This window comes from Phyllobates terribilis, unplaced genomic scaffold (assembly GCF_046119375.1).
Source record: "Phyllobates terribilis strain yellow unplaced genomic scaffold, ASM4611937v1 Scaffold_3__8_contigs__length_932513732, whole genome shotgun sequence".
Taxonomy (NCBI): domain Eukaryota; kingdom Metazoa; phylum Chordata; class Amphibia; order Anura; family Dendrobatidae; genus Phyllobates; species Phyllobates terribilis.
The window spans coordinates 448,464,164-448,586,059 of NW_027362763.1; the positions used below are offsets into that span (position 1 = coordinate 448,464,164).

The following is a 121,896-nucleotide window of genomic DNA, read 5'->3' on the forward strand; positions in this document are numbered from 1 at the left end:
CTGAACTACTTCTTAATACTTTTGGGGGACCAAACAGAATTCTTGTGGTTTGATGGGTTGAATAATAAATGACACTCTGAATTAACTTTTAACGTTTAAAAAAAAAAAAAAAAAAAATTTGCTGCAGTGCATTTCCCACTTCCAGGCTGATCTACAGTACAAATGTCACAATGTCAAGTTAATTCCGCATGTGTCAACCAGCTAAATCTGCAGGGGGTTGAATACTACTTGTAGGCACTGTATATAGTGAAATCTGGTGACAGATCACAAAGCTTTACTTGAAATGAAATCCTCTGCGCTCTAGAACAGTGTCACTTTCTTATCTACCATTAGGACTCCCATTTTTACAGGAAGGAATATCTTCAGGAAGACATGAGTAATTATATGACTTTACAACTAAAACTAATAAGACATGAAATATTATTTAAGTTAAAACTTCCTACACTTTTCCTTAAATTTTCACATTATTCCTTAATACTCCAATACTAAACTTTGTCAAAATCAGTGGAAAGAACAGCAGCAGGCTTGATGTTATTCTGTCCCAGCAGTAGGCCCAGTAATTACGTCTCCCAGTAGGCTCTTCATACACACGGCCTATACATTTGTGTACATACCCAGGTTTTTCATCCAGTCACACTCAGTTCGATCACCTCTGCACTCTCCTCCCACCGATGTCAAGCAGCAGATGGATGTTGTGACCACTTGCAGTTTGCTCTTAGTGCTGAAAACAATGAATTGTTATAAGGGGATTAAATACCTAGCACAGCATTCGTGCATTTGGTAAACCATTCAAGCTTTGCATTCATGGTTAACTGACAGCAGCACGGCCCCCTGGTACTGCATTAGCACTGTAATCTACTTCTAACCATCCATTATCCCCCCAGTTTGCATCCTGAAGCCCTGCTCTCATTTTGTATTGCTGTATCATTGCCGCAGAAGCAGCAGGATGTGTTGGTAAAGCTTGGCAGAACATGTGTTTGTTTCCCCCTGCTTTCTTTTGCTTTAGCACTACTTAAGCCTTCTGCTGCTGGTGGGATCTAAAATCCTTCCATCTTAGCTCGCCGTCTGGATACATAGACAAGTTGGCAATTCTTGTTGCATCACCCGTGGATGTCACTTTAAAGTGACATTGTTACCAAGTTTTGAAGATGAGATATCATTTTGTATATAAATAGTTGATTGTGAACTACGAGGGTGTGGAAAAATTATCCGTACGCAGGCTGTACAATTTATTTTAATCAACTTTTTGGGGATATAATCCATTGTCCCTCGTCTATCCAACAGAATCAGTTCACATGCACGCTCAATGTTATCATCAGCCTTGGATGAGGACAGGTGTCCAGCTCCTTCTTCATGGCTGACACTTGTGCGACCTTTCTTGAACTTCTCTATCCATTCATACACACTTCATCATGACAAAAACATTTTCTGCATGCTGTGCACCAAGTCTTCAATAAATATCAGAATCAGACACAGACTCAGACCACAAAATAAACTAGTCACTGCACACCGCCCTTATTTTATGCAAATCACATTGGTTCTCACGCCATAGTCACAAATGAAATGACATAACACGTTCCAACTTGCTCAGAGAACTGGAGTGCAGAAAAATTTTGACTCACCCTTGTATAAAAAATATGCTTAGATTTTGATTATATTTTTATTTTATTTTATCTTTTAGCAGTATTTTTTGCTACTAAGCTATAATCCAGACTAAAAAGCTAAGGGAAAACACGTTAAACATTAGTACAGCACTTGTGCGACATATGTAATTTGCAGGTGTATGGAGAATGCTCAGGAGCTGAGCCTGCACCATGCGTGGCAGGTGGTGTGTTTAACAATAGTTTGCTATACTAAAAAGAAGCCCTCACACTTCTAAATCTACGGAAAAACAGAAAAAGTTACATGTTTCATAAAATAGTAACACAAAACAATTTTTTTAAAAAGTTCTGATTTTTTTAAATTACTAAGATATAATAAAAATCTAAGTTCAGTATTATAATAACCATACTCATCTGGGGAATCACATTGCCAGATAATTTTTACTGCACAGTGAATCCCATTAAAACAAACACCCACCTCCCACCCAGCAAAAAAAAAAACGGCAGGACTGTGGGGTTTTTTTTCACCATTTCACTGCTCTTGTTTTTTACTGTTTTCAGTACATTTTATGGTAAAATAAATGGTGTCATGCAACACTACAACTCGTCCTGCAAAAAAACAGCTCCTGTATGGCTATGTTAATGGAGTAATATAATGTTGTGACTCTTGGAAGAATGGAAGAAGGGTAGGAAAAAACAAAGTACAAAAACAAAAATTGACTGCAGAGGGCAGGGATTAAGTTATAAAAGACTTATTTTGGGGAAAGTACATATGCACCTGACTAAAACCATAGTGCTCATAATATACTTTCCACATTATGCCATTGGGGAGATTTAATGAGCCTATAGCAAGCCACACATGTATTTTTTAGTTCAATGCAAGTTGCAGTGAGCTACTACTAGTGGTGACTGAAAGTTACCAGAATTTTATATATCTCTCACTGTGTCTTCTTGTCAGGATACCTGACAAGTCCTTTTTAAAGTTGTCCTAGGTCTCAAAAAACGTACTGCAATTTTTTCTAGAAATAGCCCCACTTCTGTCTGCGGTCTGGGATATTACTTCCCATGCACACTGTTATATAGGAGTGGTGGCTAAGTATGCAAAGTGCTTCTAAGTGCTTTTCTGCTGAGCTTGTAAGTGCTCTGAGCAAGAAAAATGAAAAAAGCATATACAGAATGGGAAGAATAGGGCTAAGCAACAGCACATGTGAAAAAGACTTGGGTATTCTAATAGATCACAGACTGCACATGAATCAACAGTGTGATGCAGCAGCAAAAAAGGCAAACACATTTCTGGGTTGCATTAACAGAAGCATACAGTCTAGATCACGTGAAGTAATTATCCCCCTCTACTCCTCTTTGGTGAGTCCTCATCTGGAATACCGTGTCCAGTTTTGGTCACCACATTTTAAAAAAGACATAAAGAAACTGGAGCAAGTTCAGAGAAGAGCGACCAGAATGGTGAACGGTCTGCAAACAATGTCCTATAAGGAACGGTTGGAGGATTTGGGAATACTTAGCTTGCAAAAGAGAAGACTGAGAGGAGACTTAATAGCTGTCTATAAATATATGAAGGGCTGTCACATTGTAGAGGGATCAGCTTTATTCTCATTTGCACACAGAAAGAGTAGAAGCAATGGGATGAAACTGAATGGGAAAAGATACAGATTAGAAAAATATTTTTGACTGTGAGGGTGATCAATGAGTGGAACAGGTGGCCATGAGAGGTGATGAGTTCTCCTTCAAAGGAAGTCTTCAAACAGAGGCTGGACAGACATCTGTCTGAGATGGTTTAGTGAATCCTGAATTGAGCAGGGGGTTGGATCAGATGACCCTGGAGGTCCCTACCTTTCGATGTTTCTATGTTTCTACTGCACTGAGGTCAGCCAGGATCTCTGGAGCACACAGCTCCTAATCTTGTCCAGGTCTCGCCAACCCTACTGCTCTTCTGATGCTACAGAGGCAAAGCTAACTCATATAGTATCAACTAGAGTGCACACAGTTTAGGCCATCAGTACAACAATTTTGCTGGTCTGAATTGTCACTTAAGCAGAAACATCTAGTGCAACTCTAAAAATAATAGTTAAAGGGTATCTGAACTTTCAAGTAGCTTATCAAAATAAACTGTCATGTGTGTATACATGAGCGATAACAATATCTTAATTTGTTAGCACACAGAAAGAAGCAGCAGCAGGAAATTATACAGAAAAACTGATGATTATGCGCGTGAATCCAGCTCTGGAGGCAAAAGACTCAGCATGATCTTTCTATGTCTCCCTGTTTTCTCACTCTGCTCCTCATGCCTTCCCCTCCTCCATCCATAGAGTATAATAAGCTGTGTAATCCAACACATCACTGTGCTAGATGCCCATTTACTCTTGAGCAATATGGATTTAAGCTGCTTGTTTTTTTCAGAGTGGGCAACAATTTAAAATGGCAGGGGAAGAAGTGGCTCATAAGTGGAAATAAAAGCAGAATTCTCTGATAAACAAACATTACAAAGTTTAGTATATTTGCCTGCACTATTGATTTATGCAATGTTCGTAAAGTTCCCTTTGATTTTTTCTTTGAGGTAAAACATTGTTTAAAACAGGCCGGGAAATGTTTTACCTCACTGAAAAAATCAGCTGCAATCCCATGCTGTCTTGTCTGTATACTCTCTTGCTTCCTCCCTGTGGTATGTTCAGACCTTGTCCCTGTACGGTCAGACACAGCCATTACACAGTACACAGCAGGGGCACATTTATAAGATTATCTCAGCACAGGAACATTTTATTTAAACACATCCAATTGTGGAACTTAATATTAATCAAAGATCTATTGATTAAAATGTACTTTGATCTTGGGAAATTCCCTTTAAGTAAAAGTACTTATGCTGCTATCATAACCCAAAAATTGTTTACAATGGCCTATTATGCGGTATAATTTATTAAAGGACATTACAACTATGATATTGATTAAATTATGATTAACATTTATTTTATGTTTATGATTTATTTACAACTCATCTGGCTCCAGATTTCACTATAAAAACGCACACATTATTAAATACAAAATTCATGAGAAATTCTTTATAAAAGATTACATTTAACCTCCTCTCACCCAGCCTGAGTGACAGTTCCTCAGTGTCCCTCCTCCTTGCTGTGATCTCACACTGCTCAGTATAAGCTGCATCTGTCAGACAGACTGGGTGCATGGAAATTGAATACACTTGAACTCATGAGCTTATAGTCATTATCTGGACTCATTAAATGTTCATTTTTAATAAAAAAAAAAAAAATTATGCATTCATTCTCATATGGATCAAAGTTTGTATACCAGCCTCATCAGTTCCAAGAGATCTATTTAATTATGTATACAGTTTGTACTGTGGTATCTCTTGATAGAGCGTCAGTGTCAGTTTGGGATCTATTCCATAATGCTAATAAGAAACATGGGTCTGACGCAGAGATAACCTTCCTTTTTTTCATGTTGGTTACCAAGTTTCTAGTTATTTCAATAGAAATTATTATTATTATACATGTTCGAAGTAGGATATTCGAAGGGATGAACTTTGTGGTGTTGATATTTAATGCAGCTATAGCTATGTCCGACACAGCATTGTTATGTATGGAATAATGCAGAGACACATGGACTTGTGTTATCCATTCTTCAATAAAGCTATTTATGTGGCTAAATGTATGCAGATTTCATTATTGGAGGACACCTCTCTAATCATTGAGGATCTGTTTATTTTTATTTATAGGCCTAATTATCTAGCTATTGCCTTGCACATTAAAAGATGCTTAATTCCCCTGGCTGTGGTTAGTCTCCATTTGCTGTAATGCCAATATTGTTTAGAGACACAAGATCCATGTAGATTCTTGTTTATGCACTCGGTAATCCTTATTGTAGTGTTATTGGGTTTGTATAGCACGAAGAAGCTGATTCCCTGGGGTCTCAAGTATACATGAAATATAGTATGCCAAAATCCTGTCCAATGTGCAACAACAGGTACCTAGCATTTATTTTTAGAATAGCTCGGTAATCATACCATTGACCCAATGTCTTAAAACTAATAGGTACTCCATAAAAATACATAACACTTCAATGCAATTGAATGGTAATATGATGTTATATGAGATATTCAGAATTAATTTTATTTCTGTGGGTTCTTAGATACATTGACTTTGTCATGAGTGGCTCAAGTTTTTTATCGTTAAGTTAAAGGGAACAAAGATAATAAGTTGGAGATGGGAATTATATCATTATTTAGGTACTACAGATAAGCAAATAGTTTCACCAATTTGCATGATCACATATTGACAATGCATACAGTATGTCATAAATTACGTTTGGGACATCAAGTAAAGTAAATAAATGCAAAAAAACTGGGAAAGAAAAGTGCCGTACTTAAAGAAACAAGATTACATTAGAATATTTTCATTAAACTGTGATTGCTTTCATCCATTTAAACTTGCTGCTGTAGTTTGCCCACTGACGATACACCATTCTGTTTAAAGGGTTCAATATTATGTGCTGATTAATATTATAATGTGTCTATTAGCTCAGTTTTTTTACATGATAAATAATATCCTGCACTTGTGGCAGCATGTGGTCATCGCGCCACTAGGGGGAGCTAAATATTCCTGGAGTTGAAGAGCAATAATAAACTAAATGGAAGCATTTACATATGATTTTTCACTGAGCTCCCCCTAGTGATAGGAGCAGATGCCTGCAGCTATGACTGTCACAGTAAAGTATTGCAGTGTCAAAGCCCTCCCATGAGGGTCCACATACCAGCTGTAAGCCCTGCCTCCATGGTAGCTTCATCATTGCGGTGTAAACAGGAGCATAGCTGGTTCATACAGTGACGTTCTGAGAGCAGTATACCCAGAACTAAAAATGCAGATGTGATAATGATGCCTTATTCATTTCATATGCTTTTTCCTGTCACCTTTCAGTATAGATTATAAATTCATTATTAATATATTTTATTATAATACATTTTATTTCCCCCTTACATACTATATCTGTTTTCCCAAAGAAAATAAATATAATAAATATACCATTATCTCTTTTCTATTTCATTACATGACTTGCAATATATGTTGATCAGGGAAAGGCTTTGAACAATTATAAGCAGGTATATACTTGTTTCTATGCTGTGGTTTATAGATGGAACATATTCATTGCTTTTGATCTAATGAGCTTCTGTATTCATCTATGCAGAGCTTTGTCTCCCTCTTGTGTTCAGCAGAGGTCTTACATAGAAAGCATAATCCCCATATTGATAACAGCCCTGTGTGCTGCTTCTAATCATATTGCTTTATAATGATTCTGTAGCATTAAAAGCAATATCTGTGTCAGTGGAAGTTTTCCTATGAAGAGCCTGGTTGCAGTGATATTAGTGACATTGTGATGTATTAGGATATTATCCCCCATTACATTGTGGGTCTATTAACAATATTTCCAAAAAAATCTTGTGATTGTTAATGGGCTTCCAGGAAGCCATGGGCTGGATTGTGATAATGTGTAGGCTAGGCAGTAGGGACAAGCAGATCGCTTAGTGTATACGTGTCAAACTCCGGCCCGTGGGCCAAATCTGGTCCGTAGGGTGGTTATATTTGGCCCGCGACACCAAAACCGTCACCCCTATGTGAGGTCATTATTCTGTATGGAGGACTATGTGAGGCCATTATTCTGTATGGAGGATTATGTGAGGCCCATTATACTGTATGGAGGACTATGTGGGGCCATTATTATGCATGGAGGACTATGTGAGGCCCATTATACTGTATGTGGGACTATGTGGGGCACACTATTCTGTATGGAGGACTATGTGGGGCCATTATACTGTATGTGGGACTATGTGAGGCCTTTATTCTGTATAGAAGACTATGTGGGGCCCATTACCCCTATGTGGGGCCATTATTATGCATGGAGGACTATGTGAGGCCCATTATACTGTATGTGGGACTATGTGGGGCCCATTATTCTGTATGGAGGACTATGTGGGGCCCATTATACTGTATGTGGGACTATGTGAGGCCTTTATTCTGTATAGAAGACTATGTGGGGCCCATTACCCCTATGTGGGGCCATTATTCTGTATGGAGGACTATGTGGGGCCCATTATACTATATGGAGGACTATGTGGGGCCTATTATTCTGTATGGAGGACTATGTGGGGCCCATTATTCTGTATGTGGGACTATGTGGGGCCCATTATTCTGTATGGAGGACTATGTGGGGCCCATTATACTATATGGACGACTATGTGGGGCCTATTATTCTGTATGGAGGACTATGTGGGGCCATTATTATGCATGGAGGACTATGTGGGGCCTATTATTCTGTATGGAGGACTATGTGGGGCCCATTATACTGTATGGAGGACTATGTGGGGCCCATTATACTGTATGGAGGACTATGTGGGGTCTAGTATTCTGTATGGAGGACTATGTGGGGTCATTATAGTGTATGGAGGACTACGTGGGGCCTATTATTCTATATAGAGGACTATGTGGGTCATATTATTCTGTATGGAGGACTATGGGGGGCCTATTATTCTGTATGAAGGGGCCTATTATTCTGCATGGAGGACTATGTGGGGCCCATTATTCTGTATGGAAGACTATGTGGGGCCCATAATACTGTATGCTGGTTGGTCCATGACTTTGTCCAAGTTTTTCATTTTGGCCCTCTGTGTGTTTAAGTTTGACATCACTGGATTAGCGCAACCCCGGTCCACAGTCCACATCAGTGCTGTCTGGTCATGGACAGGAGCTGCACAAATTACTTGAGTTTCTGGGTTCCCTGGAGCAACATTTGGCTCGCTAGGCAAACATGAGGTACACAGGTAAAGTCTCATCAGCCCAGATAATCAGAAGCCAAGCCTAGAATCCCGGAGGGTAAGGAAATTTGCGCATCTACTGTCCACGTCCAGAGAGCAATAACCTAGACCATGGACCAGCGCTGCGCAAAATGATCCACTCATCTCTGCTAGGCAGTATTGGCAGCTGTGAGGTTTGCAACTGCTTTCCCTAACTAGTGTTCACTCAGTGCCATTGCTGATCATATAGAAATATGTCACTTTTTTGGATGGTACAAAGGTATAACAATAGCTATATCAGTCATAGTAACTGCTACAAGGCCTGGGAGTACAGGGATGCAAAAACCATGCCCTAAAGTAGAGACACAGCGCACGCTTTGACAATTGAGGCGCAGTGCTCCGCACCGATTGTCTGAACTTCAGAGCAGCAGAGCACTATCTACCCAAGGATCAGGGGTTGAAGCTACAACAACCAGCGACTGCTCTGTAAGTGCCCTTACAGGAGAGGTGCAGAGCAGCTTGCCCCTCTGCTAAGGATATGGTGACATGCTCACTGCAGGGGTCCAAGCAAGGAACATCCTGCTCTCCAGTAGCATGTTCCCAGGCTCCCCTCCAATCAGCAACTCACCAGCTCCTGACCATAGGTAGTCTTGTGGAAGATTGTAATAGGATTCCTCTTGTGACAGACTAGCCAGAAGGGTGACGTCGGCCCTTATCTCAATCCTATTGAAAATTTATGGGCCAAGCTGAAAAGGCAGGTGCGAGCAAGGCGACCTACAAACCTGGATCAGTTACACCAGTTTTGTCAGGAGGAATGACCCCAAATTCCGACCAACTATTATGAGAAGCTTGTGGAAGGATTTCCCAAACGTTTGACCCAAGTCATTCAGTTTAAGGGCAATGGTACCAAATACTAATGAAATGTATGTAAACTTTTGACTTTACAGTAAGTAATAAAAATGCCTTAAAACATTCTCTCTCTCATTATTCTTTCATGTGGCAAATATTAAAAATTATGGTAATCCTAATTCACCTAAAACGGGAAAGGTTTATTCTGATTTCATGTCAGATATTGAGAAAAACATGCATATGTGTCTTTTTATATACACTGTGTGCAGAATTATTAGGCAAGTTGAATTTTAGAGGATTATTTTTATTATTGATCAACAACTATTTTCTCAATCAACCCAAAAGACTCATAAATATCCAAGTTTAATATTTTTGGAAGTTGGAGTGGGTTTTTTTTTAGATTTGGCTATCTTAGGAGGATATCTGTTTGTGCATGTAACTATTACTGTGCAGAATTATTAGGCCACTTAATAAAAACCAAATATAATCCCATCTCAATTGTTTATTTTCACCAGGTAAACCAATATCAGTGCACAAAATTTAGAAATAAACATTTCTGCCATGCAAAAACAAAAAACAAAAAAATTAGTGATCAGTATAACCACCTTTCTTTATGATGACACTTCCATCCATAGATTCTGTGAGTTGCTTGATCTGTTTTCGATCAACATTGCATGCAGCAGCCACCACAGCCTCCCACACACTGTTCCGAGAGGTGTACTGTTTTCCCTCCCTGTAGATCTCACATTTTATGATGGACCACAGGTTCTCTATGGGGTTCAGATCAGGTGAACAAGGGGGCCATGTCATTATGTTTTCTTCTTTCAGACCTTTACTGGCCAGCCAAGCTGTGGAGTAGTTGGATGCATGTGATGGAGGATTGTCCTGCATGAAAATCATGTTTTTCTTGAACGATACTGACTTCTTCCTGTACCACTGCTTGAAGAAGTTGTCTTCCAGAAACTGGCAGTAGGTCTGGGAGTTGAGCTTCACTCCATCCTCAACCCGAAAAGGTCCCACAAGTTCATCTTTGATGATACCAGCCCATACCAGTACCCCACCTCCACCTTGCTGGCGTCTGAGTCAGAGTGGAGCTCTCTGTCCTTTACTGATCCAGCCTCTGGCCCATCCATCTGGCCCATCAAGAGTCACTCTCATTTCATCAGTCCATAAAACCTTTGAAAAATCAGTCTTAAGATATTTCTTGCCCATTCTTGATGTTTTATCTTATGTTTCTTGTTCAAAGGTGGTCGTTTTTCAGCCTTCCTTACCTTGGCCATGTTCCTGAGTATCGCACACCTTGTGCCTTTTGATACTCCAGTAATGTTGCAGCTCTGAAATATGGCAAAACTGGTAGCGAATGGCATCTTGGCGGCTTCAAGCTTGATTTTCCTCAATTCATGGGCAGTTATTTTGCACCTTTTTTGGCAACACGCTTCTTGCGACCCTGTTGGCTATTTGCCATGAAACGCTTGATTGTTCGGTGATCACGCTTCAAAAGTTTGGAAATTTCAAGACTGCTGCATCCCTCTGCAAGACATCTCACAATTTTGGACTTTTCAGAGCCTGTCAAATCTCTCTTCTGACCCATTTTGCCAAAGGAAAGGAAGTTGCCTAATAATTAAGCACACCTTATATAGGATGTTGATGTCGTTAGTCAACAGCCCTCCTCATTACAGAGATGCACATCACCAGATTTACTTAATTGGTAGTTGGCTCTCAAGCCTATGCAGCTTGGAGTAGGACAACATGTATAAAAAGTATCATGTGATCAAAATACTCATTTGCCTAATAATTCTGCACACAGTGTAGTGTATGTAAACTTCTGGTTTCAACTGTAGAAGAGTTTTAGGGTGACACTGTGGCGCCCCTGAGGGTTCGACCGCCACAGGGATGCTGCACTTCTCTAATGGAGTGTAATGTTCCTCCTCTGAGGTAAGAACAGTGTGATAGTCGTGACCCAAACCTTGCATCCAACACCACATTTCTCCTCAAGAGGGGGCTAGTATGCACTAGGTGCTGCCCTCCTGGTTACAGGGAGACTGGGGAACCAAGAGTTAGGGGAACCAGTTAGTGGGTGAGGGTGGAAGACTCACAATTTAGTTACACTTTAAATTTCATATTTAATAAAAAGCCATCTTGGGTCTAGGTTCTTTGACCGTTCTTTGATCGTGATTGACGGTCTTTATGCTGTCAATTGCTGAGTGGTACTGTGATCTCCCACCCTAACGCGGATCCTGTGTGGGCCTGCAACGGATGGAGACACAGCCCTCGTACCCCGGCCTTGGGATGAGGGGCAGGTTGTAGACAAGGAATGTCTCGACCCGGTCAAGGACCAGGACCAAGAAGGCCCAGAGCTTAAGAGTGTGGCTCCATAGCAAATGGATCGCGGGGAGGATGCAGACGGAGCGGCGTACGCCACCTGTCCTCACCAACTGATATATTCAGAGGGAGTCCGGCTGCAAGAGGGGTACCGGCCCCCGACACCCGACCTTGCTACTCTATGTCCTGGTTGGGAAAGCCCGGTGGGCCCTGATGATCCCACCGGGTATCGGAAGGAGCGGAGCTGCCACCCGTACCCTTGTTCTGAGAGGAGCTCAGAGGGAGACCCGGCCTATTCGCACACACACGGACAGGAAAGGATTCGGTCTGTAGTTCAGGAACACTCTGGTGTAGGGTCCCGATTGAACGCTGGACTCACCCGGAGGTTGTCGGACCCCCGTCCCTGGTGACCACAGGACTCCGCGGGGAGCAGGGAGTCGCCTTCCTTCTGCCAACTCTAAAGTGAGTAAGGCCTTGGAAGTTCACCCATATGGCCTCCGGACTGTTCATTCTGCGCCACACCGTGCGACGCGGCATCCGTTCTCCTCTACTACTACCCCCTCCATCCTGTCTCTCTGCCCTGAGGCCTTGCTCCGCCTGTGGGGAGTAGTAATAACTATGGCCGCCATACCACCAGGCCTCAGCGGACTGCAGCGGCGCTGGTGGCCTTCACCAGGTTTCAATTGCAAAAAGAACTTCGGCACTCCATACATGAAGATATAAGAAATATTGTATCTAGACTAATGTCACTTTGAAAAATGAAGGTTTTTTGCGCATAATTTGGCCAATTTATGTGTGCCCATCAACCACGACAAGGTCACCTTCGTATGATGGGAAACTACGCTACGCTACCACTGGATATGCCACTCTTGGGCTGTAAGCCTGTATGGACAATATGTCTCTGCTTGGGCTTTTAACCTACAATGTATGGGCTGGTAGTGCTAGTTAAAACCACCTGTGACTGAATGGGAGGGACACATGGTCAGAAAAAAGGCTGTCAAACTTCTAATAGTGTGAACACGTACCTGCTGCAATGCTCCAGGAGCGGGATCCCAAAAATGATTAATAGAAAAAAAGAGAGGGGTCGCTCACTGGTCTATTCGGGTGCTCTGAAGAAAAGAGTAATCTCAATTGCAAAAAGAACTTCGGCACTCCATACATGAAGATATAAGAAATATTGTATCTAGACTAATGTCACTTTGAGAAATGAAGGTTTTTTGCGCATAATTTGGCCAATTTATGTGTGCCCATCAACCACGACAAGGTCACCTTCGTATGATGGGAAACTACGCTACGCTACCACTGGATATGCCACTCTTGGGCTGTAAGCCTGTATGGACAATATGTCTCTGCTTGGGCTTTTAACCTACAATGTATGGGCTGGTAGTGCTAGTTAAAACCACCTGTGACTGAATGGGAGGGACACATGGTCAGAAAAAAGGCTGTCAAACTTCTAATAGTGTGAACACGTACCTGCTGCAATGCTCCAGGAGCGGGATCCCAAAAATGATTAATAGAAAAAAAGAGAGGGGTCGCTCACTGGTCTATTCGGGTGCTCTGAAGAAAAGAGTAATCTCAATTGCAAAAAGAACTTCTGGCCTTCACCAGGTGCCACAGGTGGCGTAGTTGGAATCAGCCACTCAACCCGGATAAGCCCACACCATCCTTTTAATGTGATGGCCCTGAGCACAGGTCGGGTCGGGGCCACGGCTGCACCCCATCTCTCCATCATAGGACCCGACTCCGAGTCCCCCATCTCCCAGGGTAAAGAAAAGGGCTTTCGAGTAGAGGCGTCACAACCTGGCGTAGTCGGCAGGATCGCGTGCCCGTTGCAAAGGAAGGAATTGCCCATTGCTACCGGGTACTGTGTGTCTTACACCTTGAACTGTCATTTTTACACTTAAGATGGTGCCCGCCCAAGAAGAACAGGCGCCATAATGCTGTGAAAAGACTGTCTTTAACCACCTCCCATCATGGGCTGGGCTCCCGTTTGGCGCCAAAAGTGTGGACTGCCCCTTCCATCAGAGACTGTCCGCGGGGTAATGCCCATCAAACCGGATGGGCTGAACGAAGGTGGGCCTGTCAACATGCTGCCCAGGAACCGCCCCGAAAGAGGAGGAAGAAGAAAAGCAACAAGGTATGGCCATTGCAGTCGGAGCTTGGCAATCTTCAGAAGCAGACATGGACGCTTCTGGAGCGCAACCCACCGAACCTTCTGAACCCGGTTCAGGCCCTTCACCCGGCAGAGAGCGAGGCGGCAGCGTGTTAACACCGGGAGACTTCGAATTTCTCCGGCTGGAAGCCCCGGGTCTCTTGCGGAGACAGAGAGAGGCCCAGGAGGCGGCGACGGCTGCGTGATGGGAAGAGATGTTGCTACGTATCCGGGCCCGCCGCCAAGGAGTTGAAGTCCCAGGACAAAGAGACGCGGTAACAGAGGTCATGAGCGGCCCAGCGGTGGGTGAGTGTGCTACCCCTGCCCCGGCTGCAGAGCCTACCGTAACGATCTTGGACCTCATGGCCGAATACCTCATACCCCACGCGGCCACCTGGGAGCAGGTCTTGGCTCCAGAGCTGCAAGCGTCAGCAGTAGGTGGGGACCTGCGATGCCGCCCTACTCCCGAACCCGAAGCGCCTAAAGCTGCAGAGGTATCCACCGGCTCCAACCTGGACTGGTCAGCGTCTGCAGAGGACCCGCAGCAACCCGTGATGACACCGTTACCCGCACCAGCAGTAACCTGGCCGGAGGCTGAAGAGTGGGCCTGGGACAACCAGGGGGGGGACCTAATGGGCTTCCCCTGGGAGACCCGGGCTGAAGCGCACAGGAGGAGCCAATGGTGCAGCGACCAAATATTCCATCTCGACCGGGAGCAACGTCAACGGGAGCTCCGCTGCGAACGCCTCGAGGTACGGGCCAAAGCTGCCAAATCCCGGGCTCGTCAGGAAGAGGCCACCCATCCCAGTCCCCGGGTGGAAGGGCAGGTCGTCCGCTTCCACCATGAGGCGGGATGGGGGTTCATCAGGAGTCCCCAGTATCAGGGCGACGTCTTTGTCAGTCCGCGGGACGTCGAGCCGCTGTTAAAGAAGGGACACCCTGGCCGGAACCTCTTCCCGGGCGATATAGTGACCTTTTCACGCCACCAGGGGGTGCGGGGGTGGTACGCCCTGGATGTCCACAAAGTGTCCGCCCCTTCACGCTCGGCCTCAGGGGACCGGTCTGCCTCCGTTGGGAGGAACGAGCCTTTTCCCAGGAGGGAACCTGAGGTTTAGGCAGCCCCGGCTGTTGCAACTTGTTTAAAGTTCAAATGTTAACATTTAAGTTTTGATTCCTTTTATAACCCCGGTTTCTAGAGACATGTGTCCCTGCGGACTGGCAGCAGACAGACTCTTTCCCTTGTATATAGTTTGCATCTTTTTAGGTGCTCCATATTGGTTTTATACAAAACCGTGGACATTTCGACCTCAAGACCTCAGAAGGAAAACCTGTCAGGGTGGCTCTCTGGGAGGTCGAACTCGGGATCTTCATGCCCTGCTGCCACCCCAGGGCCCACGTTGAGGGTTTGGGACAGGTCCCTCGCACTTCTGAACTGACTCTGCGTCTTTGCACCTTAACCCGTCTGTCTGCACAAATGTCTCTGGAAAATGCTAGCACTTTTATAATTGTATACTTGTGTATTGTACTGTATAACCTGTTTTGCAACGTTTAAGAAGATGTGCCTCCCATAAAGGGAAGATAGTTCATGTTTATATATAAAAAGAAAATTTCCTGGGTGTTACTCTTTTGCAGCCCGCGGACGTGCTGTGTTTCACCAGGGGGGAATGTGGCGCCCCTGAGGGTTCTACCGCCACAGGGATGCTGCACTTCTTTAATGGAGTGTAATGTTCCTCCTCTGAGGTAAGAACAGTGTGATAGTCGTGACCCAAACCTTGCATCCAACACCACATTTCTCCACCAGAGGGGGCTAGTATGCACTAGGTGCTGCCCTCCTGGTTACAGGGAGACTGGGGAACCAAGAGTTAGGGGAACCAGTTAGTGGGTGAGGGTGGAGGACTCACAATTTAGTTACACTTTAAATTTCATATTTAATAAAAAGCCATCTTGGGTCTAGGTTCTTTGACTGTTCTTTGATCGTGATTGACGGTCTTTATGCTGTCAATTGCTGAGTGGTACTGTGATCTCCCACCCTAACGCGGATCCTGTGTGGGCCTGCAACGGATGGAGACACAGCCCTCGTACCCCGGCCTTGGGACGAGGGGCAGGTTGTAGACAAGGAATGTCTCGACCTGGTTAAGGACCAGGACCAAGAAGGCCCGGAGCTTAAGAGTGTGGTTCCATAGCAAATGGATCCCGGGGAGGATGCAGACGGAGTGGCGTACGCCACCTGTCCTCACCAACTGATATATTCAGAGGGAGTCCGGCTGCAAGAGGGGAACCGGCCCCCGACACCCGACCTTGCTACTCTATGTCCTGGTCGGGAAAGCCCGGTAGGCCCTGAGGATCCCACCGGGTATCGGAAGGAGCGGAGCTGCCACCCGTACCCTTGTTCTGAGAGGAGCTCAGAGGGAGACCCGGCCTATTCGCACACACACGGACAGGAAAGGATTCGGTCTGTAGTTCAGGAACACTCTGGTGTAGGGTCCCGATTGAATGCTGGACTTACTCGGAGGTTATCGGACCCCCGTCCCTGGTGACCGCAGGACTCCGCGGGGAGCAGGGAGTCGCCTTCCTTCTGCCAACTCTAAAGTGAGTAAAGCCTTGGAAGTTCACCCCTATGGCCTCCGGACTGTTCATTCTGTGCCACACCGCGCGACGCGGCATCCGTTCTCCTCTACTACTACCCCCTCCATCCTGTCTCTCTGCCCTGAGGCCCTGCTCCACCTGTGGGGAGTAGTAATAACTATGGCCGCCATACCACCGGGCCTCAGCGGACTACAGCGGCGCTGGTGGCCTTCACCAGGTGCCACAGGTGGCGTAGTCGGAATCAGCCACTCAACCCGGATAAGCCCACACCATCCTTTTAATGTGACGGCCCTGAGCACGGGTCGGGTCCGGGCCACGGCTGCATCCCATCTCTCCATCATAGGACCCGACTCCGAGTCCCCCATCTCCCAGGGTAAAGAAAAGGGCTTTCGAGTAGAGGCGTCACAACACCATACAGGCTGAGGCTGGTTACATTTGTCAGAAGCTCTAGCCACCATGATGCCCAGTGGCCACAATGTGACACCATAGTAATTCATTAGATGCAATGTCACAAGGCGACAAGTGATCATAATGATATGTGACATATGTCTACATATAGCTCTAGCATAATCCACAACCTGACACTATGCCTTTATCAATGAAACCGGTCATTCATTTTTACCAAAAATTACTTTTAAATAATATTGTGGCATCTGTAACACACCTACACCAAAACATCATCAAGCTGGCATCTCACCGTGGAAAAGTGACGCCAAATCTGCTGCAATCACGCCTTTTATAATCACTCCCTAAGAGATGTGATTGACGCGCCACTAACAAGATTTGCAGAGCGCGAGGACGTCTAATAGTTTGTGGCAGGTCAATCATTCAGCGTTCTATGATCAGGCTCTGCCCCAATCACTAGTGTAGAAGAACTAGAGATGCCACACAACTCTGACATAAATAAATTTACTGGTTTCTATGGAAAGGACATGCTAATTATACTGTTGAGGAGGCAGATGAAGAGCTGATGGTGGATTAAGGAGGACAATCCTGATGACAGGTTCCCTTTAAACTGCCCATACAGACCCAGGATGCATGCTCAGCCTGCCCAGGTATACATGTTTATTTCAATGGGGTGAGGATGATGTGCTGTCAGACCTTTCTTTCTGTCTTTCATCAGATGTGTATGGGAACCCTTTGTAGGGCTTCCAGCTTGTACTGCTTCTCATTTGGTAATCCATTTTGTTTTCCTAACTATTCTCCTTTCTATACCTTAGTCCTGTGCTATTTCTCATCTGATCACTTGATTTTAACCATTGATATATTACAAATGCACACATGAATATGAGCTTTCTTCTGTTTTAGTCTTTAGAGAAATCATGTTTTCTGTAATTTTTCTTTATGTCCATAAATTTTCCACAGAGTAAGGGCTTACTTCAAATACATCTACGGTGTATCCTACAAAACTGCTTGTGATATACTGCATGTACGTTAAAAAAAAAACCGAACATGAGTTGTCCCTTTGAGATCATATCTGTGATGTCCTTTATATGGGTGTATTTTCTCCTGAAATCTATTTTGCATGAGCTTTTAGAATTGCAAAATCCTTGTCCAGCTCAATCCATGTTAAAATGAATGATACATGTAAGTTTATTTTCATCTGCTTATTTATTGAATTTTCAAAGACCAGAAGGGAATTCACACCGATCATTAAACATAAAGATAACTTTCTTCTATATGAAAAAAAAACATGCATGCTCTGAATTTACAAACAAACAAAAATCATCAGATATAAATTACGAAGGACTGAAACAGACTGTAAATAGGCATATAATATGAAAAATGGACGAGAAAAAAAGTCAAATACAATTATACACTGCCATCTTCTGGTATGTTGCGGAATAAAATGTCACATAGCCAAGTATTGTTTAGAGGGGTTGTCCCATACATAACTTGCCCTGCATAATATTTATTACTACCCCCTAACCTCTGTTGTCATTTGTGTTATTAGAAAATTCCCCACTGTAATCCTCATACAGCTAATCCTTATATCTGTTTTATTATTTTTACTTTTTTGTGACATTTTGTTTTAGGGAGGCTGGCCATGCAGTTACGTTCCCTCAGGTTCTAGCACCACTCCTGAAACAGGACGTCATTAAGGGCGGCTGTCACAGCGGTAACTCGTGTGTCTCCTCAGCGCTGCCGTACTCGCCATTGCTACTGTACTCGCATTTGTAACCCTCGGACAATTCACAGAATGTATAACATTGGGCTGAGTAAATGGAAAATTTCCATTTTTTTTTCACTAATATGTTGATTTGGCCCCAAATTTAGAATTTTCAAAAGGGATAATAGGAGAAAATGGACCATACAATTTGTTATACAATTTTTCCTGAGTAAGCCAATGTGGTTGAAAACTACTTTTGAGGCATAGTGGAAAGCTCAGAAAGGAAGGTTTGAAGGTGTTATGTCACATTGGTAGACAAGCTGAGGTGCCAGAACAGCAGAACCCCGATAAGTGACCCCATTTTACAAAATTCACTTCTCAATGAATTAATCTAGGGGTGCATTGAGCATATTAACACCATATGTGCCTCACAGAATTTTATTCCATTGGGCGGTAAAGAAAGAATAATTACATCTTTACCACTAAAATGTTGTTTTAGCCCCAAGTTTTTAATTTTTTAAGGGCTAATAGTAAAAAATGGACCTCACAGTTTGTTGTGCAATTTCTACTGAGTGCGCCAATACCCTATATGTAATCAGGAACTACTTTTCAGGCACAATGCAAAACTTAGAAGGGAAGGAGCGCCATATTGTAGGGCAGATTTGGCTGTTATGGTTTACTGGTGCCATGACCCACTAGTAGAGGCCCTGAGGTGCCAGAAAAGCAGAACCCCCCTTCCCCCCCATAAGTGACCCCATCTTACAAACTACACCTCTCAATGAATTCATCAAGGGTGCAGTGATCATATTGACTCCACAGGTGGGTCACAGAATTTTATATCTCTGGGCAGTGAAGAAAAAATGATTACATTTTTGCCACAAAAATTGTGTTTTAGCCAAAGATTTTACATTTTCAAAAGGATAAATGGGTAAAACTGTCAACAGAATTTGTCCCACAATTTCTGCTGAACGTGGAAATACCCCATATGTGGCTGTACAGTACTGCTTAGCCACACAGCGGGACTCGGGAGGGAAGAAGCGCTATATGACTCTTGGAGAACAAATTATCATAGAATAATTTGTGGACTCCATATACAGAACCACTAAGTACCAGAAGAGCAGAATCCCCCCCCCCCCTCAAGTGACCCCATTTTGGAAATTACACCCCTCTGGGAATTTGTCAACTGGCTACAGATGTAGTGACGATTTTTACTCCAAGTGCATTTTCCAGAAACAAGCATGATGCTGAATGAAAATTGAAAATCTGCCATTGGAGTGCCTGTACATTGTAGTGCCCATACATTGTACCAGGGGCGGACACAGACTGTAGTGGGCCCCTGTGCAAGAAATTTTTGGGGGCCCCCCCCTGCCCTTCATAAGGCAACAAAGTTATGTAAACATAACCCCCCCATGTGCAGCCCTCATCCCCCCATGTGCAGCTCTCATCCCATGTGCAGCTCACCCCCCCGTGCATCTCTCACCCCCCCGTGCATCTCTCATCCCCCCCGTGCATCTCTCATCCCCCCCATGTGCATCTCTCACCCCCCCCGTGCATCTCTCACCCCCCCCGTGCATCTCTCATCCCCCCCGTGCATCTCTCATCCCCCCCGTGCATCTCTCATCCCCCCCGTGCATCTCTCACCCCCCCGTGCATCTCTCATCCCCCCCGTGCATCTCTCACCCCCCCGTGCATCTCTCATCCCCCCCGTGCATCTCTCACCCCCCCGTGCATCTCTCACCCCCCCCGTGCATCTCTCATCCCCCCGTGCATCTCTCATCCCCCCGTGCATCTCTCATCCCCCCCGTGCATCTCTCATCCCCCCATGTGCACCTCTCATCCCCCCATGTGCATCTCTCATCCCCCCATGTGCATCTCTCATCCCTCCCATGTGCATCTCTCATCCCCCCATGTGCATCTCTCATCCCCCCATGTGCATCTCTCATCCCCCCCGTACATCTCTCACCCCCCGTGCATCTCTCACCCCCCCGTGCATCTCTCGTCCCCCCCGTGCATCTCTCACCCCCCCGTGCATCTCTCACCCCCCCGTGCATCTCTCATCCCCCCCGTGCATCTCTCACCCCCTCGTGCATCTCTCACCCCCCCCGTGCATCTCTCATCCCCCCGTGCATCTCTCATCCCCCCGTGCATCTCTCATCCCCCCCATGTGCATCTCTCATCCCCCCATGTGCATCTCTCATCCCCCCATGTGCATCTCTCATCCCTCCCATGTGCATCTCTCATCCCCCCCATGTGCATCTCTCACCCCCCCATGTGCATCTCTCATCCCCCCCATGTGCATCTCTCATCCCCCCATGTGCATCTCTCATCCCCCCCATGTGCATCTCTCACCCCCCCCATGTGCATCTCTCACCCCCCCCATGTGCATCTCTCATCCCCCCCCATGTGCATCTCTGATTCCCCCCACTCCTGGTTAATTAATTGTATTTAAAAAAAATAAAACTTGTTATACTTACCCCCATGCGATCCCTGCAGAATCCTGGCGCTCGTCCACGTCGCTGCCACCACGTTCTCCTGACGTTCGGCCATGTGACGGCGCCACATACATAGCCATCAGCTTTTGTTTTGGCCAAAAGATTTTTAAAGCCGCCACCACGATAAGGTAGACTCTTCTGGCCGGGCCCTACTCTAACCTATTAAAATTTTCTTAAAATATCCAATACTCTTTTTAGATATATGTTTATTTAGTTTTCTTTAAGGGAATGTGTCATATACATTTTTTTTTAAAATGACCAATAATACCACATACAGGGAATACCGCCACACCATGACCAGACCACATATTACCACAACATAGTGACCGAATAATACCACACAGAAGGGAGAAAAACTGCCACACCATGACCAGACCACATATTACCACCACATTACTAATATTACCATAAGTGTCATTATACACGGGAGCTCTATACATGGTATGTATAATGTAAGTGTCCAGGTAATCTAGTGATCACCAGTGACATTATACACAGGAGCTCTGTATATAGTGTCAGTGTACAGGTAATACAGTGATCACCAGTGACATTATACACAGGAGCTCTGTATATAGTGTACAGGTAATACAGTGATCACCAGTGACATTATACACAGGAGCCCGGTACATAGTATATAGTCTAAGTGTACATGTAATACACTGACTCACTGGTGACGTCTCTAGGTGAAGTCCTTCAGCTACGCTTTTCTCCTTCATCCAGCACAGACCGCCATCACGTCTTCCAGCCAGGACTCGTCTCTGCATAAAATAACACAGTTATCTAGAGCACATTCCCCAACTTCTACATTACGCAGCTGAATACAGACGTGCATCCACCATCAATATATGGTTAGTTATTATGCCACCTACCATTCCAAATATAAATTTTAATCCACCACGGTGCCTCCATTAACTGTAAATAGGCACTCAATATATAATTTAATTAGAACCTCTACTCTTTCCGCCAATTTGTTACCAGTTACACTCCTGCATCCGCAACACCCCCTACTCTATGCTTCCTGCTCCCCGCATTCATTATTTACATGCACCCCCTGCCCCAATTCATTATATCATGTCCGTGCTCTCCCCACCCCATCATCATTTATCATTTACTCTCCCCCACCCCACATTCATTATGTGCAGCTCATTATCCCCCTACTCCCAATTCCCCCATGTGCAGCTCATTTTCTCCCAATTCCCCCATGTGCAGCTCTCATCCCCCCCATGTGCAGCTCTCAAACCCCCCCATGTGCAGCTCTCAAACCCCCCCATGTGCAGCTCTCAACCCCCCTCCATGTGCACATCTCTCACCACCCCCCATGTGCACATCTCTCACCCCCCATGTGCACATCTCTCACCCCCCCATGTGCACATCTCTCACCCCCCTCCCCCACATGTGCTCCTCTCTCATCCCCCCATGTGCATCTCTCACCCCCCCCATGTGCATCTCTCACCCCCCCCATGTGCATCTCTCACCCCCCCCCCATGTGCATCTCTCATCCCCCCCCATGTGCATCTCTGATTCCCCCCACTCCTGGTTAATTAATTGTATTTAAAAAAAATAAAACTTATACTTACCCCCATGCGATCCCTGCAGAATCCTGGCGCTCGTCCACGTCACTGCCACCACGTTCTCCTGACGTTCGGCCATGTGACGGCGCCACATACATAGCCATCAGCTTTTGTTTTGGCCAAAAGATTTTTAAAGCCGCCACCACGATAAGGTAGACTCTTCTGGCCGGGCCCTACTCTAACCTATTAAAATTTTCTTAAAATATCCAATACTCTTTTTAGATATATGTTTATTTAGTTTTCTTTAAGGGAATGTGTCATATACATTTTTTTTTAAAATGACCAATAATACCACATACAGGGAATACCGCCACACCATGACCAGACCACATATTACCACAACATAGTGACCGAATAATACCACACAGAAGGGAGAAAAACTGCCACACCATGACCAGACCACATATTACCACCACATTACTAATATTACCACCACATTACTAATATTACCATAAGTGTCATTATACACGGGAGCTCTATACATGGTATGTATAATGTAAGTGTCCAGGTAATCTAGTGATCACCAGTGACATTATACACAGGAGCTCTGTATATAGTGTCAGTGTACAGGTAATACAGTGATCACCAGTGACATTATACACAGGAGCTCTGTATATAGTGTACAGGTAATACAGTGATCACCAGTGACATTATACACAGGAGCCCGGTACATAGTATATAGTGTAAGTGTACATGTAATACACTGACTCACTGGTGACGTCTCTAGGTGAAGTCCTTCAGCTACGCTTTTCTCCTTCATCCAGCACAGACCGCCATCACGTCTTCCAGCCAGGACTCGTCTCTGCATAAAATAACACAGTTATCTAGAGCACATTCCCCAACTTCTACATTACGCAGCTGAATACAGACGTGCATCCACCATCAATATATGGTTAGTTATTATGCCACCTACCATTCCAAATATAAATTTTAATCCACCACGGTGCCTCCATTAACTGTAAATAGGCACTCAATATATAATTTAATTAGAACCTCTACTCTTTCCGCCAATTTGTTACCAGTTACACTCCTGCATCCGCAACGCCCCCTACTCTATGCTTACTGCTCCCCGCATTCATTATTTACATGCACCCCCTGCCCCAATTCATTATATCATGTCCGTGCTCTCCCCACCCCATCATCATTTATCATTTACTCTCCCCCACCCCACATTCATTATGTGCAGCTCATTATCCCCCTACTCCCAATTCCCCCATGTGCAGCTCATTTTCTCCCAATTCCCCCATGTGCAGCTCTCATCCCCCCCATGTGCAGCCTCTCAAACCCCCCCATGTGCAGCTCTCAAACCCCCCCATGTGCAGCTCTCAACCCCCCTCCATGTGCACATCTCTCACCACCCCCCATGTGCACATCTCTCACCCCCCATGTGCACATCTCTCACCCCCCCATGTGCACATCTCTCACCCCCCTCCCCCACATGTGCTCCTCTCTCATCCCCCCATGTGCATCTCTCATCCCCCCACATGTGCAGCTCTCACCACCCCCCCATGTGCGCCTCTCTCACCCCCCCATGTGCACATCTCTCACCCCCCATGTGCACCTCTTTCATCCCCCTCCCCCACATGTGCACCTCTCTCATCCCCCTCCCCCACATGTGCACCTCTCTCATCCCCCTCCCCCACATGTGCACCTCTCTCATCCCCCTCCACCACATGTGCACCTCTCTCATCCCCCTCCCCCACATGTGCACCTCTCTCATCCCCCTCCACCACATGTGCATCTCTCTCATCCCCCTCCCCCACGTGTGCACCTCTCTCATCCCCCTCCACCACATGTGCATCTCTCATCCCCCCCACATGTGCATCTCTCATCTCCCCCCACATGTGCATCTCTCATCTCCCCCCCCACATGTGCATCTCTCATCCCCCCCCACATGTGCATCTCTCATCCCCCCCCACATGTGCATCTCTCATCCCCCCCCACATGTGCATCTCCCATTCCCCCCCCACATGTGCATCTCCCATTCCCCCCCCACATGTGCATCTCCCATTCCCCCCCACACACATGTGCATCTCCCATTCCCCCCACTCCTAGTTAATTGTATTTTAAAAAAAATAAAACTTGTTATACTTACCTCCATGCAATCCCTGCAGAATCCTGGCGCTCGTCCAAATCGCTGACACCAGGTTCTCCTGACTTCCGGCCATGTGACGGCGCCGTCACATGACCGGAAGTCAGGGGAATCATGAAGGCGCTGCCATGGCAGCGTAGCGCAGCGCTGAGATGTCCCGGACCAGGCGCTTAGCATGGGGCCGGGGGCCCCATGAGGCGAGAGATGCACAAGAGGGGGGCCCCCAACGGGGCTCCGAGGGGGCCCCTACCGGCCGGGCCCCATACTGGAGTCAGGGCAGTCATGCCCTGATGGCGGCCCTGCTGGAGGCTGGAGGGGCCCCCTCTCCCTCGGGGCCACCGTTCAATGAACCGGCTGCACGGGCGGTAGTTCCGCCCCTGCATTGTACTGCCCGTACATTATGCCCAGCTCGTGCTTCTGGAGACATGGACCCTGTAAATTAAGTTGGCTCTCATTACTAGAGAAATGCCAAACATGTGAATACTAAATGAGATTTAGGCACACTGTGGGGGTTCGAAGGGAGGGATTAGGATTTAGGAGCGCAGAATTCACAGGATTTCTTTTGGTGGACGAGGAGTCATAGCGCTTTTTCAGAGCTCTTGTGCTACCAGTAATGTGAAAACCCCTATATTATCATTGACAGATTATGGGCCTGAGAGTAGACTTGATATTTTTGTGGATTTAGTTGAAGTTTTTATTGGGAACATTTTACATACCAGTTTGGATCACATTTATCCTGTGCTCAATGCTGCGCACTTACATTGGGGTTTCCATCTAAATCTCCGAATGACGTGATTCACATGAAACCCTTGAGGGATCCATTCACTATAATGAGGCAGCAAAGTTACTCTGGACTCCATCTGGCCTCTGTTCAACGGTGTCCTTCTTTTCAGAGGTGTACAAAACTGTGGCCAACCGCACTTTTATGCACGCTTAAAAAGACGGACACCGCCAAATCAAAGGACAGACAGTCCAAAGTGTCTCCACCTGCCTCATTATAGGGAATCTTCTGTCTGAGGTTTCATCTGAATCATGTATTTCTGAGATTTACATGGGATTTCCGATTTAAGCGCTCAGCGTAGAGCGCAGGATATTTGTGAGCCGAGCCTTACTGCAATCTTTGGGAGGCAGAATGAACAAATCAACAGCAGGTCAAGAATTTGTTCTATTTATTTTTTAGGCCATTTCTTGTGCTGCATAATTGGTTAGATGACTTTATTCTTTAGGTCGGTGCGGTTACAGCGATACCAGATTTATATCGTTTTTTTTATGTTTGGCTGCTACTACACACTAAAAAATTCTATTTATTGCAAAAAAAGCTTTTTGCATCACCATATTTTGAGGGCTATCATTTTTCTAGATTTCTGCCAACAGATTTATGTGAGGGCTTGTTTTTTGCAGGACAAGTTTTCGTTTTGTTTGGTATCATTTTTCGCCACATAACATTTTTTGATCGCTTTCTATTCCAATGTTTGAGAGGCAGAGTTAACAAAATCCAACTATTCAGAAATAGTTTTTTTTGTTTTTTTTAAGCTGTTCACCGTTTGGTAAAACTGATGAGACGGGTTTATTCTTCAGATCAAAAAATAAAGAGGGGGGAATGGGAATGGAAAAGTCAGCTCAATATGTTACTGCAACACCTTGTTCCTCTTAAGTAGATCACACAGAGCTGTCCTAGTCTGGGACGTAAGTAACAAATGAAGCAACAAAAGGAGATCCTCCAGGGAAAAAGTGAATGAAAAAATAGAAACGTTGTCTTTATTAATTAAATTAAAACATGCTGGACACCACTAGAAATCCAAGAAAACACAGACCAACGCATTTCAGCTACAAGCCTTAATCATGGTGTGTGTATAGGTTTCAAAAGGCTCCCCCTTATATGTTCATTTAAATAGGAAAGGGTAGATCTGGTTAAATAATTAAATACACCTGAAATGTAACCCCATATAGCAAGGAGCACTGAAAACCCATAGAAGATTGTAGTGAATGCAGACATGAATGCTAAAAATACAAAAATAAAATAATGGCAAACAATAAACAGATACAGTTATATGAAAAAGTTTGGGCACCCCTATTAATCTTAAGCTTAATGTTTTATAAAAATTGGTGTTTTTGCAACAGCTATTTCAGTTTGATATATGTAATAACTGTTGGACACAGTAATGTTTCTGCCTTGAAATGAGGCTTATTGTTCTAACAGAAAATGTGCAATATGCATTCAAACAAAATTTGACAGGTGCATAAGTATGGGCACCCTTATCATTTTCTTGTTTTAAATACTCCTACCTACTTTTTACTGACGTACTAAAGCACTTTTTTTGGTTTTGTAACCTCATTGAGCTTTGAACTTCATAGCCAGGTGTATGCAATCATGAGAAAAACTACTTAAAGTGGCCACTTGCAAGTTGTTCTCCTGTTTGAATCTCCTCTGAAGAGTGGCATCATGGGCTCCTCAAAACAACTGTCAAATGATCTGAAAACAAAGATTATTCAACATAGTTGTTCAGGGGAAGGATACAAAAAGCTGTCTCAGAGATTTAACCTGTCAGTATCCACTGTGAGGAACATAGTAAGGAAATGGAAGAACACAGGGACAGTTCTTGTTAAGGCCAGAAGTGGCAGGCCAAGAAAAACATCAGAAAGGCAGAGAAGAAGAATGGTGAGATCAGTCAAGGACAATCCTCAGACCACCTCCAGAGAGCTGCAGCATCAACTTGCTGCAGATGGTGTCACTGTGCATCGGTCAACTATACAACGCACTTTGCACAAGGAGAAGCTGTATGGGAGAGTGATGCGAAAGAAGCCGTTTCTGCAAGCACGCCACAAACAGAGTCGGCTGAGGTATGCAAAAGCACATTTGGAGAAGCCAATTTCTTTTTGGAAGAAGGTCCTGTGGACTGATGAAACCAAGATTGAGTTGTTTGGTCATACAAAAAGGCGTTATGCATGGCGGCAAGAAAACACAGCATTCCAAGAAAAACACTTGCTACCCACAGTAAAATTTGGTGGAGGTTCCATCATGCTTTGGGGCTGTGTGGCCAATGCCGGCACCGGGAATCTTGTTAAAGTTGAGGGACGCATGGATTCCACTCAGTATCAGCAGATTCTTGACAATAATGTTCAAGAATCAGTGATAAAGTTGAAGTTACGCAGGGGATGGATCTTTCAGCAAGACAATGATCCAAAACACCGCTCCAAATCTACTCAGGCATTCATGCAGAGGAACAATTACAATGTTCTGGAATGGCCATCCCAGTCCCCAGACCTGAATATCATTGAACATCTGTGGGATCATTTGAAGAGGGCTGTCCATGCTCGGCGACCATCAAACTTAACTGAACTGGAATTGTTTTGTAAAGAGGAATGGTCAAAAATACCATCATCCAGGAAATCACTAAAAGCTACAGGAAGCAACTAGAGGCTGTTATTTTTGCAAAAGGAGGATCTACTAAATATTAATGTCACTTTTCTGGTGAGGTGCCCATACTTATGCACCTGTCAAATTTTGTTTGAATGCAGATTGCACATTTTCTGTTAGTACAATAAACCTGATTTCAAGGCAGAAACATTACTGTGTCCAACAGTTATTACATATATCAAACTGAAATAGCTGTTGCAAAAACACCAATTTTTATAAAACATTAAGCTTAAGATTAATAGGGGTGCCCAAACTTTTTCATATAACTGTATGAACAAATACAAACATCAAAAGCAATTAATTATATTGTAGGATCAGCTCTTGGCTAGTATTCATACCAACAGGAACTCTGGTATGAAGTTTAAAGATCCAGATTTAAAATCTTCCTTCTTATGTCACCTTATGTCACCTTTCCTAGCGGTCCTGCAAAAAACGGATATTAGATTTATAGTGAAAAGGGCTCCAACACTTGCTAATATTCTCTCTCCTAGCTATTTTCAAACGAATAAACAAAACATATCATCTACTTGGTTTTCCCTAAAAGGATTTTATAAATGTGGATTGTGGACATAATCCATGTTAAGCCTGTCTTTATGCTGATAATAAAAAAAATTAAATTCCAATCTAATGTTACTAAACAAGAATTTTCTATATGGAATTTTGTTAATTGAAACACCACAGGTGTAATTTACCTGGTGGAGTGTACAGAGTATGCTATCCAGTATGTGGGCTGTACAACGGGACCCCTTAAAAAAAGAATAAGAAGACATCTCTCAGATGCTGTTAATCAGGCAGCATCCAATATTTCAGCAGTTTCACAACATTTCTCTTATATTCATAAAGGTGACATCAGTTCATTAAAGTTTTCAGGTATAGAAAAGGTACATAGACCACTAGGGGAGGTGACATAAGAACGAAGATTTTAAATAGGGAAAGTTTTCTTTAAACTTCATACCAGAGTTCCTGATGGTATGAATACTCGCCAAGATCTGATCCTACAATATAATTAATTGCTTTCATGTTTGTGTTTGTTCATACCTGTTTAATGTTTGCCATTATTTTATTTTTTGTATTTTTAGCAGTCTTGTCTACATTCAATATAATCTTCTATGGGTTTTCAGTGCTCCTTACTATATGGGGTTACATTTCAGGTGTATTTAATTAATTTACCCAGATCTACCCTTTCCTATTTAGGTGAACATATACAAGGGAGTCTTTTGAAACCTATAGACACGCCATGATTAAGGCTTGTAGCTGAAACGCGTTGGACTGTGTTTTCTTGGATTTCTAGTTGTGTCCAGCATGTTTTAATTGGATTAATAAAGTCAACTTTTCTATTTTTTATTCACGTTTTCGCTGGAGGATCTCCTTTTGTTGCTTCATTTATTCTTCAGGTCAGTACAATTACAGCGATACCACATATATATCATTTTTTTTATGTTTTGCTGCTTTTACACAATAAAACTATTTTATAGAAAAAAATAATTGTTCTTGTATCGCTTTATTCTGAGAGCTATAGCTTTTTTTTCCACTGATGGAGCTGTATGGTGGCTTGTTTTTTGCAGGACAAGATAATGTTTTCAGCAATACTACTATTATTTACATTAATTTTTTTATCACGTTTTATTTCACTTTTTGTTCGGTGGTATGATGAAAAAGCATAGTGTTCTACCACTTTTTTTTTTTTTTTTTTTTTTTTTTTTTTACGGTGTTCACTGAAGGGGTTAACTAGTGTGACAGTTTTATAGGTCGAATCGTAACGATACCAAGTATGTGTACTTTTTTGTTTTTTACACAAATATGTAAATATAATAAATCTAAATATATTATATGTAATAAATAATATATATGATAATCTCTAAATAAATATATATTTTTTATTTTTATTGTTCTTTATTTAGTGACGTATTTTTTTTTACATATTTTTGCAAAAAATGTTTTACTATTTTTTACTTTTTTACTTAGTCCCTCCACCAGCACTCCAATGCATTTTACCTGTCAGTACTGCACTGACAGAACCAGGCATGGTCTAAGTAGGCCTCTGTAGCTGTCCAAGCTGGAGGTTGGCATGACAACTTCGGGTTGCCATGGCAACGATCGGACCCTCACAACGTTGCAGGGGCTCCAGTCGGACAGGAAAGGGAGCCCCCTCCCTCTCCCAGCCTTCCAAATGCTCCAATCACTATCGATCATGGCATTTAGGGGGTTAAATAGTCCAGGGTGGTGCATGCACCACTCCTGGTCGTGACAGCCGGAGCTCAGTTATCATATTAGCCGAACTCCCGGCAGCGATCGCGTGGGCACAGCTCCTGTGCCGTGCACGATCACCATGACGTACCTATACATCAAAGGCCAGGAAATCCTTCCAGGCCATGATGTATAGGTACGTCAAAGGTCGTGAAGGTGTTCTGAATTTTGAAAGTTATCCACTATCCACAGGAAAGGGGATAACTTCCAGATTGATGGGTGTCTGGTCGCTGCAGTCACCACCAATTCCAAAAACCAGGGACTCACAGAGTCCAATGGAAATTTATTTTTAATGGAACTGCAGAGATAGCTGAGCACAGTACTTGGTTGCTCTTTGGCACTCCAATAAGAATAAATGGAGCAGCAGTGCACATGACCAATTTCCATTTACAGGGCGCTCTTCAGAGAACCAGTTCTCGGGAACAGTAGGGGGCAAGTGCTCGGATTCCTAGAGATCTGGAAGTTATCCCTTTCAGGAACAATGCTCACTTCTAATGTTTAGCCTGCTTGCTTGTGAATCCATTAAAGAAGAAAAAGATTTTAATTCATTGTTTATAACAAACAATCCTTATTATCCTGTAATCTCTCATCCCTCCACATTTCAAGAAATTGAAGAAGATCTGCTCTCCTTGAAATAACAGACTTGTAGTCGATCGAGAATGTCCAACCTTAAGATGGAGCAACAAGGACAGAAGGATCTTAGGTCTAATACTGATCTACTAATCAGGAAAGCGGACAAGGGAGAGGCGGTGGTGGCCCTTAATGCTGGACTGTGTGAGAAATTTAATATGACCATGTTGAATAATAGTGGGATCTATTGTAAACTTAGTCGAAACCCCACCTTGACTTTTCTAGCCACAATGACACAGCTCGTTTCAGAAGGTTTAGCCTTGGGAGCTTTGGATAAGATCTGAAGATCTTGTACAATTTCCTATTACTCTGCTTTTTCATCCCTACCCAATTTCATAAAAATCAATCCCCCCACCATTAAGACCAATTGTGGCAGGCATAGGCAGTTTGATGGAAAAACTTAGTTCTTTCTTAGATTTCTACATGCAACCCCTAGTATACAATTTATCAGGACACATTAGGGATACTAAACACGCAATTTCTTCATTGGATCGAACTTTGTGACCAGGCATTTATATATGGATGTCTTGTGATGTAGGTGCCCTTTATACCTCAATACCACATGATTTGGCTTTACAAGCACTTTCAAACCATCTCATAAAATAAAGTACTTATTCCCCACAAATTCAAGAATTTATGGTTATGTCCGTGGAATTTTTATTAGGGAACCTGTCAGGCAGTGTCATGTTGGGGCTGTTGCATTAATTAAAATTATACCTGGGTTGAATAAATCCATCTTGTAGTTCTTGTGTAATCAGTGTTTTAAGTTTTGAGTTAATGAGATGCCCGTGGTCTGGGATAGGACTATAGGCAGGGTCTATCCTTCTAAGCCAGATCAGCAAGATAAGACCTGCCCACAGGCCGCCCTGAAGCACAAGTATGTTCCTCATCATAGAGACAGACAGAGAGAGAGAGACAGACAGACAGAGAGAGAGACTGACAGAGAGAGAGACTGACAGAGAGAGAGACTGACAGAGAGAGAGACATCCAGTCAGAGAGAGAGACATCCAGTCAGAGAGAGAGACATCCAGTCAGAGAGAGAGACAGAGACATAGAGACAGCCAGAGAGACAGATAGACAGCTAGAGACAGAGAGATAGACAGAGACAGAGAGATAGACAGAAACAGACAGAGAGACAGCCAGCCAGAGAGAGAGAGATAGACAGCCAGAGACAGACAGAGACAGGAACACAGAGAAACAGCCAGAGACAGCGAAAGACAGCCAGAGAGAGCCACAGCCAACCAGAGAGACACAGCCAGCCAGAGTCTCTCTGGCTGTCTGTCTGTCTCTCTGTTTCTGTTTGTCTTTCTGGCTGTTTCTCAGTCTCTGGCTGTCTCTCTGTCTCTGGCTGTATATCTGTCTCTCTGTCTCTGGATGTCTCTCTCTCTGGCTGTCTCTCTGCCTCTGGATGTCTACCTGTCTGTTGCTGTCTCTCCCTCTCTGTCTGTCTCTTGCTGTCTCTCCCTCTCTGGCTGTCTATCTGTCTCTCCCTCTCTGGCAGTCTATCTGTGTTTCACTGCCTCTGTCTCTGGCTGTCTCTGGCTGGCTGTCTATCTGTCTCTGGCTGGCTGCCTCTCTCTGGCTGTCAGTCTCTCTCTGTCTGGCTGTCTCTATGATGAGGAACATACTTGTGCTTCGGGGCGGCCTGTGGGCAGGTCTTTTCTTGCTGATCTGGCCTAGAGCACCTAGATAAGACACTGCCTACAGTCCTGCCCCGGAGAACAAGCATATCATTAACTCAAAACTGCAAATATTGATTACTAAGCCTGCCTGCCAGAAACTAAAGCACACGTGGAGCCCAAGAGACCAAGAGACAACACCATCACAGCTCAATGATCAAAGCACGCCGCCATGTTTGTGGGCAGGCTTTTTAAAGATTAAGCCCTGCCCACCATCGCACCATAGGTGACGTCACCCGCGACCAATCAGGCGGTGCCAGGTCACCGGATCAGCTGACTCCCAAACCACCAATCACGGTCCGCCATGTCACGGGCATGCTCAGTACAGAGAATCCTGGACTTGGGCTTTAACAGCCCTGTCTCCATCCAAAACCTATCCTTCATGTTGCTAGGAACAAAGACCCAAGAGACAACCTGTACGTCTCGTGGATCAGCTAGGCATTTGGACTGAAGATGATGCTGAGCAGCATCAGCCCTGGCTTGACCAGAATGGGAGACCACAGAAGGTTCTGGACCCATTTCAAATCCAGCAAACACCTAACAGTTGTAGTGAGGCAGCTATCATACACCCCCATTACTAACCACTTATTTAAAATAAAAAGACACACACACAGAGGAAAAAGTAGTTTTTTTGAATAAAGACAGTAAAAAGGACTTCTGGGAAAAAGTCCATGTTCAGTGTCCGGTACGAACCATGTATTTTATAGTTCAGGTTCACTCATCCCTAATATTAACACTTACATAAATTGTAATGCAACAAATGTAATTTATCTTATTACATGCAATTTTCAATATGTAGGATGCATGAGCGGTCCGTTAAAGGTTCGCATACGGAGGCATCTTTCAGATGCCTTGAGTAAATTACTATATAAATATTCAGCAGCGTCCTGGCATTTCGCTGAGATGCATAATGGTCATGCATACCTCCCAACGTTTGAAGAACAGAAAGAGGGAAAGAGGCAAATTTTGGCCATGCCCCTGGTCACACCCTATCCACGCCCATTTACCATTTCTTTCTACTCTGGCAGGAGGAGATGTCAGAGGGGCAGTGGTAGTGAGGAAAATTCAGCAGCAGCCCAAGACTGCAGGGCGTAGACCCAAATCTGGGACTCTCCGCTGTATCTGGCATGGTTAGGCATAAGATGAGTAGATAGATTCACGGGTCTCTGGTCCATCATGCATTTCAATCCTACTTGGCAGCTGGATGGGAGGCCGCAAATCTCTTACCTTCCGACGTTCCTGGTGCGGCTTTTGATTAGCCAGAGATGGTGGGACGTCATCTGTACCTCCTTGCTCATCTCTAGTTGGGACCTATGGATTTACTTTTTCCTCATTCATTCACAGTCGGAGCCACCAGAACTTTCTCATCTTTATGTAGTTTCCCTAAATGACATCTGGCTGTTTTGTGTCTGTAAGGCCGTGTTCACTCGTTGCAGAAATACTGTGTTTTTTTGTTTTCTGCAGATGTCCGCTCCAAACTACAGAATAACAGTCTTCTCTGATTATTGCCTCATTTTTATGCCTTTTCCCGCCTCATTTAATGCATTTCTGGTGCAGATTTGAAGCCACGTTTTAATGTGTTTTTTTTATAGTACAGAAAAGCTTTGATTCTGCACTTAAAAAAGTAACTGCAGTTTTTTACATGCTTTTTTGAGGCTCCACTTAGAAAACAAGAGAGAAAAAAAAAACACCAAAACCACACAGCTAAGCCACATCCTTGGGCGCAAAGTAGGTGTAGTTTTCATGAAATCACATCATTTAAAAAAGAGAAAAAAGTTAGTGAGAAAAAATTAAAAACTTGACGAGTTTCAAGCGGAAAAAACGCCTTTGATCACAGCATTTTTTCTCTATAGGCTTCTTCTGAAAAAACGCATGAAAAAAAAAACGCAGTTGCATTTCTAAGCACAGAATCAACATTTTTCTGTAGTAATAAAACAGCATTAAAACTCTGCTTCATATCTTCACCAAAATCACATCAAATAAGCAGAAAACGCATAAAAGAAACGCAGCAAACACGCAATGATCAGAGAATATTGTTATAGCGTTGTATGATGCGGACACCTGCAGAAAAAAAGCAGCAGAAACAACGCAGTGTCGCATCATTGCCAGCAGAACTATCTGTAAACAGTTCAATTAAATTAAATGCTATGACAGGAGACCCAGGAGGACCCCACTGCTGGCACAAGAGACATAAAAAAGCTAGACTGCTGTTTGCCTAAATGTATGTGAGTAAGCCAAAATACTCTGGGAAACCATCATGTGGACAGGTGAGACCAAGATAGAGTTTTGATAAAACACATCATTCTGCTGTTTACCAAAAACGGAATGAGGCCTAAAAAGAACACAGTGCCTAAAGTCAAATATGATGGAGGTTCAAAGATGTTTTCCTGCCTTTGGCACTGGGTGCCTTGAATGTGGGCAAGACATCATAAAATCTGAAGTTTAACAAAGGATTTTAGGTCGCAATGTAGTGCCCAGTGCCAGAAAGCTGGGTTTGCGTCCTAGGTCATGGGTCTTCCAGCAGGACAATGACCCCAAACATACTTCAAGAAGCACCCAGAAATGGATGGAAACAAAGCGCTGGAGAGAACTGAAGTGACCAGCAATGAGTCCGGATCTCAATCCCATTGAACAACTGTGGAGAAGTCTTAAAATTGCTTTTGGGAGAAGGCACCCTTCAAATATGAGAGACCTGGGGCAGTTTACAAAAGAAGAGTGGCCCAAAATCCCAGTTGAGAGGTGTAACAAGCTTGTTGATGGTTATAGGAAGCTATTGATTGCAGATATTTATTCGTAAGGGTGTGGAAGCAAATCTTAAGTTGAGGGAGCCAACAATTTTGTCTGGCCCATTTTTGGGGTTTTGTGTTACATTTCGTCCAATTTGCTTTTTTTCATTTTTTGTGTTGTTCCAATACACACAAAGGAAATAAACATGTGAATAGCAAAACATGTGTAATTCCAATAATTTTCTGGGAGAAATACTTCACTTTCTGGAACAATTTCAAGGGTGCCATCACTTTCGGCTATGAGTGTAATTTTTTAAGTTTTGGGGTCATTGTTGCATGTCACAGGTGCAGATGCTGGAAATGTGAGAAGTCAAATATGTCTTTCTGATAAACTCTGCAGACAAGTCATGGCTGGAGAAGTTGTTATGTCTGTCTGGGCCAGATGGAAGGCTAGAAAAGTAAAAGACCCCAATCAGAGAGAACGTCACCTGTAAGTCACTATACTGTATATCTCTGTACTTTGTAAAAGCGGAAGAGAAAATTTCCATCGAACTCACATTTTATGAAACACCTGTCTATGTTTGGTAACTATTGATACACTTCATGTTATTTGTGGTTGTTTTGTTTTTTTTTTGCGTTTGGTATTTTTTTTCCTTCTTTTCCTACTCTGACTATGAAGGGTGTTCCCTCAGGATTGCTATATATGATTTAATTCATTAGTTAGCACATGACAACATATGGTTTTGGTGTTTTTAATCTGGCTGTAACACCTCAGTATTCATGCTCTATGACTAAGGGGGCAGTAGGATTTCTTACATATACAGTAAACCCTTTTATGAGGCCAAAGCAGGTTTGGACTGTCCTATCACAGTGGATGTGGTGGGCCTGGACTCTAATTTAGGAATAAGCCCCAAAGATTTGGCAGATGACAGTCCTATTTTGCGCTGTTTACAAGCCGACTAACGCTAATGTCTATATCTCATTGGATGATTCACAAAAAAACTATATGATCTTAATAATGATATATCTATGTGTGAAATATTAGCAACAAAGATTAGAATAAAATTAACAGAGGACGTGTCACTGTTCTACACAGAGAGAAGGGTGGGCTCTCTGGATGATCAGAAGGTTTTCACCTGGTCTGCATTCCAAAATTAAAATGATGAATAAATATTAACAATAATAAATCTTTTATTCATATAGGACTATCCATTTCTTTAAGCCAACAAAGTGATACAGGCATAATAAACATCTGTAAATTAAAAAAAATCTCATCAATTTCATTCCCATTGCATAAAGAGTGGTATATAAAGTCTATAAGGTTCTCTTCTCAGTAGATGATACGCATATGTGACCACACACCATCTATATGGTAGACTACACTAAACCTCCATAATGTGTGTCCTCCTAAGAAAACGATGAACTGCAGTTATGCAATGGCAAACAGCAAGGAGCAGCACAAAATCTGTTTTTTTCCCCATACGGTGCCTCAGTTTACACAGATGTGACTAGACGTAATTGGAAAGTGGTAAGCAGAACAAGATATATTTTGTGTTGGCGAAGAAATCGGTGTTATGGCAGAATGGGGGAAAGGTTTTTTTAGCAAGCAATGGCAAACTTCCTCAAAGATGATCACTACCAACAAGACAGATCAGGAATGTGTTCATGAAATAAAGAGGAGACTTTTGGTGTTGTCCGCAGTCCTTGCGGGTTTGTGATGTAGTGATGTATAGGTCTTCACTTTTGGGTCGGGCATGGTTCATGCATTCGCACAGTAAAGCATGTTTCAGGGATCGCATCCGCACAATGATATTAACAGCATCAACACACAAATGTGTTACACATATCTAAGAAATTCTCCAGGAATAGTGTATTTCTCTAGAAAGAGGCAGTTCTAAAGCAGAGGGAAATTAGACACGTTTTGCACAACACCTATCCTTCTGTTCCCACACCTAAGAGCACTGTTTATAGGGATGGCGGTGCATAGAACAGAATGTAGGTATGCCAATCATGGGTGGACCTCTATGGTGCCCAAGCCCACAAAGATCTGTACTGGATCAATTAGGCTTATATCATTCTACTGGGAGAAAGAGTCTCCTCTAAAGTTTTGCTAAAAAAATAATTATAATTAATGGGGTTGTCTGGTCATATGATACTGATGACTTATCCTATCCTATAGGTCAGCAATATTAGATCGGAGGCAGTCCAACACCAGGCATTGCCATAGATCCGTCAACTGGATGTAAACATTGAACGGAGCTGTGATGCGCAGCTCCATTCTATGTGTTGCAGCAACTGTCAGGTACAGCTTCTATCTGATATTAATGACCTATTCTCTCCATTAAGAGCTGATCTGCAGTACTCTGCAGCGGCCGCTACACACGTGCAGTGCAGCTCCTTTCAAAGTTTACATATGGTTGTTGTTAACAGTTGATCAGTGGAGGTGCTGGGTGTCGGACCCTCACCAATCTGAAATTGATGACCTATCCATAGGTAAACAATATCATACGAATGGATAGCCCCTTTAATAATGACATTGATATACATGTGCATAAAATCAGCATTTGGATTCAAGGTACCTATTGCAACTATAACTCATCTTTCTGGCAATAGCAACAAAAGTGCAAGCTACACACAGACTATGGACCACCATACTGACAGCACGCACATTCATTAGACGCTATTGCATTAATGTTTTTGGCTACAGTGCTATAGACACTTCAGCTACAACAGTTTACTTACTCGATTATCCACTTGAATGTCTGCACCAATGGCAGCAAGACATTTGGAATAGTTATGATCAAGTTTTAAAGGCAAAGATTGAGAATCGTTTTCATCTGGTGACAAGTAACACACGTATTAATATAATATTCAAATATTAAACATCTCGCGCGGATTGTATGTTCTAGTCGCATTGTCTGACAGATATAAGGCTTTTATAAACCAAAGATGTGTGCAAAACCTGTACGGATACTATAATGTTAGGACAGGGGTCTCCTAAGTGACCCCCACAAAAGGCTGTGTGCTTCACTTGCATTGCTCATGATCTGTAAAGTCATCCATTTCCATATCCGAGTCAAAGAGCGAATGTCCTGTAAAATCAGTATCTGGTGTCTGAGAAATGCTGTTTTCTGTCCCTTCATCATCAAAAGTCCCTGTCCTTGAATAAAAGCTGAAGTCTTGCAGAGGAGTATGTGTCTTGCTGTCTTCACCGCTGTCATCTGTTTCATATAGTGAGTTGTCATTGTCATCGTGCCACTCTGGCCAGAATTTCCTTCTTATTCTTTCACAGTACATGGCCAGATTGATGAGTTCCCCTGCAAGAGAGAAAAATACCATAAGAGTGTGGAAGAAGCCATTAAGCGTATGTGCAACAGGTAATGTTTCAGCCTTTTCTCTTTCGGCATGAGAAAGGCTTTGTGGAGCCTAAACGTTGCCTGTTGCACATATGGCTTATTACAAGTTTCACTGGACTTTTGATTGTTTCTCATTTTTGAGTGCCACCTGCCTTATTTTTATATTATCTGTTTTTTCGGCTACAACCCATGGGCTGGCACCTATCCTTAATTCTGAAGCTGGTGCTGCGTCATTTATTTTCTTTAGATAGATAGACAGCATCTACACAAGAATAACAATTTAATAATGGAGTCTCATTAGAGACAATGGTTCTTGGTTCGGCGTTACCAAGAGGCTGTTATTTTGTTGTCCCTGAAAACACTGGATACAGTCGTCTTTACTATTGATGAGCGAGCATGCTCGCCACTGCTCGGTACTCGCCCGAGTATCTCAGTACTTGAGATGCTCGGAGCTCGCCGAGTACTTTTGAGATGCTCGGGGGGGAGCTCGGGTCCCCGTCCTGCATGTTTGGCGCTATTTAGAGCACCAATCATGCAGGGATTGTCTGCCACTCACTGTAATATCACAGCCATGGTGGTTGTGGCATTACAGTGATTGCCCAGATCGATGGGAACAGTGCTCACAGTGAAACATGAAAAGCCGGCAATGCAGCAGCGGCATACACCAGTACCCGACAATTTAGAACAGAAAGAATAGAGCTTCACACATAGATTAGATAGAAACATGTCAGTCACATATATAATAAGTACAATGACAGTGTTGGTTACTGTACTTGTTATTTACTGTTAAAATAAAGGATTTATTAAAAAAAATAAAAAAATAGTGTTTTCATGCACCCGTCTCTTTAAAAAAGCCGGCCGGCAATTCATCAGCGGCATACATCGGTACCCGACAATTTAGAACAGAAAGAATAGAGCATCACACATAGATTAGATAGATAGAAACATGTCAGTCACATATATAATAAGTACAGTGATAGTGTTCTTTACTGTACTTGTCATTTAGTGTTAAAATAAAGGATTTATTAAAAAAAAAATTGGTGTGGGGTTCCCCGTAATTTTGGTCTCTAGCGGAGGTTAAGCAGACGGCTGGGGCAGATGTTTGAAGCCTGGGAAGGGGGTAATACCCACGGAGCTTCCCAGGCTACTAATATCAGCCCCCAGCTGAATACCTAGCTTTTACCAGCTATTAAAATGATGGACCCCCCCAAAAAAATGACGTGGGGTCCCCCCTATTTTAATAGCTAGCAAAGGCTAGGCAGACAGCTGGGGGCTGATATTAATAGCCCAGGAAGGGTGCCATGAGTATTGGCCCCCTCCCAGGCTAGAATTTCATGAAATAATTAAAAAAATATTGATGTGGGGCTTCGCCCTATTTTTGTGTCCAGCCAGGTACAGCAGGCAGGAACGGGCGGCCCCCAACCACCAGCTGCCTATTTGTACCTGGCCGGACACAACAATATAGGGAAGCCCTTTTTTTTTTAATTATTTCATGAAATAATTAAAAAAAAATATGTGGGGCTTAGCCCTATTTTTGTGTCCATCCAGGTACAACTAGGCAGCTGGGTGCTGGAATCCGCAGCGCAGGGAGGCCCAAGCTTTCTGGGGCCCCCCCCCGCTGCAAATTGCAGTCCGCAACCACCCCAGAAAATGGCACGTTCATAGAAGCGCCATCTTCTGGTGCTGTACCCAACTCATCCAGGGCCCTGGTGCGGTGGCTCATTGGGTAATAAAGGGGTTAGGGCCAGCTTGGTATTATCAGCTGGCCCTGAGCCCGAAATTCATGGGGTCACGCCAATATTAGACATGACCGCCATGAATTTCTAGCAAAGTATTTAAAAAAAACACAACACCCAGAATAAAGTCCTTTAATTGAAATAAACACAATTTTTTAATGTTCTAAATTAAACCATACTTACCATCACGCCCATTCTAGCTGAAGCCAATGTCTTCTGCAATAAAAGTAAAATAATAAAGCAACCTCATCCTTAACTTTCCATGGCTCCCAGGACAGCTTCAGCTCTGGTACATCCACATGACAGGCTGGATCACAGCCGAAAGCTGCCATCCAGCTTGCCATGCCGCAGACACTGAGAAGCGCAGGCATGCTTGCGCTCCTCAGTGTCTGGCTGTGACGGCATCCAGATGATCCGAGTTCATGTCCAATGAACTCAGCTCACCTCATGCACGTCACTGACAGCGTGGGAGAATTCTCCTGTGCTCAGCGCTTGAGCAGGAGAATTCTCCCACGCTGGGATGGCATTAAGATGACAGGCTGGATCGCAGCTGAGCGCTGCCATCCAGCTTTTCATCCTTCAGAGACACTGCAGAGCGCAAGCATGCCTGCGCTCTGCAGTGTCTATGATCGTTCAGCTGGAATGGACGTGATGGTAAGTATGGTTTAATTTAGAACATTAAAGAATTGTGTGTTTATTTCAAGTAAAGGACTTTATTCTGGGTGTTTGTGGGTTTTTTTAACTTTGACTATGGGGTTAGTAATGGGGGTGTCTTATAGACGCCTCTCCATTACTAACCTGGGCTTGATGTCAGCTGGCATTATAAGCTGACATCAACCCCAGCCCTATTACCCCACTGCCACCGCTACAGGGCAGTGGGAAGAGCGAGGCTAAGTGCCAGAATTGGCGTATCCTATGGATGCGCAATTTCTGGGGCGGCTGACGGCTGGTGTTTCTAGCCTGGGAGGGGGCCAATATTCATGGCACCCTTCCTGGGCTATTAATATCAGCCCCCAGCTGTCTGCCTAGCCTTTGCTAGCTATTAAAATAGGGGGGATCCCACATCATTTTTTTGGGGGTCCCCATTTTAATAGCTAGTAAAGGCTAGGTATTCAGCTGGGGGCTGTACTTATTATATATGTGACTGACATGTTTCTATCTAATCTATGTGTGATGCTCTATTCTTTCTGTTCTAAATTGTCGGGTACCGGTGTATGCCGCTGATGAATTGCTGGCTTTGTTAAAGAGACGGGTGCATGAAAATCGGAGGGCACTAGTGTGTTCCAATTGCCCTGCTATGTTTTTCATGCACCCTCCTATATACCCTGCCTGCCTGTTTGCCTATATATTCTGCCTGCCTGACGTTTAATTGAGCACCGTTCCCATCGATTTGGGCAATTTTTGACCTTCTGCAGACCGCCGGGGGGGGGGACCGCCAGAAAAATGCTCGAGTTTCCCATAGACTTACATTGGGCTCGTTGCTCGGGTCGAGCACCCGAGTATTCCAATGTGCTCGACCCACTCTTCGAGCACCCGAGCATTTTAGTGCTCGCGCATCACTAGTCTTTACCAATCATTCCTCCTCCTCTAAAATTGTCCTTTCATATAAGGGAAACAAACTGCATTCCTATACACATATGTTAATTAATACTGCACTATACTGTTAAAGTTGCTGCCCTGGCACTGCCACCAATCAGCTATTTGCAGCTCACGCTGAGCTCGGATGTACGCAGTGTACAGAGCCTGGCCAGTACAGCACCGTACATTGTTTAGTGGCCATTCTCAGGTACTGCAACTCAGATCTCATTCACTTCAATAGGAAATGAGCAGCAGTGCCTGGAAGGGGACACTACAAAGTCTATGGAGCCTCTGCACACATCCAGCTGCAGTCGGAGAAGTAAGCAGCTGATGGACAGGGGTGTCAGATGTCGATCCCCCGCCAATCTGATATTGATTACCTATTGAGAGAATAGGTCATCAATAAGTCAAGGGCAATCTGCAGTGCATTCTCTTTTCAGGAAGCTCTGTCACAGAATGCACACTATATTATTGTATTGATTTCTACAAGGAGACGCTAGTTACTTTATCCAACAATGATGTCACAATTGAACTCAATTTCTTGGCATGGCTTTATTTTCAATTTACTAAAAAGAGCCACGCTGCATAATGCATGATGAAGAATAATATCAGTCTCACACATCCCTGACCAATCAATGACACCAGATCATGATTTATTTTCTACAGGCAGATTCTTATATAGCATGTATCTGAAGAGCGAGGAGCCGAGGAGAAGCAGGGCTTTATTACTCTAATTGATAGCCTTGGATAGTTAAAAAGCAGATAGAATACAAAAAATGCATTCACTATTTTTCCATTAAAAGGATGTATATTTTTTGCTGTGTATTGTAATGTAACATGCCGATACTGTAACTGACCATACGTTCATTTCACAAATTGTGCTGTATTTTTATAATTTGACACTAGGTGGCAGTACACTATCACAAAATGAAAAAAATACAGTGAGAAGCAGTTTATCAGTGTGAACCCCTGTTCTATATATTATACACTGTATCTAAAAGGATAGATAGAAATATAGCTAAAAAGATGGCAGCACTCCAAAGTCCTGGTACAAAAAAAATCATGGCATCTTCACTTTCTTTTGTACTTTGTAGTGCTGCCATTTTTTTTAGCTATATTTATTGAGGACATGGATGAGACTCCGGGACTTGCACCAGCCAGTATTATAGTGCTGCTTCAAGGAATTTTTTCTAGACAGACAGTTTTTGTTTTAGATTAAAAAAAATCTCATAGATATTTTTCCATGGTTCCAATAAAAACCTCCTAAAGTCCTGCTTTATAAATTGGTCCATTGTCTCCATCTGACAAATAATCCCAAACATTATCATCCATGTTCATCAAAAATGGAGTAAAATCTTGCCCACATCTTTAGAGTACTTACTTCATCTTCCCCACTCCATATTTATCCAATGTCATTCCTTAATGATACATTTTGCGTCGGTGAAACTTTTTAAGCACAGTATCACATTTACCACTGTTAGGTAACAGCCAGAGACCAATGTGTGATTTGTTGCAAGTTAATGCAAACATTTTTGCACCAATTGCAACTTTTTATGCAAATTAAAATTGGTTGAAACCTACAACGCCTCCTTTTTCAACCCCTTAATGACCGCCAATATGCATTAAGATGGCGACTCCTAAGGGACTTTATTATTGATCGCCGTTTTTTAAAGTGGTGGTCGGGAATAAGTGAATAGCACCCTGAAGCGGGCACAATTCCCGCGGGAGACAGTTGAAACTGACTGCTGACACCCTGGGATATCGGACCCAGCTGGCTTTGAAGCCAATTGGGCCCATTAACCCCTTAAATACCACTGTCAATCGCAACAGCGGTCCCTAAGTGGTTAAAGGGTGGGTTCAAAATCCGATGGCAGGATCAACCACCCGCGATTGTAATCGCGGGTGTCGATCATTGCAATGGTACCCTGAGGACATCTGATGACCCCAGAGTACGGTGGCCTGCGAGATCCAGCTACAAGCCAGGTCTCACAGGCACAGTCAGTGAGACACTGACATGTCTCCAGCACGAGACCAGAGATCAAAGTAAAAATTATACATATCCCACAGTAAAATAAAATGTGTAAAAAAGTTAAAAAAAGAAAAAGTACACAAAAATCACCTAAAGTCGTTTCGCCACTAAAAAAAACACACCAAAAATGTCGCCTTTTCATTATACTGCCACACAAAATATTGAATAAAAAGCAATCAACAAGGCATATTTAAAAAAGGATTGTATGAATAAAACACCAAATCATCCCGCAAAAAAACAAACCTTAATATGGCTAATTCGGGAAAAAGATAAGAAAGTTGCAGCTCTCAGAATATGGCGATGTAAAAACAAATTCATTTTATTATTATTATTATTTATTTTATTATTTATTTTATTATTATTATTATTGTTTTTAGTCTGTAAAAGCAGCAAAGCATAAAAAAATTATATAAATCTGTTATCGCTGTAATTGTACTGACCTGACAAACAAATCAGTCTTATCACTTTTAGCACATGGTGAACAGCGCAAAAAGAAACCCAATAACTGAATTGTTCATTTTTGTTCAAAAATCTGAATAACAAAAACATTGTGTACCCCAAAATGGTACCAAAAAATCGGCAACTTGTCCCGCAAAAAATAAGCCAACATACAGCTCTGTTCGCCAATCAATTAAAAAGTTTCAGCTCTCAGAAAATGGCGGCAAAAAAACAATTTTTTTATAACAAAAAGCATTTTTACTGTGTGGTAGCGGCAAAAAAAAACAAAACTGTATAAATCAGGTATCGATGTATTCACATCGACACAAAGAATAAAGTCATCTAATCACTTATACTAAATGAGGAACAGCGTAAAAAATAAAAATAAGAACTCTTCTTGTACTGCTGCCTATATGTTCGTAGCACCCCCTAAAAAACTAGAACATGGCTCATGTCACATTTATCACATCACATTTATCCTGCACTCTCCGCTGAGAGCTTACGTCGGGGTTTCCGTGTAAATCCCCAAAACTGCGATTCAAACAAAACCTCTGAAGAAATAACCCAGTTATGAGGCAGTTGGAGTCACTTTGGACTCCGTCTGGTCTCTGTTCCGGTGGTTTCCCATCATATTAGGCATCTTTTTAGCGCACAAGTGTGGACGACCACAATTCTGTGAACACCAAAAAAGATGGATACCACTGCAACAGATGCCTCATTATGGTGGGTGGTCCCATTGGGGGTTTCGTCTGAATCACTTTTTTGTGGGATTTACACGGAAACCACGACGGTAAGTGCTCAGTGTAGAACACAAGAATGTGATCCAGCCTTATGCTGGGAGCGATCAAAAAATGTTATGTACCCCAAAATGTTACCAACAAAAACCGTAAGTTGTCCAGCACAAACTAGCCCCCACTCAGGTCTGTCATTTGTCACTGGAGATATAGGGGGTCCCCACGTTACTAGTAGAACAAAGACTCTGGAAAAGCGACATGGCTCCCACCCCCTCAAATAAAATCCAGTGATATCTGTGCTCCCAAAACCAAATGTCCCCTTCCTTCTGAGCCCCACTGTGCCTAAACCACAGGAAGCGGCCACATGTTTGGCATTATTGTAGTGGGGATAGAGCACTTAACAATTTACGGGGTGCACGTCTCTAGAAGCACAAGCTGGGCACAATGTATGGGGGCTCTACACTGTATAGGGGCACAATGTATGGGCCCTAAACTGGCATATTTGCAATTCTCCAGAAAAAAGCCTGGGGTGGATGTTACAAAATAGTCACTGCAGATGTATTCATTGAGAGGTGTAGTTTCTACAATGGGGTCACTTTTGGGGTTTTTCTACTGCTCTGGCACCTTTGGGGCTTCTCAAATGTCACCCGTAAACTATTCTAGCAAAATCTGTGCTCCAAAGGCCAAATAGCCCTCCTTCCTTCTCAGCCCTGACGTGTGGTCTAACAGTGATTTCTGACGACATATGGGGCATCACCGCGTTCGGGAGAAAATGAGCAATAAATTGTGGTGTACAGTTTTACCTATTAACCTTTGTGTATCTGACAAATTTGCAACAAATGCAACAATTACATTTTTACCACTAAAATGTTATATTTCCACTTTCCAAGCTTACAAAATTCTGTGATGCACCTGTGAGTTCAAAATACTCACTATACCCCCAGATAAAATCCTTAAGCAGTGAAGTTTCCAATATGGGGTCATGTGTGGGAGGTTTCTGCTATTTTGGCACCTCAGGGGCTTCGCTGATGAAGCCCACAATCTATTCACACGGAATCTGCATTCTAAAAGCCAAGTAACGCTCCTTCCTATCCAAACCCTGACGTGTGCTCAAACAGTAGTGTACAACCACATATGGGGTACTGAAAGTTCAGTAAAAATTGCGTAACAAATTATAGGGTCCATTTTCTCCTATTACCTTCCTGGAAATTTTAAATTTGGTGCTAAAACAGTATTTTAATGAAAAAAATGTAATTTTTTGTTTTCACATTTAAATGTTATAATGTTTTGTGAATTACCTGTAGGTTATAAATGCTGAATATACCACTAGATGAATTCCTTGAGGAGTCTAATTTCTAAAATGGGGTCATTTGTGGGGGGTTTCTGCTGTTTTGTGTTTCAAAATATTTTTATTGAAAAAGTTTTTAAAGTAGCCAGGGGATGGGAAGGAGTAGGGTACATAAATTAAAAAGGGAGGGAAGGGAAGGGAGAGGGGGGGAAAGGAAAACAAACAATCTACATATTGTAGACAAAAAGGTTTAGAAATCACTGTATTGTACAATATAGTATAGTTTAAATACAAATAGATAAGTACTCTATTAATGAGTCTAGACATAAAATCTATGAAGACATAAACTTTAGGTTTATTAAAGAAATACATTAAATGTGTCTAAAAAAATAAAAATAAAAAAGATTCATAAAAAATTTAGATTTTAATTTAGCTAAAGGAAGTTCTGTATTACCATTAAAAAGAACAAAGGAGAGAGTCAAACAATTGGTTCACTTGATAATATATGGAATGTCAATTGGCCTTATGTAAGAGTAGCGGTAAGTATTTAGAGATCCAGGGGGTCCAACGATCTAGGTATTTTGAGAAAGAGTTGCTTCTAATTGCTATATTGTGTTCATACACGCTATGTTGGGTAATTCGGTCTATAAGTACATCTATACCGGGTGGATCAGGTTTAGTCCATCTCGTAGCAATAATGAGTCTAGCAGTCACTATAATATGCGAAATTATAAATCGTAACTGCTTTGGGAAGTCTTCTATTCCAATTGACAAGAGGGCTAATTGTGGAGTAATGAATATGGTCATTCCTGTGATATCTGATATTAAGAGTTTAGTATCCATCCAAAATTTAAGCAGTCTAGGACATCCCCAGAACATGTGGGTTAATGTGCCTTGATTATTGCATTTCCTCCAGCAATAAGGCGAATTGGTGGGGTTAATGCGATGAAGTTTTATTGGAGTCCAGTACCACCGTGAAAGAACCTTGAAGTAAGACTCATGCATTGTCGCTGAAGCTGTGTGAGAGTATGTTATGTTTAAGGTCTTACTCATTTTATTCAGATCTATTTTAATGTTAAGTTCTTTCTCCCAAGTTTTAAAAAAGGGGTGGTAAGGCAAATTCACTTCCTCATTAAAAATTTTATACAATGCATTTGTCTTCCAAATAGATGTTTTCTCTGGATTATTTATTAATTGTACTACTATTTGTGGCATGGCAAACGTGAGGGAAGGTTTCGTAAGCAAATTAGAGATAAGCTTCCAATTCGTCCTCTCATCTCTTGAGAGAGAGTATCTAGTTTGTAATGTGTAAAAGGGTAAGAGGGTATCATCAGAAATGAGGTCATTAACAGTATTTATGCCTTTATCTAGCCAGGTCGACAGGTCGAGGTTTGTAATTAAGATTTCTAGTACAACCAAAGGGATATTTTTAATTTTAATTAAAGGGAAGTGTGTAGAGGATTTGTTTACCAAGTCTCTCCAGGCCAGAATAACGGCTTTTAAGGTGGGGTAGTTTGGCGGGGGCCTAGAAGGCTCAATAAGGTGGGCGAGAATTAGGGACCTTAATTGTTCAGTTTTAGCAGCTGACGTCTCTATGTTGATCCAGGATGTGTTATTAGATTCAATTAACCATCCCTGAGAAAGCTTTAATGTGGTGGCCAGATAATAATTATATAAATTGGGAACACCCAGTCCTCCCATCTTTTTATGTTTTAATAATGAGAGGGTAGGGATTCTTGCCTTTTTATGGTTCCAAATATATTTCATAAGTTGAGATTGTAGTTTCTTGAACCATTGTTTTGGTTTAAAAATGGGAATAGATCTTATGACATAAATAAATTTTGGGAGTAAGAGCATCTTGAACGCTTCAATTCTACCTAGCCATGAGATTTCTAGCTTAGCCAGGCGAATGTAATCTAAATGAAAAGTGTTGAATAGTGTGGTCAAATTTTCTGAGACTAGATCTGAAGAAGGTTTAGTCAACTTAATTCCCAGATATATAATTTTCTTCTCCTCCCATATGTACTCAAATTCTTTTTTTAGGTATTGTAGAAATGTGTTTTCTATGTTAAAGTCTATTATTTGAGATTTAGACTTATTAACTTTGTATAGTGATAGGTGTGAGAATTCGTCAATTGTGGTGGTAATATGCCTCAGGGACTTAAGGGGATTTGAGATGGTAAGTAAAATATCATCCGCAAATAGGGCTATTTTGCTTTGCTTAGTATTGACAGGGATGCCAGTAATGTTAATGTTTTCTCTAATAGAAGAGGCAAATGGCTCTATAAACTGTTATGCACACGCCCGGACTGACTGGCGTGTGCGGGTGTTGTGGTTCCACTGGACCATGGACCGGAGAGTGCCTGGAGGGGCGTGACTAAGTATCTGGCCGATCCGACCAAGGTGGCACGACGGCATACGACGCCAGTGCACCAGGGAGAAACCGGGCAGAGGGATCAGGTGCTACTCCAGGTCAAACTCCGGACACGGGGGTTGACCCACACTGGGATTACTGGAACAGGCAGGTTAGGCTGGCACAGACTGGTGGATGTAAGCAAACACGGCAGGTATGCAGATGGGTGGATACAGGCGAGTATGCAGGCAGGGAGGTACTGGCCGAAAGGACGGGCTGGAGCACAGAAAGGTTAAGACCCAGTACAGACTGGGTCACAGAACCGCAGATGCGGTAGACAACCACAGCAGAGAGGGAACGCCCAAAGCGGTGGGCAAGAACAGAGCAGGACGGGGCTGCAGGAGCAGCGAGCACAAGCAGGGCAGGACAGGACTGCCGGAGCAGCGGGCAGAAGCAGGGCAGGACAGGACTGCCGGAGCAGCGGGCAGAAGCAGGGCAGGACAGGACTGCCGGAGCAGCGGGCAGAAGCAGGGCAGGACAGGACTGCCGGAGCAGCGGGCAGAAGCAGGGCAGGACAGGACTGCCGGAGCAGCGGGCAGAAGCAGGGCAGGACAGGACTGCCGGAGCAGCGGGCAGAAGCAGGGCAGGACAGGACTGCCGGAGCAGTGAACAAAAGGGTCAGAGCGGAGCAAGGCTGCCGGAGCAGTGAGCAAAAGGGTCAGAGCGGAGCAAGGCTGCCGGAGCAGTGAGCAAGGAGTCAGAGCAGGACGGACAGGGCTCTGTTCACACGGAACAGACAGGAAGGGAAAGGCAGAGCCAGATACCCACAGGGTATTTGCAGTGAAGTAGCAAGTGGACCACAAACTCACAAACGGGAGTACAGAGACAACAAGCAGGAGTTAGGTACGAGTTCAGACTCTGCAGAAAAAGGAAAGGAACGGACATAGAGGCAAAACAGGTAAAGGATAGGAGAGAGTTCAGACTGGAACTGAGTGTACGAAAGAGACCGACACTGCAGCGGGATACAGGAGCGGGTCTGGGAATACGGCCCCCAGAGAGGCGGGACGAACAGGCAAGGAGCGTGTTCAGACAGGACAGACAAGATACAGGAACGGATCTAGGTAATCGGCCCCTAGAAGGCGGGAGGAACAGGCTAGGAGCGTGTTCAGACAGGCCTGGAAATACAGCCTCCAGGAAAGGCAGCAGGCAAGAGTACACAGACAGGACTCAGTTCAGACACGGGAACTGACACCGCAAGGCAGGAGACATAGACAGGACTCAGTTCAGACAGGAACAGATACCGCAAGGCAGGGACACAAACAGGACTCTGTTCAGACGGGAACAGATACCGCAAGGCAGAGACACAAACAGGACTCTGTTCAGACGGGAACAGATACCGCAAGGCACAGACAGGCAGATCTAGGAATACGGCCCTTAGAAGGCGAAAGAACAGGCAAGAAGCGTGTTCACAAGAACAGACCACAGTTCAGACACAGAACTGGAAAACAGGCAGGAAAACAGGATAGGACCTGGCATGTCAGAGACAAAAAGCCGACTGACAGGACACAATGCTCAGGCGCCATCTTGAGGAAGAAGGTGGTATAAATACCCAAAGATGGACAGCAATAGGCTGAAGGTGCAACAGGGGCGTGTCCGCAGCAGGTACAAGAAACAGGAAGTTCAGCGGGCGTCGCCCTATGCAGCCAAAACAGACAAACAGACAGCAAGGAGGGAAGCCAGAGAGACATTCTGGACTGGAGATCAAGTGCGCGCTCTTGCACAGTGGGAGATGGACCACCATGCAAGGACGCCGCCAGGTATGTTACAGTACCCCCCCCCCTTACGCCCCCTCTTCTTCAGGCCTGCCAGAATCTTCCGCAGGGAATTCGAGGACCAGTCGTTCACTTCAAGGAGATCACTTCCACTGTCCACAGGAAAAATTGATCTCATCTGGTTAGCTAGGATGCTACCTCCTATCCAGCCATCCTTAGCAACAGACGAAACGGGTGGAGTACCAGGAACAGCACACAAGGAAGTCTCTCTCCACATATTTTCAGGTGGCACCCCAGAGGGTACAGGAGACAACTGGAAGTCCCTCACCGGGTTGGAGGGGGACAGAGACTTGGGGGTAATCTCTGCTTCGAGGTACATCTTGTCAAGCTCACAGGAAGAAATAGACGGGTTATCAGGTACATAATGAGGAAAAGTCACTGTCTCTTTATTATCTGGTGGTACCCCGGAGAATTCAGGAAACAACTGGAGGTCCTCCGCCGGGTCAGAAGAGTGCAGAGGCTCAGAGAAAACATCTGCTTCAGAGTACACTAGGTCGGACTCACTGGAGGAAGCAGGCGAGGTATCGGGTACCGAGTATAGGAAAGTCTCTGTCCATTCACCACCAGGTGGCACCCCGAAGGGTTCTGGAGACAACTGGAGGTCCTCCGCCTGGTCAGAGGGGTGTAGAGACTCAAGGGTAACCTCTGCTTCAGAGTACACAAGGTCGGACTCACTGGACGAAGCAAGCGAGGTATCAGATCCAGGATATAGGAAAGTCTCTGTCCATTCACCACCAGGTGGCACCCCGAAGGGTTCTGGAGACAACTGGAGGTCCTCCGCCTGGTCGGAGGGGTGTAGAGACTCGGGAGTAACCTCTGCTTCGGAGTACACTAGGTTGGACTCACTGGACGAAGCGAGCGAGGCATCAGGTACAGAGTAAAGGAGAGTCTCTGTCCTTTCGCTACCAGGTAGCACCCCGAAGGGTTCTGGAGACAACTGGAGGTCCTCCGCCTGGTCGGAGGGGTGTAGAGACTCGGGAGTAACCTCTGCTTCGGAGTACACTAGGTTGGACTCACTGGACGAAGCGAGCGAGGTATCAGGTACAGAGTATAGGAGAGTCTCTGTCCTTTCGCTACCAGGTAGCACCCCGAAGGGTTCTGGAGACAACTGGAGGTCCTCCGCCTGGTCGGAGGGGTGTAGAGACTCGGGGGTAACTACCACTTTGGGGTACCCATTGTCAGGCTCACAGGACGAAGCGGACAAAGTATCGAGTACCGAGTGTAGAGAAGTCTCTCTCCATTTGTCATCGAGTGGTATCCCGGAGGATTCAGGAGGCAACAGGGGGTCCTGCGCCAGGTAGTAGAGGTGCACAGACTCAGAGGTAACCACAGCTTTGGAGCATCCTTGGACATGCACACCGGTTAAAGTGGGTGAAGCATCTGATGCCGGGTGCAGGAAGTTCTCCTGTGTGGAGTCTGGATGGGCAGAAGTCTCTTCGGGCAGGAGAACCGGAGCACTACCCACGCACATTACCCGTTGGGGCTTCTCCGGGATACAGGGAGATGAAGCTTCAGTAGGGACTTCAAGGTTGGGGTCAGGAGGTCTCAGGGAGGACAGACCCTGGCGTGACGGCTTGCCTCTACGTCTAGCACGTCTGGACTGCCTCTTGAGGTTGGGAGAAGTATTCCGGAAAGCGTAGTCACCCTGTGAGGATTCTGGGTGGGCAATAGTCTCATTGGGCTGGAGGACTATTGCGCTACCCACACACATTACCCATCGGGGCTGCTCCGGGATATTGGGAGGTGAAGCTTCAGCAGGAGCCTCCGGGTTAGGATCATCGAAGACCATTAGAAAGGCCACCAGGAAGGCCATTAGGTCCAGGAGGATCGGATCCTGTGTTTCATATAGGGGGTTGATCCATTCCAAGGCATCACCCGCCAGGTAAGACATAATGAATGCCACCTTAACCCGATCGGTGGGAAAACATAGAGGGTAGAACTTGAAGTGTAGCATGCATTGCTCCACAAATGCACGACTTTGTCTTGGATCCCCATAGTAACGTGGCGGATCCGCAGGAACGAGAGCAGATAGATCCATCTGGACGGGTGCGTAATTCGCCTGGAACTCAGCTGAGAAAAAAAAAATAAATTTTATTTATTTATTTTTAATGCATGTATTCGCTGGAAAACTTCTCAGAGAGCGAAGGCCGTGGGGCTCAACGGGAACCATGGCCTGAGCATGCTGTTATGCACACGCTCGGACTGACTGGCGTGTGCGGGTGTTGTGGTTCCACTGGACCATGGACCGGAGAGTGCCTGGAGGGGCGTGACTAAGTATCTGGCCGATCCGACCAAGGTGGCACGACGGCATACGACGCCAGTGCACCAGGGAGAAACCGGGCAGAGGGACCAGGTGCTACTCCAGGTCAAACTCCGGACACGGGGGTTGACCCACACTGGGATTACTGGAACAGGCAGGTTAGGCTGGCACAGACTGGTGGATGTAAGCAAACACGGCAGGTATGCAGATGGGTGGATACAGGCGAGTATGCAGGCAGGGAGGTACTGGCCGAAAGGACGGGCTGGAGCACAGAAAGGTTAAGACCCAGTACAGACTGGGTCACAGAACCGCAGATGCGGTAGACAACCACAGCAGAGAGGGAACGCCCAAAGCGGTGGGCAAGAACAGAGCAGGACGGGGCTGCAGGAGCAGCGAGCACAAGCAGGGCAGGACAGGACTGCCGGAGCAGCGGGCAGAAGCAGGACAGGACTGCCGGAGCAGCGGGCAGAAGCAGGGCAGGACAGCACTGCCGGAGCAGCGAGCAGAAGCAGGGCAGGACAGGACTGCCGGAGCAGCGGGCAGAAGCAGGGCAGGACAGGACTGCCGGAGCAGCGGGCAGAAGCAGGGCAGGACAGGACTGCCGGAGCAGCGGGCAGAAGCAGGGCAGGACAGGACTGCCGGAGCAGTGAACAAAAGGGTCAGAGCGGAGCAAGGCTGCCGGAGCAGTGAGCAAAAGGGTCAGAGCGGAGCAAGGCTGCCGGAGCAGTGAGCAAGGAGTCAGAGCAGGACGGACAGGGCTCTGTTCACACGGAACAGACAGGAAGGGAAAGGCAAAGCCAGATACCCACAGGGTATTTGCAGTGAAGTAGCAAGTGGACCACAAACTCTCAAACGGGAGTACAGAGACAACAAGCAGGAGTTAGGTACGAGTTCAGACTCTGCAGAAAAAGGAAAGGAACGGACATAGAGGCAAAACAGGTAAAGGATAGGAGAGAGTTCAGACTGGAACTGAGTGTACGAAAGAGACCGACACTGCAGCGGGATACAGGAGCGGGTCTGGGAATACGGCCCCCAGAGAGGCGGGACGAACAGGCAAGGAGCGTGTTCAGACAGGACAGACAAGATACAGGAACGGATCTAGGTAATCGGCCCCTAGAAGGCGGGAGGAACAGGCTAGGAGCGTGTTCAGACAGGCCTGGAAATACAGCCTCCAGGAAAGGCAGCAGGCAAGAGTACACAGACAGGACTCAGTTCAGACACGGGAACTGACACCGCAAGGCAGGAGACATAGACAGGACTCAGTTCAGACAGGAACAGATACCGCAAGGCAGGGACACAAACAGGACTCTGTTCAGACGGGAACAGATACCGCAAGGCAGAGACACAAACAGGACTCTGTTCAGATGGGAACAGATACCGCAAGGCACAGACAGGCAGATCTAGGAATACGGCCCTTAGAAGGCGAAAGAACAGGCAAGAAGCGTGTTCACAAGAACAGACCACAGTTCAGACACAGAACTGGAAAACAGGCAGGAAAACAGGATAGGACCTGGCATGTCAGAGACAAAAAGCCGACTGACAGGACACAATGCTCAGGCGCCATCTTGAGGAAGAAGGTGGTATAAATACCCAAAGATGGACAGCAATAGGCTGAAGGTGCAACAGGGGCGTGTCCGCAGCAGGTACAAGAAACAGGAAGTTCAGCGGGCGTCGCCCTATGCAGCCAAAACAGACAAACAGACAGCAAGGAGGGAAGCCAGAGAGACATTCTGGACTGGAGATCAAGTGCGCGCTCTTGCACAGTGGGAGATGGACCACCATGCAAGGACGCCGCCAGGTATGTTACATAAACTGGGCAAAAGGGAAGAGGGCACCCCTGTCTAGTGCCATTAGACAGGGAAAATCTTTGTGACAAAGAACTATTGGAATAGACACGAGCTGATTGAGCAGAATACATTGACTTAATTAGGTTGAGAATATTACCCTTGAGACCAAATTTTTGTAGTGTGTTAAATAGGAATGGCCAGTAGACCCTGTCGAAAGCCTTCTCTGCATCCAGTGCAAGGAAGGCCGAAGGAAGATTGGCACGCTCAACTAGGGTAATGAGATTGACTGCTCTTCTGGTGGCATCGGCAGTATTTCTGCCAGGAATTAAACCCGCCTGATCCTCATGCACCAATTTACCGATATGAATTTTTAATCTTTCCGCAGCCAACTTCGCTAAAATTTTTGTATCCGAATTTAGGAGGGATATGGGCCTATAGTTCTTTGTGTCGAGTGGGTGACCTTTTTCTTTTGGGATTATGGTTATTATCGCTTCAAGCATATCCTGAGGAAGATAGGCCTGTTGTGTTGTATGGTTGGCTAATTTGGTTAGGTAGGGAACTAAACGAGTTTCAAAAGTTTTATATAGCTCATTCTGTAGTCCATCGGGGCCTGGAGATTTGCCCAGTTTAAGTCCTTTGATTACTCCCGAAATCTCTTTCGGTAAATATGGGAGGTTCAAATCTTGTAGGTCTTGGTCGGTTAGTGTGGGTAAATGTAGTTTGTGTAAATAATTATTAATGTCTGAATCAGAAGGTTTTGAGAAGCTTGGATCATCTTTTAGGTTATATAGGGAATTATAAAAATTTGCAAAAACTTTGACTATATCTTTAGGATGGTTATAGGAATGGCCTAGGGGGTCTCTAATCTCGCTAATACGTGACTTAGTTTTGTAATGTCTAATCTTAGCTGCAAGCAGTTTCGATGGTTTGTCATCAGAGAAATAGTACCTAGATTTAGTAGTCTGTATAAATTTGTCATACTCGGTGGTCAGGAGAGATTTAAGGTTTGTTCTCAATTTAAGGATATCTTTTGAATAGTCAAATGAAGGATTGGAGACTTGTTTTTGCTCTAAAGCATAAATTTCATGAACTAATTTTTGAGTTTTTTCTCTATTAGATTTGTTTAGTTGTGAATTTAATTGTATAAGCTTGCCTCTAAGTACTGCCTTGAAGGCCGACCAAAGTGTGAATATAGAGATATCATCAGTGTCATTCTCATTGAAGTAGTTCTGGATGGCTTTGTCGATTTCTTTTTTGTAGACAGGATGGTTATAGAGGAAACTATTATTACGCCAGATTTTTTCTACAATGGTATTTTGGGGTTTGTTACTTCGAATATTACAGGTGAGTGATCTGACCACACTCTGGGTGCTATTAGTATATTTTTAAATTTAGGAAGTGAGAATATGTTAGTGAGAATTAGATCTATCCTAGAGTGGGAATTGTGAGTACCAGAGTAATGAGTGAATTCCAGGGAAGACGAATGAAGGCATCTAAAAACGTCGTATAAATCCATTTTGAGCAACCATGGGCCTAGTGAGGAAGATTGACGCCTTGACTTGTTAGAAGAGTCCAGGAGAGAATTTGGTACAATGTTAAAGTCTCCGAAGAGAATTAAATCACCTTGTTTATTTTGGGTAATAGTACGCATTATTTTATTCAGGAAGGATATTTGGCCTTGGTTGGGTACATATACATTAGCGAGGGTAAAAATTTGGTGGTTCAGTTTGCAGATTAATATAATATACCTCCCATTTGGATCTTTAAGGCTTGAGATTAATTCAAACGAGACAGAATTTTTGATTAACAGGGCTACTCCCCACTTTTTCTTGATATTATTGGCGTAAAATATATTTTGGAATTCTTTATGAGCGAAATGGGGTGGCTTGACAGAGGAGAATTTAGTTTCCTGGAGAGCTACTATATCAGCATTATAGTCCTTAATTGTCTTCCAGGCAAAGAAACGGCGCTGTGGAGTATTGAGGCCATTGACATTATGTGTTAGAAATCTAAGTGACATGACTTATACTGTACAAGCAATGGTAAAAGCTCAATATTTGGTGAAATAAAATCGTCCATAGTTTTTTCCAAAGCATGTTTTCAAAAATTAACTATAAAATGTCCAGAAAGAATATAAATCAGATCAAGTCTACAACCTTAGACAAAGATAGAAATTAAATAATAATAAAAAAAAAAAAAAAAAAACTTAACTTGAGCGATAAAATACCTCAATACAGGTCTAAGTCCAGTAACTAAATACCAAGTTCCAAACAAGGAGGGACTAACGTTTCGATGATGACCTCCTAGGCGGGACTAAAGTTATGGCCTAATGCCTCAGCCCATTAATTAGATTGGAACGTCAGGTGATGTTAATTCCTAGGTCCCTGAAGAGTTTACCCCCATCCGCAATGTCAGAAATACTGTAATTTTTCCCCTGGTGGTAAAACAGGACCTTTGTGGGGTTGAATCCCCATTTATAGGGGATCTGATTATTTCGTAATACGTCGGTGACCTTTGTTAGGTTTTTACGTTGGGTCATTGTCTCTCTCGACAAGTCAGCAAAGATCTTGATGGAGTCGTATGGTTTAGGGAAGGATTTTTTGTGCCTAAGAAACTCCATGAGCTGCTCTTTAGTCTGGTAAAAATGGAACTTAGTGATAACGTCCCTTGGGACATCAGGTTTCAGGTGTTTAGGCTTAGGAAGCCGATGTGTCCTGTCCAGTGTTACTTCTAGGTCAGATAAAGATGGAATTGCCGTTCTAATCAAATTTTTGATGTAGGGGGCAAGTTGGTCAGATTTGACAGACTCTGGTATAGCTCTGAATTTTAAGTTCTGTCGTCTACCTCTGTCCTCCAGGTCAGTGAGCTTATTTATTACTGTTCTAAATTCCTCCTTGAGGAGGTGGTACTCTTTTTCTAGTCTGTTATTTTTTTGCTCCAATTCAAAGATCTCAGACTCAGTCTTATCTATTTTGTTGGTAACTGAGTCGATTTGTTTCTGAAGTTTATCATACCTAGTGTCGAAGTCAATGCGAAGGGACTCCTTGAAGGCAGAGAATATCCCTTTAAAATATGATTGGTCAATTGGCTGTTTCCAATCAAAATTCTGCAACGGGTCCGTAACTTCTAAAGATGGAGGGCTGTCTGTCCTTATCCGTTGCTTAGGAGGACTAGTTATAAGGGACGAGTCTTCATCTGAGTCAGAACTCTCCTGCACTGTCGGTTTTTGTGCAGATGCTAGTTTAAAGGCCGACTCCTTCCTTTTTTCTCTCCTTTGTTTCTGGGGATCAAATTCTGGATTTGTGGAGTCATCAGATTTCATGCCTCGATCCCTTGACCTTGAGTCATTATCACTCTGTTTAGTAGGGGATCTAGATCTATTCCTATGTGGGTTTCCTAGTTGAGCTGAGTCTTTATAAGTGGGTTTGGATTTATCTAGCTTGGATTTCTGGGACGCCATGGTTTTCAGAGAGCCTTCCCAAATATTAGAGTTTACATTGATATATTGTAGATATATGCAAATATGTCTATACTACTTATCAGTTACACAGTAAGACAAGGATGATCAAATGAGTAAATAGGAGAGTAAGTCTCAGGTGGTAAATTTAGATAAACAATTACTCAATAACACAAAAGTACGACACTAGTAACAATACCCCAGATATAGTATAGGAAAATCGTTTTATACTAAGCAATGGCAAATTATCAAGCTATATGTGCAATGGGCAGTTAAGGCAAACAGTTGTATTAATTACTTTACAGAGGAATAAGAACAGGAAAGAGTTAAGATAGAGAAGAAGTGAGAATGACTATCACAATATAAGACCTAATCCAAGGCTTCAGTGAGAGGTCAGTCCTGATTACGATCATCTAAGGGTTGAGGAGTCCAGATTCCTTTTTCAGTGGTTTTAGAGTAGAAGGTTCAGCAGATATATAAATGCATAAAATCCGTGAAATAAGAATTTTCCAGAGTCCAGTTCAGAGATTATTTGACAGACTCCTGTCAGAATCACAGCAGTGTAGTGCTGAGGTAAATCGCCGCCGCCATTTTGTGATCTTCACTCCAGGCTCTGGATAATCGCGTCAAATGGCGGGCGGCCCAATCTGTGTAACTCCGGTATCTTCCAGGTGTTAGGAGGCTTCCAGGATAATGGAGATAGTATAATGGATAACAGTAATCCTTCAGTATATTAAGGGCAATGAGGTAATGGTCCGACAGCAGCAGGGCTACTGTTACAACTGCGGATGGGATGCGGCGGGTTAAATCAGGATATAAGTGGTATCCAAAGGATCCAAAGGGATCAGGAGGACATCCCAGACGATGATCTGTCGTTGTGGTGGGAACCAAACCCCTATAAGGGGTAAAATCCTGTAGGTTTAAGGCTGGATGGCAAGAGCTTCAGCTACACACGTCCTCTCTCCATGAGCTCCAGGCCACACCCCCGGTTTCTGCTGTTTTGGTATGTCAGGCGCTCTGCAAATGTGACAATGGCATACACAATCTATTCCAGACAAATTTACGCTCCAAATATCAAATAGTGCTCTTTCCTTTCCAAGCCCTGCCATATGCCCAAACAGCAGTTTATGACAACATATGGAGTATCTTTGTATTCGGAAGAAATTGCATAACAAATTATGGGGTCCGTTTTTTCCTATTACCCATTGTGAAAATTATAAATTTGAGGCTAAAACAATTTAGCAGAAAAAAAAATATTTTTATTTTCACATCCACACTTTAGAAAGTTCTGTGAAGCACCTACGGGTTCAACAAGCTCAACAGACCATTAGATGAATTCTATGATGGGTCTAGTTTACAAAATGGGGTCACTTAAGGGGGTTTCTGCTGTTTTAGTACCTCAGGGGCTCTGCAAATGAGACATGGTGTCTGCAACCTATTCCAGACAGATTTACATTCCAAATACCAAATGTGGTTTCTTCCGAGCCCTGCTGTGTGTCCAAACAGAACTTTTTAACTTTATGTGGGGTATTGTCAGACTCAGAAGAAAGTAGGTAACAAACTATCTGGTTCGCTTTTTGATGTTACATCTTAAAAACTGAAAAATTTAAAGCTAAATAAGATTTTTGTGAAAAAAATTAAAATTTTCAATATGACGACCTAATGTTATCAAATTCAGTGTGGTATCTGTGGGTTCAAATTGCTCACTATTCCTCTGGAAAAATCCTTGCAGGGTGTACAGTCATGGCAAAAAGTTTTGAGAATGACACCAAAATTATATTTTCACATGATCTGCTGGCCTCTGGTTTTTATTAGTGTTTGTCTGATGTTTATATCACATACAGAAATATAATTGCAATCATATTATGAGTAGCAATAGGTTATATTGACAGAATGAGTTAATGCAGCAAGTCAATATTTGCAGTGTTGCCCCTTCTTCTTCAAGACCTCTGTAATTCTCCCTGGCATGCTCTCAATCAACTTTTGGACCAAATCCTGACTGATAGCAGTCCATTCTTGCATAATCAATGCTTGCATTTTGCCAGAATTTGTTGGTTTTTGTTTGTCCACCCGTCTCTTGATGATTGACCACAAGTTCTCAATGGGATTAAGATCTGGGGAGTTTCCAGGCCATGGACCCAAAATCTCTATGTTTTGTTCCATGAGCCATTTAGTTATCACCTTTGCTTTATGGCAAGGTGCTCCATCACGCTGGAAAAGGCATTGTTGGGCGCCAAACTGCTCTTGGACGGTTGGGAGAAGTTGCTCTTGGAGGACATTCTGGTACCATTCTTTATTCATGGCTGTGTTTTTAGGCAAGACTGTGAGTGAGCCGATTCCCTTGGCTGAGAAGCAACCCCACACATGAATGGTTTCAGGATGCTTTACAGTTGGCATGAGACAAGACTGGTGGTAGCGCTCACCTCTTCTTCCCCGAATAAGCTGTTTTCCAGATGTCCCAAACAATCGAAAAGGGGATTCATCAGAGAAAATGACTTTTCCCCAGTCCTCAGCAGTCCACTCCCTGTACCTTTTGCAGAATATCAGTCGGTTCCTGATGTTTTTTCTGGAGAGAAGTGGCTTCTTTGCTGCCCTCCTTGAAACCAGCCCTTGCTCAAAGAGTCTCCGCCTCACAGTGCGTGCAGAAGCACTCACACCAGCCTGCTGCCATTCCTGAGCAAGCTCGGCACTGCTGGTAGTCCGATCCCGCAGCTGAAACAGTTTTAAGATACGGTCCTGGCGCTTGCTGGTCTTTCTTGGGCGCCCTGGAGCCTTTTTGACAACAATGGAAGGTCTCTCCTTGAAGTTCTTGATGATGCGATAGATTGTTGACTGAGGTGCAATCTTTGTAGCTGCGATACTCTTCCCTGTTAGGCCATTTTTGTGCAGTGCAATGATGGCTGCACGTGTTTCTTTAGAGATAACCATGGTTAACTGAAGAGAAACAATGATACCAAGAACCAGCCTCCTTTTAAAATGTCCAGTGATGTCATTCTTACTTAATCATGACTGATTGATCACCAGCCCTGTCCTCATCAACACCCACACCCGTGTTAATGGATCAATCACTAAAACGATGTTAGCTGCTCCTTTTACGGCAGGACTGCAATGATGTTGAAATGTGTTTTGGGGGTTAAAGTTCATTTTCTGGGCAAATATTGACTTTGCAAGTACAGTAATTGCTGTTAAGCTGATCACTCTTTGACATTCAGGAGTATATGCAAATTGCCATTACAAAAAATGAAGCAGTAAACTTTGGAAAAATTACTATTTGTCTCATTCTCAATACTTTTGGCCATGACTGTAGTTTCTAAAATGGGGTCACTTGTGGGGGTTTCTGCTGTTTGGGTGTTTTAGGGGTCTGCAAATATGACATGGTGCCCGCAATCTATTTCAGACAAATTTGTGTTACAAAATTCAAATGGTGCTGCTTCCCTTCCGAGCCCGGCCGTTTGTGGTTTCTGGCCACGAGGGGTGTCAGAATGCTGAGAAGAAACTAGATAACAAATTGTGAGGTCCATTTTCTTGTGCTATTCCTAATGGGGCTAACGCAACATTTTACAGTAAAAATAACATTTTTTTCTTTTTTTATCCGACTTTGGATTAATTCTTGAGTAGCACCTGAAGGGTTAAAAAAAATCCTGACAGCAGTTTTGAAGTATTTCAGGGGTGCTGTTTTTAAAATGGTATCACTTTTGGACAGTTTCCAATATATAGGCCACTCAAAGTCCATTTAAATCTGAATAGGTCCCTCAAAAAAACAAGTTTTGTAAATTTCTTGAAAAAATGAGAAATTGCTGCTAAACTTTTAACCCTTCTAACATCCTAACAAAATAAAATGACATTTGAAAAATGATGCAGATGTTAAGTAGTCATATGGTAAATGTTATTTATTAATTATTTTGTACAACATGACTAACTGGTTTAAGGATATGTCGATTGAAAGTTTGAAAATTGTGAATTTTTCAAAATGTCTGCCAAAATGTTGGTATTTTCACAAATAAACGCAAAACATATTGACCTAAATTTACCACAAACATAAAGTACAATGTGTCATGAAAAAAAAACAATTTCAGAATCACTGGGATATGTTGAAGCGTTCCAGAGTTATTACCACATGTAGTGACATTGGTCAGATCTCAAAAATTTGGCCTGGTCATTAAGGTTAAAATTGGCACGGTCACTAAGGGGTTAAGACAGCGATGACTTTAGAATATTCGTCTTTTTTTCAACAAATGTAATCATAACTATGTTCTTCTTGTCAAAATGGAAACTATCTCCCCTTTTCTCATCATTTTAACGAGGTACTAAAGATGGTGTAATAAATGGTGTAAAACATTGATAAATTTAGCTGACGCATTTACAACAATGAAATTAGTGCAAATTTTGAAAGGGCACAAATGCAATGATAAATGTCCGCCAATTAACTTAATGACTCTTTTAACTTGATATTAAATAAGTAGTCCATATGTACAGTATATGGGAGATACTGGTTATATATGGTAACATTAGTCCATATTCACAGAATATAACATTACAGTTGACATATTCTCCTTCGCACTTGTATTTACCTTTTATTAGTCTTTCTGGTCTTGTTCCCGGTAAAGTCCACATTGCCTGAGCCAAATGTCCAAAGACAGTAGCATCTAAGCTTGAAAACTTTGGTCCCATGAGATACTTTTTATCACCTAGAGAAAATCAAGTATTTCTTTTAGAATTTGTCTTTAAAGGGAACCTGAGAGCTGATTCATGCTGACTGAACCACAAGCAGCATAAATCAAAGTTTCCATCATTTCAGTAAGGTATGTTGTTTCACAGAAAACACTGAAAAGCTGTCTGATGTCTGAGGACCACAAGTCTCAGATGACTAGTCCAAGAGGCTGGTCTCCGCCCCACTCTCCTGGTACACATCTGGTACACATCTGGTAAAATAAAGATAATGTGGCCAACTCCATTAACTCATTCTGCAGCCAGCGATACACAGTGTAATACAGAGGATATAAGAGGCAAACTTTGCAAAATATTTAATAAAACCCAATTGCAAAAATTATTTTTAGCCCCAATTGTATGCATTTAAGTAAGAAAAAAATGGCCACAAAGTTGGACAACTCCTTTAAACATACCTGGGTGAAATTATGCAGTCAGGGTCTGAATCAGGCAGCATCATTGTTCAGTAGTTAGCACTGTTGCTTTGCAGCGCTGGGGTAGTGGGTTCAAGTCCCACCAAGGACAACATCTGCAAGGAATTTGTATGTTCTCCCCGTGTCTGTGTAGATTTCCTCTGGGTATTCAGGTTTCTTCCCACACACCATAGACATACTTACAGTGGCATACCGCCAATGGCAGCAGGCCACGCGGCCGCTATGAGGCCCATGAGCCGGGGGATGGTGCCAGCGCTGGCACTGGACCTCCTCTGCCTGTCTTTACACGTTCAACTGTATAGGCATTTGGGATGACGATACAGCTGACACTCCCTCTCCCATCATTCCCCCTTGGCGTCTGACGTCTCAGAGCAGCAGGTGCGATTACATCACTACATGGCGACCGCTGTCCTGGGATGTGCAGGCACTATAGAATGCTTGCTGCAGAGACCGGAGCAGCGGGGGAACAAGGAGTCAAGGTGAGAATTGTTTTGGGTTTTTCAATCAGTGACTATATTGTGGTGGCCATAATACTGTATGAAGTTCTATGGGGTGCATTATACTGTATGAAGGACTATGGGGAGTGCATTATACTATATGGAAGACTATGGAGAGTGCATTATACTGTATGGAGGACTATGGGGGCGCCTTATACTATATGGAGGACTATGGGGTACATTATACTGTATGGAGGACTATGGGGAGAGCATTATACTGTATGGAGGACTATTGGGAGTGAATTATACTGTATGGAGGACTACAGGGTACATTATACTGTATGGAGGACTATGGGGAATGCCTTATACTATATGGAGGACTATGAGGTACATTATACTGTATGGAGGACTATGGGGAGTGCATTATACTGTATGGAGGACTATTGGGAGTGAATAATACTGTATGGAGGACTACGGGGTACATTATACTGTATGGAGGACTATGGGGAGTGCATTATACTATATGGAGAACTATTGGGAGTGAATTATACTGTATGGAGGACTATGGAGTACATTATACTGTATGGAGGACTATGGGTAGTGCAGTATACTATATGGAGAACTATGGCGTGCATTATACTGTATGGAGGACTATGGGGAGTGCATTGTACTGTGTGGAGGACTATGGGGGTACCTTATACTATATGGAGGACTATGGGGAACATTATACTGTATTCAGGACTATGGGGAGTGCCTTATACTATATGGAGGACTATGGGGTACATTATACTGTATGGAGGACTATGGGGAGTGCATTATACTGTATGGAAAACTATTGGGAGTGAATTATACTGTATGGAGGACTACGGGGTACATTATACTGTATGGAGGAATATAGGGAGTGCATTATACTATATGGAGAACTATGGGGTACATTATACTGTATGGAGGACTATGGGGAGTGCATTATACTGTATGGAGGACTATTGGGAGGGAATTATATTGCATGGAGGACTACGGGGTACATTATACTGTATTCAGGACTATGGGGAGTGCCTTATACTATATGGATGACTATGGGGTACATTATACTGTATGGAGGACTATGGGGAGTGCATTATACTGTATGGAGGACAATTGGGAGTGAATTATACTGTATGGAGGACTACGGGGTACATTATACTGTATTTATGACTATGGGGAGTGCATTATACTATATGGAGAACTATGGGGTGCATTATACCATATGGAAGACTATGGGGGTGCATTATACCATATGGAAGACTATGGGGGGTGCACTATACTATATGGAAGACTATGGGGAGTGCATTATACTGTATGGAAGACTATGGGGTACATTATACTGTATGGAGGACTATGGGGAGTGCATTATACTATATGGAGAACTATGGGGTGCATTATACCATATGGAAGACTATGGGGGGTGCATTATACTTTATGAATGACTATGGGGAGTGCACTATACTATATGGAAGACTATGGGGAGTGCATTATACTGTATGGAAGACTATGGGGTACATAATACTGTATGGAGGACTATGGGGAGTGCATTATACTATATAGAGAACTATGGGGTGCATTATACCATATGGAAGACTATGGGGGTGCATTATACTTTATGAATGACTATGGGGAGTGCACTATACTATATGGAAGACTATGGGGAGTGCATTATACTGTATGGAAGACTATGGGGTACATTATACTGTATGGAGGACTATGGGGAGTGCATTATACTATATGTAGAACTATGGGGTGCATTATACTGTATGGAGGTCTATGAGCAGTGCCTTATGCTATATCGATGACTATGCGGTGCATTATACTGTACAGAGGACTATGCGGAGTGCATTATACTATATGGAGGACTATGGGTGCATTATACTATATGCAGGACTATACACTCCAATAAAGTCCAACAATAATTACTTCCCAATCATCATATAACCACAATCAGAAACTAGCGTGCTGTCGCACCAATTTCAAGAGCAGGAAGATACAAGAATAAGCAACATAATTTAAAAATTAATATTTTTATTTCAAATATTTTAAAATCAATATTTAAAATCCCAGGTACTTTCAAATTACAACCACCACCAGCCACAAACTGAATTTATTATAACTTTTATATATATTAATACTCATCAATTAATATTCTAATATTTTATTGCACTTATCCCCCTATCAAAGGTGCAAGAGGCTACAAAGTGCAAATGCCAGGTTCTCAATAACTCTTTTATACCCCTCTATACCGAAAAATGGTAATAATAATAATTCCATATATGGATAAACTGCAAGTGCCAAACTCTATTCCAATCTCAGTCATGGAGTAATCAATTATCCCGCGGTCAGACTGGGGTCTTTCATTAGTATTTCTACCGTATTAACATTAGTATGAGTATTAATGTGGAAGGTGTACTTACCGAATAACAATGTCAGAGAGTGGATGGTGGTGCTGGTCTTTACCCCGACAACGCAGTTTTGCCTTGGGCTTATACTGTATGGAGGACTATGGGGAGTGCATTATACTGTACAGAGGACTATGGGGGTACCTTATACTATACGGCGGACTATGAGGTACATTATACTGTATGGAGGACTATGGGGAGTGCATTATACTGTATGGGGGACTATTCAGAGTGAATTATACTGTATGGAGGACTACGGGGTACATTATACTGTATGGAGGACTATGAGGAGTGCATTATACTATATGAAGAACTATGGGGTACATTATACTGTATGGAGGACTATGGGGAGTGCATTATACTATATGGACAACTATGGGGTGCATTATACTGTATGGAGGTCTATGAGGAGTGTCTTATGCTATATCGAGGACAATGGGGTGCATTATGCTGTACAGAGGACTATGGGAAGTGCATTATACCATATGGAAGACTATGGGGGGTGCATTATACTTTATGAATGACTATGGGGAGTGCACTATACTATATGGAAGACTATGGGGAGTGCATTATACTATATGGAAGACTATGAGGAGTGCATTATACTATATGGAAGACTATGGGGAGTGCATTATACTGTATTGAGTACGATGGGGTGCATTATACTTTAAGGAGGACTATTGGGTGCATTATACTGTATGCAGGACTTTGTTGAGTGAATTATACTATATTGAGGACTATGGGTTGTGCATTATATGGTATGCAGAACTATGGGGTGCATTATACTGTATAGAGGACAATGCGGTGCATTATAATTTATGCAGGACCATGGAGAGTGCATTATACTTTATGGATCACTATGGGGAGTGCATTATGCTATATGGAGGATTATGGGGTGAATTATACTATATGGAAGACTATGGGAAGTGCATTATACTATATGGAGGACAATGGGCTGTGCATTATGCTATATAGACACCTATTGGGAGTGCATTATACTATATGGAGGACTATGTGGAGAGCACTATAATGTAAGGAGGATCATGGAGTCTAGTATACAATATGGATGTGCATAGAATCATAGAATGGTAGAGTTGGAAGGGACCTCCTGGGTCATCTGGTCCAACCCCCTGCTCAAAGCAGGATTCACTAAATCATCTCAGACAGATGTCTGTCCAGCCTCTGTTTGAAGACGTCCATTGAAGGGGAACTCACCACCTCTCGTGGCAGCCTGTTCCACTCATTAATCACCCTAACTGTCAAAAAGTTTTTTCTAATATCTAATCTGTGTCTCCTCCCATTTAGTTTCATCCCATTGCTTCTAGTCTTTCCTTGTGCAAATGAGAATAAAGATGATCCTTCTACAATGTGACAGCCCTTGACATATTTGTAGACAGCTATTAAGTCTCCTCTCAGTCTTCTTTTTTGCAAGCTAAACGTTCCCAAATCCTGCAACTGTTCCTCATAGGACATGGTTTGCAGACCAGTCACCATTCTGGTCGCTCTTCTCTGAACTTGCTCCAGTTTGTCTATGTCTTTTTTAAAATGTGGTGCCCAAAACTGTACACAGTATTCCAGATGAGGTCTGACCAAACAGGAGTAAAGACCGATAATGACTTCACGTGATCTAGACTGTATGCTTCTGTTAATACATCCCAGAATTGTATTTGCCTTTTTTGCTGCTGCATCACACTGTTGACTCATGTTCAGTCTATGATCTATTAGTATACCTAAGTCTTTTTCACATGTACTGTTGCTTAGCTCTATTCCTCCCATTCTGTATATGCTTTTTTCATTTTTATTGCCCAGATGTAGTACTTTGCATTTTTCCCTGTTAAAAACCATTCTGTTGGTTGCTGCCCACTGCTCCAGTTTATTTAGGTATTTTTGAATCCTCTCTCTCTCTTCTCTAGTATTAGCTATCCCTCAGCCAGTTATGAATCCACCTAACAGTTGCCTGGTCCATTGCATACTTGGTCATTTTTTCAATAAGGATGGTGTGAGATACTTTGTCAAATGCTTTGCTGAAGTCAAGATATACTATATCTACAGCATTTCCATGATCCACCCAGTCAGTGATTCTGTCATAGAAGGAAATTAAGTTAGTCTGACATGACTTGTTAGTTACAAACCCATGCTGACTCTGGTTAATCACTTCATTCTTATCCATGTACTTACATACATGTTGTTTAATAATTTGTTCAAAGATCTTTCCTGGTATAGAAGTCAGACTCACCGGCCTATAGTTCCCTGGGTCCACCTTCTTCCCCTTTTTGAAGATAGGAACAACATTTGCTCTTCTCCAGTCTTCTGGGACTTCTCCTGTTCTCCAAGAATTTTCAAAGATTATGGAGAGTGGTTCTAAAATTTCTTCTACGATCTCCTTCAGTACTCTGGGGTGTAATTCATCTGGACCTGGAGACTTGAACTCATTTATGTTAGCTAAATATTCCCTCACAATCTTTCTGTTTACAGATAACTTGGATTCCTCTATTCCTTTAAAAGGACAGTGAAGATCAGTTGATGTTACATTTTCTTTCTGAGAGAAAACAGATGCAAAATAGGAATTAAAAAGTTCGGCCTTCTCAACATCCTCTCTTACCATTTCTCCATTTTCATCCTGTAAAAATCCTATAGCATCTTTGACTTTTCTTTTACTTTTGACATACCCCCAAAATCCTTTTTTATTGCTTTTGACATCTCTTGCAAGCCTTAATTCATTGTCAGCTTTAGCTAACCTGATACGTGCCCTGCAGGATCTGCAGACTGCATTATAATCTTCTTTAGATATGCCTCCCTCTTTCCATTTAATAAACATTTCTTTCTTTCTTTTTAGCATGTGTTTAAGTTCTGTGTTCATCCATCCTGGTTTCCTTAAATGCTTCCCATTCTTCCTACTTTTCGGGATTGTTAACGATTGTGCTTTGAGAATCTCATTTTTAAAAATTTCCCATCCTTCCTGGACATTTTTGTCCTTAAGGACATCCAGCCATTGGATCCCTCCTATTCTCTTTCTGAGTCTCTTAAAATCTGCCTTTCTAAAATCTAACCTTGAAGTTTGAGTCTTCACATGTCTTCCTCCTCTAGTTATCCAAAATTCTATAATAGCATGATCGCTGCCTCCTAGCGTCCCAGCCACCTTTACCTCCTCAACCATTTCCTCCCTGTTTATAAGGATTAGATCCAAAGTAGCAGATCCCCTTGTTTTCTCCCCTACCTTTTGGAAGATAAAGTTGTCAGCAAGAGAGGATAAGAATTTGCTTGACCTGTTAGTTTTACTTGAGAGAGATTCCCAACAAATGTCTGGATAGTTGAAATCTCCCATGACCACTACGTCATATTTTTTGGAGAACTTGGTCATTTGATACATAAAGAGTTCATCCATATCTTCAGCTTGCCCAGGTGGCCTGTAGTAAATGCCTACAATGGTGTCCTTTCCGTTGTTCTCTCCTTGTATTCTTACCCAAACAGTTTCCACAGAACTCCCAGTCTCTGAAGCTTCAATCTCTGTGCAGATATACGCTTTTCTAACATACAATGCGACACCTCCTCCTCGTTTATCAAGTCTGTTTCTTGCAAATACGTTGTATCCTTTTAGCCTTGTATTCCAATCATGTGTATCGTCCCACCAAGTTTCAGTGATTCCAATGACATCATATTCCTTTTCCTGCGTTAGTAGTTCCAATTCTCCTTGTTTGTTGCCCATGCTTTGTGCATTTGTATAAAAACATTTTAGTTTGTGATTGGTTTCTCTTCCTCCCATATTTTTATTATTTAAATTGTTTTGTCTTTGTTCTTCCTTTCCACTTCCAGTAGCAGAGATCTCAATAGTATTTGTCAGCTGTATGGCTTTTTCTGGCCTTTTGCTTCCCTTCCCACATTGTTCTAGTTTAAAGCTCTCCTGATGAGTGTAGCAAGGCGACTTCCAAATACATGTTTTCCAGTCTTCGTAAGGTGCACCCCATCTCTAGCAAGTAGTCCATCGTATAGGTAATTCATTCCGTGATCCAGAAATCCAAATCCTTGTTGACGGCACCATCGACGTAGCCAGTTGTTCACCTGTAGAATCTTATTCCACCTCATTGTTCCATGGCCATCCACTGGGATGATGGATGAGAAGACCACCTGCGCTCCCAATTCTTTCACTTTCTTGCCTAAGTCTTCAAAGTCACTGCAGATGGTTTCCAGGTCCTTTCTTGCGGTGTCATTTGTCCCCACATGTATTAGCAGGAATGGGTAGTGATCTATAGGTCTGAAGAGTCTTGATATCCTGTCAGACACATCTTTAATTTTTGCTCCTGGAAGACAGCACATTTCTCTTGAGGTTATGTCTGGGCTGCAGATAGCGGCCTCTGTTCCTCTTAACAGGGAATCCCCCATGACCACCACTCTCCGTTTTTTCTTCACAACATTCTTCTTTCTCCATCCAGGAGGATTCTGAGGGCTTACAAGGTTATTCATTGCTGGCAAAGTCTTATTTTGCTGTATTTCTTCATGGTTCTCCTGCGTGAGAGCCTGGTACTGGTTCCTGAGTACACTATATGGAAGACTATGGGGTTATTATTAGTGTTGAGCGATACCTTCCGATATCGGGAAATATCGGATCGGATTGGATCGGACCCATGCCCAAAAAATATCAGATATTGCCGATTCCGATACCGGAAACCAATGCAAGTCAATGGGACACAAATATCGGAATGAAAATAAACCCTTTCTTTCCTTGTAAGTTAATTCTACATGAAGGAAAACAACTAAGAATAATGTAGAATGTATTACATGAAAAGCCGGCAATTCAGCAGCGGCATACACCGGTACCCGACAATTTAGAACAGAAAGAATAGAGCATCACACATAGATTAGATAAATAGAAACATGTCAGTCACATATATAATAAGTACAGTGATAGTGTTGATTACTGTACTTGTCATTTAGTGTTAAAATAAAGGATTTATTTAAAAAAAAATTGGCGTGGGGTTCCCCGTAATTTTAGTCTCTAGCGGAGGTTAAGCAGACGGCTGGGGCAGATGTTTGAAGCCTGGGAAGGGGGTAATACCCACAGAGCTTCCCAGGCTACTAATATCAGCCCCCAGCTGAATACCTAGCCTTTACTATTAAAATGGGGGACCCCAAAAAAAATGACGTGGGGTCCCCCCTATTTTAATAGCTAGCAAAGGCTAGGCAGACAGCTGGGGGCTGATATTAATAGCCCAGGAAGGGTGCCATGAATATTGGCCCCCTCCCAGGCTAGAAACACCAGCCGTCAGCCGCCCCAGGAATGGCACATCCATAGGATGCGCCAATTCTGGCACTTAGCCTTGCTCTTCCCACTGCCCTGTAGCGGTGGCAGTGGGGTAATAGGGCTGGGGTTGATGTCAGCTTATAATGCCAGCTGACATCAAGCCCAGGTTAGAAATGGAGAGGCGACTATAAGACACCCCCATTACTAACCCCATAGTCAAAGTTAAAAAAAAACACAACACCCAGAATAAAGTCCTTTAATTGAAATAAACACACAATTCTTTATTGTTCTAAATTAAACCATACTTACCATCACGCCCATTCCAGCTGAAGCCAATGTCTTCTGCAATAAAAGTAAAATAATAAAGCAACCTCATCCTTACCTTTCCATGGTTCCCAGGACGGCTCCAGCTCTGCCACAATCACATGACAGGCTGGATCGCGGCCGAAAGCTGCCATCCAGCTTGCCATGCCGCAGACACTGAGAAGCGCAGGCATGCTTGCGCTCCTCAGTGTCTGGCTGTGACGGCATCCAGATGAGCCGAGTTCATGTCCAATGAACACAGCTCACCTCATGCACGTCACTGACAACGTGGGAGAATTCTCCTGCGCCATTTCTGGGGCGGCTGACAGCTGGTGTTTCTAGCCTGGGAGGGGGCCAATATTCATGGCACCCTTCCTGGGCTATTAATATCAGCCCCCAGCTGAAAATTCTCCTGCGCTTTCTCTCACGCTGGGATGGCATTCTGATGACAGGCTGGATCGCAGCTGAGAGCTGCCATCCAGCTTGTCATCCTTCAGAGACACTGCAGAGCACAGGCATTATGGGAACTTCCGATTCCAGTATTCGATATTCTAAAAGTATCGGAACTCAGTATCGGAACTCCGATACCGCGAATATCGGTCGATACCCGATATTTCAGTATCGGAATGCTCAACACTAGCTATTATACTATATGGAGGGCTACGTGAGGGCTATTATAATATTTGGAGGGTTATGTGGAGGCCATTATAATATTTGGAGGGCTATGTGTGAGCATTTATACTTTATGGAGGGCTATGTGGGGGCTTTTATACTGTATGCAAGCAATTATACAGTGTGAATGTTTGCGTGTCCATCATACTGTGTGGGGGCAATTATACTGTTTGGAGGGCTAGCGGGGGCCATTATACAGTGTGGTGAGGTGTGGGGCCATTATACTGTGTAGGGGTCACAGTTGGTGGATCATACTGTGTTTGGGTCACCATACTTAGCCGGGGGAGTTGAGCTGGGGTACAGTAGAGTCATCATACTGTGCGTGTGGAGGAATTCACTGTGGGGGTATGATACTGTGATTGGGGGGCACTTTTTACAGGCTTCATATTTTATGGTTACAATGAAAGAGAATCTAGGTCTTCAGTAGGAAGAAAATGACTTTGTAAGGACTGAAAAGTTATGACAGGGCCGACACCAGGTTTTCGTGGGCCCCAGGCAAAAGGGTCTCAGTGGGCCCCTTTAGCACATACCACAATTCATGATGGACAGATACGGCAGAGAAATATAGGTCTACAGCACAGGGCCCAGGCTGTCCCCTCATCCTTCACATATGCAGACATGCGCACACACACACAGTACACAGACACGCACATGTGCACACGCACATGTGCACACACACATACATCCAGTATGCAGACATGCTCACACACATGGTACGCAGACATGCACACACATACACAAATGCACATGGTACAGATACACACATGCACATGGTACACAGATATACACACAAACAATATGCAGACCCGCATATACACAAACATATACACAGATACATACATATTTGAACATATTCTTAAAAACACATATAAAACAGACAAATATATATACAGTATATATATAGTCATACACACTGACATACACAGACATTCACATCATACATGCACACACACACACACACACACACACATTAGAAATATTTTTAATATGGCGATTGGGGAAGCTTACTCACCTGCCCCCTGGCCTGTGTCCTGTCCAGCTCCTCAGTCATGTGGCAGTGCAGGGCCTCAGGCGTGTCACATGGCCCTCGCCATCAGGCCCGGGCCGCTTCCCCGCCATCTGTGCAGGGCCGCCGGTGTTGTCCGAGCCCTGCTCTGCTTCATGCAGCAGCGGTCAGTGTGCGGTCAGTGTGCTGCTGCTCCACCAATCAGGCCCAGTGCTGTCACTTTTCAGACATGGCAGCGCGCTCTGCACTGTGCGGCTGCGTCTGGTAGTAATGACGCGGCAAGTGCCACACACAAGCGCAATTAAAGGCACAGTGTCGCCCCTGCGTGTCATTACTACTAGACACAGCCGCACAGTGCGCGGCCATGTCTGGAAAGTGACAGCAATGGGCCTGATAGGTGGAGCAGCAGCACACTGACCGCTACTGCATGAAGCAGAGCAGGGCTCGAACAGCACCGGCGGCCCTGCACAGATGCCGGGGAAGTGGCCTGGGCTCCGTTGGCGAGTGGGCCCCCCTGATTGTCCTGGGCCCCGACACTTGCCCAGGTGCGCCAGGTGCTGACGCTGGCCCTGAGTTATGAGATATGTTCTTCTGTGACCGGATATTAATTATTTATTTTTTGTTGGGGGGGGGGGGGGCAATTAAAACTTCGGCTATGGGGCCCCATGTTTTCTATGTATGCCCCTGCACATTGATATGGAATTTAAATTGTGAGCCCCAATGGGGACAGTCCTGATAATGTCTGTAAAGCACTGTGGAATTAATGCTGCTATATAAAGGAGTATAATAAATCCTGTGGATAGGGAAGCTTTATCAACTGTCAGGTACCTTTTAAACCCCCTACCAATGAATCTTCTAATTTCAGCACAATTAAGCTAAAAAATACATGTAATATATTGCAATTAATACATGTACATGTCCGGCGCATGTCGTGAAAGTGTTAAAGGGAACCTATTATCTCATTCATGTTGCCCAAACCTCAAGCAGCAAGAGCCAGAGCCTGTCTGCACAAGTGAAGCCAGTTATTTTTGTTTTATATAGTTAGAAGATATGGCCGGGGACCATACCTGGACACAAGTCTAGTTTGATGCAACTCCAAGCACCACTCTAGATGAATGACAGGTCTCTCCCACAACAAGAAACCTGTCAATTACCCAGAGCGGCACTGGACTAATCTATTCTCTACATATGGTCCCTGGCAGGATCTTAAATGCTCCGGCATTTCAGAAAAAAATATGCTTTGAAGAGTAATACATACTTGGTGTGCTCATGTAGCCAGGCTCTGACTAATGCTGTCTGTTGTTTGGGCAACATGAATTGACAAGAGTGTGCAAAGCAGTCATCAAAGCAAAAGGTGGCTACTTTGAAGAACCTAGAATATAAGACATATTTTCTGTTGTTTCACACTTTTTTGTTAAGTATATAATTCCACATGTGTTAATTCATAGTTTTGATGCCTTCAGTGTGAATGTACAATTTTCATAGTCATGAAAATTCAGAAAAATCTTTAAATGAGAAGGTGTGTCCAAACTTTTGGTCTGTACTGTATTTAGAGGATGGAAAAAAACAATATGCCATATTTGGAATCTGCCTCCCAAAAAATTATAGTTACCATTAAGATTAACAAATAATTATAACATTAAGAAATACATTTCTGTGAAGCTATTGCTGGACTTGTCTGTGAAAGTGCTGAATGAGCGTAAAAATAGTTTGTGGGGTGAAATCCTGCTGACAGGTTCCCTTTAAGTAAAAATTCCATTCATCTCTAATCCCAAAAGATAAGAAGACAGGGCAAACCAAAATGAACAGGCAAGCAATAGCAGTCAGTTATAGTACATTGTGATCCTAAAAGCAACTGATTACAGGACTTTTTATGCTATTACTAATAACTAGACATTCTGAAATCCTAACACAGACAAGTCAATGGCAGGAAAAAATATATAAGATTATGAGAATATTACCCAGAAGTCCAGCTAGCGATCTCATATCTTTCTCCATTAACCTATAAATCTCTTCTTCTGAGAAGCGTCCAATACCCTGTCCATACATTTCACGTTTCACAATGCCCTTAGTCAGGTGGCACAAAATCCACTTCAACAAGTCACTAAGTGGTCCAGGAATGGTGATCATTTTCTCAGTCTCGTGTAGATTATCCACCCACTGGCAATATGCTAATGTCCTGCAACAAAAAAAAACAAATAAACTGATGCAAATCTGTAACAGACCCTCAGCCTATGTGCCATTTATAAACTTGTAGACTTATGTGGCAGAGGGGCTCTTGGATCCATCAGGCGCCAATGCCTTACTGCAAGTGCCCCTTTGCCGCCCTTATAGCCATGCTCATGTGACAGAATCTCAAAGACTCACCAGTAGAAATGCTCTTCAACCATTTTAGTCACTGCTCTGGAAACAGCTCTTTCATGTGGATTGAGGTTTTTGTTCAAATTGACTCCAAGTTTTTCCTCTAAAAAATCAATAATAAACTCAGTCCCTGAAACTCTTGTATGGTTGTATTCTATCCATGGCATTTTCCCCTGAGGTGACAGCTTCCCATCAAAGTAGTTCTAAAAGAGAAACAAATGCATTAAGTTCTTCAAAACGAGACTCATAACATTATAAGGGTATTCCCAACATGAAAATGTATGGCATATCAATGTCTGAAAGATGTCGGCCCCACCTCACAAAGTGGTCTGGAGATAAGCAATCTGGAAATATGGGACCTGTACCAATGTGAAGAATGGAGGTCCTACGCCTCCCTTATGAGGTAGAATTCACACAGTTTAAGACATTTATGCCATACATTCCCAAGTTGGAAATATCCCTTTTAAGTGTGGTATAGCCAGAAATGAACTTTTCATAAATTAAATCTTGGTCCAAAAACCTGTGCTAATGCAGGAGCGGACAGTCAAAAAAGAAGACTGAGAGGAGACTTAATAGCTGTCTACAAATATCTCAAGGGATGTCACATTGTAGAAGGATCATCTTTATTCTCATTTGCACAAGGAAAGACTAGAAGCAATGGGATGAAACTGAATGAGATTAGATATTAGAAAAAACTTTTTGACAGTTAGGGTGATCAATGAGTGGAGCAGGATGCCACGAGAGGTGGTGAGTTCCCCTTCAATGGACGTCTTCAAACAGAGGCTGGACAGACATCTGTATGAGATGATTTAGTGAATCCTGCTTTGAGCAGGGGGTTGGACCAGATGACCCAGGAGGTCCCTTCCAATGCTACCATTCTATGATTCTATGATTCTATACCATTGGTGCAATCTGTGCAGCCACACAAGGGTCCAAGCGGTAAAGGTGCCCATTTATACCTCCAAAGCAGGGGCAATTTTGCATTTTTAGGAGGTCTTAAGCTGAAAAGGGACAGTATTTTGTTCTTGCACAGGGAACCTTTTCTGTCTGTGTCCACCAGTGTGCTGATGTAAACTTACAGCATAAGATCAGGCACGTGAGAGGCATTTTTAAGTGAAAAACGCAAATATTCTAACAGCACATCATCAATTAGACTATTGATATTCATTTATCATTACAGACTGTGTTGGACCATGATCATGTGTTAATAGCGGCCAGTAGAGCACTGTTCACAATGAAAACCTACATCAGTCCTGCATGCTGATAAAGTTGTGAGAGAGAGCTACTGATCTTTTTCCTTGACTAGTGAAAGAGTCAAGGAAATATTTTTGTATTGCATCTTTCATAAATCCACGTATTGCTACATTCTCTTTTTGTACTCATTTTTAGTAAAGAGGAAGGAGTCGGACCCTATTTTCTCAGAAGAGTGGGGTGAGATACTGGAGGCTCTAGGAATGGTCTCTAGAATTGTGGCGCAGAGGAGATCACAATTCTTTTTAATCCACAGGGTATATAGATTCCATAGGTAATGCATAAAATGAAGATGAGAGGAGATGATGTGTCCTCACTGTAGTCACGAAGAAGCTGAATTGAAGCATATATTATGGTCATGTCTCTGACTGAGATACTTATTGATGGAGGTGAAAAATGTAATCAATCGAATCTATGCTTTTCCGGTCACGCTGGAACCCAAAGTATGGCTGCTGGGTTATGTGATGACTTTTGAGTGCACTTCATCAGAGTATATAGATGTGGCCAAAATTTTGTATCATATCAGGAAGACTATAGCCAAGTGCTGGTTGTCAGCTAACCCCTCTTTGTTATACAGAAGGGATTCATGGGCTGAATATGACAATTCGAGATGCATTAGTAAAATTCACAAACAATGGGGTAATTGGTTGAATTGTCCAGAGGTTGTCTACAAAGATCTCCTTAGGGCTCCCATACACAGTAGACTAATGTCAGATGAACCTGCCGATATTGATGAGTTTGGTCAATGGTCTAATGTGTATGGATGGGTTCACTGGCCAACCGATGGTTGAGAGAGATGTCAATTATGCATGTCCAAGTTTAGACTGCCGATCTCATTGTTTATCTGGAGATAAGACATGTCAGACGGCGGCTTTCTCATACAAAACATGTATGGTAGTGTCGGCTGAGATGGCTGTTGGCCAAACGTCATTGTCTGTCCAAAAGCCATCTAATGTGTATGGCCAGCCTTAGAGACACGATGTTTTGGCTAGTAGAGCTTCAAAAGGGGCATTTACATTGCAAGATAACCAGGAAAGAGCGATGTTAAAAAAAAATACTGTTTTTACTATTATCTTCCCATTTAAAAAAGGACTAGATACTTTTCTCACAACAAATGACAATAAAGAATGTATAACTGATGGAGAAAGGTTGAACTTTGATGACCCTATGTCTTTTTTCAACCCTAAATAGGCTGCCAATCACCCGATAAACAAGCAGAACGCTGGTTCATCAGTCAAAATGATCTTTTATGAAGTACAAACGATCATCATTCTCAGCAGTGCATTCTCCTGTGTAAATGCAGTAAGAACCATGTTGGCCTATGCGCACAAAGCAATGTAGTATAGATCTGGGCAGTGGGAGAGCGAGATTTTTGGAGGGGAGGGCGTGTCGGCCGCCAGTCATGTGCTGTGCTGGCTTAGATATATTGATGACATTTTGCTTTTGTGGCAGGGCTCGGCCCAGCAGCTCGGGGAGTTCATGGACTCTCTCAGCGTGAATCAGTATAATATAAGATTGACATATGTCTTTGATACCAAAAGAGTGGACTTCCTGGACATCTCCCTTAATGTTGACACCAATGGGAATCCTCAGACAGATGTTTTCAGGAAGCCACTGCTGTTAACTCACTGATTCACGCTGGGTCTGCCCATAGTCCAGCGACCATTGGGGCTGTCCCGGTTGGACAGTTCCTAAGGATAAGGCGGATCTGCTCTACAGAACAAAATTTTGAACGTCAGGCAAAAGACCTGAAACATCAATTTACACGTGGTTATAGTCAGAGATGCATTAAAAGGGGATACAATAGGGCAAGGATGACCCCACGCGTCTCTCTCCTCCACCCCAAGAAATCCTTGATGGACGGGGAGGAGACGATTAGTTTAATCTCTACCTATAACCACGAATGGTCCAATATGAGAACTATTCTAAATAAACATTGGGATATCTTGATGACGGTGCCCGCTCTGAGGGGATGCCTCAGGGACTTTCCATCCATGACACCTAGGAGATGCCGCAATCTCAGAGATATTCTTGTCAACAGCCACTATGTATCACCGGTACCACGCCCCTTTGGATCAAAGGTTCCAACTTTGGGTAGTTTTAAGTGTGGACATTGTGCGGCTTGCCCCAATGTCCTTCGATGCACCAGTTTCTGTTCCGCAGATGGTAATAGATCATTTGACATTAGACATCACATATCGTGTGGCACGTCAAATGTCATTTATTACGCTACCTGCAGTTGCCCTTTAATTTATATCGGCCTAACATCTAGGGAACTGCGGGTACATACACGTGAGCACATAAGGGACATTGGGGCAGCCAGCTCAGCAGAAGATCCAACTTTACTTAAAACTATCCCACGTCACTTTAGGGCCAAACATAATTGTAACCCTCGTTCATTTATGGTGCGTGGTATCGATGTGATACATATGGGGATTCGGGGGGGCAATATTAGGAAAGTGCTTGCCCAGAGGGAGGCACAATGGATTATGCGATTAAATACAATGACACCCAATCGCCTCAATGAGTCCCTGAGCTTCTGCTCATTTCTGTGACCTTAGCAGCTGACCCTGTACATTCTCATCCCTACACTTCTTTCCTATTTGTCAGAAGTGAGGGAGGTGATCCCAAGGGGGATTTGTATTTTATGTGATTTTAATTTCATATTGTGGATTTTTATTGTTTTCTCTTTTTTCTTCTCTTTTGTCAGAGTACATTTGTATTCCTGAAGTTTTGTGACTCTTGCCTATTATGGACAATGGTGGAAGTTGGATGCTTACATTGGACTGGTGGCCTTTATGGGACATGTGCTTACAAGACAAGATGACGTGTTCTATATATACATGCTAGTATTATGTGCCAATTGTGTTTGACTGTCCTTTATGCTTTTGTCATCTTGTCTCTTTTCGGCCATGTCCTCTTTTTCCATTCTTTCCCCTTCCATTCCCATCCTATCCCCCATTTGATAGGGCTATGTGTTGCCCTCTGACTTCACCTGTTGTGGGCTCTGGTACGCCGTGCACATGCGTATGGAGGAGACGTGGCGCGCATGCGCCTCTCCGTCTATTGGCCGCCTGCGCCTGTGTGGGATCTCATTCCTGCGCATGCACATTGAGCGGTCTGACGGTTGGGGCGCGCGCGCGACGGGCTCCTACCACCGTGCGCATGCGCCACTATGACGTCATTTACTCCACCATCATGTGATCCGGGTGGCGCACCCCCGGCTTCAGTTGGCTACTTCCGAGTGCGCACCGCACCGACCACGTGACCGGATCCTCAGGTGATAGTGAGGATATATAGAGAGATCCTGGGTCACCACCAGTACACACTCTCTGCCCTTGAGAAAGCGGCTTGGGAAGCCGCGAAACGTGCGTTGGGCAACCCTTCTCCTCACCTCCATGCTCCCCATGTGACCGATTGTGCTTCCTTGGTACGTTACCTCTCCTCTTGCCACTCCTATTTTGATGTATGGGTTTGAATGAGCCATAGGCTGTGACCTTTATTACTCTTTGATGTGCCTGTTTCCCTTCATCTCTTATGTGGCCATAGGGGAGGTTGGGCTTCTCTATTTATACTTTGGGGCATTTATGGTACGTATTGTGACTCTAGCCCGTTGCTCTGAAGATGATTTTTTGTAATCTAATATTTACAGTGTGGCTTTTATGAGCATTGTGCAATTGTGTCATCTCTCAGTATTACTATGAATTTATTATTTTGTTTACCCTACCTTGATGCATCATACCATTTGGCACTACCTCCTTGTCTGTAACTTATTAACATTCTGAGTTTTATGTTTAATAAAACATTGTTATTTGTATGCAAAACTTTGCTATATGGTTCTGTAGAATGTAGCATTTTTTTCCACACAATGCTGCAAGAGCACCAAACAAAGGGCTTATCTGAAACTTTAATATTGAGGTCCTATTCTTTGAATCAATGTGACTCCTAGCATCTTTTAGAAGCAGCTGAATGATGGACCATAATCATTTCATTGTTTAGCAAACCAAAACAACATATCACATTTGATGATATATCATCAATTTCATGCTTTCAAAGTCTTAATTTTAGAGGGACAACCCCGAGGTCCAAACCACAAAAATAACAGTGCATATTATAACCCACAGGTGTCTACACACTTGCAATCAGTCAGTCTGCCTATTTAAAGGGTGAAAAGTAGTCACTGTGCTGTTTGGTATCATGGTGGATACCACACTGAACATGGACCAAAGAAAGCTATGGAGAGAGTGTGACAGCGCCACTGGCTGAGCTTACCCTGGAGGGATTAAGTGGTTACGTGGTCTTCGCTAGAGCCTCTGATGTTGAGGATAGGCTTAGACTGCAGAACATCCACCAGGTGCCAGGGCAGTTGCCAGGACCTGCAGCAGCTGACCAAGGGCTCAAGGAAGTTATACGCTGTACAGAGGGCACAGGCAGAGACATAGACAGTCCAAGGTTGGGGCAGGCAGCACAGATTCAAGATACAAAGCCGAGGTCAGGAGTGGAGAGATCAGATGGAATGGGTTGACAAGCCGGGTCGGTAACAGGAAACAAAACTGGAACACATCTAAACTGGACGCTAGAACAGACTACTGACTAGAACCAAAGTTCAGGCAAAGAGTGGACGGAGGAGCTGCCTAATATATCCCCTGCTGGCAACGGATAGCCCAGGGAAGTTTATCTCTGCAGGACACAGCAGGGTTAAATTCCTGCAGTGACTGGCCGCAACTTCCTAAAGCCAGGTGGAGACAGCAGGAAGATGCAGCAATGCTGGGGAATACTGCAAGAGGCAAACTCAGGAAGATGGCCTGACACAAGTGGAAGCAGAGCGGTGACCACAGTTAGTGGGACGGCACTGAGAAGGTGTGCGCGTTACCGGCGTGACAGAGAGTTGTGATGTGTCTCCTTGGCGGCCATGTTTTTTAAATTCATGTGTATAAATGTGTTTACTTCTCATTGCCTGTATGTATGGTTATGTCCTGAAGAAGTTTGGAATAACTCCAAAAAATCAAGCGTTGACTGAAAACCAATAAAAAAAATTGCATTACCATCATCTTGCAATCTGGATCTCCATTATTGATCAACAGCACGGAAAATCCACAACTTTGCTCCTTTTTTCCTGTAAAAGAGGCAAACTCAGGGATATGGCCTGACCTGAGGGGAAGCAGAGCAGTGACCGCAGTGAGTGAGACAGCGCTGAGAGGGTGAAAAAGTTACCGGTGTGACAGAGAGTTGTCACAGGAGACTATGTAAATGTAAAGGCTATAAGACCATCTCCAAACAGATTGATGTTCCTGTTACTACAGTTGTACAAGTTATTCAGAAGTTTATGGTCTATGGGATAGTAGCCAACTTCCCTGGATGGTCCCACATCACAAATTAATGATAAATTAATCAGACGGAAAATATGAATGGTAACGAAAGAGCAAGAACAACTTCTAAAGAGGTTATATCCAAGGTCAAGTTACATCAGTGTCATATCGCACCATCTGTAGCTGTCTTGGCCAAAGTTGTCTTCATGGAAGACGACCAAGGAGGAAACCACTATTGAAAACAAATCATAAAAAAGCGAGACTGGAATTTTTTGTAAAATGCATATTAACAAGCCACAAAGCTTCTGGGAAAATGTTCTTTGGGCAGATGAGACAGAACTGGAGCGTTTTAGCAAGCCACATCAGTTCTGTGTTCACAGACGCAAAAATTAACATACAAAGAAAATACTGAGCCAGTATTCACCCCGTGTATGGCAGGCAATCCCCGCATGTTTTTTTGGGCTGTCTAACAGCCGCAAAACATGTGGGATGGGGACTCGAGCATGTCAGTCGAGGACCCGCGATACTCGGTACATACCCATGCACCTGATGCAAACTCAAGTAGCGAGCATTTGCGCTCAACACTAGTCGTCATTTTGTCATAATTTTATTTTACTTTTGAAAAAAAAAACAATCCTAACTCCAACCTTAACCACAACCCCAACCCTAACCTAACACAACCCTAACCCAAACCCCAACAAAACCCCAACCCTAACGCCAAAGAATGGAAGAAATTTCATTTTTTTTTTATTTTAGAATTTTTATGTAACTAAGGGGATGACAAAGGGGTATTTGATTTTGATTTACTAATTTTGGGCTTTTGATCACTGTGATAGGGTCTATCACAGTGATCAACAGGAACCAATAGGATAAATTCCCAATTGTTGCCAGGTACCAGCCGGCAGACCTCTGTAGGCGCACTGGGCATGTACCTGCCATTTTTTTCAGGAAGATGATGCAGAGGGCCGGAACAGGAGGCACTGGGGGATGGAGGAGGTCCCGGAGGGTACCCCCTATGTAGATAATGTCAGAAATGTTAGCCTTTGCGCTGTGCAAAAAATCACAGAATGCAGTACTCTGGTCAGTTTTACAGGCTAAACTAATGCAAGGATGTAGCAGAAGGTTCTTGCACCTATCCACTATGTGGACAATCAGATGGAGTTGCACACAGAGCAAGTCAATTTCTAAATTTGCGGACATGACTGGCCCAAGTTTTACTGGAGCCGTCTGAATATAGCATAGGAAAGAGTAGTAGATACACTTGCCCACTGACCCACATTAACCTGGAAAACCCAAAATAATCCTTTAATATTTAGAATAATCCTTTAACGACTAGTGATAACCCTTTAATGACTAGCTATCCATGATTGGTTGTAATATGGCTTCTATGATTTCTTTTCCCAGATTGTGGCTTGTGACCATCTCTGAGAGCGAAATGTGTCTCTCAAGGTAAAAAGGGTTGAGGACCACTGCCTTACACTATACATACAGGTGTTTCTCACAAAATTAGAATATCATCAAAAAGTTAATTTATTTCAGTTCTTCAATACAAAAAGTGAAACTCATGTATTATATAGAGTCATTACAAACAGAGTGATCCATTTCAAGTGTTTATTTCTGTTAATGTTGATGATTATGGCTTACAGCCAATGAAAACACAAAAGTCACTATCTCAGTAAATTAGAATACGTTATAACACCAACTTGAACCTGGCCATAGTCTGACAAATATATATACTGATAATTACTCTAAGAAATGAGAATTTATAAGCACATTATACCTGTGACGGGGTATGCGGCAGAGCAAGAAGAGACCACCGGACTAAGAACGATCCAACGGGATTTATTAAGGCAGGCAGTATACCAAATCAAAAATCCATGTTGTTACTAAGGTCCATAATAAGTCCACAATCACCGACGGGCGTGAGGTCTTGCCGCAGCTAAGAGCCCCACTCTTCTTCCTCCAGAGTTCTCCCAACACAACACTGGTCACGCATAAGTCCATTGTCTTAGGCTACCGGGAACAGCCCAAGGGTAGGGGAGGAGAGGTTTCCCCCCTCCTAGTCGATGGTTTAGTCCATGGCATGGCTCCGATGTGTCTATAAAGATGTGTACTGTGAGTTCTCCCCCTGCTTAAGAGAACAATGGGGAGTCCTCTAGAGGTGTTGACACAAGCCCAAGTTAAATTATGGTTGAGGAACAAAGATCTGGGAAAGGGCATGGGTACTTACATCACATCATGACATTTTATACAGAAATGCAGGACAGGGAAAACTATGTACCATGACAATTCCTTCCCCTCCAATTTTGTGTACGTACGAGGGACCTCTACAGGTCGCTTGTTAAGTACACACAGGCAGGGCTGACCGGACTCAGGGCTCCTCCTGCCTGAACAGTCCATCTGCATTTTGGTGTTGGCTGCCTCTTCTATACTGTACTGTAAAGTTATAGGGCAGCAGAGCCAGGCTCCATCGTAGTAAGCGTCCATTGTCCCCAGAGGCTCTGTTCAGCCAAGTGAGGGGATTGTGATCAGTAACCACAGTGAATTCTCGTCCATACAGATACGGCTTTAGTTTCCGGAGGGCCCACACTATAGCCAGACATTCTTTTTCCACAGTTGCAGAGGCCACTTCTCGGTCCAGCAGTTTCCTGCTGATGTAGGCGACGGGGTGCTCGTCCCCCGCTGCATTCACCTAGCTGAGTACAGCTCCCAATCCATAAGCTGAGGCGTCCGTCTGCACAATGAATCGCCTCTTGTAGTCCGGAGCAGCCAGAACAGGGTCACAGACCAGGGCGTCCTTCAGCCGGTTAAAAGCCTCCTCACAGGCTGGAGTCCAGATTACCAGCCTGGGCATCGTTTTCTTGGTCAGGTCGGTAAGAGGCTTGGCCACATTGCTAAAATGAGAAACAAATTTTCGGTAATAACTAGCAGTGCCCAAAAAAGCCATAACTTGTTTCTTAGTTTGGGGTACAGGCCAGTCTCTAATAGCCTGGATTTTTGCAGGTTCTGGACGGAGCTTCCCTCCCCCTACTCTATGCCCTAGGTACTGGACTTCACCCATCCCCAATTGACATTTATCGGGTCGAATGGTTAGGCCGGCTGCAAGAATCAGGTCAAGAATAACGGCTACTTGATTCAGATGTTCCTCCCACATCTGGCTGAAGACGGTGATATCATCTAAGTAGGCACAAGCAAAGTCCCCACATCCCCGGAGGATCTGATCTACCATTCTCTGGAAGGTTGCCGTGGCATTTTTCATTCCAAAAGGCATGCTTAGAAATTCATACAGACCAAAGGGGGTTATAAAAGCGGACCGTCCTCTCCCTTCCTCCGTCAGAGGAATTTGCCAGTATCCCTTACTGAGATCTAAGGTAGTGACATATCGGGATCCAGCCATTCGGTCTAAAAGTTCGTCAATACGGGGCATTGGGTAAGGATCACTGACAGTATGGTCATTAAGTCGTCTGTAGTCCACACAAAATCGAGTACTCCCATCCTTCTTTGGTACTAACACCACAGGAGAGGCCCAAGGGCTATGAGAGGCCTGGATTACCCCCAGCTGTAACATCTCCTCTAGTTCGCGCTGCATGGTGTTTCAAACTGATTCAGGTACCCGGTAAGGAGCCTGTTGTATGGGACGGATACCCTGAGTGTCTACATGATGTTGGGTGACGGTGGTTCGACCTGGTTGAGATGAGAAAGCAGCCCGTCTCTGTTGAAGCACTCCCAGCATCTGGTCTTTCTGTAAGGGGTCCAGGTGATCTCCCAGAGGAACCTGTTCCACAGTGGACGGGGCTCTCGTGGCTTCCACGAGATCCGGTAGGGAGTCCTCTTCCTCGGGACCGTCTTCTGAAGCTAGCCGACAGCTTGCTATCATTGGAAGGTTCCGGTCGTGGTATTCCCTAATCATATTCACATGGGCAGTCTTTTGTCTTAGTCCCTGATCATCTAGAGCAAGAAGGTAATTGGTGTCATTTAGTTTCTTGAGAACCCGGAGGGGACCCTCCCATGTGGTCTGCAGTTTATTTTGTGGATGGGGAATAATCATTAAGACCGGTTGTCCTTCTACAAACTCCCGATAGCGTGCTTTACGGTCATACCAGGTCTTCTGTCGGGTTTGAGACATATGCACATGACTCTGGGCAAAACTAGCAAGTTGAGCCAGGGTTTCTCGCAGCTTTAGGACATAAGGGACAACAGGGGCTCCTGTATCTTCAACTTGCCCCGCCCAGTATTCATTGAGCAGAGTTAAGGGTCCTCGGACCTTTCTTCCATAGAGGAGTTCAAAGGGGGAAAACCCTGTGGACTCTTGAGGAACTTCCCGATAGGCAAACAAGGGATGGGGTAGGTACTTCTCCCGGTCTGAATCTCTGTCCGTGAAGGCCCTCAGCATATTCTTCAGAGTGCCATTAAATCGTTCACAAAGTCCATTTGTTTGTGGATAATATGGTGTCGTTCGAATCGCTCGTACTCCACAGGTGCGCCACAGACACTGGACTAGTTCTGACATGAACTGGGAGCCTTGGTCCGACAAGATCTCACTGGGAAATCCTACTCTGGTGAAAATGGTAACCAGGGCCTCGGCCACCTTGGCTGCAGAAATACTGGACAAGGCCACAGCTTCCGGATATCGGGTGGCATAGTCTACAACAGTGAGAATGTACTGCTTTCCTGATCTACTTGGCTTAGCTAGAGGCCCAATGATATCGACAGCTACTCTTTGAAATGGCTCTTCTATGATAGGGAGTGGTTGCAGAGGGGCCTTTGGGTGATCTCCGGGTCGCCCTCTACGCTGACATATATCGCAAGTTCGGCAGAAATGCGCCACTGCCTGAGAAATCCCTGGCCAATAGAAGGTTTGAGTCAATCGTCTCTCGGTGCGGGTTTTGCCTTGATGGCCAGCAGTAGGGATATCATGAGCAAGGTGTAGTAGGGGAATCCTGTATTTCTGAGGAACAATCATCTGTTTGTTACAAGTCCAGAGCTTCTCTGGGGAGGCAGCATTGGTAACCCTATACAAAAGTACATTTTCTCGGATAATCCTTTCCCTGTTCTCCCCTAACTGCCCTGTCTCAGCTCGTGCTCTAAAACTAGCTAGGGTGGGGTCAGTATCGACCTCTTGTCGAAACTGAACTCTATCCCAGGTATCACTCACATTGTCCCCACAAGAAGAATCACTCACCGGCGGTGTCGGCGGTTCTGGTGGCCTCATTTCCATGGATGAGTTGTATGCGTCCCCATCTGCTGCTCTCTTGGCTTGACTTCTGGTTACCGCACCGACGAAGTGGCAATGCAGATGTCCCACATCATTTCCTAAAAGAACGTCTGCGGGGAAGCCGCTCATCACACCGACCACGCATTGTTTGGCCCCAAAGCCATAATCCAGGGTTACCCTCGTTCTTGGAATATATCTCTGGGTGCCTCCAGCCAATTCAATGGCAATTCCTGGTCCCTTTTGAATTGCTTCTGGCTGAAGTACGCGGGGATCGGCTATGGTGAGAAAAGCCCCAGTTTCACGGAAGCCGACAACCTTTTGGCCATCCAGCAGGACCTCCTGTAGATGTTTGTTCTGACGGTCAGAAGAACAGGTGGCTGGGGCTCGCACCCCATAGACTCCTGGTATGGGAGCCAGGGTATCGGAGTCACTTGGCAAGTCGTCAGGGACTGAATCCAGCTCTTCTCCTGGTGAGGGTGTCTGTAGATAATGAACCGGCAAAGGCGGTCTGTAGCTGTCCTGCCTCCGAACACCTGGACATTGGAATTGCAGATGCCTAGGCTGCCCACATCTATAACATCTGCGCTCTGGGACTCTTCCTCCACGTCGTAGTCCCGAAGGCGGAGCAGGAGTAATGCGAGGCACAGTCACACGAAGGTCACCATGAGTGGATGGTCTATTGGGATGGTGAGTATGGGAGGCCGAAGGACCAGGGGCCGCCATCGTCGGGGGGCTGGTAGTTCTTTTCTCACTGAGTAGTAGTTTTTTCCATTGAGGCTTGATGGTGAGAGCCTCATCCGCTAGAGCTGCAGCTTCCTCCACCGTGGCTGGTCTCCTTTCACGCACCCATTCTCGGATCTCAGCGGGACGCTTGAAGTAAAACTGCTCTTTCAAGATGACCTGGAGGAAGGCCCCCCAAGTTAAGGCCTCCTCTCCCTCCAGCCAGCAATGACATACTTGTTTGAGTCTGTGGGCATACATCTTGAAAGACACCTCCTCATCACAGGCCAAAGTACGAAACTGGGTCCTATAAGTGTCTGGGGTCACAGCGTAGTGTTCCAGAATAGTCCGTTTAATGTCTGCATACTCACAGTCCCCCCGAGGGTCCATAGCTCTATAGGCTGCGGCAGCTCCACCCTCTAAGAGCCCCACCAGATGTCGCACTCGCTCCCTTTCTGGGACTTCCATTAATCGACACTGATGCTCAAAGTCCTGGAAGAAGCCCTCAATGTCACCTGCAGCCTCCTGGAACGGCTTGAAATCTTTGCGGGACACTCTGGGGAGTTCCCTCATGGTGGGTGCTGGGGTTACAGTCTGTCTGGCGCTTCTAGCTGCTTCCAAAGCTATCTGCCTCTCCAGCAATGCCATCTCCTTAGCTCCTCGCATGACCTCCATCTTATAGTCTATGGAGACCTCCTCTCCCATCATTGCCATCACCTCCTCGTACCACACAGCCCACTGACTTTTTTGGGTATTTACCTCTGCCTGTCGCCTTTCCTCCATTGGCCGTGGAGGTGCTTCCTCAGCGTCCTCTTGCATGCGAACTCCTTCCAAAGCCTCAGTTAGCTGCTCCTTTGAGAGTCCCTTGTAGCTGACCCCCAGTTCACGGGCCTTTGTTTGTAAGCTCACCACAGTCCAGTTCTTGTACTCTGAGGCTCTGGTTCCAGCAGTTAATGGGCCGTTGTCCTCCATTCCTTCTGCTCTGATCCCACCGCTGCCAACCAGCTTGTGACGGGGTATGCAGCAGAGCAAGAAGAGACCACCGGACTAAGAACGATCCAACGGGATTTATTAAGGCAGGCAGCATACCAAATCAAAAATCCATGTTATTCCTAAGGTCCATAATAAGTCCACAATCACCGACGGGCGTGAGGTCTTGCCGCAGCTAAGAGCCCCCACTCTTCTTCCTGCAGAGATCTCCCAACACAACACTGGTCACGCATAAGTCCATTGTCTTGGGCTACCGGGAACAGCCCAAGGGTAGGGGAGGAGAGGTTTCCCCCCTCCTAGTCGATGGTTTAGTCCATGGCATGGCTCCGATGTGTCTATCAAGATGTGTACTGTGAGTTCTCCCCCTGCTTAAGAGAACAATGGGGAGTCCTCTAGAGGTGTTGACACAAGCCCAAGTTAAATTATGGTTGAGGAACAAAGATCTGGGAAAGGGCATGGGTACTTACATCACATCATGACATTTTATACAGAAATGCAGGACAGGGAAAACTATGTACCATGACAATACCATACAGTATATGCTGTAAAAGAAAAGCTTAGCATTCAGTCATATTGATATAAAGTTTTACATAGATTCCCTAACTCCCTCATAACCACAGTAATCTCATGCTCTGTAGCACTACTTCATCTATTATTCATGGCTACCGATAATTTGGAAAGTCCATTAGCTGCTCCTTTTGATCTGTTTTCATAGATTTATCTGATCTGAGGACATAATGCAGTCAGGATGCCAGTGCTATTTTAGAGATGTCTGTGTTCCCCTGCTATCTTCAGTGTCTTCCTGGGTCTGTAGAGGGTTTATTAATAAGTATCCTAGATTGGGAAACCATCTATGGCTTTCCTCATAAAACTCACCATTCTACATAATATTCATTTGTGTAATGAAATACTGCACGGCATAGATGACTTATTGCCATTTGGGAGCCACAAAAAAAGCTATTGACTGTAAAAGAGCCATAAACTGTGCATAAATCTTCACAGATGGGTATTGTCACATAGTGCTTATAAAAACACTAGATGGAGGCCCGATGCTATCGCATAGGGAGGGCGTTAATGTCACTATGGGGGCAGGCTTTGCACCTATCTCCTCTCTCTTTCCCCCATGTGCTGACTTCTCCCGTCTGTGCTCTCTTCTTTGACCTGTCTACCCCATGTGCTATCTTCCTTGTCTGCTGTCTCTCTCCTTTCTGTGCTGTGTTCTCCCCTCATGTGCTGTCCCGTTTGAGCTGTCTCCCCCCCTGTGCTCTGTCTGTCTCTCCCCTGTGCGCTTTCTCTCCCCCCCTGTGCTGTCTTCTCCTCTCATGTGATCTCTTCTTTGACCTGTGTACCCCATGTGCTCTCCCCCTTGTCTGCTCTCTCTCTCTCTCTCCACCCCTGTGCTGTCTTCTATCCTCATGTGTTCTCTCATTTGAGCTGTCTCCACGCGCAGTAAATCAGACTGCCGCCATCTTTCTGCAGGCAGATAGCGGCGGTCACATTAAAACTGCGAATGCGCTCCTCCTGTACAAAGATGGCGGCGGTCAGTGTATCATTCGGCTGATCCCGTCGGCGGCATGTACAGAGTGTTTGCGACGGTGTTCCGCTGGTGGTACCGCGCAAGAGGCTGCATACGGCGTATACAGTGAGTGTGTGTGGTGCATACGGCGTATACAGTGTGTGTGTGTGTGTGTGGTGGTGCGTACGGCGTATACAGTGTGTGTGTGTGTGTGTGTGGTGCGTACGGCGTATACAGTGTGTGTGTGGTGCGTATGGCGTATACAGTGTGTGTATGTGGTGCATATGGCGTATACAGTCTGTGTGTGTGTGTGTGTGGTGCGTACCGCGTATAGAGTGTGTGTGGTGGGTACGGCGTATACAGTGTGTGTGGTGCGTACGTCGTATACAGTGTGTGTGTGTGTGTGAGTGTGTGTGTGTACGGCGTATACAGTGTGTGGGGGGTGCGTACAGCGTATACATTGTGTGTGTGTGTGTGGTGCGTACGGCGTATACAATTTGTGTGTGTGTGTGGTGCATACGGCGTATACAGTGTGTGTGGTGCGTATGGCATATACAGTCTGTGTGTGTGGTGCGTACGGCATATACAATTTGTGTGTGTGTGTGGTGCATACGGCGTATACAGTGTGTGTGGTGCATACGGCGTATACAGAGTGTGTGGTGGTGCGTACGGCGTATACAGAGTGTGTGTGTGTGTGTGGTGCGTATGGCGTATACAGTGCGTGTGTGTGTGTGTGGTGCATACAGCGTATACAGTGCGTGTGTGGTGGTGCGTACGGCGTATACAGTGTGTGTGTGTGGTGCGTATACAGTGTGTGTGTGTGGTGCGTACAGCGTATACAGAGTGTGTGCGTGGTGCGTACGGCGTATACAGTGTGTGTTTGTGGAGGTGGTGCGTATGGCGTATACAGTGTGTGTGTGTGATGCGTACGGCGTATTCAGTGTGTGTGTGTGGTGTGTATGGCGTATACAGTGTGTGTATGTATAATGAATACAGCGTATTCAGTGTGTGTGTGGTGCGTATGGCGTATACAGTGTGTGTGTGTGTGGTGCATTCGGCGTATATTGTCTGTGTGTGTGGTGCGTATGGTGTATACAGTGTGTGTGGTGCATACGGCGTATACAGTGTCTGTGTGGTGCGTACGGTGTATACAGTGTGTGTGTGTGATGCGTACGGCGTATTCAGTGTGTGTGTGTGGTGTGTATGGCGTATACAGTGTGTGTGTGTATGATGAATACAGCGTATTCAGTGTGTGTGTGGTGCGTATGGCGTATACAGTGTGTGTGTGTGTGGTGCATTCGGCGCATATTGTCTGTGTGTGTGGTGCGTATGGTGTATACAGTGTGTGTGGTGCATACGGCGTATATAGTGTCTGTGTGGTGCGCACGGCGCATACAGTGAGTGTGTGTGTGTGTGGTGCGTATGGCGTATACAGTGTGTGTGTGGTGCGTATGGTGTATACAGTGTATGTGTGTGTGGTGGTGCATTTGGCGTATACAGAGTGTGTGTATGTGGTGAGTACGGCGTATATAGTGTGTGTGTGTGTGGTGCGTACGGCGTATATGTAGCACCCTGAGGATTCGGCTGCTACAGGGGTATTACACCTCAAGCCAGAGGTGTGGTATTCCACTCCCGGGTAAGGATGGAGTGTGGAACTGAGCTAGTAGGCTGCATGCACTACATACATCCCATTTCCGGGGGACAGAACTACGGTACTCCCACTAAGTATATGTGCAGGTACGACAGCGTCTGTCACTGGCTGGAGTGGGAGGGGGGTGGAACATCCCAGTAGTGTAGGGGCAGATAGGGGGAGTAGTCTGGGTAAAGCTAGGAGCCCATTGGGTGCTGGTCACCTGGGCTCACACATAGAGGGAGTATATATGGTGGGCACCATCTTAGGAACAGGGTCAGAGAGCCTGAGGAGAAGCAGAGCGGAGGAGCTCAGCCAGGAGGGCTCACAGGGAGCTGTGGCTCCGGCTGGGCCCAGCTCCAGAACAGAGCCTGCTGAGAGAGAGAGAGAGAGAGAGAGGAGTAAGAAGGACCCAGAGAGGAAACAAGAAGAGAACCCCAAGATCCCAGAATAAGGACAGAAGGGTGAAGGGTTGGCGGACACGGGTACCGGAACCCAAGCTGGCAGAGGCAGAAGTAACCCTTAGCCAGGAACCGGAGGTCGTGGTCAAGATTTGCCACGACCCTCACCAAATCCACCAGAAAGGCACACCAAGCATAGGGTCAGGGAACCCAGAGGAGGTTTGACCACCAGGAGACCCGAGGGAGCCGGCCAAAGGTGGATCCCTGGTGGGAACGGCCAGGAGGAAGAGAGAGACAGGGAAGCTCAGGACCACGCTCCGGACTGCCTGGGGGTTGGCCGAGTCCAGGACCTGGTGGACGCAGCACGGCTCGGGTGGTCACTCAAGGCCAGAGTGACTAAAGCAACATCAGTGAGTAAAAACCCTGAAACTGCATCTCCTGACTCTGCCTCTCCTTCCTGCATCATCACAACCCCCATCATCCACACCTGCTGCCCTGAGGCCATACCCCTCCCGTTGGGGGTTATACCATCACTGCTGCACATATACCACCGGCCTCAGCGGACTGCTCTGCAGCGGCGGCTTCAAAGACGCACTCAACGGGTGGCGTAGTCGACACTTAACAACATCTACAAAGACTGCCACACACTTAGTTTGACACCCTGGGCACGGACCGGGTCACCGCCACAAGGACTACTACCCCCATACAGATCCGGCTCCGGGTATCCCCTGTACATGGCCCAGGGGGCGCGTCATATACAGTGTGTGTGTGTGATGCGTCCGGCGTATACAGTGTGTATGTGGTGCGTACGACGTATACAGTGTGTGTGTGTGTGTGGTGCGTACGGCGTATACAGTGTGTCTGTGTGTGGTGCGTACGGCGCATACAGTGTGTGTGTGGTGCGTACGGCGTATACAGTGTGTCTGTGTGTGGTGCGTACAGCGTATACAGTGTGTCTGTGTGTGGTGCGTACTGCGTATACAATGTGTGTGTGCGGCATATACAGTGTGTGTGTGTGTGTGGTGCGTACGGCATATACAGTGTGTGTGTGTGGTGCTTAAGGCGCATACATTGTGTGTGTGTGGTGCGTACGGCATATACAGTGTGTGTGTGTGTGTGTGTGGTGCTTAAGGCGCATACATTGTGTGTGTGTGTACGGCGTATACAGTGTGTGTGTGTGTGGTGCGTACAGCATATACAGTGCGTGTGTGGTGGTGCGTACGGCGTATACAGTGTGTGCGTGATGCGTACGGCGTATACAGAGTGTGTGTGGTGCGTACGGCGTATACAGAGTGTGTGTGTGGTGGTGCGTACGGCGTATACAGTGCTTGTGTGGTGTGTACAGCGTACACAGTGTGTGTCTGGTGCGTACAGCATATACAGTGTGTGCGTGTGGTGTTGCGTACGGCGTATACAGTGTGTGTGTGGTGCGCACGGCGTATACAGAGTGTGTGTGTGGTGGTGCGTATACAGTGTGTATGTGGTGCGTACGGCGTATACAGTGTGTGTTGTGCGTACGGCGTATACAGTGTTTGTGTGTGTATGTGGTGCGTACGGAGTATACAGTGTGTGTTTGTGGTGCGTATGGCATATATAGTGTGTGTGTGTGTCGTGTATACAGCGTATACAGTGTGTGTGTGTGTGTGTGGTGTGTACAGCGTATACAGTGTGTGTGTGTGTGTGTGGTGCGTACGGCGTATACAGTGTGTCTGTGTGTGGTGCGTATGGCGCATACAGTGTACGTGTGGTGCGTACGGCGTATACAGTGTGTCTGTGTGTGGTGCGTACGGCGTATACAGTGTGTCTGTGTGTGGTGCGTACTGCGTATACAATGTGTGTGGGCGGCATATACAGTGTGTGTGTGTGTGTGGTGCGTACGGCATATACAGTGTGTGTGTGTGGTGCTTAAGGCGCATACATTGTGTGTGTGGTGCGTACGGCATATACAGTGTGTGTGTGTGTGTGGTGCTTAAGGCGCATACATTGTGTGTGTGTGTACGGCGTATACAGTGTGTGTGTGTGTGTGGTGCGTACAGCATATACAGTGCGTGTGTGGTGGTGCGTACGGCGTATACAGTGTGTGCGTGGTGCGTACGGCGTATACAGAGTGTGTGTGGTGCGTACGGCGTATACAGAGTGTGTGTGTGGTGGTGCGTACGGCGTATACAGTGCTTGTGTGGTGTGTACGGAGTACACAGTGTGTGTCTGGTGCGTACAGCATATACAGTGTGTGCGTGTGGTGTTGCGTACGGCGTATACAGTGTGTGTGTGGTGCGCACGGCGTATACAGAGTGTGTGTGTGGTGGTGCGTATACAGTGTGTATGTGGTGCGTACGGCGTATACAGTGTGTGTGGTGCGTACGGCGTATACAGTGTTTGTGTGTGTATGTGGTGCGTACGGAGTATACAGTGTGTGTGTGTGGTGCGTATGGCATATATAGTGTGTGTGTGTGTGTCGTGTATACAGCGTATACAGTGTGTGTGTGTGTGTGTGGTGTGTACAGCGTATACAGTGTGTGTGTGTGGTGCGTACGGCGTATACAGTGTGTGTGTGTGGTGCATACAGCGTATACAGAGTGTGTGTGTGTGTGTGTGTGTGTGTGGTGTTGCGTACGGCGTATACAGTGTGTGTGTGGCGCGCATGGCGTATACAGAGTGTGTGTGTGGTGGTGCGTATACAGTGTGTATGTGGTGCGTACGGCGTATACAGTGTGTGTGGTGCGTACGGCGTATACAGTGTTTGTGTGTGTATGTGGTGCGTACGGAGTATACAGTGTGTGTGTGTGTGTGTGTGTGTGGTGCGTATGGCGTATACAGTGTGTGTGTGTCGTGTGTACAGCGTATACAGTGTGCGTGTGTGTGTGGTGCGTACGGCATATACAGTGTGTGTGTGGTGCGTACGGCATATACAGTGTGTGTGTGGTGCGTATACAGTGTGTGTGTGGTGCGTACAGGGTATACAGAGTGTGCGTGTGTGTGTGGTGCGTACGGCGTATACAGTGTGTGTGTGTGGTGCGTATACAGTGTGTGTGTGTGGTACTTGCAGCGTATACAGAGTGTGTGCGTGGTGCGTACGGTGTATACAGTGTGTGTTTGTGTGTGTGGTGCGTACGGCATATACAGTGGGTGTGTGTGTGATGCGTACGGCGTATTCAGTGTGTGTGGTGCGTATGGCGCATACAGTGTGTGTGTGTGGTGCATACGGCGTATATTGTCTGTGTGTGTGGTGCGTGCGGTGTATACAGTGTGTGTGTGTGTGTGGTGAATATGGCGTATACAGTGTGTGTGTGTGGTGCGTATACAGTGTGTGTGTGTGGTGCTTACAGCGTATGCAGAGTGTGTGCGTGGTGCGTACGGCGTATACAGTGTGTGTTTGTGTGTGTGGTGCGTACGGCATATACAGTGGGTGTGTGTGTGATGCGTACGGCGTATTCAGTGTGTGTGGTGCGTATGGCGCATACAGTGTGTGTGTGTGGTGCATACGGTGTATATTGTCTGTGTGTGTGGTGCGTACGGTGTATACAGTGTGTGTGTGTGTGGTGAATAAGGCGTATACAGTGTGTGTGTGTATGTGGTGCGTACGGCGTATACAGTGTGTGTGTGTGTGGTGTGTATACAGTGTGTTTGTGGTGAATACTGCGTATACAGTGTGTGTGGTGCGTATGGCATATACAGTGTGTTTGTGTGTGTGGTGCGTACGGTGTATACAGTGTGTGTGTGTGTATGTGGTGCGTACGGCGTATACAGTGTGTGTGTGTGGTGTGTATACAGTGTGTTTGTGGTGCGTACTGCGCATACAGTGTGTGTGGTGCGTATGGCATATACAGTGTGTTTGTGTGTGTGTGTGGTGCGTGCGGTGTATACAATGTGTGTGTGTGGTAAGCGTACGGCGTATGCAGTGTGTGTGTGTGTGTGTATGTGCGTGGTGCTTACGGCTTATACAGTGTGTGTGTGTGTGTGTGTGTGTGTGGTGCGTATGGCGTATACAGTGTGTGTGTGTGGTGCGTACTACGTATACAATGTGTGTGTGGTGCGTACGGCGTATAAAGAGTGTGTGTGTGTGCGTGGTGCGTACGGCGTATACAGAGTGTGTGCATGGTGTGTACGGAGTATACAGTGTGTGTGTGTGGTGCTTACAGCGTATACAGTGTGTGTGTGGTGTGTACGGCGTATACAGTGTGTGTGTGTGTGGTGCGACGGCCTCTTGCGCGGTACCACCAGCGGTTTCCATATTGAGACACCCATCACTTGGGTGTCCCAATATGGCGGTCGGCGAACTTCCGCAGCTTGGAATTCTGGGATCCGGACACATCTGGACGGAACAGGATGTGAAGACATTACAAGGTAAGTATATATTATAAATCTCTGAGACAGCTTTTTGTATCCTTCCCCTGAACAAATATGTTGAATAATCTTAGTTTTCAGATCATTTGACAGTTGTTTTGAGGAGCCCATGATGCCACTCTTCAGAGGAGATTCAAACAGGAGAACAACTTGCAAGTGGCCACTTTAAGTAGCTTTTCTCATGATTGCATACACCTGGCTATTAAGTTAAAAGCTCAATGAGGTTATAAAAACCCAAAAAAGTGCTTTAGTAAGTCAGTAAAAAGTAGGTAGGAGTATTTAAAACAAGAAAATGATAAGGGTGCCCATAATTATGCACCTGTCAACTTTTGTTTGAATGCAGATTGCACATTTTCTGTTAGTATAATAAACCTCATTTCAAGGCAGAAACATTACTGTGTCCAACAGTTATTACATATATCAAACTGAAATAGCTGTTGCAAAAACACCAATTTTTATAAAACATTAAGCTTAAGATTAATAGGGGTGCCCAAACTTTTTCATATAACTGTATTGTAATCATCATATTATACAGCACTGTGTACTTACAATTGTTCATTTTGTCCTTCTACCCAGTTAATTCTTCTCTTTTCAATTTGATCTATAACATCACGTGATTAAAAACTGACTAGCTGAATCCTTCTAAGCTCTGTGTAGAAACAGGAGGCCAATTTTCCCTGTATGAGTCATAAGTTACTGCAAAAGTCCCGGGTAGGGGGAGGCGCGGAACAGTTGGGCCAGGAGTTGAAGAGGGGAATGATAAATGGAGGGACAGGAGACTTCCTGTGTCTACATAGAGCAGAGAAAAGAGAAGAATTAGCTGTGTAGAAAGGCAAAATAAGCAATTGTAAGTGAACAGTGCTGTATAATATGAGACTGCAGTATATTAAGAGGATTAAAAGTTTGATGGGAGTGCTTGTTTAACACTTTTATATTTACAGTTCATTGCCTAAGAGACCGACCAGCACTGCTAGGCCAAACGTGCTTACAATCTCTTTTCCAATGAGCTTGTAAGCACTGCTTTGAAGCTGACTGGGGTTACCGGAGCATACTAGTAGCTCCTAATCGAGGTCAGTTTCAGTGGAGTGCTTAGAAGCTAGATAACAGCGGTGGTCGGTCTACTACTCAACGATCTCTAAACCAAAGAAAAGTGTTACTCTCTCAAGAACAGCTGCAAGTTTTAATAAACAGTAAATTTCAAAAGTGATTGTGTTTACATGTACAAACCAGCAATAGGACAGCACGGTGGCTCCGTGGCTAACACTGTTGCTTTGGAGCGCTGGGCACCTGGGTTCAAATCACACCATGGACAACATCTGCAAGGAATTTGTATGTTCTTCTTGTTTTTGCGTGGCTTTCCTGTCACAATCCAAAGACATACTGCTAGGGAATTTAGATTGTGAGCTCCAATGGGTACAGTGAGGATTAGGTCTGTAAAGTGCTGTGCAAATTAAAGGGAATCTGTCACCCCCTTGAAGTTATCAGACCTCTACTATGGGCAATACAGGGTATAGAAAAGTAAATCTATACATACCTGTATGGCCCATGGTAGAGGTCTGATTGCAGAGAAAAGTGGTTTAATCTTTTTGGTTTTCAACAATGCCCGCCTGTCTGATTATTATTACCCTAAATCGCCGCATATCAGCCTAGTTACCATGTTCCCTCCCTCCCCCACACATCACAGGGAGCTGTGACATGCGCTTTCCTTCCTCACCCCCCAGCGCATGCGCAAAGCGCGGCTCTTATAGACCGCGCTTTGCTTCCTCCTGGCCGGGTTTGTATGAGCACAGTGCCGGAGTGCTCTATTGCGCAGGCACCGGGTAGTCACTGTGACTTCCGCTCCAGTGACTCCCGGTGAATAACAAGAAGGTTTTCTGCGGCACTGTGCTCATACAAACCTGGCCGGGAGGAAGCAAAGAGCGGTCTATAAGAGCCGTGCTTTGCGCATGCGCCGGGAGGTGAGGAAGGAAAGCGCAGGTCACAGCGCCCTGTGACGTGCGAGGGAGGGAAAATGATAACTAGGCTGATAGGCGTCGATTTTGGGTGACTAATAATCAGATAGGCGGGAGTTAAAGACGGGAGAAAGTGGAGTTAAAAGTGTGAGACATGTAATGACTGACCTCCTGCTCTCATGATCTAAATGTCTCACACTGGTTACACCCCCTTTCATTTAAAATAAGCTGTAGAGGCAGATTTTCAGAGATATATGTTCGATTTATAGATGTTAACAGCTCATTTACATATTAAGAAAAACATGGATTTTTGGGGAATGAGACCTTGGTTCGCAAATATCAAGGTATCTATCTTATTCAGCTTTCTATAACCTACATGCGCATATAGACGGAATGGGATGGTTGGTTCTACTGACAGATTCCCTTTATTGGTGCTATGTAAGCGAATAAAATAAATAAGTATTGTAAAGATCTGAGGTTGTGGGTTGTAAATAACCACCTAGACAGGTTAACGATGCGACAATGTTTCATTGATCACAGCCATGGTAATAAAGCAATTCCAGGTAAATGGCCAAAATACAGTTCTCTCAGTCCTCAAGTTCCCAATCTGGGTTCAGTAGTTCCACTGGCTTTGTATAAGGCCATACTCACTGTCTCCCAACTTTTGGTTGGCCCACAGATTTCGTATCTCCAGCCAGTATAGTCTGTAGCCACAGTCCATGATCCTCTAGACGGCCGATAAAACGATGAAAGCACAGCTATCCAGTAGCAGCAGTCCTTTTAAGAAAGTTTAAATCCAAACAACATAATCCATAATGGTAACATGTTTATCAATCCATCCTTCCAAGTCCACGGTCTCCATCCTCTTCCTTCAATCCTTCCACACCAATCTGTAAAACATGTCTCCACTTTCTTCCACTGGGATCAGTCCCCTCCCAGGTCAGAAGTGATCACACCCTCCCCCTTAAACATTCACTGTTCGCTAAAACAATGAAGAATATTCTAGAAGCCTTCATCTGAGACTGCATGTAAGACCACCTGTAGTGACGGCTCCACTGTGTCCACAATCCACACACACACAATGAGACCATTGGCTGTTGGAACAATGGACTCCTGAGATAAAGATAAGATTAGTGGAATGCTGGACATTTTACAAGTGAATCTTACATACTGACAAGTAAGCAGAACTATATAAAACATAACAAGTAAATCACTAATAAAACACAATAATAATATTGACAAAAATGGTGGTCCGTTTCTGGAAAAGTATCATAGCCTTAAGTAGTAATGAGAGAGTATGTTTTGTTAACCCTTACGCCCAGTATGCTCGGGTGAGCACTGAGTAGTTACAGCTGCTCGGTGATATGTTTGAATCACTCCCGTGTGCATGATTTGCGACTGTTTGACAGCTTTAATACATGTGAGGAATGTCTATTTCTTACACATTCCTCACATGTATTAAAGCTGTCCAACAGTTGTAAATCATGCACATGGGAGTGATTCAAACATAACACCGAGCAGCTGTAACTACTCGGTGCTCGCCCGAGCATACTCGGCGAAAGGGTTAACAAAACATACTCGCTCATCACTAGTCTGAAATAAGTGGGCAGCTCCTCACAAGTATCTATCTATTAAGATGGGAATAACTCTTTAATTCCTCCCCGATATGTCACGTACATGTACATCATATACCAAGTGAGGGCGTAAGGAGAAGGTTCAGAAGCTGAGCCTGCACCATGCTCAGCAGATCCCAGCTGTGTTATAGAGCCAGAATTTGCAAATAACAGCAGCGATCTAAACAATATAAACCTCTGACAGCAGGATTTAAAATGCAAGACACTGGCGATGCCACTTTTGGCACACATCCCCCCACCCTCAACCCGCAATAAAATCATGAGATGACAATGGGTTGCTATGGCAGCCGGAGGTCAACTGAAGACCCCTATTGCTAAAACTTTGATTTTACCTATATATTGCAAAACAGTTGTATTGCAGTATATAGAACAAGTGATCAGACGATTGCAGGTCTCTAAGGAGACAAAAAGGTAAAAGTAAAAAAAAAATGCATAAAAATTTGAAGCACTTCCTTTATTCTACATTAAAATCAAAGAAATTAAAACATTCTTTAAAATAAACGTAATAAGTAATGTCCCTTCCGTAAAAGTCCAATCTATCAAAATATACCATTAGTTGATCTATAAAGTGAAGCAGAAAATAGACTGCCAAAATTCACATTTTCTGGTTGCTCTACCGATAACCAAAAAGCAGTAAAAAGAGATTAAAACATCGCATGTACCTCAAAAGCGTACATTTAATCTTATATAATAAATGTGGGACAAATTCTTTGTTGGGAGAAATTCTCTTAGTTATGGATCCTTTCATTAGTACTCTCTCCCTCTACAGTTTAATTTGAATTATTTTTTGCATGTCATTTGTTTTGCGTATAATGATTGCAACACTTTAACCCTTTAAGTACCGAGCCACTTTGTACGTTAATGACCGAGACTCATTTTTAAAATCTGACCACCTTATCTGAGTCACTATATGAGGTAATAACTCTGGATCGCTTTAATATATCCCAGTGATTCTGAGATTGTTTTTCGTGACATATTGTACTATATGTTAGTGGTAAATTTTGGTTGATATGATTTGCGTTTATTTATGAAAATTTGACAAAATTAAAATTTTGCAATTTTCAAACTTTGAATTGTTATGCTCTTAAATCAGATAGTTATACCACACAAAATGGTTAATAAATAACATTTCCCATATGTCTACTTTACATTAGAATAATTTTTTAAACATTTTTTTTTTTGTTAGGAAGTTAGAAGATTTAAAAGTTTATCAGCAATTTTTAATTTTTCCAACAAAATTTTTAGGGACCACAGCACATTTAAAGTGACTTTGAGGGGCTATATGATAGAAAATACTCAAAAGTGAAACCATTTTAAAAACTACACTACTCAAGTTGCTCAAAACCACATTCAAGAAGTATATTAATCCTTTAGATGAATCACAGGAATTAAAACAAGGGTAACAGGAGAAAATGGTGCATATAATTTGTTGTCCAATTTCCCCTAAGTACACTGATACCCCATATGTGGCGGAAAACATATTTGGGTGCACGGCAGGGCTTGGAAGGGAAGGAGCACCGCTTGACTTCTTGAACGCAAAATTGTCTGGAATCAAGAGCGGGTGCCATATCATGACTGCAGAACCCCTGATGTGCCTAAATGGAAAGCCCATTTTGGAAACTGTACCCTCAGTGAATTTATCTACAGATATGGTGAGCACCTTGAACCTACAGGTGCTTCACAGAATTTTATAACATTAAGCTGTGAAAATGGAAAAATACATTTTTCCAATAAAAATGTTGCTTTAGCCCCATATCTTTAATTTTTGCAAGAGTAACAGGAGAAAATGGATTGTACAATTTGTTGTCCAATTTCTCCTGAATACATTAATACTCCATGTGTGGTGGAAAACTACGGTTTGGGCGCACTGTAGGGCTTGGAAGGGAAGGAGCACCATTTGACTTTTGGAAAGCAAAATTGTCTGGAATAGACAGTGGACACATGTTGCGTTTGCAGAGCCTCTGATGTGCCTAAACAGTGTAAACCCCCACAAGTGACAATATTTTGGAAACTATACCTCTAAAGGAATTTATCTAGAGGTGTAGTGAGCATCTTGAACCCACAGGTGCTTCACAGAATGTTAAAACATTGGACTGAGAAAATTAAAAATTAAGTTTTCTCCCCAAAAATTTAGTTTTACCCCAAATTTTACATTTTCAAAAGGGCTAATAGGAGAAAATGGACCTCAAAAAATGCTGCACAATGTCTGAGTATGGTAGTGTCCCATATGTTGTCAAAAACTACTTTTCAAGCACAATGGAAAGCTCAGAAGGGAAGAAATGCTATATCGCAGTGCTGATTTGCCTGGAATGGTTTGTGAGTGCCATGTCACACTGGCAGAGCCTTTGAGGTGTCAGGACAACAGGACCCCCAATAAGTGACCCCAATTTACAAACTACACTTAATGAAATCATCTAGCTGTGCAGTGATCATATTGACACCACATGTGTTTTACAAAATTTTATACCATTGAGCGGTGAAGAAAAGAAATTTTGTTTTAGCCCCAGATTTTACATTTTCAGAACGAGAAATAGGTAAAAATTACCACATAATTTGTTACACAATTTCTCACGAATATGGAAATACCCCATATGTGGCTGTACAGTACTGTTTGGCCAACACGGCAAGACTTGGGACTGAAGGAGCACTATTTGACTCTTGGAGAATAAATTTTCGTAGAATAGTTTGCGGAATCCATATGCAGAGCTCCTAAGTGCCAGATGAGCAGAAACCTGCCTCAATTGACCCCAATTTAGAAATCATACCCTACTGGTAATTTATCTACAGGTGTAGTGACAATTTTGACTCTATGGGTGTTTCCAAAATCAAGCAACAATGGATGTTGATGAGTGAAAATGCAAATCTGCCATTGTAGTGCCCGTACATTACAATGCCATTACATTGTGCCCAGCTTATACTTCTGGAGATGCGCACCCTATAAATTAAGTGGGCTATCTTCACTAAGTAAATGCCAAAAATGAGGATGCTAACTACAGTTTAGGCACACTGTGGGACTCAGGAGTAGGTGGCATTTGGATCTGAGAGCACAGATTTTGCAGGATTTCTTTTGGTGGGAGCCATGTCACTTTTACAAAGCCTTTATGCTACTAGTAACTTGGAAGCCCCCTATATTTTTGTTAACAGATGACAGACCTGAGTGGGGACTAGTTTTTTGTGTGTGGAGTAGAAGCTTTTATTGATGGCATTTTGGGGTACAGAACATTTTGCCTCAGTTCACACTTATCCTGTGCTCTATGCTGAGCATTTACGTTGGGGTTGATATCTATATCTACAAAATATGTGATTCGGATGATACAGTCACTAATGAGGCAGCAGAGATACTCTGGACTCTGTGTGGCTTCTGTTCGGTGGTATCCGGCTTTTGAGAGGTGCACAAAACGGTGGCTGATTGTGCTTTTATGCATGCTTAAAAAGACAGGTCTGGCCAGATCAGAGACCAGACGGCGTCCACGGTGTCTCCATCTGCCTCATTATAGGGAATCTTCCGCTGGGGATTCCATCTGAATCATGTATTTCAGAGATTTGCATGGAAACCCTGGTGTAAGCATTCACCATAGAGCGATCTTTGGGAGGCAGACAGGGGCTAAACGACTGCAGTCGCAGTGGTCGCTGCTGCGAGTCAGGGGCCCGGTGAGTGAAGGGCCCACCAACACCAGCAAAAGCTTCAGCTGCATGTGGGTCCGCGCGCCACAATACATACTGCTGGCCAATCAGAGGCCAACAGCTGACATCAACGAGCATGTGACAGGGTGCATGACAGTGAAGTCACATGCTCCCATTGCACGTAGAGTCCTGCTGTGGATGGTTATGGGGTGCATTATACTACTGTAGATGTGTATAGGGTGCATTATACTACTGTGGATGTGTATAGGGTGCATTATACTACTATGGATGTTTATGGGGTGCATTATACTACTATGGGTGTCTATGGGGGTGCATTATACTACTATGGATGTCTGATAAGGAGGAACAAGGAGCAAAATGGTAAAGAGCAATAGAAATTTTAATAATTAAGTTCAATAAATAAACATCATCACATAGGTAATATAGTCATAGCATGGAAGAACAGAAAAGTGCATACTATCCGGAACACCCAGTACTCATAAGCTCATAACCCCCAGACCATTGCATTGGGTAAAGGCAAGGAAGGGGCTCCTTCTTACCACGGTTTACCACCTTCCCAGCGCTCTCCATCTATCTCTTGGTAAGGCATTTGTTACTTACTGACCAGGGCTACATGGTATTATGGCAGACGCCTGCCTTAAATGGATATTGTGTGTACCCCTGGTTTATATTTGATTTCTTCTTTTTTGTCTGCCGTGCTCTTTCCCATCTTCCTTGCCTTTACCCAATGCAATGGTCTGAGGGTTATGAGCTTATGAGTACTGGGTGTTCCGGATAGTATGCACTTTTCTGTCGTTCCATGCTATGACTATATTACCTATGTGATGATGTTTATTTATTGAACTTAATTATTAAAATTTCTATTGCTCTTTACCATTTTGCTCCTTGTTCCTCCTTCTTATCATGTTCTTAGGAGTTGGTATATTTAGGCTGATTCTGGCACTGTCCAACTGCATCAGCCATGTTTCTTTCTGCCTTTTTTACACATAGGGCCGTTCTGTATGTTCTACTATGGATGTCTATGGGGGTGCATTATATACTACTATGGATGTTTATAGGGTGCATTATATACTACTGTGGATGTTTATGGGGTGCATTAGCATTATACTACTGTGGATGTTTATGGGGTGCATTATACTACTTTGTATGTCTATGGGGTCCATTATATTACTATGGATGTCTATGTGGTGCACTATACTACTATGGATGTCTATGGGATGCATTCTACTACTGTGGATGTTTATGGGGGTGCATTATATTACTATGGATGTCTATGGGATGCATTATACTACTATGGATGTTTAAGGGGGTGCATTATATTACTATGGATATCTATGGGGTGCATTATACTACTATGGATGTCTATGGGGTGCATTATACTACTATGGATGTTTTAGGGGTGCATTATACTACTATGGATGTTTATGGGGTGCATATTACTGTGGATGTTTATAGGGTGCGTTATACTACTATGGATGTTTATGGGGTGCATTATACTACTGTGGATGTTTATGGGGTGCATTATACTACTATGGATGTCTATGGGGATGAATTATACTACTGTGAGTGTTTATAGGATGCATTACACTACTATGAATGTTTATGGGGGTGCATTATACTACTATGGATGTCTATGTGGGTGCATTATATACTACTAAGGATGACAATGGGGTGCATTATAGTACTGCGGATGTCTATGGGGGTGCATTATACTACTATGGATGTTCAATGGGTGCATTATACTATTATGGATGTCTATGGGGGTGCATTATACTACTATGGATGTCTATGGGGTGCATTATAGTACTATGGATGACAATGGGGTGAATTATATTACTATGGATGTCTATGGGGTGTATTATACTACTATGGATGATTGATTTTTTTGTTTACCGTGTACTGATTGGGTTAATTCCTTTTATATTTTGATAGATCGGACTTTTCTGAACCCGGCTGTCAAGGAAATATTAAGAAAATATTAACAATTTCTCCCAAACACCTCCCTTATCCACAATTTGTCACAAGAGGAGAGCTGATAGTCCAGCATCTGTATCTATGCAAATTAACAACCACAGCAAAAGTGGCTTAGACAGATGCTGGCACAAAGAGAGGTGCTACAGACCCATTTAGCAGGCGAGTGTGTTTTCCTCTGACACAGAGAGAAGGATGCAGCTCGTTAAGATCAAACGCACTCACATTAATTAAGACAATTCCCCAACTGCAAACTGCAGGATTTTCGGCTCTGATACGAAATATGGAATAACTAAAGTTCCATGTGTCCGATAATAATGGGACCTATATTTTTAGGGCAGGGTCAGCCAAGGAACAATATGCTTATTTTTCCATAGCTGTGAGCCCCGCTGGGGAGCGGTAATGCAAAAGTACCAGAATAACGGATCTCAGCTACGCCATGTGTGGTCGCCAAAGAAAGGTAAATTCATAATGGAAAATATGGCGTCGCTTGCAAGCTTCTGCGAACAACCAGGGATAAGTTATTACAGAAGTTAGATATTTTAATAAAAACATGAAGGGTGGAGCCCGAGCCCACATGATGTCATCACAGGGGTGTTTGGGCCAGTCTCCCCCCTTTGGCATAAAAGAGCCAACTGAAGATTGATCCATATTCATTGCCAGGGGAATATAGATACTATAAGCAACAGATCGCGTTCGATAACGCTCAAATTAAATCGGAGAGCCCCTCCTCCAGCTATACTGATTTGTCTCTGTGAACTCTATAGTAAGTTTCTTCTGTAATCCTGTTTATTTTATGTAACAGTTTATTCAGTACTGTAGATGTCCATTTGTAAAATCTATGTATATTTTTCCTAAACACTGCCTCCCTTTTGGATTAAATATAAAATTTAATAGCTCTGATTCTCTTTCTCTGTAATCATTCCCTCCTCCGAAGCCATATACGCTACCAGAAAGCAGGTGTCCGGCCACACCTGTATTATAGTTCAAACTCGGTCGGTGGTGGCAGAGAATATTAATTGGACTATCGTGAAGCTGGCAATAACCGTACGGGGCGTGTACACATACTCCACGTATTGGAATCCGGAGGTGTGCACCATACGCTTTCTGCTCGCTTGCCGATAGTGAGTAGTCGGGATCATGTGCGCGCTAATCCCTGCTCAATCCTGTGAATAATTGACAGAGTGACGGCAGCGGTGAGATATTTCGTGATCTCGCCGGTGTCGTCTCTGAGAGTCCCTGACACCGGCAATACCACATATGTGTATTTTTTTTAATTATATTTTTATTTTTAATGTTGGAAAAGGGGGATGAATTGAACTTTTATGTTTTGTTTTTGATTTTTAAAAACATTTTTTTTTTACTTTTCACAGTATTTGTTAGTCCACTAAGGAGACATGAAGCTGTGATCATCTGATAGCATTGCTGCATATCGCAAAAATCAGTCTCCTTTGAAGCCTAGCCACAGGAATAGTTTCAAAGGAGCTCCATAATGATAAACACGGGGGTCTTCATGCGGACCCCCAGCTGTCATAGCAACCCATTGGCGACCCACGATCACGTCACAGGCTCCTCAATAACCGCTTAGAATGACGCGCCCCCATGTCGAAGCGTGTTAAAGGGAACCTGTCACCAGAAAAAACGCTATTAACCTGCAGATATGTGTTTAATCTGCAGGTTAATAACGTTACTAGAAAAACCGACATGTGATCTATTTAGGGAAAAGGGAGGTTAAATGTAAAGGGAAAGACTCCCCTAATTATAGATAATGTCTCAATCCGCCTATAGGTAGACCCAAAATGACATAGAAGGGATTTTGTATCATAAAATATAAATTTTATTAAACAATGTTACTAACCTGCCCGGAGTCTGAACATAGCTGAAAGCTGCAGAGAGAAAATTAACTTTATTCCCCACGCAGTGTTACGGTTTCAGTCAAGGGAGCAGCACCGGTGCAGGTTCATTCACCGCTCTGAGAATACAAAGCGGCTGTGAAACCGCGCCCTCGTCTCTGATTGACAGCAGGCCCCAATGTAGAGCCAGCGTCAATCAGAGCTGGGGGAGCGGTTATAGACACTGCGCTCTATACTCAGAGTGGTGGCTGAATCCGCGCCGGCGCCACTCTTGTGACTGAAGCCAAATGCTGCCGGAGGGAAAAAAAGTTCATTTTCTTCTCACAGCATTCAGCTATGTACAGGTGCTGGGTATTAACCTGCAGATTAAGCCCATATATGCAGGTTAATAGCGTTTTTTCTGGTGACAGGTTCCCTTTAAATGTCGCTGTCAGAGTTTGACAGCGGCATTTAACAGGTCAATAGTGATGATCGAGCAGGCTTGTTTAACCCTTTAACCGAGCACACTCGGGTGCTTTCCAAGTATCTTCGGCGTGCTGGTAGATTATGTTCGAGTCCCTGCGTCTGCATGTTTTATGGCTGTTATACAGCTTTAACACATGCAGAGATTGCCTGTTTGTTAGGTAATCCTCACATGTGTTGAAGCTGGCTAACAGTCATAAATCATGCAAACAAAATATACGAGCACGCCGAAGATACTCGGAGAGCACCTGAGCGTGCTTGGTTAAAGGGTTAAAAGAGCATACTCACTCATCACTACGGGTTAATAATCGCAGGAGTAGCTTGGCTTGAGAAAGATTCTCAACAGAACTGAAATGTTGCTGAGCCCCAATGGGTTATTAAATCATAGTTTTTCCTAAATTCTTGATGGAGTGCTGCTTTCATTTTTTTTAGCTATCTGGAGGATTGGTAATTACCTGAAAGATTTTGCACCTGTATTGATTTTATATTGCCTGCTAGTGCTGCTTCTTTTTTCTTTTTCTTTCTTTCTTTCTTTCTTTCTTTCTTTCTTTCTTTCTTTCTTTCTATCTATCTATCTGTATATCTTTGCACATCTAACACCTAAACATTTGTCATTTCTATTCTGCATTTTCTTCCAGTATGTGTCACACAGATGGTGCACACGGATTGTACACACGGACACTGATAACACCGTTGCTGTTTTTTCCAGTACCAGAAATATCAGGACGTGTGAAGGGAGTCTTAGTATTATTAGAGCATTATTATCTGTTAGTGGGAAATCTACATGCAAACTTTTAGGTCATGTCTCTGGCCTAATAGGCAGGTCCCGATATTAGACATGGGGCAATGATATGGGCCCCTGGCATTCTTAGAAACAAATAAACAACCTGCATTCATGTTACAGGGTACTCATGGGACAAAGGGTTTTCGTTTTCAAAAATTGCCTAGCATGCATATACAGTATAATATTATGCAGTTTACCTGATATGGTAAGTCAGCCATTCTAAGGTAAGTTTCCATTTTCAGGCAGAATGGGGATAAACTAGGTACACCGTTGTTTGGCCGTGAAAACTGGTGTAATATAATAGCATCTTTGGAATCAACTTCTTGCTCTTTCCTGAAAACATATATAAATGAAACACAAAAATACACTAAAAATACAAACAATGCAATGCAGTCATTTAACAATCTCAAATCAATACACACTCCTCAACATTGAAATTGCAGCACCAAGAAGAGAAATATGTAGACTTAAGGAAGTCACAGGATCGATAGACATGTTACTGATATGCAAATAATGGAAAAATGAAAACAAAATTTTCAGTTTCAAGTATGAGCACCACATGCAGAAATACGCACACTTACATGGCTTGGCATGCTATCAGTGAGGTTATTAATGGTATTCTGACAAATTTTCTGCCATGCTGAATGCACTTGGGCAAATCATCAAGATCTGCTGTTGGCAGCTCTCTTAGCAATTTCCGATAAATGATATCCCAGATGTACTCGATGGAAAACAAAGCCGGAGTCCATTTTTTTTCATCATTTGCATACCATTAACATCTCTATTGATCCTGTGATTTTCATAACTATATGACTTTTCCTTCTTGGTGGTGCAAATTCAGTATTGAGGAGTGAAGAAAATCTGATTGTGTACTAACAGCAAATACAAGAAACTTGAATAGGAGGACACAGTTTTGCAATTGGCTGTTTTAATAACTTCCACAGACTATTAGATGTGTAGCTTGGGTACCTCTTTCACAAATGGTTTCCCCTACAAAAAAGACAATCACATACCAATGAAATACAAACAATGTAATTTTAGTTAGAGGTACAACAGGCTTATTGATTTTAACACTCAGATAAGACACAAATCTTTAAAGGGAACCTGTCACCAGGATTTCCCAATATAAAATATGGCTACCACCTAAGACCTCTATTACAGTATTCTAGTAAGCTGAATGTAAGTCCCCAATCCCCTCTGCATAGCACAAAAAATACCTTTTATTATCCCTCCATACAGTGTGCTCCGGCCCACACATGCGTCGCTGTTCTTGCTTTGGTGCCTCATCTCGTTCAATCGCTGTCCTCCTGCTTTCTTCAAGTAGATGACACGTCCTATGTCATCCACAACAGTGCCCCACAATCGCACTCCTGCACAGGTGTACTCTGATCTGCCCTGCATGCACCAGTAGAGGCCAAAGAGTGTTGATGACCCAGAAGTAAAGTTGGCACAAGTGTATTATAGTACTTTCCTCTGCCCTCAGCACGGCAAGTGCACCTGTGCAGGAGTGCAGGGGGACATTGTGTGGATGACATAGGATGCATCATCCACATGAATCAAGCAGGAGGACAGTGATTGTGACGAGAGAGGAGGCACCGGATCAAGACCAGAGACGCCAATCAGACTGGACCGCACTGTATGGGGTATAATAAAAGGTATTATGCAGTAGGGATTGGGGACTTACATGCAGCTTTCTAGAATACTGTAAAAAAGACCTTAAAGGCGGTGGCCATACTTTATATTGGGAAAACCTGATGACAGGTTCCCTTTAAGATTTCAATACGCACAAGGTGCCATAATTGCTTACTGTTTCAGAATCTACCAAACCTTTAAAACACGGAAAGGTTCCCATTTTAACTTCATACGACTGTGTTTCTGACAGAGGTATGACACATTTTTCTCTTTGTGTCACAACACTTTCACCAAGAGGTCCAATTCCTTTTTTGGGTTCTAGCTTCATTGCATGATGGCCCCATTCTTTTGAGTTCCACTTCTTTTTAATGAGACCCTGGTCTTAATGGTCTTGCATCTCTCGTCTCAAGTTCTGTCTTCAACAGCATAATTAGTTTACACCTAAACCCTTAATTCCAGGGGGTTTAACTGGACTCAACTCCTTAAAAGTCCCAGCACAGTATGCACTATTTTTTTTAGGGACACCTCGATTCAGTCACACATACCACAAAACTGGACTTCCAGACAACACTTCAGGCCTCTACTATAACTACTTTCTAGTCTAAAACTGGCTTATTTCACTGGCCTGACTCGACCCAGTTATTGACTTCCTGCAACTTGAGTCCTGCACAACTAGCTCCTTTCTGGTTCTCCTCAAACTGACATATCTCTACAGCCACAGCAGACGCCTCACCATAGATAACCCCATGCAGGCTCCTCATACACTCAGTCTATTCAGCTTCAGCAGTGGACTGGACAGAACACGGCATATCACCCTCCTTCTTTGGCTAGTCCAATCTATGGCAGTATAATGTGCATTCAACAAAGTGTGTTGACATTAACCTCACCAGCGTACTGCGTTGGAGACTGATTCTACCAGAGCTGGCATGCAATGGTGTATCCCAGGCTGTGGGATGTCAATCAAACCTGAACTGTATGACTTGCAGACTCAGACACAGCTAGTGAAGGAGGCAAGTCTTCCACATCTTTGTGGTCTACCCTTCTTCCAGTGCTCTTAGCTTTGCAGTTTCTATGCAACCAGAAGAGATCACGTTCACTTCTTCAGTGTGGACTCCTATTGACCTCAGCAACCACCTTCTTTCCTCTAGATCGGAGGCTCTGTACTAGCTCTCCATTAAGTGGTCTCAGACTTCCGGGCCCGAAAAATGACAACAGAATATGATAACACCAAGCAGGTTCATTACATTGCTCTTTTTCTGCTGTAACCTGATAATAGAGATATTTTCCAATGGGACTTCCTTTAATTACTACTAAATACTTTGACATACACGTTGCTGACCTTGGTTAGTCTCAAATGCTTTTCTCTAGGTTTTCCCTTGGATCATACATTTGTTCTTGAATTGTTTGTGTATTGACATCGGCTTTCTTCTGACCTTGATCACACTACATAAATGAAGCTATACTCATCTCTTGGCACCCCTATCAGTGATTGACAGCGGTCTCTGCATGCACACTTATACAGAGACAGCTGTCAGTAACTGACAGGACCGCCCACTGAACTGAAAATCCCAGGAAAAACAGAAGTTTAAATGATGAAATCACAGCTTATACTGAATCTTTTCTCACATAGCTACAGTGCCTACAAGTAGTATTCAACCCCCTGCAGATTTAGCTGGTTGACACATGCGGAATTAACTTGGCATTGTGACATTTGTACTGTAGATCAGCCTGGAAGTGGGAAATGCACTGCAGCAAATTTTTTTTTCTTTTTTTTTTTTTTTTAAAACGTTAAAAGTTAATTCAGAGTGTCAACCCCTCAAACCACAAGAATTCTGTTTGGTCCCCCTAAAGTATTAAGAAGTAGTTCAGGCACCAAGAATAATGAGCTTCACATGTGTGGATTAAAGATCTCTTTTGCCAGCCTTTTCTGACTATTTAAGACCCTCCCCAAACTTGTGAACAGCACTCAGACATGGTCAACATGGGAAAGACAAAGGAGCATTCCAAGGCCATCAGAGACAAGATCGTGGAGGGTCACAAGGCTGGCAAGGGGTACAAAACCCTTTCCAAGGAGTTGGGCCTACCTGTCTCCACTGTTGGGAGCATCATCCGTAAGTGGAAGGCTTATGGAACTACTGTTAGCCTTCCACGGCCAGGACAGCCTTTGAAAGTGTCCTCTCGTTCCGAGGCCAGGCTTGTCCGAAGAGTCAAGGCTAACCCAAGGACAACAAGGAAGGAGCTCCGGGAAGATCTCATGGCAGTGGGGACATTGGTTTCAGTCAATACCATAAGTAACGTACTCCACCGCAATGGTCTCCGTTCCAGACGAGCCCGTAAGGTACCTTTACTTTCAAAGCGTCATGTCAAGGCTCGTCTACAGTTTGCTCATGATCACTTGGAGGACTCTGAGACAGACTGGTTCAAGGTTCTATGGTCTGATGAGACCAAGATCGAGATCTTTGGTGCCAACCACACACGTGACGTTTGGAGACTGGATGGCACTGCATACAACCCCAAGAATACCATCCCTACAGTCAAGCATGGTGGTGGCAGCATCATGCTGTGGGGCTGTTTCTCTGCCAAGTGGCCTGGCCATCTGGTCCGCATCCATGGGAAGATGGATAGCACGGCCTACCTGGAGATTTTGGCCAAGAACCTCCGCTCCTCCATCAAGGATCTTAAGATGGGTCGTAATTTCATCTTCCAACAAGACAACGACCCAAAGCACACAGCCAAGAAAACCAAGGCCTGGTTCAAGAGGGAAAAAGTCAAGGTGTTGGAGCGGCCTAGTCAGTCTCCTGACCTTAACCCAATTGAAAACTTGTGGAAGGCGCTCAAGAATAAAGTCCACATGAGACACCCAAAGAACCTAGATAACTTGGAGAAGATCTGCATGGAGGAGTGGGCCAAGATAACTCCACAGACCTGTGCCTGCCTGATCAGGTCTTATAAAAGACGATTATTAGCTGTAATTGCAAACAAGGGTTATTCCATAAAATATTAAACATAGGGGTTGTATAATAATTGACCCACACTTTTATGTTTAAAATTTAATAAAATTCAACTGAGCAACATAACTTTTTGGTTTGTAAGATTTATGCTTCTGTTCATAAAACCTACTCTCGTTTGCAGTTTGAAGGCTCTAACTTATTTGCATCTAATCAAACCAGCTAAATCTGCAGGGGGTTGAATACTACTTGTAGGCACTGTATATATCAATCTGTTCAGCTCTCCCTTCTCTATAACATGGTGCCTGCAGATGGGACTGCATTATCATTGTGACAGGTTGCCTTTAAAAAAAGTGCAGAACTACAATGAAAGAATGCATATAGAGTTTGGTGTCATGTGTGTGTCATGACTGTCTTGATAAGGGGGCGCACTGGAGTCAGAGGCGCCTGGTTCAAGAGATGCATGCCTCTTAATGAATCTGGCACGACTGAAAAGTGACTTGCGCCTTTGTGTACCTCACCACAAATCTTACTCTAGTCAGGTACTGGAGTAAGATTTCTGGTATAACGTACACTAAAGGTCATCATATAGTAGACGAACAGTGGTGTCATGCTCCATCCCAACCCATTGGAGGTCCCTGTGGTCAGACCCCAGTGATCAGAAAGTTATCCTGAAGTTATAGTGCAGAATTTCTACTTCTAGACTTGAAACATACTCTTTAAGGAAGAAATGACATATGCCATAATTTCTGATGACGGCAATGCTAATTATATTGTTGCATTTTCACCATTTTTTTGTTGCACCTCTCAATTAGAGATGGTTTGATTTGCAACAAAATTCATCAAACGATTTGCTGCTTTTTTAAAGTTTACTTATGTTGTTTAGTTTTCTGATCTTTTATGTCAATTTAGCTTTTCCAGATGTTTTTATTGATTTAGATAGTGGAACTTTTTTACGAAATGTGAGTTTTTTGTGCTAAAAATTCGCAAAACGGTTCAAAGAAAATAAAGAAAATTTTTTGCACAAAATTCATGAAGCACATGCGCCATTTTGAAGAATATGGCACAAAAGAACGGCAATTAGAAGCATAGGACAAAAAACACAAATGATGTATCGGGCTCGTGGTTTTCTCCAAAATAACAGCTGTTGGCTGAATATCAACTTGAGTTTGAGAAGCTGAAGTTGGGCCACTTCCTGTAGGGAATATCTGTCTGCTGGGCTTTCTAGCATTATATGCAAGAATACCCAAGTCTGCAACTCCAACTTTGCTATAATAAAAAATCATTTTTAAGTAAATGGGGTCTGTCAGTGTTCGGATCCCGCATAAGTGTTATGGCTTTGTTTTAAAATGAAAAATGACAGAGAAGCTGAAATGTTTGTAACACATTATTATAGCTGTGACTAGGAGGGTTGATCTTTTAGGTCAGGCCTGCACAACATGCGGCCAGCGGGGCTGCCCAGGATGCGCCGACTCGCTTTTTTTCTCATGTTCAAATGTATTCACATCTTTCAGACGCGAATACATTTGAGCACTGTGGCGCCGGGACTGAGGCAGCGGAGCACGCATCAGCCCCCCTGCTCCAACGTGCAGCAGCATGATGAGGTCAGCACGCTTCTGACCTGATCACAATGCTGCCGGGGCTGCACAGGGAGAGGAGACGTCAGGCACTGGTAAGCACTCCATGGAGGAGCCAAAGATTAAAGGTCATGTTATTTTAGATGAGGAGCCGGGGGAGGGAAGGGTTGTGTTACTACAAGGGCATATAATGTGGCAATTTGGGACATTATGGGACAATTTGGGACATTTTGGGGGACATTATGGGGCAATTTTGGACATTATGGGGGACATTATGGGATAATTTGGGACACTATGGTTTAATTTGGAACATTATGGGGCAATTAGGAGAGACTGAGAAAGGAGGCATATCATAGCGAGGGGCAGTGGGTTTAAGGGGACTTGGAAAGGGGCAGTTTGAGGGAGATATGAAAAGGGGCAATATGTGGTAGAACATTATGGAGAGGAGTTGTGTTGGGGATATTATGTGGGGGAGATATTATATGGGGGGTCAGTGTGGGGGAGATATTTTGTAGTGAGGCAGTATGGAGGGGTATTATACAGAGGGGCAGTGTGGATATTTTGTAGAGGGACAGTTTGGGGGTATATAGAGATAGGCAGAGAGGGGCATATTTGGAGAAGTGCAGTGTGTGGGGGGTATTTTATAGAGGGGAAACATGGAGGGGTATTTTGGAGAGGGGCAGATTGTGGGGGGTATTATAGAGAGGGGCAGTGTGGATGGGACATTTTGGAAAGGGGCAGTTTGGGGGGGATATTTTGGAGATGTGCAATGTGTGTGTATTTTATACAGAAAGAACAATGAGGGACAATTATTTATTCAGGGGCAGAGCATAGGACATATTTTTTTTATATATAATGATGTTTTTTAAAGGGCGTCGTGTCGGGATGTGTTGCTGAAGACGAAGAAGAGGCAAGTCTGGATGAGCTCTGGGCATGAAATCTCATCATGTCTTCTGTGCTACATAAACAAAAGAGATGGGAATGACTCTAGTCAGAGAAGATGTCACTTATAAGGTACCTGGATGTAATTGTTTTTTTGTTATACTGACTACGTCTCTCAGTACTGTGGTTCCTGTGTGGTCTGCAGTCTGATGATGGCTGTGAACCACAACTCCCAGAATCTCTTTACCATTGTTGAGGACATACTGGGAATTGTATGTTCATTTAATACAAATGTATATTGGGCTGATCTGACATTACAATTGATTACTGTAAGCTTGGTACTGCATTCATATACAGATGGAAATTCTTTCACTGCATTCATGTAATGACGCTATTTATGGCGTTGCATTCATGTTCTGATGATGTTTCTGGCACTGCATTCATGTACTGACGGAGTTTATGGCACTGGATTCATGTACTGACAGTTTTTCGTTCGCTGCATTAATGTATTGACAGTGGTGCCGATGCTGCATTCATGTACTGATGGTGGTTCTGGGGATGAATTAATGTATTGACTGTGGTTTTGGTGCTGCATTCATGTACTGATGGTTGTTCTGGTGCTTCATTCATGAAATGATGGTGGTTCTGGTGCTACGCTCATGTGATGACAGTGGTCATAACATGTTTCATAGCTATGTTAAAACTTAAAAAGTGTCAAAACTTAGGTATTTGAAATTATGAGGAGGATTTGGCGAGTTTCTGCTGCAAAAAACTCAGTTTAAGTTAGCATGTGTTCACATTGATTTTATTGGAGGAGAAACTGAGCAGAAATCCTCGCTCCAAATCCTTCTCAAATCCTCAAAATTTGGATATGGTGATGTATTAATGCACGGATGGTGGTTCTGGTGATGTATTCATGTAACTACCCCTTTAAAAAAAATTGAGGCCCTTGAGATTGGTTTAGTATGGCAATGTGGCCCTTGGACAAAAAAATGTTGTGCACCAATTTTAGGTTGTCCCGAGATATTATCACAACAAACAGCATGACTATGGACATAATGCCCTATAGATCCAAAGTACTTAAATCTCCTCCAAAATCAGCTGTATACAATTTATATAATATTTAACCCCATAAGTGAGTCCAAAGATTTTACCCAAGTCCTAGTACATAATTATGTTTTATGAATGCTTCAAATATGTTGTGAACCAACTTGGTTTCCAACTTTCAGCTGTCCCTTTGAGTCTTGCTATGCTTTTGCCTTTTGACCCATTCTGGCCTCTCATCCTGACTCTTATCCTCCTGCTAATGATATCTAGTGCCTATAATCTAACTTCCCTTTGCCTGCCAATATCACCCATGTTGGTGACCCAGGATAATGAGACCTCAATTGTTTTCACTGCAAACCACTTTTTTCAAGAACGCTCAAACTGTTTTTATATAGAGGCTAATTAAAGGCATAACCAAGTTCTGCCAAGGTCCCGGTAGCAACAAAATACCAGCAATGTAACAAACATCTGTGTTAAAATGGGGCTGAAAGATAAATGACATAAGCTAATGGTATATCAATATTCAGAATCTGTACAGTAATATATACAAGAACTCTTGTCATGTATATCAGTCATCGAGAGGTTTCATTCAAGAAGTGAAGAAATCAAGCATTGAAAAACACAGGTCAGTAGTTAAATATCAGATTTCTGCTATGGTTCAATAATTATAGAGAAGAATTGTTGTGTTTTCTTGTACTGACAATGGATATACTAGACAGTTGAACTGGTCAACAGGATTTTCCGTTATTAAACTAAAGCCAGCAGCACCTTTTCAGAGGGCAGTTGGTACAGCCAAGACTGTAATTACAATGGTGACTAGTCATGGCTACATTACCACCCAGATGAATAATATGCAGTGCATGGCGATTTTATAACTTCAATCTTTCTATCCTTGGGAGACTGCAGACTTCCATGGGGCCACCACTTACTTATGCCAGAAAAACAGCTCTGATCAGTTGAGGCATAGACTTTGTAAGATCTCTGATTCTGTCCTGTGGTATCTTGCACTAAAACCTTACCGCAGATACTTTAGATCCTGTTAGTTGATGAGTTAGGGCCCTCATGAGTCAGACCTATTTTCCTAGCACATCTTACTGATGCTTGGCAATGGACATCTTGGGAAATTGAAGGTCATGTCAACAGACTGAACTATTTGTCATGCTCCTCAAACCATTGCTAAACCATTTCCGCAGTTTAAGTATATCCTTTTGGTAGGTACTGACCACTGCTGGAAAAAAAAACCTCAAGATCTGCAGTGTTTGAGATGATCTGACCCAGACTTCTAGTCATCAAAATGTGCCCCTCCTCAAAGCAGCTTAGATCCTTTTCTTATGCTTCCAACCTATCAACTTCAAGATTTGACTTTGCTCTTGCTGCTTAATATATCCCACTCTACGACTGGTTCCATCCTCAAGAGATAATCAATATAATTTACATTAACTGCTGTTACTTGACATCACCCGTTATGTTATGGCAGATGGATGGATAGACAGACAGATAGATAGATAGATAGATAGATAGATAGATAGATATGGGGTAATAGATAGATAATGTCATATTGCCTGAAGTCAAGTAGTCAGAAGAACAATTCATTCTCAATTCCTGCATCAGTTATATACTGATATAATTTGTGCCTGTCTGGTCATCACTTTCATCCCTTTTGCCTGCTGTCGATAAATGATCAGTGTTGACAATTGACAGCAAGACTAGTAACATTGCTCCTAGACCATATTCTCTTTACTGATAAATAAAAGCATGTATTTCTACTTCCATGCCTTCCATACAAGCAAATTGTACTCCCTCACACTGACCACTATTCCCATTGGGATGTACAATCTGATCTTCCATTTCAAACATACACACAAGCACAGCAGGCCACATCAACCAAACTGTAGGTTTTAAGATTTGAGAAAACCATAGTACCTGGAGGAAATCCCCAAATGTATAGGGGCAGAATACAGACCTCATGCTTCCAGCAATCTAATATAGGCCAATTATAAAAATTGCTTCTCTATCAATACTTACTTCACTCCAACAATATACCAGACTGCAGACTCTTATGACAGTCTGTCGTGGACTCTATTAGCAGAGTACAGACTGCTGTAAACAGAATTGTGTGTGCTGACAGATTCACAAAGCATAGGTGATAATAATAAAGCAATTCTGATACATTATTGTCGTTATGCGATCCTCTCATGTAATGATATGGGTTTAGCAAATAATTATAGCATTTTCTTAGCTAAGAAGAAAAAGACACTGCAGCTACATAACACTTACTGATGACAATTTCTCCTGTATTCTACTAGTATTCTACTAATCCCTGGAAACACTTTTGTGTTTGGCTATACACATAATTGTATACTGCAGTAATATGCAATCCTATTTATTTATTACAATAGTATTGACATTATGGTTACTAATATGTAACACAGTGGAGCAAGGAAACCCCAGCTGCTCCTCAATAACTGGGATCCACACCTAATGTTGTTTACAGCAGGAGCAGCAGAAGACCAGCCTGGTGCTAGGAAGACCTAGAAGAACCAAACCCTTCATGGCAAATGGCAGAAATGATTGCATGTTAGACCCACCAGCAAACCTTTACTTATCCAGATTAATCTCATGCTGTCCAGAGCCTGATTAACCCTATGAAGTGAAAGTGCTTCATTGTATCTAGAGAGGATTGCTGCTCCTTGTAAAGGATCCAGGGATAAACAGTGTATCAGGATGGGCTGGATACAAGGATATAGCATCAATGACAGAGGACACTAGTGGTGGGCCAGGGCATCCTCAGGTCCTCCTGTATGCCATGTATGTGGCCACTTATGACCATGCACTGCATCCTGCTCCCAGCAGCCTTACCTGATTGCCAGCAGCTCATGAAGGAGGTAAGCAGCAGCTGCCAGCAGGGCTCCTCCAGTTAGGTAAAGGGTTTTCTTCCACCAGGAGTCAGATCCCAGCCCTGACATAACGCCACCGTAATCCTGCAATGGGAAAGCGACGATATCCCCATAAAAGGAGTAGTTGTCCTCTGCTCCTATACACCAGCACAGGGAGAAGCTCTGATTCCGGCTCAGATCAACCACACAAGATCTGGAGGAGACTAGACCAACACCCCAGTGCATACTGTGTGGCCTGTCCTCTGCCCCTGCACCCTGATAGATGCATGAAAGGATAGACACCAAAGGAGGCTACATAGACAGGGAAGGAGCAGGGGTGACAGTGTGTGATGGTGATGATGATGATGATAGGAAGAGAGGGGGAAGCAGCATGTAGGCTGGGATGTGCCTCTCCTCCTCCTCCTCCTCACTGGTGCCTGATCTTAGCTTCCTCTTTGTGTGCTGCTGATGTCATGCTCCATCCTCACTGATGATGCTTATGGGAAAATGCATGGCTCTGCTGGAGGCTGTGACTGCAGATATATAGAGTAATATACATGCTGAGAAACTGCACATAGCACTTCTGCTGTGAAGGAAATAGAAATCACCAGTAAACATAAGTCCTTCACCTGCCCTCACATTATCTTACTATAATTCTGTATATTTACTTTATATTTAAAGTTGTTCCTTCACTTTCTACTTTCCATAAATCAAACTTTCACACAGGCGCCCGAATGGCAGATCTGCAGGTTTAGAAATACAGTGGGGAAAATAAGTATTTGATACACTGCAGATTTTGTAAGTTTTCCCACCTACAAAGAATGGAGAGATCTGTAATTTTTATCGTAGGTACACTTCACCTATGAGAGACAGAATCTTTAAAAAAAATCCAGAAAATCACATTGTATGATTTTTACATAATTAATTAGCATTTTATTGCATGAAATAAGTATTTGATACTATAGAAAAACAGAACTTAATATTTAGTACATAAACCTTACAGAGGTCAGACGTTTCCTGTAATTCTTGACCAAGTTTGCACACACTGCAACAGGGATTTTGACCCACTTCTCCATACAGATCTTCTCCAGATGTTTCAGGTTTAGGGGCTGTCACTGGGCAACAATGAGTTTCATCTCCCTCTAAAGATTTTCTATTGTGTTCAGGTCTGGAGACTGGCTAGGCCACTCCAGGACCTTGAAATGCTTCTTACGGAGCCACTCCTTAGTTGCCCTGGCTGTGTGTTTCGGGTCATTGTCATGCTGGAAGACCCAGCCACGACCAATCTTCAATGCTCTTACTGAGTGAAGAAGGTTGTTGGCCAAACTCTTGCAATACATGACCCCATCCATCCTCCCTTCAATACGGTGCAGTAGTCCTGTCCCCTTTGCGGAAAAACACTCCCAAAGTATGATGTCTCCCCCACCAATCTTCACAGTTGGGATGGTGTTCTTGGAGTTGTACTTTTTCTTCCTCCAAACACGGCAAGTGGCGTTGATACCAAAAAGTTCTATTTTGGTCTCATCTGACCA

General features: G+C 43.8%; 1 protein-coding gene across 4 annotated transcripts; it reads right to left on the reverse strand.

Annotated features, from left to right (window-relative positions):
• Nucleotides 1–36,470: 36,470 nt before the first annotated feature.
• FAXC (failed axon connections homolog, metaxin like GST domain containing) lies at nt 36,471–120,853 on the reverse strand. 4 transcript variants are annotated; one of them, XM_073675744.1, is made up of 7 exons: nt 120,348–120,853; nt 109,600–109,735; nt 99,705–99,830; nt 75,732–75,928; nt 75,326–75,543; nt 62,709–62,825; nt 36,475–38,606 (listed from the first exon to the last, which is right to left on the reverse strand). In XM_073675744.1, exons 1-7 carry the CDS (start codon nt 120,608–120,610, stop codon nt 38,317–38,319), a joined length of 1,347 nt encoding a protein of 448 aa, XP_073531845.1. In that variant the 5' UTR covers nt 120,611–120,853; the 3' UTR covers nt 36,475–38,316. The 4 variants fall into 4 exon arrangements, with proteins under 4 accessions (XP_073531847.1, XP_073531849.1, XP_073531845.1 ...); XM_073675746.1 differs by lacking the exons at nt 99,705–99,830; nt 120,348–120,853 and adding an exon at nt 82,022–82,127 and having other exon boundaries at nt 36,471–38,606; nt 109,600–109,710; XM_073675748.1 differs by lacking the exons at nt 99,705–99,830; nt 120,348–120,853 and adding an exon at nt 82,022–82,092 and having other exon boundaries at nt 36,471–38,606; nt 109,600–109,629.
• Between the last annotated feature and the right edge of the window lie 1,043 nt (nt 120,854–121,896).

Bases quoted from the DNA above. Each gene is read 5' to 3' on its own strand.
- FAXC (XM_073675744.1), bottom strand. From the start codon at position 120,610: ATGCACTGGGGTGTTGGTCTAGTCTCCTCCAGATCTTGTGTGGTTGAT. The intron at 99,831-109,599 runs GTAAACTGCATA...CTTTCTTAAAAG, and splicing joins TGGCTGACTTACCATATCAG to GACTGCTGCTACTGGATAGC. The intron at 75,544-75,731 runs GTGAGTCTTTGA...TTTTTGTTGCAG, and splicing joins GTTGAAGAGCATTTCTACTG to GACATTAGCATATTGCCAGT.